The sequence below is a fragment of the Choloepus didactylus genome, chromosome 15 (genome assembly GCF_015220235.1).
Source record: "Choloepus didactylus isolate mChoDid1 chromosome 15, mChoDid1.pri, whole genome shotgun sequence".
Classification (NCBI taxonomy): Eukaryota; Metazoa; Chordata; class Mammalia; order Pilosa; family Megalonychidae; genus Choloepus; species Choloepus didactylus.
This window is the reverse complement of record NC_051321.1, coordinates 85,340,018-85,473,311: the sequence shown is the minus strand read 5'-3', so window position 1 is coordinate 85,473,311 and position 133,294 is coordinate 85,340,018. Positions and strand designations below refer to the sequence as shown.

At 46.3% G+C, this 133,294-nt stretch overlaps 3 protein-coding genes across 3 annotated transcripts; all 3 read right to left on the bottom strand.

The window, feature by feature from the left end:
* Positions 1–32,677: 32,677 nt before the first annotated feature.
* Positions 32,678–48,380, bottom strand: C15H10orf53 (chromosome 15 C10orf53 homolog). Its single transcript, XM_037805398.1, has 3 exons — positions 48,284–48,380; positions 33,274–33,393; positions 32,678–32,742 (listed from the first exon to the last, which is right to left on the bottom strand). Exons 1-3 carry the CDS (start codon positions 48,378–48,380, stop codon positions 32,678–32,680), a joined length of 282 nt encoding a protein of 93 aa, XP_037661326.1.
* Positions 48,381–57,986: 9,606 nt separating this feature from the next.
* Positions 57,987–122,562, bottom strand: CHAT (choline O-acetyltransferase). The gene is made up of 14 exons (XM_037803913.1): positions 122,497–122,562; positions 119,496–119,687; positions 118,447–118,565; positions 117,254–117,307; positions 113,238–113,418; positions 111,169–111,346; positions 76,390–76,559; positions 73,266–73,366; positions 72,380–72,508; positions 69,730–69,852; positions 66,641–66,782; positions 66,442–66,504; positions 59,871–60,008; positions 57,987–58,259 (listed from the first exon to the last, which is right to left on the bottom strand). The coding sequence occupies exons 1-14, from the start codon at positions 122,560–122,562 to the stop codon at positions 57,987–57,989; spliced, it is 1,929 nt and encodes a 642-aa protein (XP_037659841.1).
* Positions 122,563–126,264: 3,702 nt separating this feature from the next.
* SLC18A3 (solute carrier family 18 member A3) lies at positions 126,265–128,173 on the bottom strand. Its single transcript, XM_037805340.1, has one exon. It carries the CDS (start codon positions 128,171–128,173, stop codon positions 126,575–126,577), a length of 1,599 nt encoding a protein of 532 aa, XP_037661268.1. The 3' UTR covers positions 126,265–126,574.
* Between the last annotated feature and the right edge of the window lie 5,121 nt (positions 128,174–133,294).

The window sequence follows — 133,294 nt, the reverse complement described above, 5'->3', positions numbered from 1 at the left end:
TTAAAAATTTTTTATTATGGTAAAATATAAAAATTTTCATTTAACCATTTAAAGAGTATATTTCAGGAGGGGGCGTGGCAAGATGGCGGAGTGGTGAGGTGCAGAATTTCGTCTCTCCCCTAGAGCCGCTGGCAATTACCCAAGAACTATATGAAACAGTGTTTTCGGGGTCTCCAGTAACCAGTCACACATGGGATGCAAGTTTGGAATTGGAGGAAAAGCTGAGATTGGAGGAAAAGCTGAGATTGCAGCGAACATTGTAAGTTCCCTGGACCAGGGGTCTGGCGCCCCTCCCCACAGACTGTCTTGCTGCCGGCTTCCTGAAAGGGGGGGGGGGGGACCAAAAAACAGCAATATGCTGAGGGCAAGAAGGGGGGCTCAACCCAGCCTCAACTGCAGAATTAATTAACAAATTAATTAACTAATTTTGGGAGCTGGGGTGCTAAAGAAGGGCTGGGCTCCGAGAAGTGGGGGCAAGTAAAAGCGGGCACCCATTCCCAGACTCCAAAAAAGCCATTTTTTTCCCCCTACATTTTGTCCCTTCTGGCTTCTCCCTGATCCCTTATCTTTTTGCATTTCAGTAGCCCCCGGCAGGGGTGGAACTGAAGCTGTTGGAGAGTAATTATCAGACAATAGCTCAAAGCATATCTTTTAATGCTCTATTCTGACACTGACAAAACTTCCAGGCTGGGGAAAGACTCTTTTTTTTTTTTTTCCCTTTTTTCTTTTTCTTTTCTGTTTTTTTTTTTTTTTTTAATCTAAAAGTAATATATGTGGTTATTTTCTATCGGAAAGCCCAGGTTGAGAGACTAGGCTGGGCTTGGGGGGAGACAGAGTACCCACAGCGTCTTTGAATTCCGTATTCACTACTGAAGGTCTCCAACCCCATCTTTAATTGGCAACTCAGGCTGACCAAGGAATCTAGCTGGAGATGCCCCAAAGAGGAGAGGGGAGAAGGGAATAGTGCCCCTGAGAGACAACTGGAGTTCTGAGGATTGGGAGAGTGGAGGGGGGTCCAGCTCAACTGGCAGTCCTCCTTTTGGGAACTCAGACCCCAGGGGCTGGAATTCAGATTCCGGCTTCAGTCAGCCATGCCCCCGACAGGATCAGAGTCACCAGGAGAACTAAAGTCTATATACCTCCTTGCACTGGTGGGGGAGCTGCGGGCTGGCAAGTGCCACCTGCTGGACAGGAGAGGAAAAGCACCAATTCTAAAGGCCTCATAGGAGGGTCTCATTCCCAGGAAAACTCCATACCCTCCCAATGAGACCTGGGCCTCACTAGACTGGGAAAATCTGACTAGGGTCGACCATATCTGAGGAGACCCACTCACAAAAAGGTTACACAGAGGCAGAGCAAGAATCAGAAAAAACAAGAGGGGAAAAATTCTGATCAACTAATTAGAACCTAAGTTAGAGGTCTAGAATAAGTTGAACTGAATAACAGAGGCCAGAGAACAAAGCCAACCAACAAGAAAACCACTAGGTAAAAGATAGAATGCAAGCTCCAAAATAAACTAATCAAGAAAATCAGATGCCTAGACAACTTAAGATAACAAGCCATACCAGGAAACACGAAAACATGGACCAGCCAAAGGAACAAACTAATAGCTCAGCTGAGATACAGGAGTTGATCCAACTAATGCTAAATAAATTTGATGAAATGAAGGAAGATATAGCAAAAGAGCTGAAGGATATAAAGAAGACACTGGATGACCATAAAGAAGAATTCATAAACTTAAAAAAACAAATGGCAGAACGCATGGGAATGAAGGCCACAATGGAGGAGATGAAAAACACAATGGAGGGAGAGGAGGGGCAAGATGGCGGTATAGAGAAGAGTGGAAGCTAAGTAGTCCCCCTGGAACAACTACAAAAAAATGGAAACAACTAGTAAATAATCCAGAATAACTGCAGGGGGATAAACGAGACCATCCACTCATCATACACCAACCTGAATTGGGAGGAATGCCCGAGAACACAGCATAAAATCTGTAAGTAAAACCTGTGGAACCAAGTCGTGGGACCCCCTCCCCCATAGCCCGAGCTGCAAAGCCTCATGGTGCCAGAGAGAAGCTCTCTCCCAGCAAGCGAATACAGCTCAGCTGAGCTCCAACTGGGGTTTTAAGTAGCAAGTGTGAACTGCTCACTACAGGTACGCATCCCCAAAAACAGACAGAGGCTTTGGGTGATGACTGACCTGGGAGAGCCAGAGGGTCGCCTTGGACTGGGTCTGAAGGGGACTATCTGTTTCTTTTTCGGCTCAGTGGAGAAAGCCCCAGTCATTTTCAGTTTCCAGGGCTGTGAAGGGGAGAAGGGTGGAGACAGCACAAGCAGAGAGAGAGACCATTGAAATGCTAATGACCTCCACCTGGGAGCTCTGTCTTCTCTAGGAGGAAAGGGGTGGGACCCTTTCCATTCAGAACCAGACCCCAGAGCCTGGGGGAACACAGCCATACCTCCTCACACCAGTCGAGAATTATAGGCTAACAGGCATCACCTGCTGGGCAGAAAAGCACAGTGACCTGAGGCATCACAGGGTGGAGCAATTTTCTAACACACACCCGCAGGGAAACCAGATACTGAATATTTCTTCCCTCTGGGACCTGAGCCTGTTCTGGTCTGGGAAAACCTGATTTGGATAACCAAGGAAACCATGCCTAGACAACAGAAAATTACAACCTACACTAAGAAAAACAAAGTTATGGCCCAGTCAAAGGAACAAACGTACCCTTCAACTGAGATACAGGAATTTAAACAACTAATGCTAAATCAAATCAAAAAGTTTAGAGAAGATATTGCAAAAGAGGTAGAGGCTGTAAAGGAAGCACTGGGCATGTATACAGCAGAAATCAAAAGTTCAAAAAAACAACTAGTAGAATCTATGGAAATGAAAGGCACAATACAAGAGGTGAAAGACAATGGAAACATACAACAGCAGATCTCAAGAGGCAGAAGAAAACACTCAGCAACTGGAGAACAAAACACCTGAAAGCCTACACGCAAAGGAGCAGATGGAGAAAAGAATGAAAAAATATGAGCAACGTCTCCAGAAACTCAAGGATGAAACAAAGTACAATAATGTACGTATCATTGGTGTCCCAGAAGGACAAGAGAAGGGACAGGGGGCAGAAGCAATAATAGAGGAAATAATTAATGAAAATTTCCCATCTCTTATGAAAGACATAAAATTACAGATCCAAGAAGCGCAGCGTACTCCAAACAGAAGAGATATGAATAGACCTACGCCAAGACACTTAATAATCAGATTATCAAATGTCAAAGACAAAGAGAGAATCCTGAAAGCAGCAAGAGAAAAGTGATCCATTACATACAAAGGAAGCGTAATAAGACTATGTGCGGATCTCTCAGCAGAAACCATGGAGGCAAGAAGGAAGTGGTGTAATGTATTTAAGATACTGAAAGAAAAAAACCACCAACCAAGAATCCTGTATCCAGCAAAGCTGTCCTTCGAATATGAGGGAGAGCTCAAAATATTTTCTGACAAACAGACAATGAGAGACTTTGTGAACAAGACACTTGCCCTACAGGAAGTACTAAAGGGAGCACTACACGGTGATAGAAGACAGGAGTGCGTTGTTTGGAACACAATTTGGGGAGATGGTAGCACAGCAATGTAAGTACACTGAACAAAGGTAACTATGAATACGGTTGAGAGAGGAAGGTGGGGAGCATATGAGACACCACAAGAAAGGAGGAAAGATAAAGACTGGGACTGTGTAACTTGGTGAAATCTAGAGTATTCAACAATTGTGATAAAATGTACAAATATGTTCTTTTATGAGGGAGAACAAGCAAATGTCTACCTTGCGAGGCGTTAAAAATGGGGAGGCATTGGGGGAGGGATGCAATCAGCATAAACTAGAGACTGTAACTAATAGAATCATTGTATTATGCTTTCTTTAATGTAACAAAGGTGATATACCAAGGTGAATGCAGATGAGAGGGGGGGATAGGGAAGGCATGTTAGACACTTGACATTGGTGGTATTGTCTGATTCCTTATTCTACTTTGATTTAAGCTTATTTTTCCTTTTGCTGCCTCCTAGCTGTCATTTTTTTTTTCCTCTTTCTTTTGCCTCTCTACCTTCTTTGACTCTCCCTCCTGCCTTGTGGAAGAAATGTAGATGCTCTTATGTAGATAATGGTGAAGGTGGTGAACACATAAATGTATGACCATGCAGAAAACCATCGATTATTTACTTGGGATGGAATGTATGGTGAGTGAACACAACCATATTAAAAAAAAATGGGTTGATGACAAAACCTCGAGGGCAATATACTGAGTGAAATAAGCCAGACACATTAGGACAATTATTGCAGGGTCTCACTGATAGGAACTAATTATAATATGTAAACTCATAGACATGAAATATAAGGTACCAAGATATAGGACGAGGGAGTTGTTGCTTAGTATGAGCAGAATGTTCAATTAGGATGAACTTAAATGTTTGGAAATGAACAGGGGTGTTGGTAGCAAGATGTGAGAATAACTAACAGCGCCGAATGGTGTGTGAATGAGGTGGAAAGGGGAAGCTCAGAGTCATATATGTTACCAGAAGGGAAGTTGGAGGTCAAAAGATGGGAATGTATAAAACCGAATCCTATGGTGGGCAATGTCCATGATCAACTGTACAAATACTAGAAATCACTTCCATGAACCAGAACAAATGTATGACAATACAATTAGAAGTTAATAATAGAGGGGCATATAGGGAAGACCTATATACCTATTACAAACTTTATACTACAGTTAGTAGTATTTCAACATTTTTTCATAAACAGTAACAAATGTACTATATCAATACTACGAGTCAACAATTGAGGGGGGTTGGTTAGGGATAGGGGAGGATTAGAGTTTCCTTTTCTTTTCTTTTCTATTCTTTTTTTTTCATCTTTCACTTTATTTCTTGTCTGGAGTAATGAAAAGTTTCTAAAAATTGAACAAAAATTAAGTGTGATGGATGCACAGCTGTATGAGGGTACCCAGGGGCAAGGGATTGTACACTTTGGATCTTTGGATAATTGTATGGTATCTGAACAATCTCAATAAAAATGAAAAAAAAAAAAAGATTAGAAAAATTAAAAAAAAAACAACTCAAAAAAAAAACACAATGAGGGACACAACAGTAGATTTGAACAGGCAGAAGAAAGGTTCAGTGAACTGGAAGACAGGTCATTCGAATTCATACACACAAAAGAACAGATGGTGAAAAAAATGGAAAAATATGAGCAGGGTCTTAGGGGGCTGAGTGACAACATGAAACACACAAATATACGTGTTATGGGTATCCCAGAAGGAGAAGAGAGGGGAAAAGGGGCAGAAAGAGTAATAGAAGACATATTCACTGAAAGTTTCCCAACTCTTATAAAAGACAGAAAATTAGAGATTCAAGAAGTACAATGTACCCCAAATAGAATAGATCCCAATAGACCTACTCCAAGACACTTACTGGTCAGATTGGCCAATGTCAAAGACAAAGAGAGGATTCTGAAAGCAGCAAGAGAAAAGCGATCCATCACATACAAGGGAAGGTCAATAAGACTACGTACAGATTTCTCCGCAGAAACCATGGAGGCAAGAAGACAGTGGCATGATATATTTAAGATACTGAAAGAGAAAAACTGCCAACCAAGAATTCTACATCCAGCAAAACTTTCCTTCAAAAATGAGGGAGAGATTAAAACATTTTCAGACAAACAGACACTGAGAGAGTTTGTGAATAAGAGACTGGCACTACAAGAAATACTGAAGGGAGTGCTACAGGCTGATAGGAAAAGACAGGAGAGAGAGAGTTGGAGAAGAGTGCAGAAATGAAGATTATCAGGAAAGGTAAAAGGAGAGGAAAAAATAAGATATGACATATAAATTCCAAAAAACAAAATGGTAGTAGAAATTACTGCCCTTACAGTAATAACAGTAAATGTAAATGGATTAAACTCCCCAATAAAGAGTAGAGTTCAGTGGCATTAATTATATTGACAATGATGTGTAACCATCACCAGTATTTATTTCTAAAACTTCCATCATCTCAAACAGAAACAATAATTCCACATTTCTCCTTCCCTCTGGCTCTAGTAACCTCTAATCTACTCTGTCCCTATAAATTTGTTTATTTTAGTTATTTCATATAAATGAGATCATACAATATTTGTCCTTTGGTGTCTGGCTTATTTCACTCCACATAATGGTTTCAAAATTTATCCATGTAGCATGTATCAGAACTTCACTCCTTTTTATGGCTGAATAATATTCTATTATATATATATATATTTAGTTAATTTTATTTACTCATTCATCTGCTTGTGGACTCTTGGGTTATTTCCACCTTTTGGCTATTGTGAATAATGCCTCTATGAATATTGGTGTGCAAGTTTTCAATTCTTTTGACTACATACCAGGAGTAGAATTGCTGTATCGTATGATAATTCTATGCTTAACTTTTGAGGGAGCTGCAGACTTTCCACAGTGACTGCCTCATTTTTCATTCCCACCAGCAATGCACAAAGGTTCCAATTTCTCCACATCCTCACCAACACTTATTTTCTGTTTTTGTTTACTTTTTAAATAATAACCATCCTAGTGAGTGTGAAGTGGTATCTCATTGTGGTTTTGATTTGCATTTCCCTAATAACTAATGATGTTGAGCATCTTTTCACGTGCTTATTGGCCATTTATATATCTTCTTTGGAGAAATGTTTATTCAAGTCCTTTGTCCATTTTTAAATAGGGTTGTTTGTCTTTTTTGTTGTTGTATTGTTTGCCCTATCAGTTTTCAAAACATAATATAAACATTGAGTAATTGTGGGGAAAACTAGCCTCCATCTCTCTCTCCCCTTCCCCCAAGTTCCTGGCAGCCCATGAAACGTGAGCCTCTGTTTTCTAGGCAATGGTTCTCAAACTTGAGCAGGCACCAGTATCACCTGGAGGACTTGTTCACACACAGATTGCTGAGCACACCCCAGAGTTTCTGATTCAGCAGGTTTGGAGCAGGCCTGAGATTTTGCCTTTCTAACAAATTTCCAGGTGCTGATACTCCTGCTGGGGCCACTGGCTGGTCGTTTGCAACCCAAGGAGACTGTGGCTCTCCTGAAGCTGTTCATCTCCCAGAGTTGAAAGATGGAGCTCTGGTGAGAGGAGATGCAAACAGCAGTGAGGGCAGTTCTGTCTGCGGTGGCACCATCACCTCCTCCCCTTACACTCCCTAAGGCTGGCATAGCTGGCGTCTGCCTCTGGTCTTCTTCTGATGGACGTCACCAGGCACAGTAGCTGATGCCTCAGGAAACACATCCTAACTCCCAAATAACCAGCAGCCCATGGAGTACAACTGTAAGCAAAGCAAAACAGACCAAAGAGACTAAATGGCCGCTGGTTGAGAACCACTGGCACAGAGGGATCAGGGATTTAAAAGCAATGTGATAAATGCATACTTTGAGATAGGGAAGACACTAAAAAAACAATGTGGGAGTAAAATGCATTAAAAATAAACAAATAGAAAGATTAGGTTTGGGAAACATGATAGTGGGAAGGTACAACAGTAGATGGGATAAATGGCAGAATGGATGCAGGCAGAAGATAAAGGAGACGGAGATAAAGAGATGGAAAATGTAAAAGACAATGAAGAGGTATGGATGGAAATGCTGTCATAGGCATCTCAGAAGGAAGAGGAGAAAAGGAGAAAGTATTTGAGGAAATAATGAAGACACCTTTGTTCAAAATTAAAGACGGAATATACACCTTAGATTGAAAGGGCAAGCAGAAGATATAAGGGGGGAAAACACCTCTAGATATATTGTAGTGAATTTCAAGAACATCAAAGAGCAAGAGAAAATGTAAAATCTTTCAGGCACAGAGTGACATTCCTCAAAGGAAAGGAACATAGACTTCTTAATATCAACTTGGAGTGAAGGTTTCATTTTTAAAGTTTTAAAGGAAAAGAACACTAGCTTTGTGATTTCATATTCAGTCAAATACTCATCAGAATGTGAGGTTGTAATAAAACTATTTTCAGGCATCCAAGATCCCTGATGATTTTAATCACAAAACCCTGCATTGAAAACTCTCTTGGAGGATGTACTCAAGTAATAAGTGAAACAAATTAAAAAATGCTGTAAGAGATGATGGAGTAAAAGCAATCAAATACTTTGTTCACTTTCAATGCTATCTTTAAAAAAAAATAAAAAGAAAAGAATAAAAGAAAAAAGTAAATAATAATTCTAGAACCAAAGAAAAGGTAACTTATTAAATCAAACATTAAACTAAAATTCTGCTATTAATAGGATGTTGAACAATTGCATAGAAACAACAGGACCATGAAATAGTAGGAAAAGGAACATGTCCCATTTTATTTTATGAAACTACCCTTATCACTATCCTTATACCAAAATCAGCAAAGATCGTACTAAAATAGAAAACAACATACCAATATCCTTCATGAATATAGATGCAAAATTACTTAACAATATATTAGCAAATAGAATTCAGCAACATATAAAAAGAATTAAACAACATGAACAAGTGGAGCATATTTCAAGGATACAAAACTAGTTTGATATTTGAAAATTAAACTATGTAATCCACCATGTTAACAAGCTAATGGAGAAAAATCACCTGATAATATCAATTGATGTAGAAGTAGCATTGACAAAATTCAGTCACTCAAATGATTTAAAAGAATATCTAAGAAAAATAGGAATAGAGGGGAACTTCTTCAATTTGAGAATGAGCATCTGTGAAAAGCCCACAGTTAATGGTTACAGACTAAATATCTTCCCCCAAAGATCAGAAAAAAGATCAGCATTCCTGCCCTCATCCTTCTCTTTACCATTTTATTGGAAGTTCTGTCCAGTGCAATAAGCAAGGAAAGCATTGGGATGGTGACTGCTCTCTTCCTGAACATCGGGATGGAAAGCCCACCCCTTCAAAGGCAGGGGCAGAAGTCCCTTTCTCTTGGCTGAGGAGAGCTCTTGGGTTCTGACCTCTGCTTCCATGATTCTGCCTTGAAGTCATTTTTCATTCATTTTGTCCCATCTCTGTGCTTTTCAGACCAGGCTGGCTGTGCTTCTGCTCATATGGAATTCTCAAAATCCTTGTCAATTTTGCATGCAGTTTAGGGGACCCAAACTCCCAGACAAAATGATTTTTCTTGGATCCTTCCTAGACAAATGCATTTTGAATCCTGACCACCTCTGAGATGGCTGACTGGATCCATGGGTCATACACCTAATCTCCTTAACAAACAGCTCTTCAGCCAAACCCTCACATGGGTCTCACCTCCCAGAGCTCAAGGGATGGAGCTGATTCTGGCTCTAGTCTCAGAGCACACTATCGAATAGCTGAGAATTTTCCAAATAATCAGTTGCTGGTTCCTTTGTGCTTAAGAGTTCAGTCCTCAGTTTATGTCTCTCCTCTCACATTTTACTAAAAGCAGCAAGGAGAAATCAGCTCACAACTTTCACAATTAACTTGGAAATCTCCTCAGCTAAATATCCAAACTCATCACTTACAAGTTTTGCCTTCCACCTGACATTGTAATACAATTTCACCACATTCTCTGCTACTTTATAGCAAGGATTGCCTTTCCTCCAGTTTCCAATAACAAATTCATCATTTCCTTCTAAGGCCTCCCTGGAGGCACCTTTGACACCCATATTTCTTACCAACACTCTGTTCATGATGATATAGATATTCTCTAAGACAATCAAAACATTTTCTGTAGCTCCCACTTATTTCTGAGTTCTCACCAGAAATAACTTTAATATCCATATATATATTGACAATCTTTTCAAAGCAATGTAGACTTTTTCTATCAAGTGCCTCAAGATTCTTCTAGCCTCAACCCATTGCCCAATTCCAAAGCCATTTCCAAATTTTTATGTATTTTCAATAGCAGCACCCAACTCCCAGTATCAATAACTGTCTTGGTTTGCCAGTGTTGCTATGACAAAATTCTATGGTATACTAGTTGGCTTAACAACAGGAATTTACTGCCTCACAGTTTCAGAGACTAGAAGTCCAAATCGGGGTCTTGGCAGGGCTTTCTTTCTCCAAAGTCTGTAGTGTTCCAGCAATCCTCTATCACATGGCAGTTTCTCTCTTCTTGTATCAATTATTTTTACTCTTTGTTTGGGTCACCTTTTTCCTGCTTCTTCACATATGCACCATTTTTTAAATTGTATATCAGATATTAAGGATGATACATTGTAAAGACTCAGAATTTTGTTATCTTCCACTGAAGAGTGTTGAGTTTTCGTCTGGCAAGCAGTGAAGTCATTGGTAGATCAGTTTGATCTGGTGAAGACTTGGCTTTTTTCTCCTGTCTCTAGTACATATATTCTCAATAGGAGCAGTATTGCTCCCAATGGGGTGAAAATTGGTTCTTGGTGGGAGTGAAAAATCCTAGATGTCACAGTGGTTTGTGGTCCTCCAAAGCTCAACCATACCTGACAAAATCCAATTCCTTAGTATTTATTTTCTCTCATTAGGGAGGATTTAAATTAAATTAAAGTTTTCTTCTTCAGGGTAGAAGTAATGATGGGGAAAAAGTCTGAGAAACTGTCTTAGGGCACAGTCTTTAGCCCTGGTAGTTCCTTCTAAATTGTGACTTTTTTGAAGCTGTGTCAGTGGAATGTATTATGTTCCCCCAAACACCATTATTTTTGATGTAATCTTGTGTGGGCAGAACTATCAGTGTTAATTAAATTGTAATTCTTTGAGTGTTTCCATGGAGATGTGCCCCACCCAACTGTGGGTGATGACTCTGATTGGATAATTTCCATGGAGGTGTGGCCCCACCCCTTCAGGATGGGTTTGAATTAAATTACTGGAGCAGTATATAAGGTCAGACAGAAGGAGCAAGCTAGTACAGCCAAGAGGGACACTTTGAAGAAAGCACAGGAGCTGCAGATGAGAGACATTTTGAAGACAGCCATTGGAAGCAGACTCTTGCTCTGGAAAAGCTAAGAGAGGACAAATGCCCTAAGAGCAACCGAGAGTGACATTTTCAAGAGGAGCTGTGGCCTAGAGAAGAATGTCCTGGGAGAAAGCCATTTTGAAACCAGAACTTTGGAGCAGACGCCAGCCACGTGCCTTCCCAGCTAACAGAGGTTTTCTGGACGCCATTGGCCATCCTCCAGTGAAGGTACCCGATTGCTGATGTGTTACCTTGGACACTTTATGGCCTTAAGACTGTAACTGTGTAACCAAATAAACCCCCTTTTACAAAAGCCAATCCATCTCTGGTGTTTAGCATTCTGGCAGCATTAGCAAACTAGAACAGAAGCTTCAGTGGAAATTCTGAGGAGTTTGCCAAATCTCCTAAGGTGCAGAACTTGAACACCAAACTCCAGCTCACAAACACCAGGAAGTTGCTGAAATCTCTATTCAGCCATTTAGCCTTCTAGCTGTTGCTTTCTACTGGGTTTCTTGAAATTTCACCCCATGGATTCATAGCTTACAAGTCAGCCAAGGATTTAGGGGAGTTTGTATGCAGATTTTGGCCTTCTTCATCTGGGAAATCCCCTTCTTCCTGGGATTTCTTCCCTCAATTTGCAGCCACTCTTGCAGCCTTAAACTCTGAGACCTGGCTTTTCAGCTTTGTAAGACCATCATTTTCTGAGTGGACTCTGTTCTCCATTGTCATGTGGACTGGGGCACCCTCAAGGGAAAAGCTAGCTAAATTTGGATCTCACTTAGTTTGCTTCTCTTCTTACATGAGTCATATCCCATCAAATTCCTGCCCACTTTTGGTTGACCTCCAGTTCTTCAAACAATTGCTCTAACATTTTGTAAATGTTATCTGCATGAGACTTAATCTGATTCAAGCTCCTCCCACATTACTAGAAGCTGCTCCTAGAACTACTGCTTTTAAAGGGCAATTTGGCAACCATCTACTGAAAATGTAAATGCCCCCATTACTTGGTACCTATCCCAGAGATACTCTTACACATGTGCACATAGAAGTGAGTGTGAAGATTTTCATTTTAGCATTGTTCATAATAATGAAATATTAGAAATCCTATTTCAAAGGTTGGCAAATTTTTTCTGTAAACGGCAAAATAGTAAATAATTTAGGCTTTCTAGGCCATATCATGTCTGTAGCAATGACTTAACTCTTCTAAGGTAATGTGAAAGCAGCAAAAGACAATACATAACCATACTGAACATGGTTGTGTTTCAATAAAACTTTATTTTGGACTCAGAAATTTAAGTTTCACATAATTTTCATGTGCCACAAAGTTGTGTTCTTTCTTTTGATATTTTTTTCAGCCATTTAAAAGATAAAAGTTATTTCTAGCTTGTAGGTCATATAAAAATAGACAGTGGGCTGGATTTAGCCTACGGGCCATAGTTTTCTAATTTCTAGTCTATAGGTTTACCTATTCATACATAAGTAAGTTCCTTTTCTCTTAACTTTTCATTTTTGAAATAATTGTAAGTTCACAAGAAGTTGCAAAGATAGTACACCCAGTTTACCCCAGTGGTTATATCTTATAATACTGTTGTACAGTATCGAAAGCAGTAAATTGACATTGGTATAATGGTGTATATAGTTTCTATACCATTTTATCATACATGTAGATTTGTGCAGCCACTGCTGCATTCAAGATGGCAGAACTATTCATCACCCCAAAAATCTCACTTGTGCTACCAACTCATAGTTCCTCCCCCCACAGTTCATAACTGCTGGTGACCACTAATCTGTTTTCCATCTCTATAATTTTATCATATTGAGAGTGTTATGTAAATGGATCATACAATATGTGATCACTTGAGATTGACTCTGTTTCACTCAGCATAATGCCCTTAAGATCCATCCAAGAAGCTGAACACACTGATTGTCTTGACATGCTTTTTAGCTTTAAATTGGAGATGCTGGTTTATATGGGACTCTCAAGTTGTCTCTTAAGGAGCAACTTAAATAAATTTTGTCTTTGAAGCTTATATCCTCTTGAAGAGTATAGGATATGGAATCTGAAATGCCACATCAATTTTCCTACCTTCCTCCAGCCAAGTGCTAAACTGAATTTTTTTCTATTTCTTTTACTGAAGGTGAAAGGTCCTGAAACACTGGGGAGCAAGCAGTCCTGGGGAGCCAGTGGGAATGGGGTTCCAGTTGCAGAGATGACAGCACCATCCTTCCTTCTACCCACTGTGAGCCCTCTGCAGCAGCCAGGCTCCCTGTAGATAGACACCATATGGGATCTCAGCAGGAAGAGAACACTTGAAGAGGACTTAATCTCCCCAGTCGTAGCCAGCTGGAAAACACACCCACCACCCTGTGTGGAGTCTTTGGCTTCTTCTGAACAGCGGAAAGAAAGGGACTCCCTCCAGTAGGGAGGAGAGATCTCCCCTGCTTGGCAGAGCCATGTCCACAAAATTCCCTTCCTGTGCCACCCTGGGTCTGCTTAGTCCTTTTGAGACCACTTATGGGAAGTCACTGTCACATTTGCTTTACAGTGTGGTGGTGACGGTAATGACTTGGGAATCGAAAGGAAATGGATACAATCCTGCTATAACGTTTCAGGCTCTTTCTAATTCTTAACAAATTATTATGAGATATTTAAATTATACCAGCAAGTAAAGAGAATACAAGAACCAACATCAGTGTACCCATCAGCCACTTATCTTGATGAAATCATAGTATCTTGCCATCCTTGCTTTACCTATTTAAAAACAAAAGACCTAATATATACAATTTAAACTCCTTGCTATTTTTTTCATATTGAATATAAAGAGTGGTTTATAAATTCTGGAATCTAACTATTTGCAGTTATATGCATTACAAATATCTTTATACAAAACATGGCTTATCTTTTCAATTTACTCATGTTTATCTTTTGTTGGATAAAAGTTTTAGTTTTTCTTGTAACCTAACGTATATTCTGCTGATTTGAAAGCTACTGATATTTCTATTCATTTTAGTATGCGTTCTTGAGGACATGGTTTTATAAAAATTAAGTTACTTTATATTGCTAACTTCCTCTAAAAGAACTTTGCAACATTAACTGCAGATTGAATAACCCCATTTTGTTTTCCTTGTCTAAAAACAATATTGTTAAACAGATACTTTATCTTTATGTTACTATATTAATGTTTTTATTTTAATTACATTTTATTCATCCCTGTGCTCAGCACTGTATCTTGTATACCACAACTTCCGTCTCTGTTCATTTTCTTTGGGATGAAATACAATCATTAATAATTGTTTTGGGGAATCTGTAGGTGGTAAACCATCTTAGTCTTTGCATGCATTTAAAAAAAACTTTTATCATTCATAAATGGTAGTTCTGCTGGCGTAAAATTATAAATTGACAGTTACTTTCCCTCAATCCTTTTGAAGATAGTTTTTCCATTGTCTTTGGCCCTAATTGTTGCCTAAGTAAAGTCTGCCATCAGTCTAACTGTTGCTTTATTAGGGATCTGTCTTTTCTCTGTAGTAGCTTTTAACGTTTTCCTTTTACTCTTGATCCTCTACCATCTTGTTATAATTTCTCTATGTGTAGGTTAATCTTTCTTTATCCTATTCAGTACTCATAGTGCACTCTTGTTTTGAGGAAACTTTATTCAGTCCTGGAAAATTGTTGATTCAAGTATGTATTCCCTTCTTCTGGAACTCCTGTTAGATATATGTTAGGACATCTCAAAGTAGCCTTTATGTCTCATAACTGTTTTTTCAAATATATCCTTTAATTTCTTTGTCTATACTGTGTCATGGGTGAATTCCTTGGTTCTAAATTCCAATTCATTAATATTCTCCTCAATCTAACATTTATCCTGTCTATTGCTTTTTTAGAAAGAATTTCAATGACCATATTTTTCATTTCTAAGATTTCTAAATTGTTTATCATATCTACTTTATTTCATTTTAATATGCATTCCTCATTTGTGCCTATTTGAAAAGAATTTATTTTTAATGGATGTTATTCTTTAAAAAATATATTTGAGTACCTTATATTAATTTTAAAGTATTTCTCAGATTGTTTTATAGACAATTTTATTTGGAGTAAATTCATGTCCAATTGTTGAATTGTTGATTTGTTTTCTATTTTCTTTTTTTAGTATTTGCATTTTTCCTTATATTTGGGGAGTTTTGATTTGTTGGTTTGTTTTGAGTAGGATGTTTTGGAGTTCTTGATTTATTTTTGTTTTGATTGTTTCTCATCTCTCTCCTGCCTTGACCATTAATTTTTCACAAGGAATCCCACCTAGGACTAAGCATTATAATGCAGTCTTAGGGCTCCTGTTATTTGGCGATGCTAGAGATATCCTAGATCCAGACAAAAAGTCGGCAGGTGGCTTTGACTACTTCTAGGTTGTGAGGCTCATTCTTTGTCCAAAGGCAAAGGTCCAGAACCTCAAACAAAGCTGATGTTTCAGGCAGTGGATCAGCGTTTGTTTCAGCCATATTTCCTAATCATGGTCTCTATATCCTAATACCTGACTTTACACAGAGATTGGTGCCAGTTCCCCATTTCACACAGAATATTCTTAGTCCTATTACCTGGCAAAAGCCAACCTCCCAGGTACCCTGCCTGATTGTGATTGCAGCTTCTGCACCACCCACTATGTTGTATTTCTGTCCTGCTTCTGACCATGTTGGGGATTGACTTGGGTCCCCAAGTTTGACAAGTTCTTGGTCTTTGCATTCTGGTGGTTGTGGACCCACTGTAAATAGGATCTTTTTGAGATGTCACTTCATTTAAAGTTTGGTCCAACTGAATTAGGTTGGGCTTTAATCCAGATTACTGGAGTCCTTTATGAGCAGAGTGAAAGTTAGAGAGAGAAGAAATGGGTTGCAGCCAGAAGCCACACGTCAACAGCACCCAGGGGAGAAAGGAGAAGACACTGCCATGTGCATTGCAGTATGATGGAAGAGCCAAGGATCCCAAAGATTGCCAGCCAGCAGATACTGACCCCTGCAGGAAGAAATCCTTCTAGCCCCTGAAACCATGTGCCAATAAATTCCTGTTATTAAGCCAACCTATTGCTTAGTATTTGTTTTGGCAGCCAGGAAACTAAAACAGTCACAAAAATATTTATCTTCTTTTAAGCCTGACTATATCTTGGAATGCTTCTCTCTCTCTTTTTTTAAGCGGTTTGATAAAATATTTAATATTTCTAATTCTCCATTGAAATCTTCCTACCCACTATTCATCCATAGGACTCCCAAACACCATCCTAAATCTTTCCCACCCTAAAAGCCCTGTTTTTTAAAATACAGTTTAATTGAGGTATATTCATATACCCTACAATCATCCACAGTAAGAATCAATTATTCACAGTACCATCATACAGTTGTGCATTCACCATCAAAATCAATTTTTGAACATTTTCCTTATTCCAAAAGAAATAAAAATAAAAGTAAAAAAGAACACCTAAAACATTCCACCACCACCCATCCCACCCTATTTTTCATTTAGTTTTTGTCCCCATTTTTCTACCCATCTGACCATACACTGGATAAAGGGAGTGTGAGCCACAAGGTTTTTACAGTCACACAGTCACACAGTGAAAAGAATGCTTCTCTCTTTTTTTTTAAAATTCAGTTTTATTGAGATATATTCGCATACCATACAATCTTCCATGGTGTACAATCAACTGTTCACAGTACCATCATATAGTTGTGCGTTCATCACAATCTATTTTTGAACATTTTCCTTACACCAGAAAGAATCAGAATCAGAATAAAAAATAAAAATAAAAATAAAAAAAGAACACCCAAATCACTCCCCCATCCCACCCTATTTTTCATTTAGGTTTTGTCCCCATTTTTATACTCATCCATCCATACACTGAATAAAGGGAGTGCGATCCACAAGGTTTTCACAATCACACTGTCACTCCTTGTAAGTTACATTATTTTACAATCATCTTCAAGAGTCAAGGCTACTGGGTTGGAGTTTGGTAGTTTCAGGTATTTACTTCTAGCTATTCCAATATATTAAAACCTAAAAAGGGTTATCTATATTATGCATAAGAATACCCACCAGAGTGACCTCTCGACTCCATTTGAAATCTCTCAGCCACTGAAGCTTTATTTCGTTTCATTTCACATCCCCTTTTTGGTCAAGAAGATGTTCTCAATCCCACGATGCCGCGCCCAGATTCATCCCTGGGAGTGATATCCTGTGTTGCCAGGGAGATTTACACCCCTGGGAGTCAGGTCCCACGTAGGGGGAAGGGCAGCGAGATCACCTGCCAAGGTGGCTTAGTTAGAGAGAGAGAGGGCCACATCTGAGCAACAAAGAGGCACTCGGAGAGACTCTTATAGCAGGTTTAGCCTCTCCTTTGCAGTAAGGAGCTTCATAAGGGCAGGTCCAAGATAGAGGGTTCAGCACATCAAGCCATCAGTCCCCACCCCTGAACTGTATGCATTGCTTTTTGGCTCAGAAAGCAACAATCGTTTCTTTTTCCTATGCCCTCACTCTGTAAGATTATACACGTGCTTCTACTTGAGCAATCGTCAAAGCATTTTCTCAAACATGAGTATACCCATGCTCGTCTGGCTCTGTGAAGGGATATGGGGGGGGGGGTTTGTTTGTGAGAACATCAGCAACAATCCAGGTGAGGAAGTCCAACACCTCTGCATCCTCCCCCAGCTCTTCAGGGGGGCCCCGAATATATATTTTTATTCTCCACCCCAAATTACTTTAGGATGTGTTGCTATTTCAAGAATGCTTCTTTTTTAAAAATCAATCTTTGTTATGTACTTAGAACAGAAAGATATACTGAAGTTGGAAGGCTTTTTGAAGGGCATCTTAGATTTCTGTCATGGCAAGCCACAGAAGGGATCTCCAGAAAGTGGAAGACTGGAAAATAGTTCACGTTATGGAAGGAGTGACAAGAAAAGTTCTGGGGATCTGGGCCACAGAAATTAATCGATAGCCTGGTCCGTGCTCTGTTCCCAAGATGAATTCTTTGGTTTCCAATAACTTTCAATCATTTTGTCACTGTCCTAAAGGGTCAAATTCCAGGAAAGTATATCTGATTGGCATTTCTTGGGCCATCTGTATCTTTCTTGGGAAAACTTGATTGACAGTCTACACAAGACTGTGTAATGAATAGGGGAGGAGTCCCCAAATAAAATAAAGGTGTGTTTCCCAGAAGAAGGGGGCATGGATATTGGGTAGAACAAACTGTAGATGTCCACTCTACATACTCTGCTACTGACTGAGTGTAAGAACAATAGTAATAGCCAGTATTTATCAAATACTTTCAAGTGCTTACTAAGTGCCAGGCACTGTTCTTGTTCCCTTCTACCTAATAACACCTTCAATCCTCACTATGCCGCTATGAGACATGCATTGCTTTCATGCTACCAATTAAGGCATTGGGACTCAGAGAGGTTAAGTAACTTTCCTAAGATCACACAGCTGGGATTCACACCCACACCCTTATACTGAGCCCCTGACCCACATTGTCTCTGGACTTAGGTGCTTATTGATAAAGATGTTGAGATAATTAAACGGGACAGTGGTCAGACAATGGTCACTGTCCAATGCCCACTGAAGTTGGCTAATGTGGGTCAGATGGCCTCTTTAGTTTTCCTCCATACATGGGGAGTGGGAGGGGGCAATGCAGGCTTTTTTCTTTTCAGCATGACAGGAGGGAGATCTCAAGATGTGGAGGCTCTGGTGGAGACCCTGTTACAAATTATCTCCCTGCCCATGATCTGTTTGCACCTTTCTTTCCAGCTGACGCGCAAAATGAAAACACCTTGCAGCCATTTCCGTCTCAGAACTGCTGGACCAAAACAGAACAGCCAGAGAAAGCAGCTGCTGCTGCTTTATTGCGGATGAGCTTCACACCCAAACGTCATCATTTCTTTTCCTGATGAAAAAGGTCCTTTGGGTAAAAATGAGAAAGCACTGAAAAACGTAAAGAATAATAATGACTAACATGTATTGATGGCTTCCCGTGTGCCAGGATCTGGGCTCCATGCTCCATATTGTTTCCTTTTATCCTCTGATAATGGTCCCACAGGGGAGGCATTGTTATCATCACACCCTTCCCCCCTTTTATAGATGAGGAACCTGAGAACTAAGAGGTTAAGTAATTTTTTGAAGTCGTACAAGGAGTAAGCCGGGAGCTCAGATTTGCACCCTGGTGAAGAATCCCCACCCCTGAACTGTATGCATTGCTTTTTGGCTCAGAAAGCAGTGATCGTTTCTTTTTCCTATGCCCTCACTCTGTAAAATGACACACTTGAGCGATCATCAAAGCATTTTCTAGAACATGCGCATACCCATGCTTTCCGGGCTCTGTGAAGGGATTTGGAAGGGCGTTTTGCTGGGATCCCTGGGACCTGTTGAAATCTGTGCTTTGAACAAATGAGCCGTCCTCCTTGCTGGTGCTTCTCCAAGCCAGAGACGAGCTACACTCTCTCATCGTGCAAGGCTGGCTTTCTGGAAAACAGCCACCAACATGGAAAACAGCATGCCAAATGGAACAACAGGTCGGGAAATGGGGGCAATTAGCCCAGACTTATCACTGTTACCATCATTTTTCTCAGGGAAAACGTCATGTCATATATTTCTGTACCTTTGCCAAAAGCCCCGACATGTTCTAACACCTTCTGCACCGCTAATGAGGGGAATACAAGTGTTTTCAGCCCCTCCCCTGCCTCTCCTGTGTTCATCAGCGAGTCCATGCTGGGGTCTCAGCCCCGTCTGGGGCACGCAGACCTGGGCTTGAGTCCTGGTTCTGCACCAAAGCAGCCTAGTGGCCCTGGGGAGTTTCCTTCACTCTAACACCTCATTAAAAAATATCCAGGCAGCAAGGCTTGCTGGCTTTCAGGTTGTTGAGAGCTCATGAACCCCTAGAGGAGCATAGCAGAATCTCCCGGCTCCAAGCAGGTAATGCAGGCAGCGAAGGCTCCAGGCCTGTGGTCCATTTTTGCCTGGAATTGAGACAAATGGGAGGAATTTGTCTGCCTGCGGAGAAAATAGGAAAGTGTTTGTTCTGAGAAGGTGGGAAAGGCAGAGCCTCAGGGGGAGCAGCAGAAGGAGGCAAGGGCCGGGCTGGGTTGGGTGGGACAGAGACGGGGGCGAGCAGACGAATCTGGGGAGCATGTTGAAAGCACAAGCTCTGGGGTCTGTGATAGAAGCCCGCTCCTCTCCCCTGTGAAATCTGCCATGAATTCTACTTTCCACACTGCCGCCTATGGGTAAGCAGTTTATATGGAGGTGTCCCAGGAGGAAGATGAGGGGGTAACAGCAGCCAGCTCCTGCAGGGAAGCTGAGGAAAGGCGATTCAGGGTCCCAGGCTGGGGTGGGCTGTGATGTCTGATTCCAGCGGCCCAGGGCCTCCTGCGGCTCTGAGCAGCGGCCAATTTAATCTCTCTGAGCACTCACTGTGTGTTTGGTGGCTCATCTAGTGAAAGACATTTTAGATCCAAGTGATAGGGGACCTACCTCACCGTGGCCTGAGAAGAACCAGTCTGTCCCACACTGATTGGCCTGACTAGTTTCCACTGCAGCAGGGCAGGGTGGGGACTCCCAAAAGGACGATGCAGACTAAGAATGGGGGACAGGCAGGTCCCTGAAGAAACAGGGCCGCAGACGAGGCTGGCAGGGAGGCAGCAGAAGCAAACAGCTGCGGTCCACCACGTCGCCCAAGGAGGGAGCCTAGTGTTCCCTGCCACCCAGAACCCGAGGGAGACAGTTTTCTCCAGCAGGTCATCGGGTCCCCAAAGGGAGATGATGTCAGCAACAGCTATACCCAGTGCTTTTCCCCAAGGCCTTTAAATACTTTCCAACAAGCCTTAATTAAGCCAGAACTCAGCACCGCCCCTTCAAAGGTGTGGGTTGTGGAATGTTAATTGCTAGTCTTTAAGCCTTCATTTGTCAACTGACGTATTTGTTGAGGGTTCACTAGGTGACAAGGGCTGGGTTGGGCTGTGGGGTAGGAGGGACAAAGACGGAAAAGATGATGTGGCCCCTGGGAGACAGACTGACAGACGTATCCAAGGTGCCAGGTCACTTACAGAGCCCCTGGGCTGCAGGGGGTGGTGTGGGGGGGCTATAGGACCCAGAAGCCGATGTCCTGCTAGGAGAGAAGGGGTGAAGAAGATTAGGTCAAGAAGAGTTCGGGACGGTGGCTTTAGCAGGTGCAGGAAAGGATGAGGGAAATGCAACGCCTGTAAATGTGAGGGGCAAGTGGAGTGGTCAGCAAGGCCCAGGTCTAAGGGCCTCTTGTGCCCGGCTAAAGAGTTGAGACTACGCACGATGGCACGGTCGAGGTTTTCAGCCATGAGCGGCACAGGCTGACTCTGGCTGAGGAAGGCTCAGAAAGGAACTTTTAGAGAGGAAACCAGGGAGCTCAAGGAATTGCCAGGAAGGCTGGAGAAGCAGGCTGGGTAAAGGATAGGGACACAGGGAGGCCACGAAGCCAGAGGCACCACCAACAAACAAAACCAGGCGTGGGAGGATCTGTTGCCTGTGGTCGCCAAGGGCCTTGCTGCCCCACTCACCTCACTGGGGGCTGTGGCCGGCCCCCGGAGCCTGGATGTGCCCCCTCTGCCAGAGCCACAAGAAAGCATTATCCACTCGTGGAGTTAAAACCCAGAGTATAGGGCACCAGGAGATAGAATGAGGGAAGAGAATGGGGAGCTGGTACTTCATTGGTGCAGAATTTTGATAAGGTTTATTATAAATGTTTGGAAATGGATTGAGGTGATGATAGCATATTAACATGAGTGTAATTAACATTGCTGAATTATGGGAGTGATTGTGGCAGAAAAGGGAAGTTTAGGGTTGTGTAAGTCACTAGAAGGAAAGTTAGAAGATAAAGCATGGGACTGTATAACACAGTGAACCCTGTTGTGGATGACAACTGTGATTAATAGTACAAATATAAGAATGTTCTTCCATGAACTGGATCAAATGTAGATCACTATTACACAAGACATTAATAATAGAGTGGTATGTGGGAAAAATACACCTAATGCAAACTACGGACTTGGTTGACACTAATATTATTATATTCTTCCATCAATTGTAACAAAGGTGCCACACCAATGCCAAGTGTCAATTATAAGGGCGATAAGGGGCATGGGGCTTTTCTTTCTGGAGCAATGAGAATGTTCTTAAATTGATTGTGGCAATGAAAGCGCAACTCTGAGATCATACCGTGAGCCGTGGATTGTACACTTTGGATGGATTGCATGGTATGTGAATAAAATTGCTTTTTTTAAAAAAAAAGAGAAAGCATTATCTATTCTTCCATGATCCTTGTGTCACAAGCTCTAGAGCCAGGGTAGGGGCAGGTGCATCCAACTGACCAAGTTTGTGTTTTTTGCTCATGTCAAGACTCTGCTTCCACCAAGACCCATAATGTGGGAGGTCCCCAAACACTACACAATGATGGAAAGACAAAACACAAACATACAGGGAAGAAACAGGGCCAGCTTTATATTTTAGAAAGATTACTGTTCCGGTTTGCTAATGCTGCTGTTATGCAAAACACCTGAAATGGATTGACTTTTATAAAGGGGGTTTATTTGGCTACAAATCTGTAGTCCAAAGGCCATAAAAGTGTCCCAGACTAAGGCATCAACAAGAGGATAACTTCACTGAAGGAAGGTCAATGGCATCCAGAATACCTCTGTCAACTGGGAAGGCACATGGCTGGTGTATGCTGGTTCTTTGCTCCCAGGTTGCATTGCTTTCAGCTTCTGATTCCAGTGGTTTTCTCTCTAAGCATCTGGGAATTCTCTCTTAGCTTCTTCAGTTCCTGTGCATCTAAGTGTTGGGGGTCCTCTCTAAGCTTCTCTGGAGCAAACTCTGTGCTAACATCTCCAAATGTCTTCAAACATCTCAAAGCGCCAGTAAGCTTCTCTCAAAAAGTCTCTCTCAGCTGCTCTGAGCTCCTTCTGTCTGTGAGCTCTCTTATAGGACTCCAGTGATTTAATTAAGACCCACCCTGAGTGGGCAGGGTCCACATCTCCATGGAAATAATTATATCAAAGGTCTCACCCACAGTTGATTGAGTCACATTTCCATGGAAACAATCAAAAGATTAATGTCTGCCCTCACAAGATTGCATTAAAGAACATGGTTTTGGGGGGACATAATATATCCAAACTGGCACAATTATTTTAGCAGCAAGGTGGAGCATGGTTTGCAAGAGACAACTGAGAAGAGAAACAAGATGCAGTCTAGGAGAGATGCTGAAATACTAAATGAAGGCTGACGCACTGGCACTGTTTAGGAAGGGATGGATGAGGGATGCTTCAGAAGCAGAATCAAGACGAGCTGGTGAGGGAGTAATTGCAGTTATCCCCAAGTTTCCAACTTGACTGAGTAAGTTGCTGATCATAATTTAATTAGCATGAGGGATACAGTTGGAGAAATAGAGTATAGGAGAAGAAATGTTGGGTTTCACCACAGGTTGGCTGTAGGACATCAGGTTGAGATATTCAGGAGGGGTGGGGTAGCATCCGTTCAGGAGGGGTACAGAGCATCCATTCTCCCCTATTCTGGTAACAAAGCCTCTATTTTTCTTTTGGGAAATGAACCCCTTCCCCACGATCAGCCTTTTTGTTCCAATAGGATTGAGGTTCCCTCTCTCGGCTCCAGAAGTGAGCGTGCAACCCAGGCCTGGCCAACCCAGGTCACGGGGATTGGTTTGGAAAGGGACACAAGGCCAGATTAGGGCCAGCGGAAGTCGGGCCCTGGGACTTCTGCAGGAACTATTGGGAGCGTGAAGCTTTCTTCCTACCAGGGCTGCTAAGCTGCTGAAACGTCAGCCTAGCCGTCTTGTCACTACTTGGGATGAGCTTGCCTGGGAATGAAGACAACACAGAAACAAGCAGAACCAAGAGGTGAAGACAGAGCCCTGCTGCCCTTGACTGAGCTGTATGTGGACTTATCAGTTATTTGAATAGATATGTTTCCTATTTTCTTTTCCCAACAAAGACACTGGAATTTGGAATGTAGCACTTAGCAGAGGATGGAGAAGGGTGGTTGCCTTTGATGATCTCAGTGTGCAGAGGAGAAGAGGGCCACGACAGAGCCACTGGTGAGCCAGTGGATGCTTGCCAAGCAATGCATTCTATAAATAACTTCACAGTACTAATACTGGGACCCTCCATATAAAATGCTGACATTTATAGCAGATTGAGGAAAGCCTGAAGTCAGTTAAAACCACAATGGCTGTTAGCTTGGTTTCTTCCTGTTGAAGAAGAAATACTATTTTAAGAAGAGATACCACTAGATGTTTTGGCAGCATTTTCAAAACAATGGGAAGTCTATATCTCTCCATGGTCAATTTCCAGGAAGACACAATATTTAAATGCCACTGAGCTGCCTGGCTTTAGTGCCACTGCACTGCTTGCTTCAGAATGCACAGTAATCAACAAATATGTCAGATATTTGTCCATTGGGAATTGGAGTTTTTAACTCTCCTTTTCCCCAGTGATGCTGAACCCCTAATGAACACTTAAACGACTGGAACATTTTAAAGACGAGAATCAGTCAAGCCTGGGGCATGATCATCAGCTGCTTTGAGCCTCCATTGGTATTATTTAAGGCTCTTGATTAAATTTTGATGAACTTTGATGTTTGTCATACAAACCAGGTCTGTTTCACATGGGTGCTTTAGCTGGATTATCCTTGCCATCCATTGTGGAATCCCACCCAGAAGATCAATTGTGGGAAAGTTACAAAAGTAGCTTGAGCCCTATTGCAGCAATGGAAGATGGTGGAGCAGGAGAGCTCAGGCTTTGGGTCCCGTGTACCTGGGCTCTGATGCCAGGTGCAGCCACTTTTCACCTGTGCAAGTGAACGTGGTTGAAGCTCCCACCTCCACTGAGAGTCAGTCTCCCGACCTGTTAAAAAGAGGAGGCACTGACTGTACGGGGCTGTGTGAGGCCCTTTGAAGATTGGATGAGATCAGGTGCATCAGAGAGCAGAACCACATGTGGCACACTGCAAGGGCTTGCTTGCAGATAGATGTCCATAAGGTAGCTCAATTGTGCCTTTTTTTTTTTTTAATGTCTTTTATTGTATACTTGTTTCAGCCAGGGTTATTTTGGATTTTTCTTCACATGTTGGTGAACTTGATCCTAGTAAGCTAGAGAACAAAGACAAAGAGAAGAGAGTCCTTCCTTGATGAACTTTTAATTTGTGGGGGTGGGGAGCCCAGCAGACACAAACCCTTGGTATGTCATGAGACATCTGGGAACCACCCAAGAGCTTGTACCTGGTGCTATGGGGATGGGGGTGGGTGGGGGTGTGGAAGGCTTAGAGGAGGGTGAATGGGGGACCCAAGGGGTGACCAAAATGTTTTCAGACAGGGAACACAGGAGCCAGGATAAGCCAGGAGGAGGAAACAGCACGAGAAAGGCAGAGAAGTGAAAAGGCTGTGCTTTATTTTGAGAAACTGTGAGAAATTTGGGGTCACTAGATTGTACGTTCATGAGACAAGGGTTAGGTAAGTGGGAGGACTTAAATGGCATGAAAAACCATGAAGAATTTGGGGGAACAATTTGTAATACAATAATCACAGTATTCAGAAATATACCCCTAATTTTAAAAGAAAAGTTAATGAAAAAAGAAGCACTTTGTAAAAATTAATTTTAAGCTGTGGTTCTCAACCTGTTTTTCCTCATTCAGCATATGCTCGCTTAACTGCAGTTTCCCCCGACAGGGAGTCAGTCTCCTTGGGAGGTGTCTGCAGGTGACTAAGGGCCCTCAAACACAGACGTGCCCTTAGGGAGGTGTGGCTTCCTTCCCTCTGCCAACTTCCCTTGTAGCTCCTGGAAATCGTTACTCTACAATCACTCTTTGCTGGAGTATAATATCCAGGATATATAAAGAACTCCTAATACTCAACAACAAAAAGACAAATGACTCAATTAAAAAACAGGCAAAGGACTTGAATAGACAGTTCTCCAAAGAAGATATACAAATGGCACATGAAAAATGCTCAACATCATTAGCAATTAGGGAAATGCAAATCAAAATCCAGAATGGAAAATAACAAGTGTTGGTTAGGATTCAGAGAAACCGGAACCCTTGTGCCTTGTTGGTAGAAATGTAAAATGATGTATCTACTATGGAAAACAGCTTGCCACGTTCCTCAAAAATTTAAAGATAGAACTGCCATATGACCTGGCAATTCTACTCCTAAGTATTTACCCCAAAGAAATAAAAGCAGAGACTTGAACAGATATCTGCACACTGATGTCCACAGCAGCATTATTCACAATTGCCAAAAGGCAGAAGCAACCCAAGTGTCCATCAATAGATGGATGAATAAACAAAATGTGGTACAACTATACAATGGAATATTATTCAGCCTTAAAAAGGAATGAAGTTTGGATACATGTTACATCATGGATCAATCTTGAAGAACATCATGTTGAGTGAAAAAAGCCAGGCACAAAAAGGCAAATATTGCACGATCTCATTTATATGAAATAATTAGAAAATGAAAATTCATAGAGTCAGAAATTACAATTCTGGTTATCGAGGGCAACGGTGGGGAATGGGGAGTCAATGCTTAATTGATAGAGTTTCTGTTTGGAATGATGGAAAAGTCTTGGTAATGGTTGGTGTTGATGGTAGTACAACATTGTGAATGGTTTTTGAACACCGGTGAATTATATACTTGAAAGTGGTTAAAGTGGGAAATGTTATGTTGTACATGTTACCACAATTAGAAAAACTTTTTTACAACAGTTAAAAAAATAGTAGACGTAGACAGAGTAGAAGGGAAACACTTAAGACCTCACAGCGCAGAGCAGGTGGAGCTGTAACTATTAGCTCGAGCTAGCTGAAATCTGGACCTTCCCCCATGCTCTGGAGACCAGCATCTCTGCACTCCCAGGAGTATTTCCAAGCCTTCTAGACTCCCTGGAATGCAGGCCTAGGAACATGAGGCCCAGTGGGGAGAAAGGCCCCATTTCCCCTGTCCAGGAACAGCCTTCCTAGTCCCTCCCAGCCTGGCTGTCAGAGGGAAACCCCAGTCCCTACAGGGGACACCCCACCTCTACCTATAGGAGCAGGTTCTTGCCTGATGCCCCAAGGTGAGGGTGGCCTGCTTGCCGGGGAATCAGCTGAGGCACATGTTGAAAATGCAGATTTCTGGGTCCCACCCAGACCCATGAAGTCAGAACAAGGGAACAGGACCCAGAATCTGCTGATCGGGGACCACCATATCAGTGTGTTCCTTGCAGCCAGAAATTTGGGGTCCTAAATATTAAATTTTGGAGACATCGGCAACACAGGCGAGACTGAACTTCCCCCTGGCTTGGTCCAGCTGCCTTTTCTAGATGGTACTCCCAGGTGGAGCGGGGAGTGAGGCAGATCATTCTTCTTTAGTCTTCTGGATTTCACTCAGCTTTTGACTTCCTGGGAACAATCATTCAAACAGGAGCACGCACATCCACGTAACTGCGCGGCAAATGCGGCCAAACCCCACCCTTAGAATAAAAGAATTTCCAGTTAGGAAACGTAATCTGGTGAGTGGGGGGCAGCTCTGCCTACAACGGGGCTCCCCGTACCTGACCACACAGAACAGTAGGCTTTTTAGGGTCTCAATTTCTCAACTGTTTTCCTTTCAAAGATCTGCAAAGAGAGTCTTTGCCTTTTCATTTGCATAAGCAAATGGTCGGGTCAAGTGGTTTTACTGGAACAAAGAGCAGTTTACACACAGCATCAGGTGTGGACAGAGGGGCTAAGGGCCTGCTGGGAAGGAGGCTTTGTCATATACTGGATGATTACAGCAGGAGTAAAGCATGAACTGGGTGGTCCCGGACAAACAGGAGTGGAGGGGAGGGTCGTACTAACAAAAGGCCACGGACATGGGGGTTTTGATCATCATTATGGGTTTTCTTTTCTGCTCTTTTTTTTTTTTTTTTAATTATGGAACCATCTATACGACTTAAACTTTCCAGTCTCAGCCATTCCCAAGGATACCATTTGGTAGGATGAATCACATTCACCACCACCCATTCACAGAATGTTCCATCACCCCAGAGACCTTACATCCATGATGCATTAACTGCTCATTCCCCTTCCTTGGCCCCTGGTAACCTGGACTCTACTTTCTGTCTCTGTGAATTTGCATATCCTAGCTATTTCATATAACTGCTTCTGCCTTATTTTACACAATGTGATGTCTTCATTCATCACATCTATCAGAACCTTTCCTTTTCTGGAGCTGAATAATATTCCACTGTAAGGCCATACCACATTTTGTCTGTCCACTCATCTGCTGATGGGCACCTGGCTTGCATCCACCTTTTGGCTATTGCACATAATGCCTCTATGAACATCAGTGTGCATAAACTGAGTCCCTGCTTTCAGTTCTTTGGGGTATATCATTAGAAGTGGGATTGCCAGTTATAAGGTAGTTCTATGTTTAACTTTCTGAGGAATGGGTCACTGTGGTTTTTTTTTTTTTAATTGAGCCAACATTTTAGGATAAAAATTCAAATTTTAAATTTTATACATTTCAAATAAACATTCAAATTTCCAGATTTTCTGGGAAAAAACCCATAAGGTGGGTAAGGCCGGGCTTCCCTCCTACCACCCAGCAATGGTGTCGGGGGAGTGGGGTTGCAGCTGTTCCTTGAGTCTGGGCACAAGCTCTCCAAATCCACCCCACTCCTCCCCATTGCCCACGGCCTCCTCGCCACCTGTGGGCACTCATCTTGCTGCTTGCCCTGTCATCACCGGGTACCGGCTTGGTGTCACTCGGGGTGCCCCTGCCCGGACCCTGTTGGCCTTGGGGTGTGACCTCTGACATCTAGCTCACAAAGGAGGGGCATTCAGGTTCCTCTCCTAAGAGCCAGAGAATTCCCAGCTCTCCCAGACCATGATGGGAGCTCCTGATTCCACATGGATTGAAATAACCATAAACACATGCTTTTCCAAGAACTCCCTCAACGTTCAAACAAACCAGGAAGAAAACTTTTCCATGTCCTATGCCAAAGATTTGGGCTAGCATTTTCCTCTTTCACCTGCACTTGGCACCCCCGGGATGCACTCCCATTGTCCCCTGATGGTCTTCCCAGGGATGCCTGCAGCGCCCGCCAGCTGGAGAGGGCGTCTGCAGCGGGGGATCTGAGCATCAAATCCAGGTATCACTTGGTCAAGAATGTGTGCCCCAGGGGCAGCGGCTGCTACTGAGGGCACAGGGAGACCCAGGGCCCTTCCGCCATCCCCCACCACGGAGATGTCCCAGCAACTTTCCCAGGGAACTGAATTTGTACACAGTTCTCTTTCCATGGCCTTATCAGGACAGAGCATTTTCCCAGGTTTTTAAGGGTGAAACCACCACGGAAGAAGGAGCAGCCAGCAAGGGCCCAGGCACCCAGCCCCACGAAGCCCCTGAAAATCTCTAATCATTTCAAATTTTAAAACTAGCTGGAAAAAAAAAAGAAAAGCTCTGAAATTCCAAATTCCATCTAAAAATGAATAAGACAGAGCTAGGAGTCTAACTGTATTCTAAGAAGAGACTTTCTTTCTGTGTTCCCATAACACTGAAATTGATTTGGCATCTTATAAAATTTAAAACGTGATTAAATTAAATGGCATTTTAAAAGCTGTAAAAGGCACCCAAAAGTCTAGCTGGTTCAAGAGCAGAGCACTTTTGCTTTCATTGGTGAGCAAGCTGTGTTTCCCATTTCTCTGCAGGGAAGTCTATGTTCAAAAAGATAGAAGGCAAAGGGAGATGAGCGCAAAAGGGCCTATGAAAGATGACCACATGTTTCTTTTCTTCTGTTATTATAGATCAGAGTCCTGATCCCTTCGCTTGCTTTTTTATGTTACTAATTGTGGCAACTTACATACAACATGAAATTTCCCATTTTAACCTCTTTCAAGTACACAATTCAGTGGTGTTAATTACATTCACAATGCTGGGCCGCCATCACTACCATCCACTACCAAAACTTTTCCATCACCCCCAGAAAAACTCTGCATCCAGTAAGCATTGATTACCTATTCACCTCCCCCCCCTGCCCCTGGAAACCTGTAATCTACTTTCTGTCTCTATGCATTTGCTTCTTCTAGTTATCTCACATAAGTGAGATAGAACAATATTTATCCTTTGTGTCTGGCTTATTTCACGCGACGTGATGTCTTCAAGGGTTACCCATGTTGTCGTATGTCTCAGAATTCCATTCCTTTATAAGGCTGAATGATAATCCATTATCTATGGATAGGCCGCATTTAGTTTATTCATCTGCTGAGGGGCTGCTTCTACCTTGCAGCTGTTGTGAATAATGATATGAACATGATGTACAAATACTTTGCACATTTCTTTAGCACAAAAAAATAGTCATGTTTCCAAAGAGACAGTTCTCTTCACTTTCTCAATTCTAATCAACCACAGAAAGGGGCTAAAGCACAGACAGGTGACCTGTACCTCCGGTTCTTGATTTTATTTTAAACTCCTATTTGGAAAATATCCCCCCACCCTCAATTTACACACGCAGAAAGTAAAAAATCAGTCCCACTACAGAAAACATTTACAAGACGGAGGACATGATGCTCCTCCAGGCCTGCCTCCCTTCCCCAGCCCACCCACCTCTCCATCCCACCGCGCAGAGGGGAGCGCTGTGACGTTTCCAAGGCCGTGCAAGGCTGAGCCACAGCCGTTTAATTCTCGTCTACACGGAAACCCAGGCCACGAAGCCTTTGCGCGCCCCGGTTCACCGTAGAATCCGCTTGCAATCTCACCTGCCTTCGGGCTGGGGTCGCCCAGGGAAGGAGAGCGGGTCCCCAGGAGGTGGGGGGACACGTCGGGTGGGGGTGGGGTGGAGGAGGGCCAGGCGACTGCCGGGGGTCGCGCCGGGTGCCAGTTCCGCGTCGGGGCGCAGCGCCCCCGCGGAGACGCCAGTGCACGGAGCTCTGAGCTGAAGTTACCGCGCCCCACGCGGACGGACAGAAGCCCGCAACTCTGGCTCCAAGTGGAAGTTTTGGCAGTGAAAGTAGGGATCACTGTTCAGGGAGGAGGAAATTCCCTGATTCAAGACAGAACTCTTCCATAGATAGATATTAGAAAATTAAAATGTTTTCATAAAGCAGGGAGAGGCTTTAGAAGTTTAAGAGGCTTAAAATTTAAAAATCATTAAGTTTTTTAAAAAGACATCAAATTGTGTACATACAATGTGATTCCCAAATTGGTAGAATACATTTCTATGTTTATTTCACTTTATGAATATTTATGTATAAAAACATAAACAGAAGAAACCTAAATGTTTCTAAGACCAAAGTGTTAGAAATTTTAATTTTATAATTTATCCTTACCCGTGTGTTTCCATTTTTCTTTAATGAAAATATATTTCTCCTATATAAAATTTTGATATTGAAATAAAGAAAGAATGCTAAATCTATAGGTCTTTGAGAAGAAGAGCCTAAATCTAGTGTTACTGACTAAATTTAGTGTGAAACCAGCCCTGGACATGTTGAGGAAGCATTTTTTTTTTTTTTTAGCCTCAGTTTCTTAGTGAGGATGATTATTTTCAAAGATTCCTAAGTGATTCATAATCTGGTAAGTGAAGTCTGAGCTGGGTTTTTAAAATTATAGCCTCTATTTCATCACATACGAGAAAGAACTTGCACAAGTGATGGCCTTTTCATCTCTGGGGTGAAGGAGGGTGGTGTTGACTCAGCAATGGAAATGGTTTCCCACCTGGTAGGGTGAGGGGCAGGGGCCAGGGCAAGTCCTGTTCACTGAGGAAGGGGCGTCAGAGGGAGCTGGTGTGCTTCTGAAGGCTCTGAAAGCTCTTGACCTCCACCACCAGTTCTAGAACTTTCTGTGAAGGAGTCCATCTTTCTTCTAAAAGGTGTGGCTCCTTTCTTACCGTGAGTTCACATTTTACTTAGTTAGATCAGTACCTGTTTTTGCCCCTGGTCTACACCTGAGGGCACATACTACTACAGTTTGGGGCACAGGACGTGAAAGTAAAAATGACATCACTTCGACGTGGCTCATTTTTACACTGACTGTAAGTCAAATCCTTCCTTAATTCTGTTGGACTGCATTTTCCTCCGAAGGATCAGGGATGTCATTTCACACTTCTCCCCCACCCCCTACCTGTTTGGGTCTTCCTCAGCACATCTCGTGGGACAAACTAATCCCAAAGAAGACAGATAGTTCTCTTGTTTCAAATGAGGATAACTGAAGGTCTGACTTTAGGTCATTTTACATTACCAGTTTTAAATATTTATTCTTTTGAGAGCAAGGAACAAATCTGTCCGAACAGCCAGATTGCCAAATGGTGACAATGAGTGGCTCAGATGCTCCCAGGTGCACATTTCCCCCTAACCTTTAATTTTACTCATTCCTTGCTCCTTGCCTACTGTAGGAGGGGAGCTCAAATGCTTCTGGCAACTGCGCGTTATTAGTAAGGGACGCTGCTTTGTTATTTGATTGCATTTTATTATTTCCTTCAGCGCAACGTGTATCTGATATTGGAGGACTCTCCCTATGGGTCAGGGTTGAGAGATGCTGCACATGCCGTGGTTTTATTGTTTTTGTGGGGCCCCGTTCCCTGTAGCCAGGTGAGAAAGCTGATGCTGCAGGATTCTGGGGGCCAGGTGGAGGGGCCTCGTTCTGACGGGGCCACCTTTGCCCGCATCCTGGAACGGCTGGAGATAGCTGCCCTTCTGCCGCCCAAGACGATCCTGCTGGTGAGGACATTAGTAGGCTTTTAGCACCGCTAGCCTGGCCTCTTCGCACAGCGGGTCGAGCTTTCCATCGCCTCCTAGGGAAATAGAGACAATAGTCTTTGGGCCAACGTTACATGCAATTTGATGTCCTATTAAACAGGCAGCTTTCATCTGGGGTGCATTTTCAAAAGGTACAGGCACGTAAAGTGTTAATTAACCTTTTATGGAGTATTTGTAAATTGCAAAAGCTTTTACTTCTGAGCACAGTGAGGTTTGCGTGGTGCAGACTGGCCAGGCCAGGAGCTCTCCAGGGTAAAGCCAGAGCTCCCGAGAACGTTGCTATAATAACACCCACACTGCTGGCTTTTCAACTCTAATTGCTTAGTAAGCCTAGTTACAATGATCAAATGGAACAGAACAGTTTTGAAAGCAAAAAAAATGAAAATAAAAATAATAATAATAAAAAAATAAAACACACATACCACACCTACGTAATATAGGTCATATATCATCTCATTGGGAGTCCAAAGAACTTTCTTTTCTTCTGCATACAGAGTTCTGGGAGGGAGCCCCAGGACATCAAGCACCTTACCGAGGGGTACTGGGAACCTCACCCAAGGCCTTACCGAACTCTAGGTCCTTGATATTGCAGCGGAAAACCACCTCTCCATTCACCATGAGCTCCACCACATCCCAGTCGTCAATCTTCTCTAGAATGACCTCGTGTCCATCTCTCGTCAACACCACTGGAAAGGGAGGGGGGAGGGATGCAATGGAGACAGACTCCAGGCTAGCCTGGTGTGGGCCTGTCCTCCCAAGAGACAATGGCTGGTCTGCTCTCTAGTTGTTCTTAGGTTACTCAGCTACCCTAGTAGGCACCTGCCCTGGGCTGGCCCCAATGGGCCCTGACCCTGCAGGGAAGCAGAGAGCTGCAGGGCCAAGAAATTCAGGTTTCCCTTGAGATTTGCCTCGGGACCCAAACTATCAGTTAAAAGTGAGCTTTCTCCAGGAAAGAGCTTTTCTGCATTTTCCAGAAGGTTTAATATATTTTTTAAATTCATTTTATTGAGATATAGTCACATACCATGCAGTCATACAAAACAAAGCATACATTTGATTGTTCACAGTATCATTACATAGTTGTGCATTCATCACCAAAATCAATCCCTGACACCAGAAGGTTTAATATTACAGAGACAACACTTGTGTTGGACAGGAGTCAGGGGCTTGGGCCATGTGTAATGCTGTGGGTAGAAATATAAACTGGTTACCTTTCTGGAAGACCATTTGACAGTACATGCCCAAACCTCAAAAAATGAATGATGTCTCTTGCCCAGGGGCTTCCACTTTAAAGCTTCCTAAGCTAAAGAAAGCTTCCTAAGGAAAAAATCAGAAACAGTAGGATCTTCGCAACGAGATGTTCCTTTCTGTATTATTACAATTGCAAAGCACTGCAAATAATTTCCATGTTCAATAACAAGATGATGGTCAGGTAAAAGGTGGTAAGTCTGAAAGATGAGATCTCACTTGTTCATTTAAAATAAACTTCATGGACTTTGTCAGAGGTAAGAAAAATACTTCATGCTTTAAGTGAAAAATCAGGGTACAAATATATATTATATATTCAATATTAATTAAAATATGTATATGTAATGGGAAAAAGGAGGAAGAAAACACCAAGTGGTTATCTCTCTGGGTGAGATTATGGGGCACTCTTCTTTATTCTTTCAGTATTTTTCAGATTTTTTAAAAATAATAAACAGAAAAAATGCTTCTATAAAAGCGAACGGTCTTGCCTTTTATTCTCATCTTTGGAAACGGCTTGTTTGTTATTACTTGTGTTTAATACCCCCTTTCCCGGTGATCAGCCAGGGAAAAATCGCTAGCTTTAATCTCTATTGTGGAAATGACAGGTATATGGGGGTTATGAGAAATCTATTTCCCCAACTGTCTTGCTATGTTAACCTCTATCTCATCACCTACGGCAGCCTTCATATGTTGGTGAGAATTCTGGTTAGGATGGGAAGAGAGATCAGCTGGGGAGGGGGCATGTTTTTCCAAGTCTTCGCATTTCAATCAGTCTTCCTAGAGAAAAGCAGACAGTGATGCTAGTTAATTGCATTCAGTTACAGAGACAATTGCTGTTTTGAAATGTTGGCATGTCCACTTCATCGTCTTTCAATCAATTCAGGAACATCCAGCCCCAACTGTGAACATTTTAATTGCGTGATTTTCATTTCCCTTCTGGAAAGGAACTTGAGAAAGCAACTCAGCGAGGGTCTCCATTAACACAGGCGTGCTCTGTGGGCACCCAGGGATGGCCTAATTGATCCTGTATCAGCTCATGCCGCTCTCCAAAAAACGACCTCATCTCCTTCTCTGGTGTCTTTGTTACCGTATCTTGTTTACACGTCTTGTTCTTAAGCATTTTTTTTTAATCTTCATTTTATTGAGATATATTCACATCCCACGCAGTCATACAAAACAAATCGAACATTCGATTGTTCACAGTACCATTACATAGTTGTACATTCATCACCTACATCAATCCCTGACACCTTCATTAGCACACACACAAAAATAACAAGAATAATAAATAAAGTGAAAAAGAGCAATTGAAGTAAAAAAGAACACTGGGTACCTTTGTCTTTGTTTGTTTGTTTCCTTCCCCTATTTTTCTACTCATCCATCCATAAACTAGACAAAGGGGAGTGTGGTCCTTATGGCTTTCCCAATCCCATTGTCACCCCTCATAAGCTACATTTTTATACAATTGTCTTCAAGATTCATGGGTTCTGGGTTGTAGTTTGATAGTTTCAGGTATCCACTACCAGCTACCCCAATTCTTTAGAACCTAAAAAGGGTTGTCTATATTGCACGTAAGAGTGCACACCAGAGTGACCTCTCGGCTCCTTTTGGAATCTCTCTGCCACTGAAGCTTATTTCATTTCCTTTCACATCCCCCTTTTGGTCAAGAAGATGTTCTCCGTCCCACGATGCCGGGTCTACATTCCTCCCTGGGAGTCATATTCCACGTTGCCAGGGAGATTCACTCCCCTGGGTGTCTGATCCCACGTAGGGGGGAGGGCAGTGATTTCACCTTTCAAGTTGGCTTAGCCAGAGAGAGAGGGCCACATCTGAGCAACAAAGAGGCATTCGGGAGGAGGCTCTTAGGCACAACCATAGGGAGGCCTAGCCTCTCCTTTGCAGCAACCGTCTTCCCAAGGGTAAAACCTATGGTAGAGGGCTCAACCCATCAAACCACCAGTCCCCTATGACTGTGGTCATGTTAGCAACCATGGAGGTGGGGTAGGCGAATACCCCTGCATTCTCCACAGGCTCCTCAAGGGGGCACTACATATTTTTTTCCTTTTTTTTTTTTTTTTTTTTAACTTTTCTTTCTTTTTTAAATCAACTGTATGGAAAAAAAAATTTAAAAAAAATACAAATAAAAGAACATTTCAAAGAGACCATAACAAGGGAGTAAGAAAAAGACAACTAACCTAAGATAACTGCTTTACTTCCAACCTGTTCCTACTTTACCCCAAGAAAGTTACCTAATATAGCAACATTTCTGTGAACTTGTTCCTACTATACCCATTAGAAATTAACAGACCGTAGTCATTCCTGGGCATCCCCAGAATGTTAAATAGCTTATCTGTTCTTCTTGGATTATTGTTCCCCCTTCCTTAATTGCTCTCTATTGCTAGTTCTCCTACATTCTACATTATAAACCATTTGTTTTACATTTTTGAAAGTTCACATTAGTGGTAGAATATAATATTTCTCTTTTTGTGCCTGGCTTATTTCGCTCAGCATTATGTCTTCAAGGTTCATCCATGTTGTCATGTTTCACGAGATCGTTCCTTCTTACTGCCGCGTAGTATTCCATCGTGTGTATATACCACATTTTATTTATCCACTCATCTGTTGAAGGACATTTGGGTTGTTTCCACCTCTTGGCAATTGTGAATAATGCTGCTATGAACATTGGTGTGCAGATATCTGTTCGTGTCACTGCTTTCCGATCTTCCGGGTATATACTGAGAAGTGCAATCACTGGATCTAATGGTAACTCTATCTAGTTTTCTAAGGAACTGCCAGACTGACTTCCAGAGTGGCTGAACCATTATACAGTCCCACCAACAATGAATAAGAGTTCCAATTTCTCCACATCCCCCCCAGCATTTGTAGTTTCCTGTTTGTTTAATGGCAGCCACTCTAATCAGTATTAGATGGTATCTCGTTGTGGTCTTAATTTGCATTTCTCTAATAGCTAGTGAAGCTGAACATTTTTTCATGTGTTTCTTGGCCATTTGTATTTCCTCTTCAGAGAACTGTCTTTTCATATCTTTTGCCCATTTTATAATTGGGCCGTCTGTACTATTGTCATTGAGTTGTAGGATTTCTTTATATATGCAAGATATCAGTCTTTTGTCAGATACATGGTTTCCAAAAATTTTTTCCCATTGAGTTGGCTGCCTCTTTACCTTTTTGAGAAATTCCTTTGAGGTTCAGAAACTTCTAAGCTTGAGGAGTTCCCATTTATCTATTTTTTCTTTTGTTGCTTGTGCTTTGGGTGTAAAGTCTAGGAAGTGGCCGCCTAATACAAGGTCTTGAAGATGTTTTCCTACATTATCTTCTAGGAGTTTTATGGTACTTTCTTTTATATTGAGATCTTTGGTCCATTTTGAGTTAATTTTTGTTGTAAGGTGTGAGGTAGGGGTCCTCTTTCATTCTTTTGGATATGGATATCCAACTCTCCCAGCCCCATTTGTTGAAAAGACCATTATGACTCAGTTCAGTGACTTTGGGGGCCTTATCAAAGATCAGTCAGCCATAGATCTGAGGGTCTATCTCTGAATTCTCAATTCGATTCCATTGATCTATATGTCTATCTTTGTGCCAGTACCATGCTGTTTTGACAACTGTGGCTTTATAATAAGCTTCAAACTCAGGGAGTGTAAGTCCTCCCACTTTGTTTTTCTTTTTTAGAGTGTCTTTAGCAATTTGAGGCATCTTCCCTTTCCAAATAAATTTGATAACTAGCTTTTCCAAGTCTGCAAAGTAGGTTGTTGGAATTTTGATTGGGATTGCATTGAATCTGTAGATGAGTTTGGGTAGAATTGACATCTTAATGACATTTAGCCTTCCTATCCATGAACATGGAATATTTTTCCATCTTTTACGGTCCCCTTCCATTTCTTTTAGTAGAGTTATGTAGTTTTCTTTGTATAGGTCTTTTACATCTTTGGTTAAGTTTATTCCTAGGTACTTGTTTTTTTTAGTTGCTATTGGAAATGATATCTTTTTCTTGAGTGTCTCTTCAGTTTGTTCATTTCTAGCATATAGAAACATTACTGATTTATGTGCATTAATCTTGTATCCCGCTACTTTGCTAAATTTGTTTATTAGCTCTAGTAGCTGTAGCGTCGATTTCTCAGGATTTTCTAGATATGAGATCATATCATCTGCAAACAATGACAGTTTTACTTCTTCTTTTCCAATTTGGATGCCTTTTATTTCTTTGTCTTGCCAGATTGCCCTGGCTAGCACTTCCAGCACAATGTTGAATAACAGTGGTGACAGCGGGCATCCTTGTCTTGTTCCTGATCTTAGAGGGAAGGCTTTCAGTCTCTCACCATTGAGTACTATGCTGGCTGTGGGTTTTTCATATATGCTCTTTATCATATTGTGGAAGTTTCCTTCAATTCCTACCTTTTGAAGCATTTTTAACAAAAACGGATGTTGGATTTTGTCGAATACTTTTTCAGCATCTATTGAGATGATCATTTGATTTTTCCCTTTCAAATTTTTGATGTGTTGTAATACATTGATTGATTTTCTTATGTTGAACCATCCTTGCATGCCTGGAATGAACCCCACTTGGTCATGGTGTATGATTTTTTTTAATGTGACTTTGGATTCGATTTGCAAGTATTTTGTTGAGGATTTTTGCATCTATATTCATTAGGGAGATTGGCCGGTAGTTTTCCTTTTTTGTAGCATCTTTGCCTGGTTTTGGTATTAGATTGATGTTTGCTTCATAAAATGAGTTAGGTAGTGTTCCATTTTCTTCAATGTTTTGAAAGAGTTTGAGTAAGATTGGTGTCAGTTCTTTCTGGAAAGTTTGGTAGAATTCCCCTGTGAAGCCATCTGGCCCTGGGCATTTATTTGTGGGAAGATTTTTGATGACTGATTGGATCTCTTTGCTTGTGATGGGTTGATTGAGGTCTTCTATTTCTTCTCTGGTCAGTCTAGGTTGTTCATATGTTTCCAGGAAATTGTCCATTTCCTCTACATTATCCAGTTTGTTGCCATACAGTTCTTCATAGTATCCTCTTATAATTTTTTTAATTTCTTCAGGATCTGCAGTTATGTCACCTTTTTCATTCATTATTTTGTTTATATGGGTCTTCTCTCTTTTTGATTTTGTCAGTCTAGCTAGGGGCTTGTCAATCTTGTTGATCTTCTCAAAGAACCAACTTTTGGTGACATTTATCCTCTCTATTGTTTTTTTGTTCTCTGTGTCATTTATTTCTGCTTTAATCCTTGTTATTTCTTTTCTTCTACTTGGTTTAGGATTCGTTTGCTGTTCATTTTCTAGCTTCTTCAGTTGATCCATTAGTTCTTTGATTTTGGCTCTTGCTTCCTTTTTAATATATACGTTTAGTGCTATACATTTCCCCCTCAGCACTGCTTTTGCTGCATCCCATAGGTTTTGGTATGTTGTGTTCTCATTTTCATTCGTCTCTATATATTTAGGAATTTCTCTTGCTATTTCTTCTTTAACCCACTGATTGTTTAGGAGTGTGTTGTTTAACCTCCAGGTATTTGTGAATTTTCTAAGTCTCTGATGGTTATTGACTTCTAATTGTATTCCTTTGTGGTCAGAGAAAGTGCTTTGAATAATTTCAATCTTTTTAAATTTATTGAGGCTTGTTTTATGTCCCAGCATATGATCTATTCTGAAGAAAGTTCCGTGAGCACTAGAAAAGTATGTGTATCCTGGTGATTTGGGATGTAATGTCCTGTAGATGTCTGTTAAATCTAATTCATTTATCAGATTGTTTAGGTTTTCAATTTCCTTATTGGTCTTCTGTCTGGTTGATCTATCTATAGGAGAGAGTGATGTGTTGAAGTCTCCCACAATTATTGTGGAAACATCAATTGCTTCCTTTAGTTTTGCCAGTGTTTCTCTCATGTATTTTGTGGCACCTTGATTGGGTGCATAGACATTTATTATTGTTATTTCTTCTTGTTGAATTGCCCCTTTTATTAGTATGTAGTGGCTTTCTTTGTCTCTCAAAACATCCCTACATTTAAAGTCTATTTTATCTGAGATTAATATTGCTACACCTGCTGTCTTTTGGCTGTAGCTTGCATGAAATATTTTTTTCCATCCTTTCACTTTCAATTTCTTTGTGTCCCTGTGTCTAAGATGAGTCTCTTGTATGCAACATATTGATGGTTCATTTTTTTTGATCCATTCTGCGAATCTATATCTTTTAATTGGGGAGTTTAATCCATTTACATTCAACGTTATAACCGTGAAGGCATTTCTTGAATCAGCCATCTTATCCTTTGGTTTATGTTTGTCATATATATTTTTCCCCTCTCTCTATTAATATCCTTTATTGTACCCATACCGAATCTCTTTAGTACTGAACCTTTCTCCAAGTCTCTCTCTCCTTTCTTTGTTTCTCTGTCTTTAGGGCTCCCTTTAGTATCTCCAGTAGGGCAGGTCTCTTGTTAGCAAATTCTCTCAGCATTTGTTTGTCTGTGAAAAATTTAAGCTCTCCCTCAAATTTGAAGGAGAGCTTTGCTGGATAAAGTATTCTTGGTTGGAAATTTTTCTCACTCAGAATTTTAAATATGTTGTGCCACTGCCTTCTCGCCTCCATGGTGGCTGCTGAGTAGTCACTACTTAGTTGTATGCTGTTTCCTCTGTATGTGGTGAATTGCTTTTCTCTTGCTGCTTTCAGAACTTGCTCCTTCTCTTCCATGTTTGACAGTGTGATCAGAATCTGTCTCAGAGTGGGTTTATTTGGATTTATTCTGTTTGGAGTTCGCTGAGCATTTATGATTTGTGTATTTATGTTGTTTAGAAGATTTGGGAAGTTTTCCCCAACAATTTCTTTGAAAACTCTTCCTAGACCTTTACCATTTTCTTCCCCTTCTGGAACACCAATGAGTCTTATATTCAGATGTTTTATATTATCTATCATATCCCTGAGGTCCGTTTCGATTTTTTCAATTTTTTTCCCCATTCTTTCTTTTATGCTTTCATTTTCCATTCTGTCACCTTCCAGGTCACTGATTCGTTGTTCAACTTCCTCTAGTCTTGTACTATGAGTGTCCAGAATCTTTTTAATTTGGTCAATAATTTCTTTAATTTCCAGAAGATCATCTATTTTTTTATTTAGTCTTGGAATGTTGTCTTTATGCTCTTTGTATCCCGTACTACGGTCTCATTGTTCATCTTTAGTTCTTTGAGTAGCTGCTCTAGGTGCTGTGTCTCTTCCGGTCTTTTGATTTGGGTGCTTGGGCTTGGGTTATACATATCGTCTGTTTTTTTCATATGCTTTATAATTTTCTGTTTTTGGCCTCTTGGCATTTGCTTAACTTGATAGGGTTCTTTTAGGATTTGTAGACCAATTGAAGTCCTTATCTCTAATTTATCAGATCTACAGCTTTGTGGAGTACACTTTCTCTAACTAACCAGCAGATGGCGTCCACAAGCCACCTGTTCTCCACAAGCCAGTTCTCCCCTGCTTTGCCTTTGTGATGAGTGGGGGAGTGAGTCTTGTGGGGTCCAATTGGTGTACCAAGCTTGCGTGTGTAGTTGGTGTTGCCCGCCCTGTATATGGGGCATGTTTCTGGGCAGTCAGGGAGGGGGGTGGCTCTAACAATCAAATCTCCCTGGTGATCCTGGAGTTTTAAAGCTGCTGCAATAGTCTATTCCTTCACTTTAGTCCTGCCACAGTTTGTCTCTGCCACTGACCCACAAGTCCTTGGTATTGGCATATGGCTCCTGAGACTTGCAAGTGGGTCCCTCTTCCAGGCTGTGCACCCGCTGGTCCTCTGTTGAGGGGTGACTGTGCTATGTCACAGGTGAGTGCCATCCCCCCAGGGTGGTTCTGGGCTGCTGGGCTGTGTAGGGAGGCTCCCAGTCTGCTGAAATGATAGCTGAATGGGGCTTTGTTAATTCACACTGCTCCACCTTCCCAACTCTGGGACAATCAGCTGAGGTTGCAGGGAAGGCTAATGACCATGCCCAGTTTTGTGGTGTGTGCCTGTTATTTGAAGCACTTCCGTCCCACTGGGTTGTATGGGGCAGCTCTGGGCTATGGGGCTGGCAATGGGCAGGAGTGTTTCTTGTCCACCAGGATGATGGCTGTGAGCGGACACCCCCCTTTTCTTGGGAAGTTGTGGTGTTTAGTGAATTTTCTCAGCCACTGGATTATTGCCTTTTGTCTCAGAGCTCTCTTAGTTCTGCTCTTGTCTTGACCTGCCCAAATTGCAAGTCTTTGAAGCTTTCTGTATTGGGCTTCTTAGAGTAATTGTTTTAGAAAAAGAAAAAAGGATTAAAAAAACAAAAAACCAAAAAACATAAAGGGCCCTCCTCACAGATCTAATGGGTTATTGAAATGCTAAGAGACAAAGCAATTAGGGCCATTAAGGAAAGGTCCACAGGGCAGAGAGATCAGCTTTTCTTCAGGATTTCAATATGAGCCTCAGGGCCTGAGCTCTGCCCTTCCCCTTTCTATGTTCACGAGAACTCTAAAAATCCTCCGCTTTTATTTTGGAGTTTTTCTTGCTGTTTTTTTCTATGTCTGTCTCCTCTCTGCTGGACTGGCTGCTCTCAGATTCTCTGGTGTCTGGTCTCAGTCTATCTATGGTTGGAGTTTGGATCAGTAGAATGAGTTTCCGGTAAGGGCTGCCACTGCTGTTCTCCCTTCTCCTTCCTGGAGCTGACAGCCCCTCCTCCCACGGGACTGAGCCTGGCAGGGAGGGGTGCGGGTCCCCTGGCCACAAAAACTTACAGATTTCGCTGACCTCAGCAGTTTCACATTTTCATGAGTGTTGTATGAAGTATGCCGAAAGTCAGATTGCTCTGTGGTGTCCAGTCCACGCAGTTCCTGGCTTTCTACCCACTTTCCTGGAGGAGTAACTAAAACATACAGTTCACCAGTCCGCCATCTTGCCCCACCTCCCTCTTAAGCATTTTTGAAAGAAGATTCTGAGTGTTGGTCAGCGAATGGCGTGCTTAAATGAAGCAGTCCAGCAAGTTTGGAATGGCCAGCTGATCATGTAGGAAGCCAAAATGGCAGTCTGTAGGCAGAGCTTTTGGGGTGGGGGTGCGTCACAGGCTCCCCCAGCAGCAGCCCCTCCCGAAAGGGGAAGGGCAGCCAGAGAGGGGAAAGCTGCAAGTGGGCAAGCACAGTTTGGTGTCCAGGACCTTTCACTTTTCACTTTTCACCCCCTGCAGTGCCCCTCAGATGGAGTCTCCCAGAGACTGGATTTGGGGTTTGCTTCACAAGGAGGACAGCAAACCCTCAGACATGGCAGGGTATATGAGAAACAGGTATTGCTGCACCAAACAACCCATCCTATGGAGCTGGAAGGTGCCAAATAATGGGGATCTGCCTCAAACTTGAGCAAATCAACTCCAGCAGGAAGCAATTGCCTTAAGAGAGTGTAACACTCCTCCCTCAACTTTCTAGAAGATTCCAAAGCACAGGCTGTCTGGTCCTTCAAGGGTATATGTCTCCCTCATTTATTACTAATGCACCGCCCCCATCCTCCCACTGAATGACGAAGCCATCATTGCACACGACAATTCCAAAGACTTCTTTGGACCTTGAGTGACTAAGGCTGACTTTCATGAATTGAAGAGACGGGCTGAACTCCATCAGGGTCCACACCATGTTTTCATCCCCAGGACACTGTGCCCCTTCTCCTCTTGCATTGAGCCGGGCTGCGGGGAGGCATGTGCAGGCCTAAGGATCAAACACAACGAGCCCAGAATTCCCGCAGCTCAGCCAAATGCCACCTTTTTGCACAGAAGACCCATTTTGTTTTTTTCCCCTATGAGCTGCGCTGGCTCTGTCTATTCAAGAAAGGTCAGATAAATATAACCCCCTGAAACCAAGGCCTCGCAAAGGTGGTGGCTGAACTCCAGCAGAAATCCAGCAGAAGCCGTAAGGCCACCCCCAGAACACCTGCCTCTTTGAAGCGGCACCTCATCCTCCAAGGGGGGTCTGGATGAACCGAAGGGACCCAAAAAAGCCTCCCTCCTCTTCCGTGCTGGTGGAATTGGGCACCATCTGCGAATGGTTTAAATGTGCTGACTGGGAAGCCAAGGTCCCCAGAGAGAAACCACTGTCGGGTGAGGCCAACACACAGCCTGGAACGGGAGGGGGCACCAGGGGGTCTTAGCTGGATAAGGGTGCTTCTTATTTTTAAGGGTCAGTTTAAATTCCTTCTAGCTCCTTTCAATGGGGGGCGTTTGGTAGACATTAGGCAGGCAAGCAGCAACCCAGATCAGGGAAATTACTTAGAACTTTTGTTAAGTTTTAGTTCCATCAGTATGGAGGCCATTGCAGGGACATTTTTGCTGAGTATAATAATTTGTGGGTAATAAAGAAAGAACAAGAATTTTCAGATTTCTCAAGGTGATGGCACGTTCAGGAAAGATCAGGCTTATTTCTGAAGTCAGCAGGGCTTCAGGAAATGATAAAGGACTATGGGTTTTAAAGACAATACACAAAATTCAAATTTAGATTTTCCTACTCTGTGCTTGCTGTGATGTCAGTGGCTTGGGAGGAAGCAGAATCTCAGTGAATATTGGCTGCCAGTATTATATGACTCATCATTCATAGATATGCAGAGCTAACTTTAAAAATCAACCACCTGCTGATAGCTTGAACATACTCAAGTCTCCTTCAACCATAAAAATTCTCCCTTTGATCTTCTCAAAATACTCCAGTCCCTCTCCTACTGTGGAAAGTGCAGGCCTGGGCCTGCTGCCTTCTCTCCACTGACTTTCTCTCGCTCCTGCAGCTTCCAGCCCACCCTCTCCTGAGCCTGCCCTCGCTGAGGTCAAGAACCCCCACCACCTTCGATGGGGCCACCATTTCTTCCCAACCCCACCCCTTTCACAGATGGGTGTGGTTACCCATCTCCTTTATTGCTTCTTTAAAACACTTTTGCAGGCAAAAAAACAAACAAACAGTAATTTAAACTCTAAATTTTTATCAAATTATAAATGTAATGTAGACTCATGATTTGTTTTAAAAAGCTGCAAAATTACAGGAAAGTACAGAATAAAATTTTTTTAAAAATCACCTATAATTTTTCCTTTTCTCTATCTTTGTCTTTTTAAATGGAAATGGGCATGGAATTGTGCCATGTGCTCTTTTCTCATAACACTCCATCTTGGACATCTAGCCCTGCTGATGTACATAGACTTGCTGCATTATTTTTCATGGCTGTATTGTATTCCCCATGACAGAGATCTGACAGAGGATTTAGACATTTTTTTGCCGGCTGTTTCTAATTTCTCACTATCATCAAGAATGCTGTGGCAAACCTTGGGCACACCTTGTGTGCATGTGTTTTATAAGGAAGATCCTGAGAAATGGAAGAGCTAGATTCTATACTATGTGGTTAAATTTTAGTAGACATTGCTAAGCTGTTCTCCAAAGTTGCTGGGGCAATTTCCCAGCCATCCCATCACAAGTATATGAGAATACTCTTTTTCTAAGCCTCTCATCAACTATGAACTCAACCCTTTCTTGAGCTAACTCCTGCTCAATGGCCCATTAGCCATTTTCTTCTTTGAAGTCTTACTTCTTGGGTTTCCTGGGCACCTCCTGGCTCTCTCCTAACGCTGCACCCCTGTGCCCCTTCTCTGGCTACTGTTAATGCTTCCTCTCTCTCTCTCTCATCCTTCAGAGATACTACCTCCAATGTCCTGCTGTCTGTCTTATTTGTCTGTCCTCACATCCTCCCAGCCTCTTCTCCTGTGTTTCTGGCATTCTAATCTACAGAGGTTCATTTACTTAATGGCTGTGTACTGACCCTTCCCATAGGCCAGGCACTCTTCAGGGCACTGGGATACAGCAGACAAGAGTCCCAGCCCTCCTGAAGCACACACCCAATGTGGACAGAAGGATAACAAGGGGAGTAAGTAAAATATACGTTACCTCGGATACCTATGAGTACCAAGAAAAGATGAAAGGAGGGAAGGGAGAGGAGGAGGAGGAAGGCAGAGGGAAGGGTTAACATTTTAGATAGGCTTTTGAGAAAGACCCAGATGAAGGCTGAGAGAGAGCAAGAGTAGACAGCAGGCAGCTCTCCAGGACAAGAGCATTTGAGGCACAGAGACATCCAGCCTGGGTGGAGGTCAGCCAGGAGAGCTACAAGCCCACGAGGCACCCAGCTGCAGGCGCAGGAGTGAGGGGAGAGTGGGCAACTGGGCCTGGTAGATGGCAATGAGGCTGGGAGGTCTCGAGGGCTGGCATGAGTCTTGGGCTACTACTCTAAGTGAGCTGACAGCTTCTGGGCTATTTTCAGGGGGCAGAAGTCACGCTCTCTGACTTGGGTTTATTGGGGTCCCCTGGCTTCGGAGCTGAGAACAAGCTACAGGGACATGGGGCAGTGATCCAGGCAAACCCTGATGGCCAGCTTGGACCAAAGAGGTGGAAGTGGGTGGTAGGAAGGGGTTGTTGCATTCTGGACAAAGTTTGAAAGCAGGGCCAACACAATTTGCTGACAGACTAAATGGGGAAGGTGGAAGCAAGAGAAGAGTTTTTGGCCCAAGCAACTGAAGGAATGAAGCTGCTGACAATGGAGATGGGGAAAGATGCAGGAAGAGCTGGCTCCAGGCAATATCAGGATCTCTCTTTGGAAATTTTAGACTTATCAGGTCTGAGATACCTATAAACATTCCAGCAGCCAGGGGTTCTGATTGGATATCGAAATTTTGGAGTCATCACATACATAGGGCATTTGAAGCCAAATCTCCTACTTTCACTTCTCTCCTGAACTTCAGAATGTCATTTCCAACCACTGGCTTAATATTTTCCCCCAAATTCATTTTCTCCCATTTTCCCCTTTCCAGATCTCTTCCTTCAGAATTGGCCTCTTAAAGCACTTTGCTGGCCTCACTATTCTTTAGCTCAAGAACCTTTGCTGGCTCCCTGTGGCCAAGACCGATTTTTTGCACAGGACTGGCTCGTGTTGGGCACCATCCTCCAGCCAGCCCGGACTGCTCGCTGCTCCCCAAGCACGCCCCCAGCTGTCCCCTCCTCCACTCCCCGAAGATCCCCCTCCAGAATATTAGGAACTAGCTCCAGCCGAGCACTCGCGATGTGAAGGAGTGTTGTTCAGTACTTTATAGCATCTTCTCACCAGCAAAGCAGAAATTATCATTCTCACTTGATCAGGAAGTAAACCAAAGCCCAGAAAGGCAGAGCATCTTGATCTCGACTTTGGCCACACAGCTATTAAATGGGAGAGACCAGATCGGTGGACTGTAGAGGCCCTGAGCTTCACCTTTGCTCATGCCAACTCCCTGTCAAGAGTGCCTGCAGGGGAGTGGGAGATGAGTGAGGGGTTACAGGGGTGAAGGGAGGGGGGGGGGTCCAGGAAGAGGTGACAGATGGAGTCGGCAGGATGATTTTTTCATTACTTGTAAAATGTACATTATAACAATATTAACAATATTATGGCATGCTCATTTGGCATTCTGCTTTCATAGCACTCGGTATGTAAATAATCTAACCAATTTCTGTACAATCTTGGTGATTGTGGCAGCAGTAAGGAGCACAAAGAGAGCCTGCTAAGTCGAGAGGCAGGGGACAGGGAGAGAAAGTAAAAGGATCAGAGACTGCTTGAATGCAAGTTCTTTTCCAGTGGCCTAAGTTCTGCTTTGTTTATAAAGAAATGCTGTAGTTGACCAGCCTCATCATTTAATGAGAATCTACCAAAGGTGGGTTATGAGGTGGGGAAGGGTGGGGAAGTCTCATGAGAGGGGAAAGAAGAAAAAAGCCAGTGGTTTAGGCTGTGTCCTAATGCCAAAGCTCCAAAACATTTGAAGCACCACTACCTACTGAGCTATTTACAATAGAACTTTCTCAATCAGCTTTCTCTCAGAGAAAAATTAGGGAAGCCAGAGGACTATAAGTCACCTGCCAGGGTAGAACAACTTTCTCTGCTGACTAAAATCCTCTCCATCCTTCAAAACCCAACTCAATGCCACCGCCTCCAAGAGGCCCTCCTTGATTGCTGGGCCCTAACTGATGTTGCCTCCTTTGGATCCTACTACAATTTCTCTGAAAGAACCTGGGTTTGGGCATGTGCCAGGCCCAATCCTGGGCTTTCTTTTCATTCTGTATCTTTCCCACCAAGTCAGTGACTCCAACCTTTTTATCTCTAGCTCAGACTTTCCCTCTAAACTTACGGAGCATGTTGGTTTCGTTCTCACATGAAAGCAGTGGAAGCGCTGAGGAAGATGCTAAGCCAGGGAAGGCTTCCCGGAGGAGGTGGCACTTGCTCAGGGTCTGAGGGAGGACGGTGGAGGCAGCGGGCAGAGTCCGCCTGGGCGCACAGGGGCCCTCGGACACCCACCTTGCAGACCCTCCAGACGGAAGGTGCGATGTTCCACCGACAGGCCCACCGCGCTGTACGGCCCGTAGCGCAGGTAGACCACCGCGTACATGGGCATAGCCCACCCCGCAGCTCCCGCGCGCCTGTCGCAGCCTGTAGCGGCCCTTGCAGTTGCCGCGCAACACACCCTGCTAGGCAACTGCCCCCTGGCTCCGGGGTGGGCGTGGCCACGCACGAGTGGGCGGGGTCCAGGCAGGGAGGGCGGAGCTTTGGTGATCCTCCCCACCCAGAGCCCTCAGCCGAGGGGCTTGGGGGATCTCCCTTCCCGGGTGCTTGAACCAGCTACTGTGTGCAGATGGCTCACGGCGCCAAGAAGGTGCCGCCGGTTGGAGGCCAGTTGCCAGGTAAAAACATGGCACAGTAAATGTTATGGTAATAACAATAACAGACATTTGCAGACCAGTTAGCAAGTGCTAGGCATCGTGCTAAGTCCTCTATGATAAACGATCATTTCATTTAATCATCATACTGTCCCTATAAGCTGGTTGCATTATTATCCGCAGTTTACAAACCTGAACTTCAGAGGGGCCAAATAACTTTCCAAGGTGGGTGGCTTGGATTGGAAACCTTTGTGTTCTCTCTCCTTTCTTGCCTGTTTTTGGATTGGTTTGAAACTTTTTTCCCTCTTTCTTTGCCTCTGCTAGTAAGTTGTCTCTGTTCTCTTACTCTTTAAGCTCTAAGTTCACCAAGCTCCATTTCTGGGGTGCAGTTCTTTTCATAGACTGGCAACCTCGAGGACGTCCATCCATCACCTCTGGGCGTGGCTGCCCCACACCTGCTGCCTCCCTCCTGCCCTCTGCAGTCAGATGCAGGGATCTAGGGAGCCCTACTGGCCCCAGAGGATGACAACCACTTCCTGGAAGGACCCTGAGCTCCTGAAGAGCTGCGCAGAATTGAGCCTCACCAACCTGCAATAGTCTGTGACACGAGCAAGAAGGAAACATTTGCTGTGCAGCCACTGAGAATTTGGGATGGTTTATTACAGCAATTAGCCCAACCTAAGTTTGCTAAAGCTTTTGAAATGTAATATACCAGAGATGGACTGGCTTTTTCAATGGGGATTTATTAGATTGCAAATTTACAGTTCTAAGGCCATGAAGATGTCCAAATTAAGGCATCAAGAGGTAGATAACTTCTCTGAGGAAAGGCTGATGGTTTCCAGGGTTCCTCTGTCACATGGAAAGGCACATGGCTGGCTCTGCTGAACCTTCTCTCCCTGATTTAGCTTCTGGTTTCAGTGGTTTTCTCCAAAATGTCTCTGAACTTCTGTTTCAGCTCCTATGGGTTCTTGCTTGCTTCTCCTGGGGGCAAACTCTGGATTACATATTTTAGCTTCTCTCCAAATATCTCTCTGAGCTTCTCTAAGCTCTCTCTCTCCCTGATCGCGCTTAAAGGACTCCAGTAAAGTATTAAGACCCACTTTGAATGGGTGGGGTCACATCTCCATCAAAATGTCCCACCCACAAACCAGAACTTTAACCAACATTTCCTTGTGATTAAAACATCCTTGATTTCTAAAAACCGATCTTAGTAGATATTTTTAACCCTCCTTTTGAAAAGTGCAAGGATTTAAAAATACTTTTCTCTTACTCCTTCTCCCAATTCGTAGGCTATTGTTGTATATTTTAATTCTCTGTTTGTGATTTAGCCATGAATTTCTTTAAGGAGAATTAGTTCTTACTTGTTTGGTAAATAGAAGAATGATGTCAGTAGAACATTGACATTATTTTGGTCATACATAATTTTCTCCGGGTCATTAATGTTTTGTACCATCACGTAACAGCCAAGTTCAAAGTTCACCAACACGGCAGAACACAGAAGGCTTTTGGAGGAAGGCAGGATGTTTTTATTTTTCTTCTTGGCTCAACTTGGCTGCATGCCCTTTGGAAGAGCTTATTGTCTGGTTCTCTTTAATCTGTGTGCACTTTTTATAAGGCAAAAATCTCACCTTACCATAGCATTTTTATTTATTAGGAATTTAACTTTGTCACTGTATCTATGCTAATATTTTTAGAATTGTTATTGTTTTGTTATTGTTCTGTTTTCAAGGCTGCATGTGTTTCTTTATCTCTGATTTTCTGTTGTTTCACTTTGGTATATCTATGTGAAGGTTTCTTTTTATGTATCTTGCTCAGGATTTGTCACGATTCATGAAACTGTGAATTAAGGTCCTTCGTCAGTTTTGGAAAATGTTCAGCCATTATTTCTTCACATATTGCATTTGTCCCATTGTCACTCTTCTGAGATACCAGTTAAATGTATGTTAGACCTTTTTACTGTATTCTTTACATCTCTTCTCTTTCATGTTTGTCTCTTTGTCTCTTTTTTCCCCATGCTCTTTTTGGGATAGCATTCATTCATTCATTCATTCATTTTTACCTGTAATTCAGTTTACAAATTTTCTCTTCAACTGTGTCTTAACTGCTGCTAAACCCATTAATTCAAGTTGTTTACTTTGGTTATTTATTTTTCAGTTCTAGAATTCTATTTTGGTCCCTTTTCAAACCTGCTTTGCCGTCCTTTACCATTCTGTTTCTTGCCAGCTTTTTTTAGGGTTGACTTCATCTCATTGATCATAGTAAACATAGTTATTTTATAGTCTGTTCTACCCGGAGACCCTGTGGGTTTGTTTCTGTTCTGCTGGTTTCTGCTCATTTTGTCTTATCTCCTAGAGTTCCTGCTTTACTGCAATTGTGTATCGGACATTGGCTGAGAAAAACTATTTGTAGAAATAATTTGAGGTCTAAGATAAAATCTTCCTCTATAGAGGATTTTTATTTGCTTTTATTTATTGCCAGATAATACTGGCAATTCAGGGTCATCTCACTACAGTTTCAGAGCTTGACATTTTCTGAGCCAGCCAGATGACTGGGCTGCAGTCCATGTACAGGTTGGTTTATTTCATCAGTGCAGTGCAGCCTTTGGAAATCCTTTCCCAACAAGGGTGGGGGCTTACCAGCATTATCCCTTGGTGCTGCTGGACTCCAATTTTTGTACTTCTATCTCTGCAAAAACTCAGAAATTGCAGCTCATCCTTTAGGCTGCCTGTTCAAGATTACAAGATGGCCCCAGGGTTTAAGCAGCCCCAAAGCTAAGCTCACTTTTTCTTACCCTTTCCTGGATTTTGATCTGGTAATTCCCATCTTGTTAATTCTCTCATGCTTGCTAAGAAGAATTTAAAAATATATATGCCAGGTTGCTTAGCTGTCTTCAGTAAGATGCTTAGTCTGAATTAACTCATTTACCATTTTCAGAAGCAGAAATTTCTCTGTTGAGAGTTGGGCTAGAGTTTGGATTTATATCTAAAGATCAATTTGGGGAAAACTGGCATCTTTCTGAGCTCTTCCTATTCATGAGCTTGGAATATCTCTCCTTTACTTAGATCTTCTTCACAATCTTTCAGTAAAGGTTGATAGTTATCTATGTATAAGTCCTCATTTGTTTTATTAGATTTATTCCTAGGTACTATTGTAAACCCTGATTTTAAAAAATTGTTTTACTGTTTGTTGATGGTGTATAAAATGAAACTGGCTTTTATACGTTGATCGTATATAAGCTACCTTAACCTTTCTTATTATTTATACTAATTTACCTGTAGATTCTTTTGGTTTTTCTAAGTAGACAATTGCATTATCTGCGAACAATGATAAGTTTTCTTTCCTTCATTAAACCTTTTGTTTTTCTTTTTCTTATCATATTACTCTGGCTAGAATCTCCAGTGTGTTGGTAAATAGAAGTGGTAATATTGTACATTCTCTTTTTATCCCCATTTTAAAGGGAAGGGAATGTTTTCAATATTTCACTCAAGGTGATTTTACTGTGAGTTTTATATAGATCCCCTTTATCAGGCTAAGTTCTTTTCTGATTCCATTTTAATAAGAGGTATTTAAAAATTATGAATAACTTGAAATTTGTTGACTACATTTTAATGCTCTGTTAGAATGATCATGATATTTTTATCTTTAAACCATTAATGAGTAAATTATATTTAGATATTTTAAAATATTAATCTACCTGGTATTATGGGATAAACCTGACATGGTCATGATGTATTATCTTTTTTTATACACTGTTAGAATTTGTTTGATAATATTTTGTTTAGGATTTCTGCATATATATTTGCATGAGTGAAATGGGCTTATAGTTTTTCTTTCTTGTACTGTCTTTGTCTGGTTTGAGTATTAAAGTTATATTAGCCTCAAAGAATAATTAAGGGAGTATTATAAAAGAAGGACCAACACTTATTTATTCTGTATACAATTGAAATGATCACTTCTTCAAAAATTTGGTAGAACTTGTTTATGAAACTTTCTGTCCCCACTTCTCCCACCTTTAACCTTGAATGGGAAGATTTTAAACTACTGCCTCCATTTCTTTAAGATCGATAAGACCCTCCAGATATTTTATTTCTTCTTGCATCAGTTTGGGTAAATTATATTTTTCTAAAATATTTTCTATATTTACCTAAGTTTTCAAATTTATTCTCAGAAGTGACTGATATACTACCTTGTCAACTTTTTAATGTTCAGTTTCTAGTAATGTCAACTTTTTATTCATACTATTATTTATTTCTGCCTTTCTCTTTTATCCTTGATTTGTTTTGTCAGAGGTTTGTCTATTTGGTTAGTATTTTCAAAGAATGAACTTTTGCTTTGTTTAGTCTCTCTATTGCTTCTCATTTTCTCTTTCATTAATAGCTGCTTTTATCTTTATTATCTTCTACTTTCTTTGAGTTTACTGTGTAGCTCTTTTCTTACTTTTTAGTTATACTTAGCTCATCAGTTTTCACTCTTTCTTCTTTTCTGATGTAATATTTAAGGCTATATATTGCTCTGAAATCATTACTGCCTGCCTTTTTATTTCCTTAATTAATAATCATATCTATTTTATAGTTTCTCTCCATTCATCTATTATATCCAGTCTTTGTAATGTAGTAATTCTCCTTTGTGATGTTAATTTGCTTTATCTGCTGCTTTCCCTCAGTATGAGTCATTTATTCTGTGGTTTTTATTTTTTGACTGTGAACTCATCTATTTTACAGAGTGTTTTTCCCATCATGAGCATTCTTTGGTTCCAGAGTTGTAGAAAGTGGTAATGTATTTGATCCTGCTAAGGCCCTTTGGGATTTACTGGCCAACTTTTCAAAACATCATTTGACTTAGAGTTCCTGCTTTACATATGTAAGTTGTATAAACTCAGACTCTACATCCACATATGGCAAAGACTTAGATATCTAATTTCTCATGGATGTCTTTTCTCCCTCCACCTACAGCCCTGAGTGGATGGCAAGCTTCCTTGCTGCTCCCGTGGGCTGAGGGGAAGTTTTTCTAGCCCTTTTTAAGGGTTGGGAACCTCTGTGAATTTCTAGTTTTGTGCAGGAAATTTAGCTGCAGCTCCCCATCTTGCTTAGGTTGGGGTTATGTCTCTCAAGTTGCAGAGGTGGCAAACCCAGCTGTCAGCTGCTAGATCTGTGTCTTGTCTGATACATCTTTAGCTCCTGCTTACTGCTCTGTCCTGGACATTGTTCTTCTCCTCCTTAAGGATTTATTTTCTTCATTTGAACTTGACCATATATTTAAAAGAATTTTCCCTGCATGCCTATGTTTTTGCAGGTGGAGGGGCTCCTGCTGCATAACTCAGCCTCACATATTGCTGCTCCCTAATATAAGAAATAGAGACGAGACCAAGGATAGAGCCCTGCGGTCCACTGACAAATAAGGGACAGAAATTGGAAGAGAAATTCCTGAAGGAGATGCAAGGAGCACATGGCAGGAGAATGACAAGGAGAAAACTGGTCCTTATGAGCTATGGGAGAACAGTGCTTTCAGACAAGTCCTCCTAGATGATGGAAGGTTAGATTTTCCCAAGGATGGCATAGTATTCATCTTGCGGACTCAAGAGGCTTCTTTGGAAGGAAAACTCAGACACGGGAGGCAGGCTGAGTTTATAAAGGGGACCCAAGGCACTGGTTTCTGTCTTTCCAAGGAGAGCTTCTTAGGAATAATTTGGAAATTCCTGGTGCTCTTGTGAACCTAGGAGACTATTCCCTGCATTTTTACCTGAATGTACCAACATCCACACCTTGGGAACTTCAGAGACAACAAAGAGGAGGTGGCATTATTTTGCATGTTGGGGTTGGCTCGCCTTTCTGTACTCTCCTTTATTTTCTCTCTCCAGATATGGTTATTTGGGAACCAACCAAATGTAATAAACAAGAGCAAAGCCATGTTATTCCATGTTATTTTGATCCTGTTTTTCCTCCCTCCTTTCCTTCCATCCCCATCCTCCCACCCATATAATTTAAGGTTCCTTCCAGGCTCTGATTGGAGAGCACTGGGGCTTCCGTTTGGAGGAACCGCAGTTCTGGTTCTGCAGATTGCTGTGGCTGCAGCACAGGTCTTGCAACTTGGATGTATCTGTGTGCTGTGCTGGGGAAGGGGCCTTGTGTGTACAGGCCTCTGTGAGCCTGGAACAAGGATGCTAAGTTTTTACATCACTTCCTCTGTTTTCAAGCAAAGACCATCTCACATCATCTCATCACATCCCACATGCCAACATCAACACTCCCATTTTATAGATGAGGAAACCAAGGCTTAAAGAGGTGAGGTGACTTACCCAGAGGCCACAGCAAGCTAGAGGTAGAGCTAGATTTATAGGCTAGGCATCCAGCCCCTCTGCCTGGAGCTTCTCCCTTTATTCCATGCTGTTGGCATGTTTGTACAGGCTTAGGTAGAGAAACCCAGGTGGAGACTTCCAGGTGGAGACACCCGGGTGGAGAAACCCTGGTGGAGACAACCAAGTTTCCTGCAACCTGATCACTGAACACCTTGGAAGCCCCCTGCCCACCCACCCCCACCCCCTGTGGCATGCCATATGGCAGGAAACTGCTCTCTTCTCTCTCCCTGCCCCTGCATCTTTTAGACAAAGGCAAATGAATTTTTGACCCAGCCCACAGAGTCTACAACAAAATATTTTATAGCATTTCTGGGTAGAGACAATGGCCAACACCATCTTTCTCAGCATTACCTTTTATTGAATACAGGCATATAGTCTTTAAATAATTTGATATAATGCTTTCAGTATACAGTTCTTTAATCATATATATATATTTATTTCTTTAAAGCACAAAACTATAACTTAAAGTGGAAAGCCTATAAATACACATGTACGTATTGCCATAAATCTAGAACTATTTTATAAAAATAGAACAAAAATATCAACTTTATATATTTTGGCAACTTAGAAGTATTGTAAGGTGGCCATATACAATTTTATTACGTGTTGCTGTTCCAAAATGACTTTCTCTGGGCTTCATTTTCCATCTCGTTGGGGACACTTGGAGCAGCCTCTCTAACAGTGTCCCCCCAGAGCTGCCCACGGCCATGGCTCAGTGTTGCCTTTGCTTAAAGACTGAGGGCATCCACCTGTCCTCAGAGGGGGAAGACCAGCTTCCAGCCCCTTCCTTGGAGAGAGAAGCATCCCCTCCTGCCAAGCCCCTGCCAGTCACACTCCTCATAGTCCTCACAGTGCACGGTTCAATATCGGAATAGACGGTGTGAGTTACCCATCCCTGCGCTCAGAGAACAGGAGATATGAGTTGGTTTGGTCAGACGAGTGTACATAGTTTAAAAGGAAATCACCCAAGCAATGCAGGCTGGGGGAATTGTCATCTTCACACTGGGCACTCTGCCTGCTTGCAGGTGCAAGGTCCTTTACCTGCATTAGCTCCAATCCTCACCCCCTGGCAAGGTTGGGACCTTTCACAATGGAGGGCATTTAATCCACTTAGCCAAGGTCAGTTTTGCTGCCTGAGCCCAAAGCCCCAGCTCTCTGCCTGCCCAGAAGTGCAGGCAGAAAGCCCAGAAGCAAGCTCGGATCTCCGCTCTGGTCATTGGGTAAGAATGGACAGTGTCTTTGAACCAATTTACAGCAGGTGGACTGCCAGTTCCCCAGACACCCCTTGGTCCTGTGGGCATTTGGCGGCAACTTCCCAACGGCAGTGGGAAGGTGGACGTTGGTGGGAGGGAGCAGTGACTCAAGTTTGTACATTCCAAGGGCAGCCCAAACCTCCCTGATCATCCAGTGGAAATCCTATTTCCGGACTCACTTTGAACCAGAAATCTAAAACCTGGAGGAATTCACTGCTTGAAGCTGTTTGTGTTTTCAACTTGCTGAGCAAAGGTCAAAGTGCCTGCCCCCACTGCAGCAGCACCTGCTTAAATCTGGTCAAAGTGCAGGACGTTTTCACAGTGGGCACTGGATGGGACCCATGCCAGGGTTCCTGGGCCGGGGGGGGGGGGGCTTGGAATGATGGGGGTGGGGGGGCAGCAGGATGGAGGGGCTTTTCCTGGCCACACTTGCACCATAATTCAGCATCCTCTGCACAGAGGCAGGCTGCCCTCCACTTTTTGCAATTTCAATTTTCTGGTTGCTTTCCCATTTCCCTTCCTTTGCCCATAAAATAATGTCCCAGACAGAAGCTCCTGTTGCATCTCCCTGCTATCACAGCCCCTCAGCATAATCTCAACACCAACTCTCTCTGAAGTGCCCACGGGGTCCCTGGCTGGGGAAAATGCCCACTGCCCTCCACCAACGCTGGTTCCAGCCTTAGCCACTGCTGCCCCCAGCCGGCCCTCCCACGGCTGCCCCTCGGGTCCCCAGGCCAGCAGAGGGCCTTGCTCTGGCCTCCTCCACACCAGTCTTTGTCAGAACCCTGGACAGCGCCCCACCCTGCAAATAAAGGCGCCAAAGTCACTCTACCTGGGCCACTGCCATTTCCCTGAAATTAACATCATAGTGGGTTTCCAAAACACAAACAAAACAAAACAGAAAAAGCAACTCTTTCCCCTCTGCTAAAAAACCAGACCACCGATGGGGGCATGTATTGTGGGAAGGGGGGTGGGGAAGCAACCAGAAAAACCACAATGGCCAGGACTTTGGGAAGGTGGCCTGGTCCCCCCACTCCCTGACCAGCCACCTGTTTGCTCGTGGCTGTGCAGCTTGCTCATCTCTGACCCTGGGGCCACCCAGGAAGCAGAAAGTGGGCATTTTTTTTTTCTTTTCAGAATAGCTGGACCAGATTTTCAGAACCCAACTGAAGGCTGCCCTTGGAAGGGTAAAGGAGAAAGATGTTTGTGGGTCCAGGGTCACTTTACTAGGCCTTCTTTGTGTCTGTGTTGGGTTGGGTGGTGTTTACAGGACTGTACAGCTCAACAGAGGCCATCCCGAATGCCATGCTCAGACTGCTTGGAATTTGAAAACAAAGTCCCCTATTCCTCCCCAGAAGATAACAGAGTGAGCTCTTCCTTGGTGACGCATTTAGGTACACTGCACATAACCGGGTGATTCATTCTTTCCTTGTGCAAAAACATCACCTGGGCACTCTGGGTCCTGCTGGGGGCAGGACTTCCCACCTCACCCAGATGGACTCCAAGCTCAGCTGGACTTACGTCCTAGTGCACATGCCAAAGGCCTGCGAGTGATGATTCCCATACACAATGAGAGATGCATTTCTCCTAAAACTTCAGCTCTGTGTGATGCCTCCATGTAGTGGTCTGTGAATTGGGCCCTGAGGATTGGGGAGCGGCAGAAAGCTGGGGTGAGGGAAGGGAGTAGGGGTTTGCAGAAGGCTGGGCATGGGGGAGGTGGAACCTTGCAGAAGGAATCAAACTTTGTGCCCCTGGCCAGATGTGGCAGCTTTTTCCTTCGCAGTGGGTGGTGCTTTGGGCCTGGCAGGCTGTGGCAGGCTGCAGAGGTCTCGCATTTCCACGAGGCTTTCTTCCACAGCTTTTGCAAACTTGCTGGAAGAAGTATCTTGGCAGCCGTGAAAGCTGGAAATGCAGAACAGGATGCTGGCTGGCTGGGGGTTATAGCAGGCGCCGTAGCCGTTGGGAACCACAGGACCATAGCAGCAAAACATCTCCATGCTCGTGGGCACCTGGGGGAGGAGAGATGGTTGAGAAGTGGCATCTTCGGAAATGCAATCTGCCAGCCAGTTAGAACGCAGGGCACTCAGACGGCTAGGGTGCCCCAAATGGATTTTGCTGCTTCTCTGGTTGACTCTTTTCCACCAGTGTGTTTGGCTGAATTAACCAAATCAACCCACTGTTTCAGCATGAATGGACACAGCCAGCATCAGAAAAACGAACCCATCTAAATGCACAAGGGAGGGGGCAGTAAGCCTGCTCCTCGCAGTGGAATTTTTTTTGCTTGTGGAGTCGGGAACTCCCAGTGTGATCTGGTGCTGGGTCTTGGGTCGAGTCTCTCCTCATCTGGGGGCCATCTGAGGCAGCAAAGCAATCAACGTAATTTACTAAATGGCACCCTGGTGGCACCCAAAAGTGAGATGGCTTCCCAGCGGGAGTAGTTGACAAATTGGAGGAAATCAAGCTCATCTTCTCTGTCGAGCTCCCCCAGATCCTTAATTACTGCCAGTATTGCCTGGCTGGTCTGATTTTCTCCTCGCAACCTGGCCATGCACAATTACCCAGCTTTGGGAATTTCAAAGATTGACATTAACTGGCAGTTTAGTTATGCTAGTTTCAGAAGGGCTGAGATTTTTTAGTCTGGGATCACAACCCAGAAAATGTCTTTCTGAAGATGTTCAAGCTGTAAATGGTATTTTCCAGTTGGAAATACCACCACACCCCAGAATGCATTCTCGGGCAGGGGCAGGGTGCAGTTTGTTTTAAGCCCACAGATTTCTGGGCGTTGTATACTTGGGCCTTCAGAAGTGACAGTGGCCGTTTTAATGGGGCAGAACAAGCTATTAGTCTTGCTAACAGAGTCACCACATTGTCAGATAAATTTGCCGTGCAACAGCCGGAGGGCGTAAAGCTATTTCAAAGCACTTTTTGTTCATGGATGGGTTCCTGAAGAATTTACGTTGTTGCAGTCTGCCCTCTTTTATTCATGCCTGCAAGCTGACTGCCGTAATGACAAAATCAAATTACCGATGGGCTTTTATCCTCTAACCTAACTTTATCAGCCCCCTTTATTGGTCATGTCCAGGCTTTTGAGGTTGAGGTGGAGTTTTAGTATGACGACGACTGGGGTATTTTTCTGTCCTTGCCTTCTGCCTCTCTCTAACGAGAATGTTGGGCTGGATGGCTAATCTTATGCTATCGATCGTGTAGCCATTTATAATAATGTCAATGATGACTTGTTTGGAGGGCATCCTCCATGCCAGGCTTGGTTTGGGGCTTTCTACTTATGTCAGTGCAGCTGGTTGAGTGAGGACTTCACTCCTGGCCTGTCCAGCTTTGAAGCCTGTGCTCACCACGCTCTAATGATACCTTTCAGGTGGGCACAGCCTGATGGCGAAGCCATCACACTCGTGGAGTCCCATTCTGTTTCCACCTCTGCGTAAGGTAAATCCTACTTTATTCCCCCATAGAAGACGGGGAACCCAGCGCTCTGAGAGTCTAGATCATGTTGCTAAAGAAGCTGAGCCAGGAACTGCCTGATTCATCACCGAGCTCTTTAGAAAGCCAACTGGCAACACTAAGTGTGTGTGGCCTCTCAGACAATGGGCACACATGGCCCTTACCTGGCTGGTAGAAAGGATAAACCGGTTGCTTGTCAAGTACGTTTCATCCGTGAACATCTCGGGCAGCTCTTCGCACACTTCCCGGGCCACCTCCCGCAGTCCCAGCAGGTGGTTGTCAATGGCCATCCCTGTGATGGCCTGGGCAGCGTGGGACAAAGAACAGAGAACGTGACACGGGGCCCCCCTCGCCACCTCCTTGCACCGCTCACCAGTCCACCACCACGAGGGGAAGGATGGCAGTGTGTCCAGGCTTGTGGCTACCCACGGCTTGATGTCGACATTGTGTGTGGATGGCCACTCAGGACCGGCTGCTTTACACAACAGCCCCTGCTTCTTGGGCCCTTGTACATTTCAACATGCACAGAACATGTCCAGAACAACTTGGACTAAGTTTAGGTCATTCTGATCAAAATTCAGTGAGTCTGGGACACCCACCGCCCATAACACCTCCTCACCCCTGCCCTCACAGCCTCATCACTGCTGACCTGGGTGTTGTCAGCCCAGTGGTGCTGGAGGTTGAGAGAGTGTCAGCCGGCCCAGCATCCCCAGAACTAACCTGCTCAGGCACGGAGAAGTTTAGGGAGAAGGATGTGAGCTGGGTCGGGGCCTGATGTGCTTCACCCAGGCATCTTCCATCCCAGGCTGTCCATGGGCAGATTTTTCCACCCCAGTGGGAGCCCAGGGAACAAGGGATGGAAGACTTAAGCCTTCAGGTCTGTAACTGAAACTTAGCTGCTGTTTCAGGGACCCAGAATCAGTTCAACTTGAATTGGATTCATCATCTAAGAATTCATTTTGGAGCCAGAACTAGACACCTTACCAGAGGCTCACTTAATGTTATCAAGAGGAAAGCTAGTTGAATGATAGAAAACCTTGTCCTTTTTATCATAAGATATTGAAGCTCCTACAAAAGGATAGGATGACCACAGAGGTGGCTCCAGTATTGCTGTGTAGGAGGGGCTTATGGTCAGCAATACGGCCAGAAACGGGGCCATGGCAATGGGTTTCACACCTCTTCCACTTGAGGTTGCACACATAGCATGCCCACTGCTTTTGCTTGGGTTACATGTTGATTTTGGATAACCTTGGGGGTGCTGGAGATTTGAGGGCCACCCCTGGCCTAGAGCAAAAACCTTTGGGTCAATATTAGAGTAACTAAGTCTTGGGAGTATCACGCTTATGTAATGACCAGTTTGCTGGGGCAAAGGAAGAGGCCTCTGATCACAATTCCCTTTGCTTTAGTTTTACAAGGCACATTTTGGGATTTGACAGCAGCTCCCTTTCAGTGGAGAATGAATGCATAAAGATGAATCAGAGGCTCCAGTCACTCCAAACCCACCTAATTCTATGGTGAAAAAAACGTTAGATACTCTCATCTCATTTCAGACAAAGATGGAGAACTCTGAGCCAAGCCTGGAAATAGAGTTCACCTTTAATTCCTCTGGTTCTCTCTGTTGAATCCCTGATTTGTGTGGGTTTGCAGAAGCAGCTGCTCACTGAAGCAGCCAACACTCCACTGGTTTTACCATCACTGAACTAATCGTGGCCACTGGGGTTGAGTTAACAGATGGTTTGGACTGGAGCCATGAGTAGTAGTGAGTAAATGGCTCATCATTCAGGATTCCATTGACTCAGGGACTCTTCACTGAGTGCTTACTACTTCTCTGATGCTGCTGGGTTCTGGGGCTGCAGTGGAGAACAAAGTAGTCATAGGCTCAGCCCCATGGAGCTCATGGTGTCCTTGGGGCAGACATCCATCACCGTGAGAGCACACGGTAAGGACCTGGACCACACATGCTTGTCTCTTGGGATCACCTTCCTCCACCACCACCACGGAATATACTTGCCAGGTATCTGGGGGCCTCCTTGCTTCTTTCTCCTTTTCCTTAACCCCAATGGCCAGCCTGCTACCAGATCTACCCTCTATACATGTTTCTTATGTGACATCTCCATCCCCTCCTCTGCCACACTTTCAAGATTGATCTCTTTTGGTCCATTATTCTCATCAAATTAAAATAGTTAACACAACAGGACCCTATGGTGATGCTATGGAGGATATTTTTCTACCAAATTATTCATAAAATTTGTAAATGGCTATTAAGTTATATATGTATATGGTTTAAAAAGTAAAACAAAACAAAACAAAACAAAACAAAAAAACCAAAGGCTTATGTTCCTTGACATCATTGATTTCCGCTCCTCAAAAGCAACCACTTTCAACCTTTTCAGCTATTTATTTTGTTATTTACTTCCATAGTTCTAAATAATATGCTGAGACTGACAGTATTGCATTTTTTGGTTTTACATATAATATTCTTATCAGAGAAGATGAGATTTTTGCTCTTCTCTATCCCTCTCCTCAAACACACTTTCATCACCCCAGCCTCCCTATAGAATTATGTCTTAACCCTTTGTTTTATCAACACTCAGTGTTTACATGATTATAATTATGGAAATATTTGTAGCTGAGTCATGTAGTACGATATGATTAAATTTCCTTTCTTATTCAATTTTTTGTTTTCCCTAGAATTGAATGATTGATTAATTTCTTTCCCTTGCTACACCATAAGCTCCATATGGTCTGAGTCTACAACAATTTTAAACTATTTAAATTGTGGGGCTTTCACCTGCTTAGCTTTCTATGTGTCTATCACTAACCAGTTCCTAAATGCTCAGCCAGAAGGGCAAAACTTCACTCAGTGCATTGAATACTCACCAGAGAATCTGTCAATTTCATTCCTTCTCTCACTTCTGGCTCCTCTGTGGAATGATTATTCTCTATGTCTGCTGAACAGCTGTCCTAAGTGATCCACCAGTGACGCTGTTAAGAAGTCCAATTCCATTTTTATTACTGATCTTTGTGTTTGATTTCCCTTTCTCTCTGAGAGATTTTAAGATCTTATCTTTGTCTTTAGTGTTGCAAAATGTCCTTGGCATGAGCATTTTTCATCTATTATGCAAGGTATTTGGTGGACTGTCTCAACATGGATGCTCACATCCTACAGTTCTGGGAAATTTTCTTGAATTATTTGATGACGACCCCACCTCCACCCTATTCTATCATTCTGGGGAGTCTCTTTACCATTTTCTTGTGTTGAACCATCTGATTCTTGGAGCCTATGGCTTCCAACTTTATGTTTTATTCTCTCAATTTAGTAGTCTACATCCTTCTGCACTTTTATGAGAAAGAGTACTTAATAACTAAAATTTTTTGAGATGTCTGAAAATTCCACCTTCAAACTTGATAGTAGTTTAGCTGGGTATGGAACATGTGTTGAAAACGGTTTTCCCTCGGGATGTGATGGCATTGCTTCACTGTAGTCCACCCTCCAGTGATGCTGTTAAAAAGCCCAATTTCCATTTTTATTACTGATCTTTGTGTTTGATTTCCCTTTCTCTCTGAGAGATTTTAGGATTTTATCTTTGTCTTTAGTGTTGTGAAATGTCCTCAGCATGAGTATTTTTCATCTATTATGCAAGGTATTTGGTGGACTGTCTCAACATGGATGCTCACATCCTACAGTTCTGGGAAATTTTCTTGAATTATTTGATGACGACCCCACCTCCACCCTATTCTCTCTTCCTAGACACCTTTTATTTGGAATGTTGGTCCTCCCAGACCAGCCTATGTTCTCTTCTATAGTTCATCTCTGTGTTTTGTTGGTATTTTAGGGAGACTGCCTCAGCTTTATCTTTCAGTCATTCTTTCGTAGTGTCCTAGGGCTGCGGTAACAAATTACCACAAACTTGGTGGATTTAAACAATGGAAAACTTATTTTCTCACAGTTCTGGAGACAAAATCAGGGTGTCAGCAGAACTGTTCTCCCTCTGAAACCTGTAGGGGAGGATCCTTCCTTGCCTGCTCTAACTTCTGGCATTCGCTGGCCATCCTCGGCTTTCCTTGGCTTGTGGCTGCTTCACTCCAATCCCTGACTCTGTTTCCATGTGGCCTTCTTCTTTCACATCTGTCCATCTCTGTGTCCAAATTTCCCTCTTCTTATAAGGACACCAGTCAATTGGATTAGGACCCACCCTAACTCATCTTGGCCTCATATTAACTAACCACATCTTCCGAGACCCTAGTTCCAAATTAGGTCAGATTTCCAGGACTAGGGGTTAGGACTTGAACATTTGTTTTGAGGGGATACAATTTGACCCAAAACGTCTTCCATGAATTTTTTCTACTATCATGTTTTTCCTCGAGAGTTCTTTTTATTTCCTATAAAATTTTGTTAGTCTCCTATTCATATTTATGGATGCAATAACTTCCCTTATCTTTCAGAGGGTCTCAAATATAATTTTTTTTGTTTCTCCTATTTCTTGCAGTTTTCATTTCCTCTAAGATCCTTTTTAAAAATTTGTTTGTATTGCTCTTTTTCATGTAAGTAGCTTTCCTCAATGTCTCATGATATATGTTTACCTGTTTATATCTAAGAAGAAAGCCCTGAAAAGGTTAGAAGATATGTTTGTAAGAACGTGGTTGTCAACTGGTGGGCTACTCTATGGGTTGAGCTGGCTGGGCTTTTTCATTGGTGGACCCTGACTGTCAGTATCCCTTGACCTGGTAAGCTAGAGACATCCTCTAATCTCCTGCTTAGGGAATGGGTGGACACAAAGCTGGCTCCCAGTACACCTGCAGTTGGGTGGCTGTGAGGTTTACTAGTGAGTAAGTAGACATCCATGAATTCCCCTATTTTGAAGTCTAGATTCCCTCTGGTCCCTCTCTCCAGAGAATAAACTTATAGTCTACCCTTGGGGAAGGTGAAGAGTAGTAGTCCAGTTCATTGGGGTGGTGGAGTGGATCTGGAGGTCCAGCTGCTTCTCATAGCCTCCTCTTTTCAGCCCCACATGCACTGCCATGTTTGGGGGATGCTCCAATGCCTGAGCCATTCTGAGGTTCTACAGGGCAAGTCACCGGACTCCTGAGCTTTGCCCACTGTTTTCTCAGGTTTAGCTTTCCCTGGTCTAAATCTGTTACCATCTATTCTGCTTTCCTTCTCCAAAACTTTGCTATCACCTCCTTTCCCATTCTCTTTGCCTTTGTGGATTTATGGCTTTAAAAACTTCCTTTGCTTTTATTTTGAAGGGTTTCCAGGTAAAGTGACAGTAAACACTTGGCGTTCAATACACTGTATTTAATTAGAAGTTTCCCCTTTTCTTCAACCCTCACTGCTCCTGCCTAATTTCAGCCCTTATACCAGCACTCCCTAAATATTATTTGGCTCCTAATGAGTGCCTCCGCCTTTTGGCAAGCCACCCTCCATCCCAACCAATCCTTCTTCCTAGACTCCAGAATAAGCTTTGTAATGGAAATCTAAATCACAAACTCCCCTGCTCCTCTTTCCCTTGCAAATTGCACACACTTAACGACTTGCTTTTCCTGGAATGGGTCTTACTCCCTCGAGCTTCTCTGCCTTCACATATGCTAGTCCCTCCTCAGGCCATCCTTCCCTTCTGTGTCCACCTCAAACCTCTCCTCATCCTCAGGGTCATAATCAGCACCACTGGCGTTGTCAAGTCTTCCATAGCTTCCCCAGCAGGGTAAGAGGTTTGTTCCTGTAGGCACCTTATCACTTTCATGAGGGCACTTTTCACATGGGATTGTACTTACTTGTTTAAGGACCTTTCCTCTCAGCTCTAGAATAAACTCCCTAAGTATAGGGCTTATAGATTCCATCTTTGATTTCCTAGCACCCAGGAAATCAAACACTTGGCATTCAATAAACTGGCATAAAGCAGGAGAACAAAACATACTTGTTTAATACACAAGAGTGTGCTTGATTTTCAGATGAATGAGGGACCTAGCAACTGAATTTGAGAAAAGACTAAATTGGCTAGTTCTAAAAGCCAGAAATGCATTGCACTTGCATTCAAGTATAGAGAGTGAAACTTGGTGAACACCTTTCATGGACTGTGTAATCCTTCAAAGACTGTATCAGAATGAGTGGCAATTAATATATCTACCAGCAACCCACGGAGTAGTTATTTTGTATAGTTTTCATGCAAATGACAGTTTTGTGGTGTTAGAAAATAAATTATTTCCCTAAATGAAGGAAACATTTCCTTTACAATTTTGATTTCATTATTAATTTCCAGCAAAGACTTTTTTATTCGCAGGCAGAATAAATAAACACATGGAGAACAAGAAAGCAAAACCAGTCCTAAATGGAGAATAAAGTCTGCCTGGCCTGGGACCGTGCAGTCTACCCATCTCTGCCAGGCCCTAGCCCCATTCTCTTGCATTTGCTTTCTTTTACTGTATCAACTGTAAAGTGCTACACATATTAGGCTCTATTATAATCATTATCGTTGTTTCAGTAGGGTTCAAATGTCACTCATCCTATTCTGATGAAAGTCGTGAGAAAAGATTGAAAGGAAAAAAAAAACAAAGCAGAGTGGTGTTGGCACCTTGGTCACAAAAATAAGGAAAAGGAGGTTCTGAGAGGTGGGGCCTTGCCAAGTCTCCGGCGTTTGCAGGCCGAGCTCGCGCACGTGGTCCTGCGCGGGGACCCCACCCTGGAGGCGGGGGCTGGGCGCTGCTGGGACACCCGCCACCCACCGCCTCACTCACCATCACGGTGTACTCGGTCTGAGCGCGGATGGCGTCCTTCAAGAGCAGCAGCTTCTCGCAGTCCTGTGGGCAGAGCAGAGAGTGAGTGCGCTCTCAGGGAGACCCTGAGCCAAAGGAGCTGGAAGGACACACGGACGGGCGACCCTCCCAGCCGTGCGCAGGCTGCCCCTGCGACAACCCAGGACCAAGCAGGACCTACCGGCACGGCAGCCTGGTGGTCAGTCACTGCTTTCACGAAAGCCAGCGCTTCAGGGGTCGCGGACCTGATGTTGTCCACCCTTCCCTCCCGGAACCGCCGGATGGACGCGCTCTCGTAGGTGGGCACGAGCTTCCCGTGGCGCCTGTGCGAAATGAAGTATGAATGGCGAACGGTCATTTGTTTTCAGGGAATCATAAACGCCGAAAGAGAAATAGCCTCAGCAGGCTTTATTTTTACAGGGTTGACTTTATTTGGCATAGTATTTCATTTTAATGTTAATAGAGTTCTGGAGATTTTCAAGAGATGAATGTCCGGGAGTCTCTTAAGACGGAGAGCTGGGTACGCCATCCTATATCTGTGGTACTGCCCTGATTACAAAAATGTAAAAATATGACTGGTAGCTTTTAAAAAAAAATCCAGATCTAGTGCAAAACCTAGAATTTTCCGTGAAGTCTGATGAGTATTTGATTCATGGCACAGAATGGAATAATTGCGTAATTAATCACTGACACCCTTGAGGGAACCGTGTTATATTTAAAACAATTCAAGCACGGCCTTGGTTCCCGGCAGGAGGGGACTTCAGGCATGGAGTGCCAGCTGCACAGCTCTCTCCCTCCAGGGACAGCTGGGCTCCAGCAGGCCTGTGTGAGCCAGACTGCACCTCTCCTCCCGGATTTCTGGGAGCTCTGCAGTAGCCACATGGACGAGCCAGCATTTCTAGGCTTGCATGTGTGTTTCTCACCAGTTGGTAAAATCCCTGTCGTTGGTGTTGATGGAAGACAAAGAACTCAGAGGTCAGGCTGTGGTGGCCCAAAGCCACATGGCAAGCAGCAGCCTCACATCTTAGTCCTCCCAGGGCATACACACTACACACACACACACACACACACACACACACACACACACACACTCGGTGAGAGAAGATACTGTCTGATCATTTGTGAATGAGTCAATAAACTTCTTGGGCAATTAATTATGTCTCATCTCTGGAAGACTCTGGCAGGGAGCTCACTTCTTGTATCTCTATGGTCCCTGGAAGGAAACCCTATGCTGACCCCCCAAAAATAGACACCATCCCTGACTGGTCACTGACCACCCCCAATTTAGGCAGCTTCCAGGTTTCTGCTGAATCCAGGAACAGATTAAAAAATTGGGGGTGGTTGAGGGCTTAGACTCTTAGATGGGAAGCAGATCACATTTTGGCTATTCAATGGGCCCACGAGCTTCTGGCCACATCCACTCCTGGCCATGCCCAGTGCCAGCACAGACCACTCTGGGTGGAGGACGGGGTGCTCTGTGCAGAGCCCACTGACACCCGCAGTTTTGGAGATCAAGAGGGGTCCAGAGCCACTGGTCTGGGAAGCTATCAGGGCTGACCCCAACCTTGCAGACTATTTCAACCACATGCCATCCAAGTATCCACCAGGACAGCATTGCCTGCAGTTCCAAACCCTGGGCCTGTCTTGTCTCGTGTGCTGTTGAAATGTCAGTGCCCGTGGGTCTCAGTGATGAAGCCACAGCCCACCCATGGGTTTATGTCAGTCTTCCCCAAGGAGACCTGAGCCCGACCCACTGTGAGTCACGGCCCTGTGGTCACCCTGGGATGCTGCCTGCTCACTCCTGAGCTCTCCTTGCTGCGGTGGCACAGCCTGGGCACTTGACGCCCCCCATGGATGTGGCAGCCTCCTTCTCGGGCGAACTGAAAGCAGGTCCTGGTGGGGAGGGCCTTGGACTGCCCGTGCCAGGTGGCTTTTGAGCTGTTGCTCCTGGAACCACCAGGAAAATCTACTTTGCATTTGGGTTGGGGCCCCTACAAAATACCAGCCGGGTCCCCTGCCTCTGCTTTCAATCCCTCCCTCTCTCCTCCCTCCCTGCCCCACATTAAGCCACCACGATGGTGATGTTTCTAAATCACAGCCCTGTTCAGGCCACTCCTTGCTAAAATTCTTTAGTTTCTGCTCATCTCTGAGATTCCATCAGCCCCTGGATGCTCCCCTGTGCCAAGCCTGGTGCAGGCTTCGGACATACAGAGGCACCCGAGACACCCAAAGTCTAGAAAGCAGCATCTGCAGTCAGTGAGAGAGGCAGCTCTCACTCATAACTGCTACAAGAAAATACAATGTGATACAACAGATAGGGCTGGGGGGAGATGGGGAACATGGGGCTGCTATAAGTAAGGGGCAGGAAAGGCCTCTGAAGAGGGGGCATCTGAGTGGAGCCCTGAAAGCTGAGACGAGGTGACCACGTGAGGAGTGGCAGTGACTGCTGGATGGTAGGAAGGAATGGCGAGCACGAAGGTCCTGAGGCAGGAGGAAGGTTGCAGGGAGGGCCCCTGGCGAGGCCATTTCACGGGGCGGGGGCGGTTCCAAGCCTGGATATTGTTTCAGGCATGATGGGAAGCCATAAAAATGTTCTGAGGAGGTAAGTGATGGAATTTGCATAATTCAAAGTTCGCTCTTGCTGCTTCATGAAGACTGGATTACCAGGGGCGAGAGTGGAAGCCCAGAGATCCCTGGGGAATGTGCTCCAGTTGACCAAGCACACAGCTTGGAAGAGGCCAGTGGCAGCGCAGGGTGGGCAGGAGAGGGCAGATGTGAGAGGCATTTTGGAGATGCAGGGAAGGAGACAAATGGGCAAATCCAGGAGGATTCCAAAATCTTTGACTTCACCAACTGGGAGGATGCTGGTTCTGTTTAGTTAACAAGTCTGGGAAGACGGGAGGGATGCGTGACAGCTCCAGGGACTCAGATGGTGTAGGTGCTATCAAATTGAAGAGCAAAATCCTCTCCCTGCTCCCCAGGGCCCTCCTGACCTGGCCACACCCACCTTGCCTTCCTTGGCTCTACACGCCAGCAGCATTTAGCATGGGTCAGGTAGTTGCTCTTTCTAGAATGTGTTTCCTCCTTCTCTTACCTGAGGCTGGATTCACCTACCTCCTTCCATGCAGCCTTTCCTGGACCTGCTTTTCCTCCCCCAGGCCCCCAGAAGGGCACACCTCGTTCCACTCTGCTTCTAGACTCCGGTGTCTCAAGCCCCTGGGCAGGCAGCCTACCTGCACACAGGTGTACTGCCCGTAGGGCTGTGCTCACCTGTAGAAAGCCAGCTGGAGGGCCACCTGAATGAAGGCATCAGGGCTGCATTTCTGCTTCTTAATGAACTCTTTGCCGTACTTGTCAAACTTATAGACAGCGAAGTCGAGATTCTTTACTATTCTGGGGAGGAAAAAGAAAAGAAGCTTTAACGGCGTGTAAAATAGAACGCCCACAGCAGGGAGTCTAACAGAGATGAGGACACGGTCTTGGGGGTGGGGGTGAAAGGGAGCAGCCTTGCCATGTGGAAGTGGTGGGGGCACAGCGGACCACTGGCTACTCTGAGCTGAAGGTGAGGATGGGCCGGGTGGGGTGGTGGCCTGACTCGGGGGGTGGGAGAGGGGAACCCGGTTGTGGCAGTGAAGCAGGGAGGCTGCGAGACATTGATTTACATGGGCAGAGACAACGCTGCCCACAAACAAGACTCTGGAAGCCCAGTGCCCGTAGACGTTGCCTTGAGAGACACTATTCATTTGACGTGTTCCAGAAGGTATGTCCAGCATCCCTCCAAATTCTTTTGGTGTCCTGGCCATTCTGTCAGGACCTGGCAACCTCCCCCAACCCCCAACCCTTGTCCAAGGAAAATCCCATTTCTCAGATGCAAGCCAGCGTCTCCTCACCCAAGACTCGCCCCCGTCCTGCTGCAGGGGAGAAAGGCTGGGTCTGGCTGCCCGTTTCGATCATGGTCACTGCAGCAGGGGCTGCTGGCATGTGGCTTCACCAGCGACAGAAGACCCGTTTCACCCAGAAACTGCTGCTGCACCCCGGAATCTCCCACGACACACCCAGGCTTTTGCTGCCCTTGTCAGAGTGAAAGGCTAGTTCCCTGTGCCTACCTGGAGACTCTTGAGCACTGGTTCCCCCCGACCCATCTCCCACCACCTCCATATTGACCAGTCTTATTCTTCCTTATGGATTTGGGACCCGGGATGACTTCCCAGTGGAGACACGTCCAGCCAAGGTGCACCCCGTCCACCCACCACACATGGGCGCACAGCCCTGGGGGCAACCCAATCCCCCGCTCCTTCCCCAGGAGCTCGGACCCTCCCTGTCTGCCCCTCCTTGGGTGGGTTCTCCCACCCCACTGGAGCTCAGCTCAGTGGGGCCATGCCAGCTGTGGGGGACCCAGAGGGATGAGGAGAGGCCCAGTTCCCACAGCCTTTTGTCCCCGGCCCCTGAACAGACTCTCACCCCACCACAGTCCCCTGGAAACCTCGTCCCCGAGGCTCTGCCCACTCAGACCCTCCCTGCCTCCACGGCGGCTCAAGATGCCCAGTTCTCCTCTCTCCTGGTCCTCTGGGAAGAGGAGCTGAGAGTTCTGGGAGCAGGTGGGGCCTGTCCAAATCCCTAAGAGGGAGTGGACACCCTCACAGGTCCCAGACTCACCAACCCACCAATTTGCTCACCTGGCGGCCGGCTTATGTTCAGAGCAACCCTGTAGGAGTTGAGAATCAACATCCTTTGTGCAAGAATGAAAGCTGAGGTCTCCCAGTTAATCCCCCCACAGCTCCCCATGGAGTTGTCTCCCCACATCTGCAACCTCCAGGCTGACCACACTCCATCCCCACCTGTGCTATTCCCAACTTCCCCCCTCCCCCCTGAACAAACCCCTCCAGGGGCCACTCCTCTCTGCAGGGCAGCCTCTGGGCTCTGTGACGTATGGATAGTGACACTCTCCAAATTGGACCCCACTCCCCTTTTGTGCTCCAACTCTGGCCACTCTCCCATTTGCTTACCTCCACATCAGCCTGGGTCTTTTATGAATCCATATTTTGAATGACTGCTTTCTGCCCTCTTCCCCATCCACCTGTACCATGAACTCCTATACATCCTTTGAGGCCCATCTCCCTGGCCAAGCTTTCCTCACTCTCCTGGCAGAGCTCAGCTCTCAGTCTCCTTTGTGGGTACAGGTCTGTATTTCTGCTTCTGGTTTGGGCTCTGATGTTATTGTATCACACACATTTTGATCTAGGGGGCCATCTCCTCCCCCCAGAAAGCTTGTAGATCTCTGCACATGCTTGATGAATGAATGAACAAGTGAACGCATCCAGGAAGCCGCTTGCCCCCAGGCACAGGGCTCATTGACTGAATGAGGAACCGACAATCAAGAACCCAGGTCTGCTCACCAGCTGGCTCCCACCACAGCCAGGCAGCTGCAGCTAGAAGCAGGAACACAGTAACCGCCCCATGTACCCACCTCTGCCCCAGCCCCCTGTCCATCCCGTTAGGCGCTGAACTGCTCCCCCCACCTTGGGGAGAAAGGCTCCCTTGTCAAGTCGCAGTGTAAATTCAAGCAAATTGAAATAGCTTGGATTCAAATAACCTATTCAAACCAGTTGTTTATTACTCCCTGAAAGCAGGGCATGATTTCCTGGCCTTGACTCTGCTCAGTCAGGTGAAACCTGTGGAAAAAAATAGCTCCAAGTTTGCATTTTATGGAAATGATGGATACTTTGGCAAGGTTATTCCCCGGGAGTTATAACCCTTCTTTAGTTTGACTACATTTCCATGCCGGGCGAGGTGGGTGGGTGGGAGCAGGGGAGGCGGAGGGGAGCTGGGCTCTGAGGAATCTTCCGAGGTGCCCTGGCAGCTGGGAGGCTCAGGGTGACCCCGGAGGATCACCGCAAAGGGGACGTGGGCTCCCCCTTACCGTTGAAGTTTTTCTGCCGAGGATGCCAAGTGGCCCTGAATTTCGGGGGAGCATTTCCACCTCAGCCTCCTGGGGGCCGGGAGTTCGCTGACGGAGTTGGCTCGGACCAGCCTCTTGGGGCTCTTCACCCTGATTCGTAACACCGATGAAGAGACAGAGGCTCAGGCAGGCCCCCAAATGTGCAAATGGCAGAGGTAGGACCCAATCTGGTTCTGTCTGACTCCAACGCCCATTATTTCGTTTTATTTTTTCCCTGCTGGGTCATGTTAAACCACCAATGCTTATAAAACTCTTGGAGAGAGAGTGAAGAGGCAGACAGTGTAGTTCTGTCTACAAAGGTTGGTTTGGGACTCAGAGATCCTAAAGAGCAGATGAGATTTAGGACTTAGATGCAGAGAGAAAATTCCAGGAGGGGAGAGTGAGCAAATGGGGACTGCAGGAAGAAACCTGTGTGTCTAAGGGACAGAGAAACCTTCACAGTCCAGCCAGCCCTGAAGCTACAGAGGGACCCAGCCCGAGAAGGCAAACAGGGGTGCAGCTGGGAGTCCTCACTTCTGTTCTGGGTCATTGTCAGTGGGACAAGCAACTGGTATTGATCTGGGCCTTCCTGGGCCAAAGCAGACAATTCTTTGCCAAGCCTCTCCCTAACTGCCCCAAATATGTTACCCAGTTGGCCCCTTCCACCCATGGCCATAAGGCATATGGTGTCTCATTCAAGCTGGTTCTCAAATTTATCTTTTGCTAAGACACTTTCTAGATTAGCACAACCTCTGCCTCCACCCCCGGTGGCCACCTGATTTTTTTTTGGCTCAGCAAGGCATGGCTTGGCAGTCTGCTGGGGTCCCCCACGCTCTCCCTGGAAGGGCCCTACAGCCCCCGGACTCACATGTGTCTGAGCAGGTGCTCCGTGCACTGCACCAGGACGATGCCGTCGAACGGGGAGTGCTCACACACCACGCCGCAGACGCCGTCCCTGCCCACCACAAACTGCCAGGAGAAAGAGAGGTGGCAGGACACCCAGTGAAGTCCCCATGTCACACCAGCCCCTGGGTGGCAGGCCAGCCCTCCCTCCCCCTGCCTCTTAGGGGCAGTCCTCCTCCAAGGACCCCCAAGCACATTGTTCCTGAGAGGAGCTCCGTGCACATTTGCTGTGGCCTGAGAACACAGGAGTCTCAAAACTGCTCTAAGTGGTGCAACCTCCTTCCTGTAAGTGCACTGGGCAGAGGAGGGGAAGCATGAAGCCCCCAGATGGAAACAGTCTAGTGACTCCCAGTCAGCTCCTGTCGAGTCTGTCCATGCTATTCTCTGACCATGAGCGTGCTCCTTTGGCTTCTTTTGGCCTGTGTCCCCTTCCTAGTGCTCTTGGCAGCTGTCACCCTGCTTTTCTTTGTGCGATGGTTTGTTCGATGGATCCGGCTAGTTTGGGCCACCCATTGACCATATTCTCAGAATTTAGACCAGCATTTGCCACATAGTAGGTGCTCGAAAATGTTATTGAGCAAATGAATGAAAGATAACTATCCTATTTGGAGAATAGGCAGATTCCTTAGGAAAAATAAAGTACCCCTTGGTGGGAGTAAAGGGGAGGTGGGGACTGAGGCTTCTCCTTTAATTGAGCTCAGAGTCAAGGACCTGGGTTCTAGCCCTGCTAAATCAGACCAGCTGCGTGACCCTGATGAGATATTCCAACTCCCTGCGCTCCAGTTTGCTCTCATTGAAAATGGGTCTGTCTCAGTTAGCCAGGGCTGCTATGACAAATACCACAGGCTGGCTGGCTCAAGCAGAGGGAATTTGTTGGCTCATGGTTTTGGAAGCTAGAAGTCCAAAATTAAGGAATTGGCAAGAATGCTTTCTCCTGGAAGTCTGTAGGGTTCTGGTAGGGGCTTGCTGCAATCCCTGGGGTTCCTGGGCTTGCATCTCTGCTTCCACCATGTGGTGATCTGCTATATGGGGTAAGGCTCACCCTTGTTCAATTTGACCTCATCTAAATGAATCCACCCCCTGACTCACCTTCTTTGAAGATCCTGTTTACAAATGGGTTCACTCCCACAGGACCAAGGATTTGTGGGGACACAATTCCATCCCCAACAGGGTCCAATAATCCACACCTGACAGGATTGATATAAAGATAGAGAAAATGTATATGCAAGACCCCTATGCGCTGTTATAAGTAGTTAAGACTTTTTATGACTTCTCTTTTGCAAAGGCTACATCTAGCTGGATTGGAAAAGGAGCATACCCAGTGCACAAAAGCACTGGAAGAAAATAATGAGAAGGAAAAGATTTGGCTCTTTAAGTGGAACCCCAGTAAAGCTGGGCTAACTTACAGCCCATCTCAGCTGAAGAGATGCAATTGAAATCTTGGTAGAATTCTCTTCCTAGGCACCAGGGGGAGACCCCAGACACAGCCCACATCTTGAACTGCATTCTCCGTGTCTTTCCCTGAGACACCCACAGAGTGTGGCAGTTTCCCAAATCTTTAGTCCCATTCTTTAACAAACAAGCAAGTGAGCAAACAAACCTCCTGCAAAGCTACTCTCAAAACTCATTCCTTGCAAGTGTTTTTCTCTCCCTCTCCTCCAGTTTCTTCTGTCCCTCTGTGCTGAGACTGGCTCTTGAGCCTTTCTTGAAGCTCATGGAGCCTCATGGCTTCTCCAACTCACTGATTCGTCTGTGCAGCTAAGAAAAGGCCCAAGTGGTAAGCACAGATGCACCGTGTGAGCCAGGGAGGGGAGGGCTGTGCCACTCACACATCAGTGCTTCCCTGTTCCATCACTAAAAGGGAGGAAAATGGTGTATTTTAAAAACTTCTAAGGCTTCCCATGCTACGAGTCCCACACATCCATTATTTCATCTAATTCCCACAGTAGTTCCGTGAAAGATTCCAAGCCACTTCCACCCCTGGCAGAGTCTGGAAAGAGCCAGCCCGGCAGTAAGAGGACTCATTAAAAATAACAACATCAAGATGCAAATGGGTAAAGAGCATAATCTGCAGACTGGGGGAGACGGAGGAAGAGGAAAACTGAGATACTGCCTAGAAAAGCTCACAAACGTGAGCTATGTTAACCCTAAGTGTAGAGATCACTTGCCTTCTGTTTAATGTGGTCATTGTGAACGTGTGGAGGCTTTAGAACTAAACAAGAATGGGTTCAGGATTGGCGTGTTAGGGGAAAAAAGATGGAGGTGGATGGATAAATGATAGCAATAGATTAGATGGATAGATAGATAAAAAGATTAGATAAGTATATTAGATAGATAAAGATAGATAATAGATATAGCGATGGATTGATAGAGGAAGGAAGGAAGGAAGGAAGGAGGGAAGGAAGGGCGGGCAATTGTGGCAGAATGTTAAAACTGGTGGATCTGGGTATGGGGGGGTATGTTGGAGTTCTCTGTATGGGTTGTGAATTACTTTGCATCTGTGCTGTATATTTAAAATTATTTCCAAATAAAATGTTTAAAAATAAACATGGAGCAGGAATGAATGGCCTGACCTCACCTTTGTCCCTATCTGCGTGATTATTTTTCTTGTGTCCAGGCTGACGTCATGTGATTGAAATAATATGAATTATTGGATTTGATTTGATGATACATTCCATGGAGATGCCAGGCTGCCCCTGCTCCACAGGGACTGAGGTGGCCAGGCTGGGTTGGCAGGCGTTCAGAACAGCTGGCATTGCTGGGCACTGACCACGATCCCTGCTGACTGTGTCGGGGCTCTGTTGGGGAGAAGCTGCCACGCTGTCCGGACCCTGGGATGACCCCGCCTTACAGTGCATGAGCTGAGTGATGTGTGCTGAGCCCCCAGACCCAATGGTTAGGTTGTTTGAGTGGGGTTCAGCCAACTGCTCCTAACCCCAATAGGACATGTCCACCTTCGGGCTCTCCTGGTCTCACTGGGGCCTGCCAGCCGGGAGCTCAGCCTGGAGCTGGGACCCCATTGTGCCCGCGGGGGCCTGGGGCGTGGCAGGGGCCAGGGGCGTGGCGCGCGCCTGCAGGGAGGGGCTTACCTGCAGGGACTTGTCGTACCAGCGGTTGGCCCCGTTCCTGCTGCAGCCCCCGCCGTGAAGGAGCTGTAGGGCCGCGCTGGCGTCGCTGGGCCCCTCACCGCCCGGGGCGTCCAGGCACACGAGGCAGACGCAGCGCTCGATCATGTCCAGCGAGTCTCGGTTGGTGGAGTCTGCCAGGTGGGACAAGCACGGCCTTAGCGCATTTCCTGCCCTGCGGCGGGGTCCCCTCCGCAGAGCCCTTGCCAGCCCCGACTCCCTTGGGTACACACGGAGGCCCCGACTTTGAGCCTGGTGAGGGCTCATTGCTCCTGTCTGCTGGGACCCAGTGGGCTCCCGAGGAGCCTTCTCCGTGGATGCTTAGATCCCAAGGCCAGCTGCCTTTAGGGGCTGGGGCTCGATTCCCCCATCCAACACCACCCCGAAGTCTCAGCGTCTATGAACCACATATGGTGCATGGGCATTTTGTGTTTGTCCTGAACGTCAATTTCAAACATCTAAGAGTCACTGACATGTTAAAATTAGGCAAGTTCCCCCCAAAATCTGAAGTAAAGGGGTTGCCTTCCCTCCACCCCCTGATGCTGCTTTGATGGCAGAGGGCAGGGTGGGGGGGCCCATGTCACAGCCAGAAGGCAGGATCGCGGTAAGATTGTTGGGGGTAGATTTTGCATGCAGAACGCATGTGGACAAACAGACCAAAAGCTATTGGGAGTCCTGAGCCTGCCTGCAACTTGCTTCTGACATTAAACCCCTAGCGATTCCCAGGCCCCCAGGCTTCTCCCACAGGAAGAGGGCGTCCAAAGCTGTGACAGCCCCCAGAAGGCAGTACCTCCAGTGCCTTCCTCTGGGGGGCTTTGAAAGAACATGGACAAGGCCCACCCTCCCAAGGCAGAGTTGGTTGCAGGGGACATTGACCCCGCCAAGGGAGATGATGGACATGTGGGAGGGCAGAGGGGCCGCCCCAGGGACCTTTCCCCACTGAGCACAGGGAGGCTCAGGTGTCTGCCCAGCAGGGTCTGATTGGTGCCTGCTGCATATTCCTGGGCTCCCCTTCCCCCAGATTGGAGCCTCTGTGTGACCATATTCTTATTCCACCATCAGATGCCGGCGTGTGGGCAGATAATTTGTCTCTTGGTCTAAAGGTCATGAATCACAAGGGGTCACATCAGGACTTGATGGTGAGGCTGCACTTTGCCCAGAAATCCTGAACTTTGGGTTGGGTGCTGTGATGGGATAAGGCATGGGATGTCCCCGGGGGGCAGGGGTGAAAGGGTTGTGTGCAAGGAAAGATGAAATGCATGGATATTTGGAGGTGAAGACCCTTATGTGGCAGAGATTGCGGTTGCATCCCCCAATATCCATTCTCCCCTTAGTCAGAATCCCTAGTTTTCAGCTTGACACTCAGACAACCAGAACTAAAGCTACAGTTCCCAGCCCCCCTTATAGCTTAGGGTAACCATGTGTCTAATTTCTGCTAAGAAGATCTAGAAACACTGCATAACAGCTTCCAGGGAACCTCATTAAAGATAGCTAGCAGGTGCTCTTTGTCTTTCTTCCCACCTTCCTCTACCTTGCCACCTGGAATACAGAGGGTGATGGCTGGAGCTCTAGCCACCATTTTGGATCATAAGGATGAGGTCTGCACCCCGGGCAAGGCAATGCAGGGGGATGAAAGAATCCTAGATCTCTAATGACCACTTGAGCCACCATCAGCTCTAGGTGGCTCACCTCTAGTCTACATGAGAGAGCTAGAAACATCTGCTTTCTTTGGGCAACTATTCCTTTGTATTTTCTGACATGTGGCCAAGTCTAATCCTAATTTATACAATCTGGCAATGTTGGGCTCACATTCCCACACTGAGGAATTAGCTGGAGCTGAGAAACTGCACCCTTGGTTTGCCACAGCCCTCCCTCATTTATCTAATTGGCTTGTTCCCTTCAAGTATTTAAGTTTAAGGTCCCTGTTAGGAAGAGCATTGTCTTTGTCACAGAGACACATTGTGGCATCTGAGGAATCCCTCCAGGTGTCAGTTGAGTCCTTCTCTGCTTTCTCCTGACTCCAGGGCTCCGGAGCACTGGCCCTCATGTTATTTCTGGCTGTCGGCTCTGTGGCCCCTCGGATTTGGAGTTCAGGCATGCACCCTCTGCACCAGCTCCGTGCACCATCCTATGAGATAGCCACTTATGGGGTGTGTGTGTGGGGGTTTTGCCTGCCTGTGCAGCCACACACACCTCTCCCTGCTCCAGCTCCTTCCCTACCCTCTGGAAATCCTCTTTTCAGAGTGCCCAGCCCTGGAGACTTCTCTCCTCAAGCCAAGAATCCTGCCCATCTTCCCTCAGAGTCTTCTGAAATCTGCCTTCCTGAGGGCCAGGAAAGGTGTCCGAGCAAGGCTACCCTCACCCCCTCAGGCCTCAGCTTCTGTTCACCAGCCAGGTCTCTTCCTCGATCCTGAGCCAGGCACAGTGAGCTCCGCCTTCCTCAGTGGAAGGCTGAATCCACATGCTGCTGACACTGCCAGCAGGGGACCACTTCAGAAACGCCCTGCCTTTTCCTCCACCCGACTGGGGGCTGCTGTGGCCCTTGTGAGGATATGTCTGCTCCACCAGCCCCGCAGCCTCACCCCTGCTTCTCTGGGCCACTCTATCCCTTGGCCACATGAAGAATCCCTCCTCCCAGTGCAGCCTGCCTAGAGGGGCAAGGAGAGGGTCTCCCCAGTGCCTGCATGGCACACGGATGCTAAGGACTCCTGTGATGTACTCTGCTCTGTTCTGCTCAGATGATTCCTCTCGGTTCCTGCCAGGTATCCACATATGTCCACAGGCGAAAGGACTCAAAGGCTACTGCCCACCCCCCATCTTCCCAGTTCTTGCAGATCCTGAGGGAAGGAGATGTCATGATTGCCCACAGCAGGACTTCTGGACAAGAGGTCAACCAGAAAGCCAGTCCATCCTTGGGACATCTGCTTTCTCTAACTCTCTAGGATGAGGCTCTTCAGGGGGCCTCATTACCTTCTTCCTAGCCTCTTGGATGTCCCTGACTCAATCTGATGGGCGTCCATACAGTTGTGCCTGTTCAATAGTCCCAGGCCTGGTACCTGCCTTTGCCAAGGTTTCCTTAGATATGGCCCTCTGCCTAGACCAGGTGGGCATGGGTTGGAGAGGGCAGACTGAAGCCCCCCAGCAAGACTGTAAGCCTCTGGGCAGAAAAGTGGAGACTTGGCACCATTCCTTCTGGCTGGGCAATGAGAGGCTGGCAGTGAGAAAGGACAGTTCCCCTGGGCATCACTGCTCCAGCCACTCCAGACAGAAGAGAGGGATCCCTGAGGAGGGGCTGGGGGAGACATGCAGGTTCTGCAGGGCCCAGGAGCTCAGTGCCAGCCAACAGGAACCAGGTCCTGGCTCATTAGACGGAGTGAAATGAGAGCAGGACAGCATTGCTGGGAAGCCAGGTGGCCTTGCAAATGAACTCCCTGCACACACGTAACTGATCTTTCAATGCTGACAAGTTTATTGAGTAAGGCAGAAAATGAACTACACCCAAACTCATCCACCACGTTTCTGGCCCGAGTGTAATGGAAACATGGGTGGGGGGCTGGCGGCTCATAGCAGGAGCTGTTCGTCTTTTGACATTCACATGGAGAACATGGAGGCTTCTTTAATGTGGTAAATCAATCTTCCTCAAGGAGCCCTCATCTAACAGTGAGAAGTGGGAGTTGAGTGATGGGAGGCACTTGCTCTGCTACCCATGCCCACAGGAGTTGACGGCTTTGGCAATGCAGAAGTTCCAGAGGACATGGGGGCTCTCAGGGGCTTCTGTTAGAAGTTGAAAACTTACCAACTGTGACTTGGGTGAGCAATGATAAATGAACACTTAGAACTCCTGCTTTTAAAGGGGCTGTGGCCTCATGTTTCTCCTGCCCTGCCCACTGTCCCTCACATAGCCCTGGGAGATGGAGGCACTGGGATCCTTCTCAGGGATTTAGAACTTCTAAATGTTTGTCAATCCCATCTGAATATTTGCCTTCCCCAGATGATGAGATTTTATCACCTTTGGGAGGGAAACTTGCAATTACACATCCCATATTCTTCCCCTCTCTATGGGATGTGGGATAATCTTTACAGTCCCAGTCCCAAGAGGCAAAACTGAGCCATGCGAATTCCAACAAAAATATTTCTTGCTCAGCAAAACCTGGTCTTTGCAAATCAAAACTGCTTTGATTTGAATTACAGAAGCCTCCTTTAAAGAGCACAAGAGGAAGGGACTCCTGCTTCCACAGGAGTGGAAGTTGCAGTAGACTTTACCCACTGAAAATCCCAGGCATTGCATATAAAACAAACATAGGAAGACTCTGAAAGAGGAAGAGAGGAAGGAGGACTAGTCAGGGACCTCAGGAACCAAGAGTAAACATTGCAGTGAGTCCCTGCACTTCCTTTTTGCCTCCTCTCCGAGACTTGGAGCTGGAAAAGACAGCAAGCTGGAAACACAAAAGGGCACAGCCAAAAAAAAAAAAAAAGGAAAAACCCTCCAACAAAACTCTGCTCTTTCTAGGAAAAAGACCAGGGAAGGGCAGCCTAGCAAGACAGAACACTTTTAAACAATAACCATTCTACTTTAACCACATTCCACAGAGAAAACCAGAAAAACAGTGCCTCCCTCCCAAACTGGAAAAGGCTGAGTGGGGAGTCTAGATTTCTATTGCCAGACCATAGCTAAGCATCCCAATCTTTGATGGTGTCAGCTAGGACTTCCATCTACAATGGGTTTTAATCAATCCCTTCCCGTGGTGTCGGTAGAGACCACATGGGGCCCAAAGGCTCACTCCAGCCAGCAGTCAGACTTTCTTCTCAGGAATCAAGAGCCCTAAGAGAGGAGTTTGGACTTCTCTCCCCATCTGGCAGTAATAAAGGGGCACCCCCTCCCCCTGCGGAAGCAGTGTTACACAAAGCCACCTAAAACAGGTTTAAATAAGATCTAGATTCTCATATATAATACCCAAATGTTCAAATTTCAATTGGAAATCACTTTTCATACCAAGAACCAGGAAAATCTCAACTTGAATGTCTACAATAAGTAGACAACAATACTAAGATGACAAATATCTTAGAATTATCTGAATTTAAAGCAGCTATCACAAAATGTTTCAACAAACATTTACAAATATGCTTGAAATATATGAAAAAAAAAATAGATCTCCCCAAAGAAATAGAAAGTCTCAGCAAAGAAATGAAAGATATACAGTACAACAAAATAGAAATTTTGGAAATGAAAAATATGATAACTGAAATAAAAAGCTCAGTAGATGAGTTATTTTCCTCTTTGAACAATGGATAGAAAATAGACTGAAGAAATTTAAACAGAGCCTTAGGGACCTATAGGATAATAACAGAAGACCTAATATTCATGTCATCAGAATCCAAAACCCAAAGAAATTCACACCAAGTCATGTAACAGTCAAACTTCTTAAAACTAAAGCCAAAGATTAATCCATTAAGAAGGCACAATTTTAAGTTGTATGTATCATCTGGTGTGTACTGGACAACAGAGCTTCAAAGTATGTGAAACAAAAACTAAAAGAACCCAAAGGAGAAATAGACAAATCCACATTTATAGTTGGCGATTTAAATACTCATCTCAACAATCAATAGAAGAGTCAGACAGAAAATCAACATGGAAGAACTCAACACCACCATCAACTAATTGATGTAATTGACATTTATAGAACACTCCACCCAACAACAGAGAAATACAGTCTTTTCAAGGGTCAACAGAACATACACTAAGACCATATAATCTATAAAACTGTAATGGTTTGAAGCTGTATGCACCCAGAAAAACATGTTCTTTAATCTAATCCATTCTTGTGGGCATAAATCCCATTGTAAGTAGGATCTTTTGATGAGGCTACTTCAGTTAAGGTGTGACCCACCTGAATCACAATGGGTCTCAATCCTGTTACTGGAGTCCTTTATAAGAGAATAAAATTCAGACACAGAGAGAGGGAAAGCCCCAGAAGCAAGAAGCTAAAATCAATGGAATCCAGAAATATATGCTGCCATGTGTCTTGCCATGTGGCAGAGGAGCCAAGGATCACCAGCAGCCAGTCTTTGGGAAGAAAGCATTGCCGTGAAGATGCCTTGATTTGGGCATTTTCCTGGACTCGAACCATAAGCAAATAAATTCCCATTGTTTAAGCCAACCCATTTCATGGTATCTGCTTTAAGAAACCTAGGAAACTAAAACAAAAACAAACCTCAACAAATTTAAAACAATTAAAATCACACAGTGTGTTCTCTAGCCACAATGAAATCAAAGTAGAAATCAATAGCAGAAAAATAACAGGGAACTCTCCAAACACTTAGAAACTAAGCAACACACTTCTAAGTAAACCATGGGTGAAAGAAGAACCAGCTGACCTTCTAAAGGCCATAAAAAGATGAAAAAATACATTGAAATGAATGAAAATAAAATTACAACATATCTACTCTAAAGCTAATGCAGTGATGAGAGGGAGGTTTATTGTCCTATGCCTACATTAGAAAAAGAAGAAAAATCTCAAATCAATAATCCAAGCTCGCACCTTTGGAACTGAGGAAAAAAAAAGCAAAATAAACCCAAACAAGCAGAAGGAAGGAAAGAATAAAGATAAGAGCAGAAATCAATGAAAGTGAAAACAGAAAAAAAAGTCAATGGAAAAAAAAAAAAGCTGTTTCCTTGAAAAGATAAATGAAATTGCCAAACATCTATCAAATTCGACTAAGATGATCAATGAAGATGGTGGTGTAAGATGCTCCAGAGTGCCATTGCCCCACAGAATCTTCGAGCAACTAGGGAAAACTGACAGAGCCGTCTTCTTCAGAACCATGGAACTGTTGATGGGTTTCAGTAACTGTGCAAGAGCCAAATCAAGGAAAGGCAGCTTTAAAAGCCTTAGGAGAAGCCCGAGGTGCCCTTGCTGGACCCTCCCCTACCTGCACTCTGGCTTGGTGTGGAGCCAGCCTGTGCCCTCCTTGTGGGTCCCTGGTCCTGTTTCTGCAGGAGCAGAGTAACCCCTGTGCACATACTGGGGGCGCCTGTTTGTTGGTGCCAATCTTTTGGGCAGTGGTATAAAAGACTGAACCAGGAAACTCATCTCTGGCTCACCCTCCCAGAACTTGCCCTGCAGGCAGAAGCATCTTGCAGACAGCTAAAGCAGCGTAAGAAATGATTAAGTCAAAGCCACCTGGGACAAAGAATTACCCGAGACAAAGAATTACCTGCTATAACTCGTGCAATGAAGCGCACAGGAGGGGAAGAATGTCTACTTCGTAGGGTGCAGAGGGGGCATGTGAATTCCTGTAACTGGGGGAATTCCTAAGGCCGTATGCAAGCTCAAGTCCAGGGAAAGATGCAGGCTCAGAAAAGACAGAAGAGGACCCTACACTTCACATTCACCTTGTGCTGATCTTCTTGACAGGAGGGCTAAACCCTGAAGGAGAGCACCAGCCAAGATGGAGCCAATTTGCAGACTGTGAAAAGTGTTTTTTGTGTTGGCTTATTTGTTCATGGTAGCTCATGGCAGTCGAGTAAACCTGTCATATCCATAGCCAGATACAAATTTAAGGAACAGACACCTTAGGGACTAGATCCCACAGTTAACACTTTCAAATAGTAAAATGTACAGTGTGCAAAAAAAGATTACAAGAAAAAACAAAGAAACAGGAAATGATGGCACATCCAAAGGAAAAGGATAAAAATTCAGAAATCATTAATAAAGAAGACCAGACTTTGGACATATTGGACAAACTTTTAAAAAATGATCCTCAATATGCCCAATGAGATGAAGAAAAACACAGAGAAAGAACCAAAGGATATCAGGAAAACAATGAATGGAAATATCATCATCTCAAAAAGAGGCAGAAATTTGTAAAAGGAACCAAACAGAAATACTGGAGCTGAAGATCAAAATCAATGAAAATGAAAAATTCCCTAGAGGGTTTCAACAGCAGACTGAAGCCGGGAGCAGAAAGAATCAGTGAACTTCTCGACAAATAATTAAAATGATTCAGGCTGAGGAGCAGAAAGAAAACACAATTTAAAAAGCAAACAGAATAAAACTGAATTTAAAAAAAAAAAAAAAAAAAGCAAACAGAGCCTAAGAGACCCGTGGGACACTATGAAGCATACCAATATATGTATATGGGAGTCCCAGATAGAGAAGAAAGAGACAAAGGGGCAGAAAAAATTTTGAAATAAATGATGGCAGAAAACTTTCCAAATTTAACAAAAGACACAAATATGCACATTTAAGAATCCCAATGACTCCCAAAGAGGATGAACTCAAGGAGAAATATGCACAGACAAGTAGTAAACTGTCGAATGCCAAGGACGAGGAGAGAGTTCTGAAAGCTGTAAAAGAAAAGCAGCATGTTATGTACACGGGAGTCCCAATAAGATTAAGTTCCAATTTCTTGTCAGAAACTATGGAAGCAAGAAGGCAGCGGGAAGAAATATTTAAAGTGTTGAAAAAAAACAGTTGCCAACCAAGAATTTTATATCCAGTGAAACTGTCTTTCAAAAATGAGAAGGAGACTAAGACATTCCCAGATAAAGTGAAGCTAAGGGAGTTCATCACCACTAGACTGGCTCAACAAGCAATGCTAAAGAGATTTTTTTCAGACTGAAAGGTAAGGATACCAGACAGTGCATCGAAGTGGCATAAAGAAAGAAAGAACTCTGCTAAAGATAACCATATGGGGTAACCATAAATGCCAGTACTATTGTATTATGTTTTTTGGTATGTAACTTGCTTTTTACTTTTTATAGGGTCTAAAATGCAAATGCTTAAAAAGTCCTGATAAATCTATACTTTGGGACACACAATGTTTAAAGATATAACCTGTAGCAAGTTTAACAGAAAAGTTGAGAGGATGGAGAAGTATAGGAAGCAGTGAATGTGTATGCTATTGAAATTAAGTTGGTATCAAATCAAATGTGATTGCTATAGATTTAGAATGTTAAATTTTAGTCCCATGGTAACCACAAAGAAAATATATGAAAAATATATAAAGAAAGAAATGAGAATGAATTCAAAATGGTACAATACAAACAAATCAAATAAATATGAAGGCATTAAGGGAAGAATTGAGGACAAAAAAGGTATAAGTCATATAAAGAACATGTAGCTAAAAGGCAAAAGAAAATCCTGTATCATCAGTAGTTACTGTCAATATAAATGGATTAAAGTCTCCAGTCAAAAGGCAGAGATACACAGAATGGATGAAAGAGCATGACCCAAATAGGCTGTTTACAAGAGACTCTCCTTAAATTCAGATACAAGTAGCCTGCAAGTGAAAGGATGGAAAAGATACACCATGCAAATAGTAAACAAAAGGGAGCTAGGGTAGTGATACTAATATAGATAAAATAGACTTAAAGTAAAAAATTGATATGAGGGATATGAAAGTCACTAAATACTGGCGAATGGGTAATTCAATAAGAAGACATAACAATTATAAATATACATATACCTAATGGGAGAGCTCCAAAATATATGAAGCCTATATTGACAGATTATTAGGGAGAAATAGATGATTCTACATTAATAGTAAGAGACTTCAATAAACCACTTTTCAATAATGAACATCTAAACAGAGGATCAATAAGGAAATAGAAGACTTGAACTATACTATAAACAAACTAGACTTAATTGACATGCAACTTCACTCAACAGGTTGTTCTCTTGTGCACTTGGATTATTCTCTAGGATAGAACATATACTGGGTCATAGAACAAGTCTCAATAAAATAAAAAACTTTGAAATCATACAATGTATTTTCTCTGACCACAGGGAATGAAGCTAGAACTCAACAACAGAGGGAAAACTGGAAAATTCACAAATATGTGGAAATTAAACAATACATTTTTAAACAACCAGTAGGTCAAATAAGAAATCACAAGGGAAATTAGGAAATACCTTAAGACAAATGAAAATGTAAACACAACATAACAAAATGTATGGGATACTGAAAAGGCAGTGCTGAGAGGGAAATTTATAGCTCTAAATGCTCACATTAAAGATGAAGAATGATCTCAAATCAGAGACCCAAACTCAAGGCTGGAGGATCAAGAAAAAGATGAAACTAAACCCAAGGCAAGCAGAAGGAAATAAAAAACAAAGATTAGAGCAGATGTAAATGAAATAGAGAATAAAAAGCAATAGAGAGAATCAACAAAACCAAAAGTTGGTTTTTTGAAAAGGTTGATAAATTTGACAAACCTTTGGCTAGATTAAGAAAGAGAGAGAGAGGACGCAAATAATTAAAATCAGAAATGAGAAGGTGAATATTTCTACCTATTCCAAAGAAATTAAAAGGATTATAAGAGGATAAAATGAACAAATGTAAGCCAACAATTGGTTAACTCGTTTAAATAGACAAATTCCTAGAAACACACAAACTACCTTACTGAGTTCAGAAGAAACAGAAAATCTCAACAAACCATTAACAGCAAAGAGATTGAATTAGTCATCAAAAACCTCCCCCAAAAGAAAAGCCCAAGACCAGGTGTATTCACAGGTGAATTCTATGAATCATTCCAAGAAGAATTAATAACAATCCTGCTCAAACTCTTCCAAAAAACTGAAGAGGAGGGAACAATACCTAATTCATTCTATGAGGCCAACATCACCCTTATGCCAAAGCTAGATAAAGATACTATAAGAAAAGAAAATTACAGACTAATTTATCTTATGACTATAAATGCAAAAATCCTCAACAAAATACTTGCAAATTGAATCCAACAGTGCATTAAAAGAATTATACAGCATGATCAAGTGGGTTTTATCCTATGTATGCAAGGGTGGTTCAACACAAGAAAGTCAATTAATGTAATACACCACATTACCAGAAGGGAAGAAATAAACCACATGATCCTTTCAACTGATGCAGAAAAAGCATTTAACAAAATTCAGCATCCTTTCTTGATAAAAATACTTAGAAAAATAGGAATAGAAGGAAACTTACTCAACTTGATAAAGAATATATGTGAAAAGCCCACAGCTATCATTGAACTCAATGGTTAAAGACTGTATGCTTTCCCTCTAAGATGTGGAACAAGGAAAGGATGCCCACTGTCACCACTGTTATTCAATATTGTGCTGGAAGTTCTAGCCAGAGCAATTAGGCAAGAAAAATAAATAAAAGGCATCCAAATTGGAAAGGAAGAAGTAAAACTGTCACTATTTGCAGATGACATGATCCCACACATAGAAATCACCCCCAAAATCTACAACAAAGTTACTAGAGCTGTATTAGTTAGGGTTCTCCTTGGAAACAGAATCAATGAGAGATGTCTCTGATTATCAAATTGTAAAAGTGACTCACACAACTGCGGGAGTGCACGAGTCCAAATTCTGCAGAGCCGTCAACAAGCTGTCAACTCCAAGGAAGACGTCCGACGAACTCCTCGGGAAACGAACCGACAACTTTGACGAACTCCTCAGGAAACAAACCGGCAACTTCCATGAGCTCCCCAGGAAATGCTTCACTGAGCAGCCGAAGAAGAAGTGAAGGTTCTCTAACCGTCCGGCTTATAAGCCTCCAACTGATCACCCTGACCAAATCCAGGCAATTGCATTCTCTCATTGTGGAAGCACGCCCCTTGATGAGTCATCAGTCAGCTGCAGTCAATTGACTGATGATCCGACAAACCAGCCCGTTGGTTTATTAACCAGCCTCAAATATCCTCACAGCAATCGTCAGGCCAGTGCCACCTAGCCAAGTTGACACATGAACCCAACCATCACAAGAGCTAATAAAAGAATTGAGCAAAGTGGCAGGGTGCATGATCAACACGCAAAAATCAGTAGTATTTTGATACACTAGTAATGAACAGACTGAGGAGGAAATCAAGGAAACAAATCCATTTAGTATAGCAACTAAAAAAATCCAATATCTAGGAGTACATTTAACCAAAGATGTAAAGGACTTATGCATGGAAACTATAAAACAATGCTAAAAGAAATTGCAGAATACCTAAATAAATGAAAGGGCTTTCCATATTTATGGATTTGAAGATTAAATATTGTTAAGATGTTGATTTTATCAAATGCAATTTACAGATTCAAAGCAATCCCAATAAAAATGCTAACAACCTTCTTTGCAGAAATGGAAAAGCCAATCATCAAATTTACATGGAGGATTAAGGAGCCCTGAATAGCCAAAACCTTCTGGAAAATGAACAAAGTTGAAGACTCACACACCCTGATTTTAAAGCATATTATAAACCCACAGTGGTCAAAACAGTACAAGGACAGACATATAGACATGGAATTGAATTGAGAGTTCAGAAATCAACCCTCGCATCTACGCCCAATTGATTTTTGACAAGGGGGGCTGGTGCGTTTAAATGGGAAAGAATAGTCCCTTCGACAAAAAGTAGAGGAAAAACTGGATGTCCACATGCAAAAGAATGAAGAAAGGCCCCTACCACACACCATATACAAAAATTAACTCAAAATGGATCAAAGACCTAGACATAAGAACCAGGAGTATAAAACTCCTAGAAGAAAACAGGGAAGCATCTTCAGGATATTGTGTCAGGCAATGGTTTCTTAGACTTTACACCAAAAGCATGAGCAATAAAAGAAAAAATAGACAAATCGCACTTCATCAAAATTTAAAACTTTTGTATGTCAAAGGACTTCATCATGAAAGTAAAAAGAAAACCTACAGAATGGGAGAAAATATTTGGAAACCACAAATCTGAAAAGGGTTTAATATCCAGAATGTAAAAAGAAATCCTACAACCCAACAACAAATAGAAATTCCAATTTTTAAAATGGGCAAAAGACTTGAATAGACATTTCTCCAAAGAAGATATGCAAATGACCAAAAGAAAAAAAAACACACATGAAAAAATGCTCAACATCATTAGCCATTAGGGAAATACAAACCAACCCATAGTAAGCTACCATTTCACAGCCACTAGAATGGCTCCTATTGAGTAAATGAAAAATAACAAGTGTTAGTGAGGATGTAGAGAAATAGGAACCCTCCAACAATATAAAATGTTGTGGCCACTCTAGAAGACAGTTTGGTGGTTTCTCAGAAAGTTAAGTATAGAATTACCATATGACCCAGCAATCCCACTTCTAGGTCTATAACTGAAAGAATTGAAAGCAGGGACTTGAACAGATATTTATACATGTATGTTCATAGTGTCATAGTGGCATTATTCAAAATTGCCAAAATATGGAAGAAATTCAAGATTAACAGGTGAATGGATAAACAAATTGTGGTATATGCACACAATGGAATATTATTCAGCCATGAAAAAGGAATGAAGTCCTAATGCATGCAACAAAATGGATGAACCTGGAAGACATCATGTTAAGTGAAGTAAACCTGATGAAAAGGACAAATATTGTATGATCTCACTCGTATAAAATAATCAGAATAAGCAAATTCATAAAGTAAGTAACTAGAATACAGTTTACTATGGGACAGGGTAGGGGTAGAGTATAGGGAGTTAATGCTTAATTGGTACAGAATTTCTGTTTGGGGAGATGGAAAAATTTTGGTAATGGATGGTGGTGATAGTGGCACGACACTGTGAATGTAATTAACAACACTGAATTGTATATTTGAATGTGGTTAAAAAGGGAAATTTTAGGTTGTATAGCTGTTACCAGAATAAAAATTCTAAAAAACACCACCATACAACTGGACAACACAAACAGTGAACTCTAATGTAAACTATGACTAGAGTTAATAGTGTAATTATAATAATATTCCTTCATAATTGTAAAAAGGTACCACACTAATACAAAGTGCTCATAATGGGAGGAGGGGGGTTATATGGGAACTCTGTATTTTCTACATGATTTTTCTGTAAACCTACAACTTCTCTAATGAAGAGAAAACAATTGACAAATACAAAATAGGAAAAACATGGTTACCATTATCAGGAATGAAATGGGGGATATCGCTAGAGACTCTGCAGATACAAAAGGATAATAACTATGAACAACTCTATACACATAAATTTGACAAGTTAGATGAAATGGACCAAATCTTTGAAAAGTACAAACTACCACAACATACCCAATATAAAAATAGATCATTTGAATATTACTGTAACTATTAAGGAAATTGAATTTGTAAGTTTAAAACTCCTGAAATAGAAATCTCCAGGCCTAGGTGGTTTCACTGGAGCATTCTATTGAACATTTAAATAATAATTAACACCACCTCTACCCAATCTTCTAGGAAATAGAAGAGGAGGGAACACTTCTCAATTCATTTTATGAAGCTAGTATTGCCCTGATACCAAAACAAGACAAAATCAGTATAAGAAACAAGAAGCTAAAACTAAAATTCAGGATCCCTTCTGAATATAGATGTAATAAGATATAACAAAATATTAGCAGATAGAATTCAGCAATATATGAAAAGAATTGCAACCCATGACCAACTAGGGCTTATTACAGGGATGGAAGGCTGATTCAATGCTTTAAAAATCAACCAATGTAATTCACCATAATAACAGGCTAAAGAATAGAAATCACACAATCATAGCGATTTATACAGAAAAAGCATTTGACAAAATTCAACACCCATTCATGATAAAATCTCTCAGGAAACTTGGAATAGAAGGGAACTTCCTCAACCTGATAAAGAGCATCCACAAAAGACTGTACCTAACATTATACTTAATTGAATGCTTTCCCCCTAAGATCAGAAACAAAGATATCTGCTCTTATGACTCTTTTTCAATATATCACTGGAAGTTTTAGCCAGTATAATAAGACAATAAAAGGGAATAAAAGGCATACAGATTGGAAGGATATAAAACTGTCCATATTTGCAGATGACATGATTGCCCATATAGAAAATCCTAAGGAATTTCAAAAAAAAAAAAAACATCTAAAACTAATAACTAAGTCCAGAAAGGTCACAAAATAAAAGAACGACACACAAAATCAATTGTATTTCTATATACCAGCAATGAACATATGGACACCAAAATTTAAAATACAGTGTCATTTACAATCACTCAAAATAAATGAAATACCTTAGTGTAAATCTAGCTAAACATGTACAGGATTCATATGTTGAAAACTACAGAAGGCTAAGGAAAGAAATCCAAGAAAATATAAATAAATGGAGAGATATACCGTGTTCATGCATTGGAAAACTCAACAAAGTAATTATCTCAATTCTCCCCCAATTTATGTACAGGTTTAATGCATGTGCTGGTTTGAATCTGTTATATACCCCATAAAAGACTATGTTCTTTTAATCCTCTCTTGTGGGGGCAGACCTATGGTGGGTGGGACCTTTTGATTAGATTATTTCCATGGCTATGTGACTCCGCCCATTCAAAGTAAGTCTTAATTAGTTTACTGGAGTCCTTAAGAGAGCTCAGGGAGAGAAAGAGAGCTCAGAGCCAACACAGAACTGGACGCTTGGAGATGCAGACAGAAAGACATTGGGAGATGCTAAGTTAAGAGATAAAGCCAGAGCTTGCTCTGGAGAAGCTAAGTGAGAACCCACAGACACTTAAAGAGAAAGCCACTGGAATCAGAAGCTGAAAGCAATGCCACCCAAAAGGATCAGCAGACACAAGCCAAGTGCCTTCCCAGCTGTCAGAAGTGTTCCAGACACCACTGACCTTCCTTCAGTGAAGGTATCCTTGTGTTGATGCCTTAATTTGGACACTTTCATGGCCTTAGAACAGTAAATTTATAACCTAATATAAAAGCCCTTTATAAAAGTCAATCCATTTCTGGTATATTGCATTTCAGCAGCTTTAACAAACTGAAACAATGCAGTTCCCATCAAAATCCCAGCACAGTTTTTTATAGGTTTAGGTAAGATTATTCTAAAATTTATATGAAAGGCAAGTGTCTCAGTTTGCCTGAGGTGCTATCACAAATACCACACAATGGGTTGGCTTAAACAGCATGCATTTATTGGATCACGGTTTTAGAGGCCAGAAGTTCAGCAAGATATCTACAAAGCTTGCTTTCTCCCTGAAGACTGTGGCGTTTTGGTGCTGGCTGGCTGGCAATCATTGGGGATCCTTGGCTTTCCTGTCACATGCTGATGCCCTCTCCTTTCTCTTCCAGGTTCCTTCTGAATCCCTGCTTCTGGTTTTTTATAAGGCCTCCATTCATTGGGCCACACATAACTAAAAATAACATCTTACAATGGGTCCACACCCACAGGAATGCAGATTAAGATTAAGAACCTGTCTAAATTCAGATGCATAACTCAGTCAACCACAAAAAGGAGCTAGAAAGGCTACAACAATTTGGGGAAAGAAAATAGTGGTAGAAATCAGTCTACCCAATTTAAGACATTATATATATAATGTATGTGTGTGTATGTATAATACATATACTGTATATGCATGTGTATATATATATATTTACAATAATCAAGATCATATGGTGTCAGTGGAGGTCTAGACACATAGATCAGTGGTACAGAACAAAGAACCCAGAAATAGATCCACACAAATATGCCCAACTAATTTTTTTTTTTTTTTTTTTTTTTTTTTTTTTTTTTGTTATTTTGAAAATATATTTATGTCTTTTCAAAAAATAATCATTAGGACAGCATCTTATAGCAAAGCAACATTATCCAATTCCAAATTCAAAATGCCCACCAGTATTTACTCTTCTTCAGTAGTACTTTCCTTAAGGAAACACTACAACCGGGCACAGTTACAAAATGTAGGGTTGACAAAGCAATGTGAGAATACTGAATTGTTAGTGGAATATAAAAGCTAGCTCCCCTAATCACATGACCTTGAGCAACTTAATACTTCGAGGCCCAGTGTATTCCTCATTTTAAGATGAGGAGGCTGGCTCAGATCATTTTTAAGGTTTCTTAAAGGGCTCTTACAGACTTTGTGCTTACTTACTACTATTCTTTTTGAGAGCAGCCCCATGACTGCTGCTTGCCTGATAGCACCTATCTTACACTGGCTCCTCACCACTTCTTCTTGTGGTTTCAATCACAGGAAGCAGACATCACCCATGGGCCTAGAAGTAAGTAACGAACAAGCCCTGGCGGATGTAAAGAGCTGCCAACTAAAGCCAACTCCCATCTTTTAAAAATATGAGAATCAAGAAATCACAAGATCCCAAGGTAATTTGGGCAGAGAATAAAAAAGTATATGCAAAGCCCCCCTTGAGGGACTGGAGAAAAATGTTGAAATATTAAAATTCCCCAGCTGGGGAATTCCTGATATTCTCGCAAGCACTAGGGACTACCAGTTAGTAGACCAAGCCCTTGATCTTGGGCCTTGCACTTATGAAGCTTTTACTGCAAAGGAGAGGCTAAGCCTACCCATAACTGTGCCCGAGAGTCACCCCCAGAGAACCTCCCCTCTTGCTCAGATGCGGCCTGTCCCTATCCACGCCAACCAAGCAGGTAAACTCACTACCCTCCCACGCACGTGGGACATGACTTCCAGGGGTGTTAAGCTCCCTGGCAACATGGGGTGGAACCCCCAGAGATGAGCCCGGACAAGGCATCATAAGACTGAGAAATACCTCTGGACCAAAAGGGGCAAGAGAAATGAAACAAAACAAAGTCTCAGTGGCTGAGAGACCCCAAATTTGGAGTCAAGAGGTCCCTCTGGAGGTAACCCATGCATTATATAGATCCTTTTTTAGTTTTTAGTTTATTAGGATAACTAGAAGGAAATATCCGAAACCGTTGAACCGCAATCCAGTATCCCCGACTCCCGAAGACAATCATATAACTATACAGTATAGCCTATATGGTATGACCATGCGACTGCGAAAACCCCATGGCTCACACTCCCTTTAGCCAGCGTATGGACAAATGACCAGAAAAATGGGGACAAAAAGTAAATGAATAATAGGGGGGCAGGAGCGGTATGGGATGTTTTGGGTGTTGTTTTTTACTTTTATTTTTACTCTTATTTTTATTTTTTGGACTAATGAAAATGTTCAAAAATTGATTGTGGTGATGAATGTACAACTAAATGATGACACTGCGAACAACTGTTGTATACTCTGGATGAATGTATGGTATGTGAATATATCTCAACAAAACTGCATTTAAAAAAAAAGAACAAAAAGAGAGGGTTCCTATTTGGAATGATGGAAATGTTTTGGTAATGGATGGTAGTGATGGTAGCACAACATTGTAAACGTAGTTAACAACACTGAAATAGATATCTGAATGTGGTTAAAAGGGGAAATTTTAGGTTGTGTATATGGTAACAGAACAAAAATTAAAACAAAAACAAAAACAAAACAAAACCATGGAACTGCACCACAGAAATAGTGAACCCTAAGTTAAACCATGGACTATAGTTAATAGTACAATTATAAAAATGTGCTTTCATCAATTCTAACAAATGCTCCACACCAATGCAAGATGTTAATAAAAGGGTAGTATATGGGAATCCTGCATTTTATGCATGATTTTTCTGTAAACCCACAACTTCTCTAACAAAAAAAAAAAAAAAGGAAAAGAAAAGAAATCACTAGCAACCTCTATGTCTGGGAAGTCCTACAAAAACTAACAAAACTAAAAATATAACTCTGTAGGTCCCATGCAAACATGATGAAATGATTTTTAAATACTCCTCAACTATTTTGCTTCTATAATCAAATGACGGAAATGAAGGAACTCTATAGCTATGGGTGGGAGTACAGGTCTTTTTTTTTTTTTTTTTTTTTTTTTTTTTTTTTTTTTTTAAATCATCATTTTATTGAGATATATTCACACACCACGCAGTCATACAAAACAAATTGTACTTTCGATTGTTTACAGTACCATTACATAGCCGTACATTCATCACCTAAATCAATCCCTGACACCTTCATTAGCACACACACAAAAATAACAAGAATAATAATTAGAGTGAAAAAGAGCAATTGAAGTAAAAAAGAACACTGGGTACCTTTGTCTGTCTGTTTCCCTCCCCTACTTTTCTACACATCCATCCATAAACTAGACAAAGTGGTGTTTGGTCCTTATGGCTTTCCCAATCCCATTGTCACCCCCCATAAGCTACATTTTTATACAACCGTCTTCGAGACTCACGGGCCCCGGGCCGCAGTTTGACAGCCTCAGGTATCCACCACCAGCTACCCCAATTCTTTAGAACCTAAAAAGGGTTGTCTAAAGTGTGCATAAGAGTGCCCACCAGAGTGACCCCTCGGCTCCTTCTGGAATCTCTCTGCCACTGAAGCCCATTTCACCTCCCTTCACATCCCCCTCCTGGTCAAGAAGATGCCCTCCGTCCCACGGTGCCAGGTCTACATTCCTCCCCGGGAGTCATATTCCACGCTGCCAGGGAGATCCACCTCCCCGGGTGTCTGATCCCACGCTGGGGGGAGGGCAGTGATTTCACCTTTCAAGTTGGCTTAGCCAGAGAGAGAGGGCCACATCTGAGCAACAAAGAGGCACTCAGGAGGAGACTCCCAGGCACAAATACAGGGAGGCCCAGCCTCTCCCTTGCCGCAACCGTCTTCCCAAGGGTAAAACTTATGGTAGAGGGCTCAACCCATCAAACCACCAGTCCCCTATGTCTGTGGTCATGTTAGCAACCATGGAGGTGGGGTAGGCGAACACCCCTGCACTCTCCACAGGCTCCTCAAGGGGGCACTACATCTTTTTTTATTTTTTTTATTTTTTTTCCCCTTGTTTGTCTTTTTTCTTTTTTTTTTTTTTTTTTTTTTTTTTTTTTTTTTTTTAACTTTCCCTTCTTTTTTCAAATCACCTGTATGAAAAAAAAGTTAAAAAGAAAACAAACATACAATAAAAGAGCATTTCAAAGAGACCATAGCAAGGGAGTAAGAAAAAGACAACTAACCTAAGATAACTGCTTAACTTCCAACATGTTCCTACTTTACCCCAAGAAAGTTACATAATATAGCAACATTTCAGTGAACTTGTTCCTACTACAACCATCAGAAATTAACAGACCATAGTCATTTCTGGGCATCCCCAGAACGTTAAATAGCTTATCTGTTCTTCCTGGATTATTGTTCCCCCTTCCTTAATTGCTCTCTACTGCTAGTTCCCCTACATTCTACATTATAAACCATTTGTTTTACATTTTTCAAAGTTCACATTAGTGGTAGCATATAATATTTCTCTTTTTGTGCCTGGCTTATTTCGCTCAGCATTATGTCTTCAAGGTTCATCCATGTTGTCATATGTTTCACCAGATCGTTCCTTCTTACTGCCGCGTAGTATTCCATCGTGTGTATATACCACATTTTATTTATCCACTCATCTGTTGAAGGACATTTGGGTTGTTTCCATCTCTTGGCAATTGTGAATAATGCTGCTATGAACATTGGCGTGCAGATATCTGTTCGTGTCACTGCTTTCCGATCTTCCGGGTATATACCGAGGAGTGCAATCGCTGGATCGAATGGTAGCTCTATATCTAGTTTTCTAAGGAACTGCCAGACTGACTTCCAGAGTGGCTGAACCATTATACAGTCCCACCAACAATGAATAAGAGTTCCAATTTCTCCACATCCCCTCCAGCATTTGTAGTTTCCTGTTTGTTTAATGGCAGCCAATCTAACCGGTGTTAGATGGTATCTCATTGTGGTCTTAATTTGCATCTCTCTAATAGCTAGTGAAGCTGAACATTTTTTCATGTGTTTCTTGGTCATTTGTATTTCCTCTTCAGAGAACTGTCTTTTCATATCTTTTGCCCATTTTATAATTGGGCTGTCTGTACTATTGTCATTGAGTTGTAGGATTTCTTTGTATATGCAAGATATCAGTCTTTTGTCAGATACATGGTTTCCAAAAATTTTTTCCCATTGAGTTGGCTGCCTCTTTACCTTTTTGAGAAATTCCTTTGAGGTGCAGAAACTTCTAAGCTTGAGGAGTTCCCATTTATCTATTTTCTCTTTTGTTGCTTGTGCTTTGGGTGTAAAGTCTAGGAAGTGGCCTCCTAATACAAGGTCTTGAAGATGTTTTCCTACATTATCTTCTAGGAGTTTTATGGTACTTTCTTTTATATTGAGATCTTTGGTCCATTTTGAGTTAATTTTTGTGTAGGGGGTGAGGTAGGGGTCCTCCTTCATTCTTTTGGATATGGATATCCAACTCTCCCAGCCCCATTTGTTGAAAAGACCATTATGGCTCAGTTCGGTGACTTTGGGGGCCTTATCAAAGATCAGTCGGCCATAGATCTGAGGGTCTATCTCTGAATTCTCAATTCGATTCCATTGATCTATATGTCTATCTTTGTGCCAGTACCATGCTGTCTTGGCAACTGTGGCTTTATAATAAGCTTCAAAGTCAGGGAGTGTAAGTCCTCCCACTTCGTTTTTCTTTTTTAGAGTGTCTTTAGCAATTCGAGGCATCTTCCCTTTCCAAATAAATTTGATAACTAGCTTTTCCAAGTCTGCAAAGTAGGTTGTTGGAATTTTGATTGGGATTGCATTGAATCTGTAGATGAGTTTGGGTAGAATTGACATCTTAATGACATTTAGCCTTCCTATCCATGAACATGGAATATTTTTCCATCTTTTAAGGTCCCCTTCTATTTCTTTTAGTAGAGTTATGTAGTTTTCTTTGTATAGGTCTTTTACATCTTTGGTTAAGTTGATTCCTAGGTACTTGATTTTTTTAGTTGCTATTGAAAATGGTATCTTTTTCTTGAGTGTCTCTTCAGTTTGTTCATTTCTAGCATATAGAAACATTACTGACTTATGTGCATTAATCTTGTATCCCGCTACTTTGCTAAATTTGTTTATTAGCTCTAGTAGGTGTATCGTTGATTTCTCAGGGTTTTCTAGATATAAGATCATATCATCTGCAAACAATGACAGTTTTACTTCTTCTTTTCCAATTTGGATGCCTTTTATTTCTTTGTCTTGCCGGATTGCCCTGGCTAGCACTTCCAGCACAATGTTGAATAACAGTGGTGACAGCGGGCATCCTTGTCTTGTTCCTGATCTTAGAGGGAAGGCTTTCAGTCTCTCACCATTGAGTACTATGCTGGCTGTGGGTTTTTCATATATGCTCTTTATCATGTTGAGGAAGTTTCCTTCAATTCCTACCTTTTGAAGTGTTTTTATCAAAAAGGGATGTTGGATTTTGTCAAATGCTTTTTCAGCATCTATTGAGATGATCAATTGATTTTTCCCTTTCGAGTTTTTAATGTGTTGTACTACATTGATTGTTTTTCTGATGTTGAACCATCCTTGCATGCCTGGAATGAACCCCACTTGGTCATGGTGTATGATTTTTTTAATGTGTCTTTGGATTCGATTTGCAAGTATTTTGTTGAGGATTTTTGCATCTATATTCATTAGGGAGATTGGCCGGTAGTTTTCCTTTTTTGTAGCATCTTTGCCTGGTTTTGGTATTAGATTGATGTTAGCTTCATAAAATGAGTTAGGTAGTGTTCCATTTTTTTCAATGTTTTGAAAGAGTTTGAGTAAGATTGGTGTCAGTTCTTTCTGGAAAGTTTGGTAGAATTCCCCTGTGAAGCCATCTGGCCCTGGGCATTTATTTGTGGGAAGATTTTTGATGACTGATTGGATCTCTTTGCTTGTGATGGGTTGGTTGAGGTCTTCTATTTCTTCTCTGGTCAGTCTAGGTTGTTCATATTTTTCCAGGAAATTGTCCATTTCTTCTACATTATCCAGTTTGTTGCCATACAGTTGTTCATAATATCCTCTTATAATTTTTTAATTTCTTCAGGATCTGCAGTTATGTCACCTTTTTCATTCATTATTTTGTTTATATGGGTCTTCTCTCTTTTTGATTTTGTCAGTCTAGCTAGGGGCTTGTCAATCTTGTTGATCTTCTCAAAGAACCAACTTTTGGTGATATTTATCCTTTCTATTGTTTTTTTGTTCTCTATGTCATTTATTTCTGCTTTAATCCTTGTTATTTCTTTTCTTGTACTTGGTTTAGGATTGGTTTGCTGTTCATTTTCTAGCTTCTTCAGTTGATCCATTAGTTCTTTGATTTTGGCTCTTTCTTCCTTTTTAATATATGCGTTTAGTGCTATAAATTTCCCCCTTAGCACTGCTTTTGCTGCATCCCATAGGTTTTGGTATGTTGTGTTCTCATTTTCATTCGTCTCTATATATTTAGCAATTTCTCTTGCTATTTCTTCTTTAACCCACTGATTGTTTAGGAGTGTGTTGTTTAACCTCCAGGTATTTGTGAATTTTCTAAGTCTCTGATGGTTATTGACTTCTAATTGTATTCCATTGTGGTCAGAGAATGTGCTTTGAATGATTTCAATCTTTTTAAATTTATTGAGGCTTGTTTTATGTCCCAGCATATGATCTATTCTGGAGAAAGTTCCGTGAGCACTAGAAAAGTATGTGTATCCTGGTGATTTGGGATGTAATGTCCTGTAGATGTCTGTTAAATCTAATTCATTTATCAGATTGTTTAGGTTTTCAATTTCCTTATTGGTCTTCTGTCTGGTTGATCTATCTATAGGAGAGAGTGATGTGTTGAAGTCTCCCACAATTATTGTGGAAACATCAATTGCTTCCTTTAGTTTTGCCAATGTTTCTCTCATGTATTTTGTGGCACCTTGATTGGGTGCATAGACATTTACGATTGTTATTTCTTCTTGCTGAATTGCCCCTTTTATTAGTATGTAGTGGCCTTCTTTGTCTCTCAAAACATCCCTGCATTTGAAGTCTATTTTATCTGAGATTAATATTGCTACACCTGCTTTCTTTTGGCTGTAGCTTGCATGAAATATTTTTTTCCATCCTTTCACTTTCAATTTCTTTGTGTCCCTGTGTCTAAGATGAGTCTCTTGTATGCAACATATTGATGGTTCATTTTTTTTGATCCATTCTGCAAATCTATATCTTTTAATTGGGGAGTTTAATCCATTTACATTCAACGTTAAAACCGTGAAGGCATTTCTTGAATCGGCCATCTTATCCTTTGGATTATGTTTGCCATATTTTTCCCTCTCTCTATTAATATCCTTTATTGTACCCATACCGAATCTCTTTAGTACTGAACCTTTCTCCACGTCTCTCTGTCCTGTCTTTGTTTCTCTGTCTGTAGGGCTCCCTTTAGTATCTCCAGTAGGGCAGGTCTCTTGTTAGCAAATTCTCTCAGCATTTCTTTGTCTGTGAAAAATTTAAGCTCTCCCTCAAATTTGAAGGAGAGCTTTGCTGGATAAAGTATTCTTGGCTGGAAATTCCTCTCTCTCAGAATTTTAAATATATCGTGCCACTGCCTTCTCGCCTCCATGGTGGCTGCTGAGTAGTCACTACTTAGTCTTATGCTGTTTCCTTTGTATGTGGTGAATTGCTTTTCTCTTGCTGCTTTCAGAACTTGCTCCTTCTCTTCTATGTTTGACAGTGTGATCAGTATATGTCTCGGAGTGGGTTTTTTTGGATTTATTCTATTTGGAGTTCGCTGAGCATTTATGATTTGTGTATTTATGTTGTTTAGAAGATTTGGGAAGTTTTCCCCAACAATTTCTTTGAATACTCTTCCTAGACCTTTACCCTTTTCTTCCCCTTCTGGGACACCAATGAGTCTTATATTCGGACGCTTCATATTATCTATCATATCCCTGAGGTCCATTTCGAGTTTTTCAATTTTTTTCCCCATTCTTTCTTTTATGCTTTCATTTTCCATTCTGTCATCTTCCAGGTCACTGATTCGTTGTTCAACTTCCTCTAGTCTTGTACTATGAGTGTCCAGAATCTTTTTAATTTGGTCAACAGTTTCTTTAATTTCCATAAGATCATCCATTTTTTTATTTAGTCTTGCAATGTCTTCTTTATGCTCTTCTAGGGTCTTCTTGATTTCCTTCATATCCCGTACTAGGGTCTCATTGTTCATCTTTAGTTCTTTGAGTAGCTGCTCTAGGTGTGTCTCTTCTGGTCTTTTGATTTGGGTGCTTGGGCTTGGGTTATCCATATCGTCTGGTTTTTTCATATGCTTTATAATTTTCTGTTGTTTTTGGCCTCGTGGCATTTGCTGTCCTTGATAGGGTTCTTTTATGGTTTGTAGACCAGTTGAAGTCCTTATCTCTAATTTATCAGATCTACAGCTTCGTGGAGTACACTTTCTCTAACTAACCAGCAGGTGGCGTCCACGAGCCACCTGTTCTCCACAAGCCAGATCTCCCCTGCTTAGCCTTTTTGGTGAGTGGGGGAGTGAGTCTTGTGGGGCCCAATTGGTGTCCCAAGCTTGCGTGTGTAGTTGGTGTTGCCTGCCCTGTATGTGGGGCGTGTTTCTGGGCAGTCGGGGAGGGGGGGTGGCCCTAACAATCAAATCTCCCTGATGATCCTAGAGTTTTAAAGCTACTGCAATAGTCTAATCCTTCAGTTCAGTCCTGCCACAGTTTGTCTCTGCCACTGACCCACAAGTCTTTGGTATTGGCGTATGGCTCCTGAGACTTGCAAGTGGGCCCCTCTTCCAGGCTGTGCACCCCGGGTCCTCTGTTGAGGGATGACTGTGCTATGTCACAGGTGAGTGCCGTCCCCCCAGGGCAGTTCTGGGCTGCTGGGCTGTGTTGGGAGGCTCCCAGTCTGCTCAAATGATGGCTGAATGGGGCTCTGTTAATTCACACTGCTCCCCCTTCCCAGCTCTGGGACATTCAGCTGAGGTTGCAGGGAAGGCTAATGTCCACGCCCAGTTTTGTGGTGTGTGCCTGTTATTTGAAGCACTTCCGTCACACTGTGTTGTCTGGGGCAGCTCTGGGCTATGGGGCTGGCGATGGGCAGGAGTGTTTCCTGTCCACCAGGATGGTGGCTGTGAGCGGACACCCCCCTTTTCTTGGGAAGTTGTGTTGTTTAGTGAATTTTCTCAGCCACTGGATTATTGCCTTTTGTCTCAGAGCTCTCTTAGTTCTGCTCTTGACTTGACGTGCCCAAATTTCAATTCTTTGAAGCTTTCTGTATTGAGCTTCTTAGAGTAATTGTTTTAGAAAAAGCAAAAAGGATTTAAAAAAAAAAAAAAAAAAAAAAAAAAAAAAAAAAAAAAAACGGCCCTCCTCAGAGATCTAATGGGTTATTGAAATGCTAATAGACAAAGCAACCAGGGCCATTAAGGAAAGGTGCCCTGGGCAGAGAGATCAGCCTTGCTTCGGGATTTGCATATGCGCCTCAAGGCCTGATCTCCGCCCTTCCCCTTTCTGTGTTCACCAGAACTCCAAAAATCCTCTGCTTTTACTTTGGAGCTTCTCGTGTTGTTTTCCTTCTATGCCCGTCTCCTCTCTGCTGGGCTGGCTGCTCTCAGAGTCTCTGGTGTCTGGCCTCAGTCTATCTATGGTTGGAGTTTGAATCAGTAGAATGAGTTTCCGATGAGAGCAGCCACTGCAATTCTCCCTTCTCCTTCCTGGAGCTGACAGCCCCTCCTCCCCCGGGACTGAGCCTGGCAGGGAGGGGCGCGGGTCCCCTGGCCGCAAAAACTTACAGATTTCGGTGATCTCAGCAGTTCCACGTTTTCATGAGTGTTGTATGAAGTATGCTCAAAGACAGATTGCTCTGTGGTGTCCAGTCCACGCAGTTCCTGGCTTTTTACCTACTTTCCTGGAGGAGTAACTAAAACATACAGCTCACCAGTCTGCCATCTTCCCAACTAATTTTTGACAGAGGTGCAAAAGGAGTTCAATGCAGGAAGCCTAGTCTTCCAACAAATGGTCAAGCAATTGGACTCCCAAAGGCAAAAAAATAAAATAAAATAAAATACAATAAACCTCACACATTATAGAAAAATTAACTCAAAGTATTCAACGTAAAACTATAAAACATTTAGAAAATATAGGAGAAAATCTTTGGGATCTAGGGCTAGGCAAAGCATTTAGACTTGACACCAAAATCACAATCCAGAAAATGAAAAGCTGATAAATTAGACCATCAAAATTGAAAAACCTTTACTCAATGCAATATGCTGTTTTAAAAGATGAGAAAGGCAAGCTACATACTGCGAGAAAATATTTACAACTACATATCCCAAAAAGGACTAGTATCTAGAATATATAAAGAACTCTCAAAACTTCATAGAAAAAAACAAACAACCCAGTTAGAAAGTGGGCAAAATTCATGAACATACATTTCACCCAAGAAAATATGCAGATTGCAAAGAAGCAAGTGAGGAGACGATCAACATCATTAGGTATTAGGGAAATGCAAATTAAAACCACAATGAGCTATCACTACAGAACCATTAGAGTGGCTAAAATAAAAACTAAAAACACCAAATACTGTTGAGACTGTGGAGAAATTGGATCACTCACACCTTGCTGGTGAGAATATAAAATGATGCAGCCACTCTGGGAAACAGTTTAGCAGTTTCTTAAAAAAAAAAAAAGGAAAAAAAAAAAAACATGCCTGCAACAACCTTACAACGTAGCGTTCTCACTTTTCACTCCTGGCATTTTCCCACATAAATGAAAATTTATGTTCACACAGAAAACCCATCCACAATGTTCACGGCAGCTTTATTCAAAACAACCAAAGACTGGCAATGACCCAGACGTCCTTCAAGAGGCCAATGATTAAGCACACGGTGGGAAGTCTGTGCCGTGGAAACGGAAAGGGGTGAGTTACTGAGACACACGACAACTCGGACGACTCCCAAGGGAGCTGTGAAAAAAGCCAATCCCAAAAGGTCACCATCTGGAAGATTCTATTGATGAAACAGTCCTGAAATGTCAAATTTCTAGAACCGGAGAGCAGATGAGTAGTTGCAGGGGTTAAGGAGGGGGTGGGGCTGGAAGGCAGCGGGTGTGGCTATTAAAGGGCAACTTGAGGACCCCTGTGGCGGTGGAATGTTCTGGATCTCGACTGTGTCAGTGTTACCATTTGATGGGAGACTGGGTACAGGGTACAAGGAATCTCTCTGTATTACTTCTTACAACTGCAGGGGAATCTACAATGATCCCAAAATAAGTTTAACAATAAAAGCACATTAAGAATGGAGAATGGCTCATTCTCTAGGTTCTCTCCACAGAGTCAGGGACTATAAAGTGCTCTCATGCTGCCAAAATTGGAGGGAGGGGGCATGGCTAGGGTGGGGGTCAGGGGGAAGAGTAGGAGATACCAAGAAACACATCCTGCTGCCTTGTTCCAAACTTATCATGCTGCACATGAAATAGAAGTGAGGATGGCTGAGACGGCAACCGGGGGGGAACCAAACAGAGGTGTCTGTTGTGTATGCACGGGGAACACACAGCGTGAAAGCAAAACAGCACACCTGGAGTTAATCCACACTAGGGTTCTTGCAAAGAGCAGAGACCGTTCAGCCGGAGGGCTGTTGGACCCCATCACCATTTCAGCAGGTGCCCATTTTCAGTTGACCAGATTTTTCCAGAGAGATTGCAAACCTTGGGCAAAAGCCTCCCCAGAGTGTTTCCCCCAAATCTAATTAGAGCTACCATTTAGCAAACACCCCGTGTGTGCCAGGCCCCAGGCCATCTGCTGCACAGCCACCCATCATCGCTTTAGTCCTGTGCACCGGGCGGAGATGCTATGGATGAGATGTTGGAGTCTCTAGAGGACCAGTGGGAAAGGGCAAGTCAAGCTCGGGCCTCTGCCCCTGGGTCCCCTGCCCCTCCCCAAACAGATGCTGTCTTCCTGACGCATGGAAGCCCGCACTTCATGCTTCCACTGTGTGGGGTGGGGGGCCACTGGCCCTAGCCCCTCCTGAAACAAAGAGAGCAGCAGCGTTCAATGCCGAGCCCCCAGGAGGTATTTCTGGGCCAATTAAACCGGAGAGGCTGTTATTGCTAATGTGTAATTGGTTTTAAAACCCGCAGACTCACCCAGCCCTGGATGACGATATTTAATAGAAAAATGCCTCATCCCGGGTGGTTCTTGCAAACCACCGCTGAGGCCTTCTGCCGCCCCAGCCGCCTTCTGCCAGCTCCCTCCTTGAAAGCAGCGGCTCAGCCCTAATTGGCTGCTGGGTATAAATATTTACGGGACTGTGTAAATGGAGAACATCTGCCTCGAAAATCTGGTGCTCGGGATCTCCGTGCGCAGGCACCCAGGAAAGCCAGTGGCTCCGGGGGCTCCGGGCTGGCCATCCTTTTCCTACAAATTGACAAGTGCTGCAGCCTTCCAGACTCGGGGCCGACTGTCTAATTTGATTTCCAGGCCAGGATAGACAGCGTTGGCTCCTCCTGGGTCCAGGAAGGCCGCGGCCTTCACGGCTGGGTGGGGAGGGATGCCCCTACAGGGCTGGCCGGCCCCCTCTGAACCTCTGAGCTCTCCTTAAGCCCCTGCAGTTCTCAGGCTTGGGAGGCAGGTGCTGGGTGCGAATCCCTGTTCTCCAACAGCCCCTTGACCTCCATGAGATGTGGCTTCCTCCTCTGTTTGGTGGTCCTGGGTCGTGGTCTACAGGGGACAGAAAGCACCAGGGACGGGCAGAAGGTGGGATCTTGATACATGGGAGCTGCTGGGATCTGAATAAGCGGGTCCCAAACTTGGCTGCACATGAAAACACCAAGATGCTTTCAAAATACAGATTCCTGGGCCCCACTCCTGTCCCACCCGAGGAGAGTCATTGGGACCCAGCGATCTGTATTTTTAAAGAGATTCTTTAGATGATTCTGATGTAGTCAGTCAACCTCAGTCTGCAGCCAGGTAGAGACACACTGACTCAAATTCACTTGGCTTTAGCATCAAGTCCCACCTCCTATGGGAAGCCCTCCTGGGTTTCAGCAGGCAGGAGGGAACACGCCTTCAAATCTCGGACTCTTGTCTGAGACACTCCTTTGTTTTTTATCGTGAATGCTCATGTCTTAATACTTCTCTGCTCATTCCTGTCTCCCTGGGGGGCAGTGGCATTTCTTTTGGTCTTATATTCCCAGCTCCTAGCTTCTCGGCCCCGCAGGAAGGTACTTGGTGTTGACTGATGGATGCTCAGGCTGTTGACAAGGATGACACGTCACAGACTGCCTCTGCACGATGCTCTTAGTGAGTGAGGGACTGCGGAGGCTACGAGGCCCCACAAGCACAGGAGCAATGAGCAGAATCCCAGCTCCACCACCACTGGCTCCGTGAGCTCCATCTCCTCCTGGCCGAGGGTCCTCCTGGGCAGCCTGGGAGCTCACCTGGTTGGGGACTGCAGGATCAGGGACGGCCTCTTGAAATGAAACGAAGGGTCAGGTGGACAAGCCCCTGCTCCTCTGGGCCTCAGGTGACCGCGTGAGAATTCAGAGGAACTTTTTGCTTGAGCTCAGGCTCCTTGGTCCAGACCTCAGCCAGGATGAGGGGAGCTCGGCTGGGGCCAAGGCTTCCTGCTGGACAGCGCCCACCTTTGGGCTGGTGCACAGACCCACTGGTCCCTATCCCAGATTCCAGGACAGGAGGTGGGGACTTCAGAGCTTCAGCTGAGGGGTCTTGGGGTCTACGATGCCCTGAAATAGCCCAACTCTCCATTCCGCGGTGTTGATTGGGAAACTGCTGTGGGCCAGGAAATGTCCTCCTCACCCCTAACAACCACAGCCAGGCAGCGGGAGAGAGCCTCTGTCCAGAACTGAAGCATCTGGGACCACAGTTTGCAGTGCTGACCTACCATGTCCAAAGGACCATCAGGGCAACCCTCTCACATGACCCCTTCCCCCGATTACCAGCCTCCTGGGCTGCCCACTGGCACACCCACACCCCTGCCACTCCGTGTCCCCTGAATGGGCTCAGCCCCCCACCCCACCTTCTCCACAACTCCTTCCTAAAGCCTTCGTGATGGGCCAGTTCCCCTGCATCATGCTATGCATTTGGTTCACCTTCTGCCTCAACCGCAGTCCTCTCCCCCCAGGCTTGTTTCCTCCCACACCACGAACCTCGGGGCCAGAAGGACAGAAGGCTTTCCTGACGGCAATTTCCCCTTCCAATCTATATCTCCAACCCTTCAGAGATGGAGCTGCTGACTCTCACCCCCTCACTTTCACCCCTTGCTGCTGGACTCTTCCCACTTTCCTATCACTTCTCATCAGGAAGGCTTTTGGCCCCTCGTTCTCCTTCTTCCTCCTGATTGCCACTTGTATCGTCATTCTCGGTAACTTTAATTTGCACCTGGAGGACTCCCCCAAATTCTCATCTCTCAGGTCCTCGACCTCCCCACCTTTGAGAGCCTAATCCTCTTCCCCAGACACCCATGCCCACATCCCTGCTTGGACCTCATCATCACCAGGATCTGACTATCCCTGGACTCTCTGTGCCCAGCAGCCCACACCGACCACCGCACACTCTCCAGTCCGTACCCTGAGACCCTCCTGCAGCACATCCTACCCCTCACTCAGACCTCCAAGACCCATCGTCCCCACTGCTCATGTTACGATCTTCCACCTTTCACTTAGCTCCTCGCCCAGTTTGGTTGCCAACACCATAACCACACCCTTGCCACCCCTTCCTTCCCCCGCCTGCGTGGTGGTCGCCAACCCTGGCCAAACAGCAATGGGCTTTCTCTGCCTGAACCTGAGGAGCTGGTTGGGGTGGGTGGGTGGAGATATCATATAACAATGCTAATTAGTTTCTCCTAAACGTTTACTCCAAGACCTCAACTATGAATTCAACACAGTCCATCAATCTTACCAAGTTTCCTAAGTTCTCTTTCCCCCTTTCCAGGAGGCTATTTCATGCATTCTCTTTTGTTTTTAGAATACCCCTGCTCAGTTCATGGCCAGGACTCCGCTGCCCTGAGATAAGACCAGTTGGGACCTGCCTCATCTCCCTCCACCACAGCTGCAGTCCCAGGTGCTTCTGGCTCCCATGCTCAGTTTTCCCTGCACTGACCAAAGCCCTCTTATTCACTGGGGTCTGTCTCCTTCTGCCTTGACAAGAATTCCACTCTTGCATTTATCTTCACTCTCCTCGTCCACAACTTCTTTCTGTCACTAGATTCTTTCCATCAACATACAACCATGCACTTGTCTCCTATTTTTTTCAAAAACCTTTCCTTGACTCCCATCCTCTTCCAGTGACTCCTCCATTTCTCCACTCCCTTTAACACCAGAATGTCTGAAGAGTCGTCTACACTTACTGGTTCTACTCAGTGACCTCTGCATTGACAATTTCTTTGGGCGTAAGGTCATTTCCATCAGCACAGAACCATTGCTCTGCAAAACACTCCAGTCTGACTCTTGCTGAGGCGACAGTGACTTCAGGGTGGCTAAATCCAGTGTCCTGCCTATCCTTGACCTCTTGGCAATGTTCCATGTAGCTGGCCTCTCCTTCTTCCCAAAGCTGATATTTTTGTGACTCATCTCCCAGTTTTCCCTTTATTTTGCTGGCTGCTTTTTCTCAATCCTCTTTGTGTCTTTCTCTACTTGACTCACGGGCCCCCGTTCTTTTGTTTCTAGATGATCTCATCTCAGCCCATGACTTAAAATGCCATTTATGTGCTGGTGGCTCTCAAATTTATGTCTCTGTACTGACCTCTCCCTTGAGCTCCAGATACATAGATCTAACTTGACGTCCCATCTTCAATGACTCAAGGCATCTCAAACCTAATGTACCCAGAAGCCATTTCTTCATTCTGTAGCCACTCGTCAAACCTGTTTCCATCTCAGTAAATGGTACCACCATCCACTCCGTTGATCGAACTAAAAACCCAGGAACCTTTCTTGCTTCTCTTTTCCTTTCGGTTCCCTCTACTTCCAAAATAAAGCCAGAGTCCGTCCATGTCTGCCCATCTTCACTCTCAAACCTAGTCCAAGCTGCCATAATCTTTCATTTTGAAACAGAACCAATTTCCTAAATGGTCTCCTTGTCTCCCTTCTGTGGACAGGGGCACCTGCAGGGTGGAGGGCTTTGTGGAGGACTGGTTTCCTGCTGTGCAGATGACAAAGTGAGTGCTAACTGGATTAATTGGATTTCCAAAGAGAATGCCTGTGTGCTCCCTGCTTTCTGTCACTCTTCCCTCAGAAACAGCACTTCCATTCAGAAAGCAGATCAAATGCCATTAACAAATTAATTCCGATTAGCGCAGCCCAAGCTCTTAGACCTGAAGGCAGCCCCGGACAGCCCTGGGGGAAGATGTCTTGAGCCTGGCCTGCTAATAAAGTGGAAACCATACTGGACGCAGAAGCGATTATTTTGATGCCTGTCGATGTCCCTGGAGGGAAGGATAGTGGAATTTGATCGCATCGTCGTCTCCGGAGGGGAATTGACTCTCTTTCAAATTATAAATTATTAATTTCCCAACTTGGCAGTCAAGTCCATGAGAATAGGTTCGGGTCTCGCACGTCCTCATGGTTCTAGGCAGTCCCCAATTTAGGACTGAGCCTTAAGCCGTCGCCCAATAATTGAATGAAAGAGTCATTCATTGGCAAATGGGAAACAGGCCGGGAGGGCACCTAGTATCATTAGTAAAACTTAATTCTTTTATTTAACAAATAAAATTGGGCCCCTGCTGTGTGTGGCACAGCAGAATCAGAAGTTAAACCAGATGGACAAGGTCTTTGTTTTCTTGGACCTTATAGACTTGGGGAGGGAGACAGATAATAAACATTAAATCAGGTAAATGGAAGGCTGATTTCAGAGAGTGACAAATGCAGTCAAGACAAGCACGCAGCACCATGTGATGGCAGGATGGGTGAGGGGGGTTGCTCCAGCAGGGCTTAGGGTGGTGACACCTGCACTGAGACCTCAAGGAAGCAAGGAGCCCACTGGAGCTGGGGAACATTCTAGGGGGAAACACCAGAAAGTGCAAGTGCCTGTCTGTCGTCAGAGAGCCAAGTCCACCATCTTTCTCATTCTCCAAGGATGGTCAACACGGCCAGACTGCTCCCCTCATGGTGCTTGGAGACTGCCCGCTTACCTGGGTGCCCTCTCTCCCTCCAGCCCCTCTGCCCAGGGCAACTTTACTCAGGGACTGGGCTTTGCTCAACTCCCACCTCTTCCAAAGTCCTGGAGCACTAATTTAGCACTTGCTGTCTATGTTGCCTTGTTTGGGTAGACTTCGTATTACCATGTATCTGGATCTCCTCCCTCGTTCTGCCTCTTCCCCTGTTTGCAATTCATTTGGCCTCTTCATGGGCAGGAGCCTTGTCCTGTCTGCCTCTTCTATTCCCCACACCAAACCCAGGCTCCTCAGCTTGTAGACACTCTGGAAGCCTGAATGGATTGCCTGGTTGAATGAAAGTCTGGAGCACAAATGGGGAGACTCATAGACACCCCACTTATCATCCCTGAATCTCTGAGGTAGGCAAGAAAGGAAATCACGCCATCCAGTTCCTGGGACCAGGACTGGCTTTGGATTTGAAAAGTAGTTTCCAGAAGGGTGATTACAAATATTTAAGAATATTACTGGCTTTCCTGTGGGAACACCTGGAGATGTTCATAAGAGCTGCAGCCAGCCAGAAGTAGAAGACAGCTTCAAGAATCAGCTTAATGATGAAAAGTCCCAGGACCGAGAAACCACATACATGCAGGAGGTGGCTGGCTAGGCTCCCAGGTGTGGACTTCCCCCTAAACACCCCTCTGAAGGAGGTCTATGTCTCAGACCTCCAAAATCAGCACCCTCCCTTCCCACCAGCAAAACACAATGGTCTAACTGCTGCTTTTCTCCAGCCCAAGCAGCCCAAGTTCTGGGACACCTCCACCACTGTAGTGCTAATTAGTCTAATTGGAAAGCTGGAACATTGTTGGATGGAGCATGTGGGTACAAGCTGTCATGTCATCTCGGCTGATAGCAGTATCTGCTGACTGGGCCTGACTTAGAGGGCCGTGGCCAGTGGGGATGTGAGTCCACACTCCCCGGCCCCGGAAGAGGGAAAGCCAGTGAGGGTGAGGATGAGATGAGCATGGAGAAGCACTGGGTCACCCTGCTAACCTTTCAGGAGGACCGTCCTGGCCTCGGCCCACTTGCTCCTCTCGTCGGACGTCAGCAGGCCGATTGGGGGCAAGCGTTCGTCCTCGTTGGAAGCCATCCTGACTATCTTTCTCAACTGAGTGAACAGATCCCCCTCACTGAGACGGCGGAAATTAATGACAACATCCAAGACAAAGAACTGTGGGGAAGACAGGTCAAACACGTCACTCGTGGCAGCAGAGCTCAGAACAGGGCCTGACGGCCAGGTCTTTATTGCGCCTTGTCAGGCGAGCTCGGGGTGGGGATGCTGAGACCCAAGCTTCCCAAGATATTTGATGGTTCCGGAGAGTCACAGTCTGGGACCAACCCCAAACCGTTGACTGTGCTGTGCTCCCAAAGGAGGACAGATTAAATTACACTAAAAGGACACTTGTTTTGGGGGGGGTCCCAATTCACGTGAAGCCATTATGCTTGTGGGGAGTCGAGTGTCCTCATTCACTGCTGGAGGAGTTTAAATGGCTACAACCACTGTTGGGGAGCACCATCTACCAAAACTAAAAGTGACTCAGCAGTTGCTCTTATAAATGCCTAGTTCGGTCTAAGGCTTAGAGAAACAAATATTTGCAAGCACTAAAAGACATATGAAAGAACCTGTGCATTAACCTTGCTTGTAATAGCAAAGTAGCAGAAACAACCCAAACATTCTTCAGGGGGGAACGGCTAAATAAAATGCAGCGTATTTGTCCAACACATTCCAACCCAGCAATTAAAGGGAATGAACTGGCTCTAGATAGAACCACAGACTCAAACATACTGGTGAGTAGAGGTAAAAAAGCAAGTAGGGGAATAATATGCACAGGAAGATGAAAATCGGAAAATGACACGAGATGCTCTCTGCGTACCCGCGTACACACACACGTGTGCCTTCAAGTGCTTTCGTGGAAGCCCTGGGGTACTCTTGTTCTGCAGCTCTCAATAAAGGTCAAGAGCCCTTTTACATCTGAGGGACATGGGTGCCTCTGCCCCAGCCTCCAGCAGGAGCTCCGGGAGGGATGGCTGCTGACATGTGTGGGGCTGGGATGTGCTGGGTTTGATGTCTGAAGGAAGATGGAGAAAGTTTCCTGCTTTGGGGCTGCCCAGCCAGGTGTCAGGTGGGCTGGGAAGCCTCCGGGTCAGCCTCCAAACCCAGGAAGAGGGTTTGTGGCTGCCCTCAGATGACAGAATTTCCCTGAGCTCCCAATTTACTGAAAATATGAGATGAGTCCAAGAAGAAAATATTTTAGAAAAATACCAAGGGGAGTTGCTGGGGTGGTTGTCAAATGTGGTTTCTAGCCAAAAAATCAAACAAACAAAAAGAAACAAACAAAAAAACCCTCACTTTTTATGTCAGATGGAATATTTATTTGGAGGCAGTAAATAAAAGATATATTCAGACGGGCACTGGGAAGAGTCGGGAACCCTTGCATTCAGCCTGCCCCCAGGAACCCCTGGGACCCCTTTTAGCCCTGTGGAACCCAGTCTGAACACCCCAGTTGCAGGGGGCTTGGGGCTTAGCCAGACCGTGGAGTCCCTCCCCTGGAACAATCCACTGAGCTTCTTGGAGTCTCATCTCTTTGTCAAATGGAAGAGCCTAAGACCCTCTTTGCAGGAATGTGGTGAGGACTAGATGGGATGAAAGCCTATGCTTTCATCAGTTGGTCTGTCCGTAACAGTCTGTACGTCTGTGTGTGGCCTCCTGAGTGGGAATTAACAGGTCTGCAGGTGCAGAGGCTGCAGCCACGCCAGGGGCCCGTCAGTGACTCTCAGCCTGGGAGTTTCTTCATTCACCCTGAGAGCCCAGTGGCCCTTCTTACCCGGGGAGGCATTCTGTAGCAGAGGCTCCTCTTTGGTTTTAAAAGCTGGCCAGTGGAGCAAAATGGGACTTACTAGGGGGAGGAGACCCAAGCTATGGGCACTCTGTCCGTTTCCCATGTGACTCTGGGGAGTGGGAAAACACAGTCAAAAGCACAGCAAGGGTCAGCACACGTGCCCACCGCCTGCCCCATGACCCTCTCTGGGGCCTGAGGGAACGCAGGGGCAGGGGCGCTCACCTGGTTGCAGCAGGCCACGATGATGTGCTCGGGCTCCGGCATGATGCTGCTTTTCTGGGCCACCAGTGTGTCCTGGGTGTGGCCGGGGAGCCGATAGGAGGAGAAGAGCTGGTAGTATTGCTTCATGCAGAGGGGCTGCCCTGACAGCTGGCCCTTAGCAGAGTCGGTGGGGATGGAGTGACTGGAGGGAGAGTGGGAGAGAGGATGGAGGGGGAGAGTAAGAGGGAGGATGGAGGGGGAGAGCAGGAAGGAGGAGGGAGAGTGGGAGGGAAGATGGAGGGGGAGAGTAGGAGGGAGGATGGAGGGGACAGCAGGAGGGAGGATAGAAGGGTGAAAGCAGGAGAGAGGATGGAAGGGTGAGTGGGAGGGAGGATGGAGGGAGAGAATGGGAAGGAAGATGGAGGCGAGAGCAAGAGGGCATCAAAACCTGTCTATTGCAACCTTACTAGGCAGACAGGCACAAAAACCGTTACGTTCATTATGATGTCGGTTGAAGAGATCAGTTCCCCACATTTTTAAAGTAGTAGAGTGCCCCCATTTCTGAAGTCCATGGAGATCCTTGGGATTTTCTCAAACCTCCATTAGTCCACCCTAACCCTCACCCCTGCCTCATGCACTGCGTAAGAAAGTCTTGCCATTTTACCCCTCTGTACCCTCACTTATGTTGACCTTTGCTTGGCATGCCTTTGCCCCTGCTCCTGCACTCAGTTAATCTGTTTAGAAAACTCTCCTCCTTCAAGAGACTACTCTTTCATCACCTCTTCTAGAAGTCTTCTCTGAGTTCAAGGAAGAAAATTCTCATTCACTTGTGGTTTCTCATACCTTCTGTCTATCCATTCATCCACCTCCCCACCCACCCACACTACCATCCATCCATTCACTCATCCTCCATCCATCCATCCACCCACCGACCCACCCAACCATCCATCCATCCATCCACCCAACCATTCATCCATCCATCCATCCATCCACCCGCCTACCCATCCACCCATCTACTCACACTACCATCCATCCATTCACTCATTCTCCATCCACCCATCCATCCATCCACCATCCACCCTTCCTTCCTTCCTTCTTCCTTCCTTCCTTCCTTCCTTCCTTCCTTCCCTCCATCCATTCCACCTTTTCATACAACAAATATTTATTGAGCACATCCTCTGTGCCAAACTCCATTTCTAGGATCTAGGGATAAAGCAGCTGATGAAAAAGCTAAGTTTTCTGCTCTTATGGGGTACAGGCTCTGGGATGTGTAGGTAGAGGAGTAAAGAGACAACAAATTGCAAACCATTAAAAAGGAGAATTTCGGAAGGTAAAACAGAGTGATGAGAGGCTAAATGGCAGGAGCAGCAGGTAGTACCAGGGATGGTCTCCCTGAGAACTGGCCCTTTGTGCTGAACCTAAAGGGTAAAAGGCTGCCGTAAGAAGAGCTGGGGGTCAGCGAGGCTCTGAAGTGGGCAAGGGTGTCCATGGCCCTGAAGTCAGCAGGTGAGGTGCCCCCTGCGACTCAAGTGCAGACATTGGACCAAACTGTCAAGTCCCACCCACAGCAAGGGGTGTATGAGGGTTGAGATGATGCATTCATAAACTTTTGTAGCAATTTGGCAAAGGAAGTTTATGTCTGTTGAATCTAATAACAAAGCATCTGGTCTCACACTTTGTGCCTTTATTTCATTTTTCCAGTGATTCATATTTGTTGTGTTTTACAAAAAGTTTACAAAGTTAAAATGAAACCTGGTCCTTGACCACGGAGAGTTTGAGAAGGCAGGAGGGAGCCAGCGGGCCTGAAGCAGAGTGAAGACAGGCTGGACAGGTGAGCAAGGGCACCTCGTGCCCGGCCTTGTCTGCAGTGATGCGTTTTTATTTCACTCTTTGTGCAATGAAAGCTGTTGAAGGCTTTAGCACTGAGTGGCATAGTTTAAGTTTTGTTTTGCTTTTTTTGAGTGATGCTGGATGGAAAAGGGGGTCACAGGAAACAAGGCAGGAAGCCTTGGCTGAGGGAGGTGATGTGAGCCACGGGGAGCAGAGAGCGGGGCTTGGGGATGCGTTTTGGAGAGAGAGCTGACTGCACTCGAGAGTGGGTTAGCTGAGATGGGTGAGGGAGAAAAGAGGAACTGCAGGTGACTTCTAGGTGTCTGGATTCACCCACTGGATATGTGAGATGGAAAGAGGGTGAGGGGCAAGGTGGGGGTGTGTGGGTGAAGGGGACTCCAAAGATCCAATGACTGGGAGACACCCCGCAGAGAGGTGAGGGGTTGGATAATTGCATCTGCATTTTGTGCCTGATTATGTTCCTGCCTTGCCCAATAGCCTGAGAGCCTTTGGGGGCAGGAAAGGCCTTATTGCTCTTTCTCTTCACAGCATCACTGTATCACCAAAGTGAATGAATGAATGAATGAGTGAATTAAGGGGTCCAAAACAGTTACTTAGGCAAGTGTTCCAGACTAGGAAATCGACAATCATTAGATTTGGGAAACTTCATGTGAATAGGGATGGATACACGTTTTGGAAGTGAGCGTGCACAAATGCACACACATACAGACACACGTGCATCCACATATGCACACATGAGAGTCTGGAGCCTAAACTGTCAGTGACAGATGTGTACCATCCCCAGGCCCAGGGACAGAGGGCAGGACCTTCATTCCACCCCCCCCCCACCCCTCCCCAGCTGCAGCATTGTAAGGGATGAGGCTCTAAGAAATCAGGGACTGGGAAAACCACCCTCGATGAAGCGAGCTGGTGGAGTGGAAGGGAGACAGCCAAAGAATCACCATGAGGAAACAGCAGCCGAAAGTTCTGGGCACCAGTATGGGGTTGGTGCAATGACCATGGCATTTACAGAGGAGAGAGCAGAGCCAAGTTCAGGAGTGTTTGGTTCTAGAAATGCACTGGGGGGCTTGCTGTGTGCCTAGCTCCGTGCCGTGATCTTTACACGCGTTATCTCGTAGAATAATTGCAGCAGCCAGTGCAGCAGCTGCCACGCATCCCCACTGTACAGACGAGATACTTCCTGGGAGTGATCAGCCTCACCCTGTTAGCACGCCGAGTATTGTGGGTGTCTAAAGTCAAAGTCCACTCTGCTGACTCTGGGGGCCGAGCCCTGAGCCTTTCGGCCCTTTGAGTCTTGGGGCACTGCCCTCCCATCTCTGGAGGAGAACAGCCCTTTCCTGGAGGGGCTGTGAGTCTGGGCCTCTGCCCCAACACTGAAAAGATTGAGTTGGATCCAAGTTGAAAGGAGAGTAAGCTTTTACCTCTTGTGCCCACCTCACCCTGCCACTTCCTGGCTGTGTGACCACGAACAACTTGCTTAATCTCTCTGAGCTGCAGCTTCCACATCTTTGGGCCCCTCTCTCATTCCAGCATCTTATGCCCTTACAGTCTCTGCCTCTGGACACCCTGGGAAGTCAGGCCCTCTCGCTCTCTCTGCTGTTTTCAAGGCACCCTTGGGGCTTGGCCAGGAGAGGGACATTCCTCCAAAAATCCCTGGTGTGTTGCAGCTCTCTTTGTCTGTCAGAATGCCTCGTGTCCATTCCCCAGGCTTGGTGGTGTTGGGGAAACAGGCTTATAGTGTGGGGACCATCCCCCCACCAGGAAGACCATTCCCCCCACCCAGGACCAAAGCTCAGCTCACGTCTTCTCCCACCAAAGCCCGTCCTTCCCTGCCTTCTGGCGCGTTCTCTAGATTTCTGGCAATCAAATTCACACAAGGGTGAACCATGAGAGTCGGGGCAGGGAGGCATTTCAAAGGCTCAGGGAAGAATGAGCAAGGGTTAATGGTGGAGCCAGCTGGGTCCAGCTCACCACAATGCTGGGGCAGTGGGCCCCTGGGGAGGGAGCACTGCTCTGTGCCAGGGCCTGAGCCAGGAGCCAGGAGCACAGGGCTGGAAAAAGGCAAGGGCCCTGCCCCCACCTCCCTCCCCCCAGGAGCTCCCTGCCTCTTGCAGGAGGGAGACAGATGCATAACCAGACATGCCAGAGCAGGACACTAGCCCTCCCGGGCGGGGCCCAGGTCCTACCTGTCCAGCAGGGCCTTGTAGCTGAGCACGCCGGAGATGAGGCTGGCGGCAAACCTGCAGGCGGAGTGCAAGCGCTTAGCCTTTCCTTTCCGCCCCCTCTCCCTCCTTCCTCCCTCCCTCCATCCCTTATTCCTTCCTTCCTTCCTTCCTCCCTTCCTCCATCCCTTCTCTTTCCCTCCACATCCCATGTGCCCCCATCCCCACCCTCCATTAAATACTGTTAACTCTTCACAAGCCTCAGATTAAAAGCGGTCCTTTGGAGGATGGTCTGGGGCGGGGGGATGGACAGACAGTGAACCAGGAGGAGGTGAAGGAGGGAGGGGAAGCCCAGGCCACCCACAGTGCAAGCAGGAGATGGAAAAGGCCAGCCATGGAGCCGACTGGGTGGGACCCCTGGATTCTGGGAAATCCTGTCTCTGGGGAAAAATCATTAATTTGGCACTTTTATGCTAACAAAAAGGACAGCAGGTGCTGGAAATAAAAAGGCAGGGTGCTTTGGGACTGTGTCTTCTTAATCATCCAAGATGACGAGTCCTGGATTATTTGCATCGGGAGGCAAACACTCATGGAGGTGATTTTGAGAACTGTTTTCTGACGTTGCTCATCTGTCCAGACCCCTTCCCTCTGCGGCTGGCCCAGGCGGTGGGGAAGGCTGACCCCAGGCTGAGGACAGGGGTGGCCCGCCCTCCCTCTCAGCTGTCCCGGGTCTGGGTGTGGCCTGAGTGACACCTGCAGGGAGACCCTTACTCGCCCCCCCCACCAACATCAGCCGCCCAGAGGCCCTTCCAGCGGCTCAGTGAGCTCTGAAATTGCAGCAGACGGCAGAGGCTCTGGTGGCGGCTGGCGGGGAGGAGCCGTTCCCACCCTCTGGAGACTTCGTTTCGAGCAGCGGCCCTCTCCATAGACGTCTCAGTACATCCCACCATGGGCAGCGCCTCCTCTCGGGGCCTCAGCCAGGTCAAGACGGCCTGGGGACACTTGGGGTCCCACGACCTCCATAAGCACATCTCCCCCACCAAGTAAATATATTCTGAGAAGGATGAGGGGTTCCTTATCAAGCGCATCCTCACCTAACCCCCTCCCAAGCCAATGGCCGGGAGCAGCTGCTGTCTCGGCGGGGGTTTGAACCCAGACAGCCCCGCCAGTCCCCCTCCATCAGAGGGGTCCCACCCCGGGAGCCCTGCGGCCCTCACCGTAGCTGGTCGTTGGTGTCCTGGAAGCACTGCCGGGCAAAGATCACAGCTGGGCTGGAGTTGACCGGCAGGGCCAGGCGGTTGTTGAGGTACATGTCGTTCAGCCAGTACTTGGAGACCTGCCGGGGAGGGCAGGGCAGGGTGACATCACCCGCCAGGCAGGTGGCCCCGACGGCTACACTCCCCTCCCAAACACGGGCACCTGGCACGTCAGTCCCCTCCTGGAGCCCCAGGGACCATTGTCCCTTCACTCATCCCACAGGCATCTGCCGAGCCCCGATTATGTCTCAGGTGCTGCATGCACCCCAATCTGCCATCCCTGTCCTTTCAGCATTGCCCCATTCCTATTGCTTCCCTCCCATCCCGGTGCTTTGGATTTTCCTCCCTGTCCCCCTGCCAGTCCTGACATGTGTCCCTCTTGCCCTTCAACCCTGTCCACTTCCCAGACCTCATCTATTACTCTGCTAGCCATATCCCTGTCCTCCTGTCTATCCCATCTCTGCGCCTTGTCTCTTCCCATCCCCCTCCCTCTCCCCATCTGTCCCCCTCTGTCCTGTCTGTCCCCCTTCTTGTCCTCCTCTGTGGTCCCCATCTCTGTCCTCCTGTCTGTCCCTATCCCCCATCCCTATCTTCATCTCTCCCCTCTCTGTCTTCCTGTCGATCCCCTCTGTCTTCTCGTCTGTCCCATCTATGTCCCCAGTCTCTCCCCATCCCCCATCTCCATCCCCATCTGTCCCCCCTCTGTCCTCCTGTCTGTCCCCATCTCTGCCCCATCTCTCCCCATCCCCTATCCCTGTCCCCATCTGCCCCTTCTGTCCCCATCCCTGTCTCCCAACCCTCTGTCTTATCTGTCCCTCCCCCTTGTCCCTTGCAGTCCCCCAGCCCTGCTCCTGTGTCTGCCCATCCTTGTCGCTGGTCTGTCCTTCATCCAAATCCCTGTCTACCTCCCATTTCTGCCTCCTGCCCTTCCCCTGTGTGTCCCCCGTCTTCTCCCCAGTCCACCCACTCCCAGGCCACCCTGGCTGCCTCGGCATCCCACCACCTCATACCCAGTTTGCTGTCTTCTCCTGCCGCTCCAGGAGCTTCTGCTGCAGGGCCTCGCCGAGGCCACCGGGAGCCCCAAACCGCTGCACGATGGCCTGGCTCTTCTGGAACTGCTCCTCGGACACCAGGTGCCTCACGCACCGCAGGTAGGTGGCCAGGGTCTGCGGCAGCGGGGGCACTGGCAGTTTGGGCAGCTCCTGGAGGAGAGGGGCGAAGCTGGGCCTGGCAGCCCACCCGTTCCAGTCCCTGTGTCCCTGACCTTGGGCGTGGCCCATCCCTTGTCCCCAGTATCTGCCTCCATCTGCCCCATCCCGTGCCCTAGCCTGGGACCTGTCTGTTTCTGGACTCGGCTCAGCCAAATCGTGAATGTAGGAAGCTAAGGATAGCTAAGGTGCTGTCCCCCCACCCCCAGGAGGGCGCAAAGTGCAGAGAAGGCCTTGATGTTGGCACCCAGCAGGCCTGGGCGTCTGGTGCCAGCCACATGACCCTGGACAGGTCACCCTATTTCTGTGCCTCAGTTTCTTCCCCTATAAAATGGGGTTGATAACCCCTGAGTCAGGGGATCAAAGAGACAATGGATAAGAAAGCACTCATAAACCACAAGGCATAGGCATAAGAAGACGTATTCCTGTGTTGATTTTGTTGGCTGCTGACCACTCTGAATTTAGGGACTGCTCCCTAAACGGGGGCTCTGGAATCTGATTAATCTTTTGGACCCAAAGGGTGCTACTCTCCTGGGGAGATGTGGAGAAGTGTCTGACATTTGGGGATGGAGGGAATCTTCCAAAATTCCTCAGGTGGCACATTTCAGTGCTGCCCTACCAACCAGAATTCCACACGACATCTCTGGGGAAGGTGGGCCACACCTGAGCGGCTTGTGAACTGCCCCCCAGGTTCTCCAACCTGGGCAGGGGCACTTTGTTCCATGAGTATACTGGGGCTGGGCAGGGGTGGGGGGTTGGCGGGCGGTGGTTTTTCTCTCTTTGATCTCTCCAAGCTTCAACCTCCTCGTCCATAAGGCAAAAATAACAGTTCCTGCCTTATAGAGCTCCTGGGTTAATTAAATGAGATCAACACTAGCCCCAAATCAGCTTATCATTGAATGTTACAGTGTGACTATATCTCTGGAGGAATTCCTCTTTGGGGACCCCCAAAGTGAGGATAGAGTCTGGGCAGAGCTCCCCACATGGAGGGCCATTCTTCCCAGAAGGGGCGTGTGGGGGTGTCCTGTCCAGGTGGGACATGGGGGGCATCCTCCCTCGATGGACACCACACTCTCCAGCTCACCAGCTGTGCTCACACAGGGACCGTGTGTGTCTGTTCAACAATTCTGGGACTTGCCAGCACAGGGACTCTTGTCCTGTTTGTAGCTGAGGAAACTGAAGTTCAGGGAATGCAGGGACGAGTCCAAGCTCCGGGTGCAATTCGAAATCAAGTGCTATTCCAGCTTCATCTGCTTGGCTCCCTTCTTAGCCACTCGCCATGCCCCCGACCCCCTCCCGCCCTCTCCCATCCCCTGCCTCTCCCTTGTCTTCAATCATCCGGCCAGGGTAGGGGCCCAGGATGTGTAACATTACTGCAGAAGTTTTGTAAAGTCGGCCGACAGCGGCGTGCCTTCCTCCAAGGGGCTCTCCCTCTGTGAGGCAGTCACGTGTGTGTGTGTGATATTCCACATGGGAATGAGGGGCCCAGGGGAAACCTGGCACCCCCAGGAGCCCGGCCCCCCAGGCAGAGGCAGAGACGGGCTGGGTGCAGTGACGTGGGTGCTGATGGCTGCCTGGGAGGCCTCCACCTGCCTGGTCGTGCCTCTAGAGTTCACTGCCCTGGGGGGCGGGGAGGGGGTGGTGCCAACCATGGGGTGCTCCTGCCCTGGGGAAAGATGCCAGGACGGGTCTGGACAGCAGCCCCAGCTGCCAAGCCCACTCCCAGGGGTCCAGGCTCCCAGCAATGGCTCGGATCCCTCCTCCTCCTCTTGGGGCCTGGGCAGGGGTCTGTGTGGTGAGCAGCCATGCCAGCCCTTTCAGAAAGCCCAGCCCAGCTGCCAGCCTGGCCATAGACACCCCATAGACACAGGACAGCCTTCCTCAGGGCTCTGACAGGCTTTCAGAAGAGACCATTGAGCTGGGACTTGGACTGGGGTAATGGGGAGTCGGTGATGGATTAAAAAGGAAAGAGGCAGGAAATCTCAGCTTAGGGGTCTCAGCCCCAAGACTTGCACTAATGAGGGTCTTTAGACTCTGGGATCCCAAGGCTGCATACTTTTCCTGGGCCACTCATGTAAGCCAGGCCCTGGGCTGGGCACAGGGATGGTGGAGAGCTGGGTCCTGCTCTCAAGGAGGGCAGATGTACCAGAGACCAGAGGGCCACAGTGGAGCTATTCGTCACATGGGGGAACTGGAGGATTTGGTGAACAAGCATTATGGGGGAAAAACCAGAAAGTTCGGACCAGGATTTCAAATGAAAACTGGGGAGAAGTGGGAGCAGCGAGGTGTTTGTGCCAGGAGGACCAACACGTGCAGCAGCCCGAGAGAGGACACGTTGCCAGTCACTCGGAAGGGCTGGTGGGCTGGGACAGCGGGATGCCAGCTGTGGGGTGGGGGGTGTGATGTCCCCTGAAGCCAGGGGACGAGACGGCATCTCAGGCTCCAGGGATGAACCAGTGACAGCAGATGGGCCTGGGATGTGGTCAGGTTTGGGGGTAGGGCATTTGGCTGCACCTCTAGGCCACCCCACAGGGCTCAAAACCATTAGAGGTAAAGTTGGGGGTGTTTCAGGCCACCAGCCCTGGGCTCCTTGTTAGGAGTGGGCAGCCCTGGGAGTCCAGACAGGTACCTGGTGTAGACAAGGCCTCTCCCTGGCCATCCAGCTCTCCCAGGATCCTCAGCAGGCTCTGGGCAAGGCTGCGGCCTGAGCCTTGTGCCTAGGAGAAGGCAGAGCTGGGGGGGGTGGTGCAGGACATGTGAGTGGGGGTGGCAGGGATGGGAGAGGACTCCAAACGTCACTTACCGGCTCCTCTTCGCTGCTGGGAGCTTTTGCTGCCACCTTACGGGAGGCTTTTTCCAGGATGGGCATCTTGGCAACTCTTGGTCTGGGGACACAGGCACACACCTGGTGACCAGAATAGGGGTGTCAGCCAACAGCCCTCCAGGAACCCTTCACCTCCACCCCACCTTGTGACCAGTCCCAGCCCCTTGACCCCCAGACCAGCCAACCCCTGGCCACAGCATCCTCTCTGTGAACCCCTAAGTGGGAGAGGGCGAGCCTCCTGCTGGGGGGTGCTCCTTCCCAACCCGACCACCCCGGGGCAGCATTGGAGGGAGTGGGGCTGGGACCTGCCCCGTCTGGCTGCACCCCTGGCTGGCTGCACCTCCACGCAGGCTAACTGGCAGAGCACGTATGTCCTGCCCATCGGAGCCAGTAGTCTGGGCTTTGCTGATTACAGTCTCTCTTTCCCACAAGACTTTCAGCTGCTCGAGGACAAGACTACACCTGCCATGCCCACCCTCTAAGGTCCTGGGCTCCAGGAAGCTCTTGGCTGATTGGGAGCCCCGGACCAGAGCATCCTGGGGCCTGCTGTGACAGAAGCAGTCTCAGGGCTTGGAGGCCCCAGTGTGGGCGGCTGGAGGTGGGACTGCTCAAGGAGTTGGCGCAGAGAAGTCTCATCTGGGGTCCCTAGGGTCACCCAAGCCCACCTGGGAGGGCTTCCTTTTGAAGGTGCAGTAGGAGTGTGCCAGATCAAGAGGGGCAAAGGTTGGTTTTTGAGGCTGCTCTACCCTCTAGAGCCCCTAAACCTCACCCTGCAAAGGCTCACACCTCTGATTTCCACACGCCCACCTAGTTTTATCCCAAGAGCCTAAAGCTGAAGCTCGCCACAGCCTTCCATCCTCCACCCCAGTGCAGGCACAACCCAGTTCCAGGCCGACCCCAAGGCCCAGGTCGCCTGGGGACAGAGCATCCAAAAGATGAGTGAATCGGGCTGGGGCTATCTAGAGGCACTGGGCAGAGGTGCAAAACCTTCCCCAGCACCACGCAGGGAGTCTGGGAGCTGCAAGAGCATAAGGTCTGCCCCCAGAAGCACAAGGCGCCAGTGACTGCTTCCAGGTGAGCCCACTCCGGGGCTCGGCTGCTTCTTGTGGGGTCGGTGAGGGCCGGGTCAGGTTGGAAGAGACCCTAGAGCCTCATATCACCGATGCCTCCCCTTACTCTGGCCCCGGGGCCGAGCCGCAGCCCGAAGGCACCAGCCAGGCCTCAGCGACTGGCGCCGGCGACTGGAGAGGCAGATCCCCGTCCCAGTCGCCGCCTGCCCTTCCTCCTCGCATCCTTGGGCGGACGCGCCCAGGGGATGTATGTGTGGATGTAGCTGTCTGTTTGGTGCCCTCGCGTCCAGGCTCCTGCCGCCTTGGCTTCGGAAAGCTCCCGAGGGGTCTCCACTCTGCGCTGAAAGCCCAGCCCTCCCTAGCGTCTCAGGCTGTCCGTGCGTTCCAGGGACTCACTGTGGCCCAGCTTCCCTCTCCACTCTCCGCCCCCGTAGGGAGAAGTGCCCCGTGGGCACTTTTGGAGGGTCGGGATGAGACCCGCGGACCCTCCGACTGGGCACAGAAAGCACTCAGCAGATGGGGGCAGGCGAAGTGACAACGCGCGCGTGGAATCCCGGGATCCCGGCTGGCCAAGCCTCTCCGTGCCTTGTCCTCCTAATTTCTCATGTTCCAGCCCCTTTTCCGACCCCGACCTAGGCCAAGCGGGCGCCCCGGGAGTGGGAACCCGGAGGGCTGGGGCCCGAAGCCCCGGAGTACGGAACTTCCCGCCGCGACCTCCTGGCTGCCCCCCGACGGCCGCTGCCGCCCGAGATTCCGAGGGCTCCGCGGGGCCTGGGTCTTCTCAGTCCCAGAGGCCCTTAGACAAGCCTCCGCCGCCGCCCTCTCCTCCCCGCGCTCCGGCGGCTCCCCGCGCCGCGCGCCGCCAGCCCAGCCCCGCTCACCTGCTCGCCTCGGCTCTGCCGCCTGGGCTGCGGCTACACTGCAAGAAGCAAGACTGGGGGCGGGAGTGGGGGCGGGGGGTGTGAGCCGGAAGGCATGGAGGGGGCGCGTCAGCAGCGCGGGGGTGGGGGCCGCAGCCTCTGTCCTTGGTCGCGCCTCCGACGTCGCCGGGTCCCCGCCGCCGCCCCACTGGCTGCAAGCAAGCCGGCCGCGCCTCTCCTCTCCTCTTCGTTTTTCTTCCCTCCCCCTTTTCTCTTCCCGTTTGTTCTCTGTCCCCCTGTCGCCCTGCCCCCCGCCCAGTAGGATCCAGCCGCGGGTCGCTTCCGACTCAACCCGGACGGCTTCTCGGAGGAGCCGGTGAGCTGGGCGGAGGAACGCCGGCGGGAGACCCGGGCGCTGACCATCGCTCCGCCCATGCTCGTTGCCCCCAGACCAGCCTCCCCTAGTCCCCGCGCCCCCGCCCATCATTTCCCTGCGGCTGCGTCCCAGGGAACCTGTGCCGTCCCCATCGTCCAGACACAACCCAAACTGGACTATATCCCCGCCCCCTTTTTTTTAATAAAAATCTGTTTGTTGATGACTACAGGACCTCCCTCCTTGTCTATTCCCATCCCATCCCTGCTGGCAGGCTCGGGCCGATCAGGACGCACAGGCCTGGCGATGCTTAGGGACAGCGCGCAGAGGCAGACACTCCCCCCAGACAGAAGCGTCCCTCGCTGTCCGGAGACGTAGATCCCGACAGGAATACTCGTAGTCTCACCCACAAAGACCGACCCTGCCCAGATGCACATACACACAGACAGGCACGCACAGACAGGCACGGTCTGACACACAGGCGGACCCGAAGCCGGCTGCCTTCCCACCTCGGGATCCGAGCACTCTTGGCCTCTGCCAGGTCGCGGGCACTGGGAGGGGCGCGCAAACGCGGGCCGGGGGTTCCCGGGACCGGGACTCACCGGCGGGGCTGAGTGCTACTCTAGAGACTTCTCCGACAGCCTCGGGCAGGGCTTCCGCGCGGGAAGGAGGAGGTGGCACCCACACTCCCACCCTCTTGGGTTCCCACTCACACGGCTTTCCCCGGACGCAGCATTGTCTCCCGTGGAGACCCCACACACTAACTGTTCCCCCACGCCTCCTCTCTAGAACTTAGCACTCGAACATCGCACACATCACCCACGCCTGCACCCAGAGGTCGGGCCCTGGAAGATGGGGCCCGCTTTTCTCCCTCTTCCTGAAACAGCTCGGGCCGACTCCTTTCTCCGAGCCTGGACGGGCAGGCGCATCTCCCCAGGCTAAGCCCAGTCCGGTGTCTCAGTCCTGCAGGGCGCGTCCTTGAGGGGCGGGGCATGGTACACCCGACAGGAACGCGTCCTCAGGCTCCCCCGGGTGGCGCCCTGGAGTGCTGCGCTGGGCCTGGGAGCGCCGGGCTGCATGGGGAGCCGCGGGCTGAGGTATGGGGTGAGATTGCGGTTATGTGCGTGATTTTTGTATGTGGTGAATTGCTTTTTGTATGTGGGTGTCCGTGAGTGAGTGTCTCTGTTGGGTTTGCTTCCATCGTAGTCCTTTTTTCAGGTAGCAAAAGAACTATAGCCACCGCCACCCCCTCCACCCCACCCCACGCCCACCAGGCTTGGGCCTGGATTGGAGCTCACAGACCCCATTCATCCTGCCTTCTACCGGGGCCCTGGGCCAGCCCCCCCATCCCACCAAGAAAGAGACTGGACCTCCAATACACACGGTTTATTGATTCGGGCCGTAGACACCGCGGTGCAGCACGGGCCACGCTTTGGCACTGGGAGAAACGGAAGGAAGGACAGATGAACGCATGGCTCTACACAGAGGAGGCCTGAGGTGGCGACCGACGTGCCTCTTCACCTCCACAGGGAGCTCATTCCCGTCGCATATCTCAGTGCTCTATGCCCCTTTGGACCAAAGGGAGAGGGGGCACACAAAGGCACACGGAAGGGAATGGGACAGGGAAGCCAAGTCGGGGGAGGGGCTGGGGTACTGGCTGGAGGGGGCGGGCTCTGAGTCTGAGTCGGCCAGTGCGCTTGCAGGGCCGCCACTTCGATTCAGGGAGTGGGTGGCCGAGAGGAGGAAGGGGGCTGCTAGCTGCGGCTATAGTAGTCGTTGGAGTCGCCCTCGCCGTCGCCAAAGGGACCAGGCGGGCTGCGGAGCTCGTCGTCGGAGCCCAGCGCTGGGCGCTCACGCAGGCGCATGGCATCGTACAAACCCTGGGGCGGCTCGTCTAGCAGCACGTCGCGTTCGGAGCGCGAGCGGGTGAGGAGGCTCACTTTGCGCAGCAGCAGCAGGACCGGCGCGTAGAGCAGGTTGGCCAGGCCCATGCCGAGGCTGAGCGGCAGGAAGCCGAGAGAGTGCACTATGTGGCCCGCCACGATGGGCCCGAGCGCATAGGCCACTGAATAGGAGATGTCGGCGATGGCGTAGACGCTGCCATAGACTGAGACGTGGCGCAGGTCCACCAGGAAGGCGAGCGTGGGCAGCAGCGCCGTGTCGACCAGCGCGATGCCGAAGCAGAGGACGCAGAGCGAGGCCACCAGCGGCCAGAAAGAGCGGCAGGCGGGCACGACGCACGAGCTGACGCCGATCAGGGCCAGCCCGAGCGCGCCGTACAGCCACTGCAGGTGCGGGTAGCGCGCTGCCAGGCGCACGGTGAGGTAGACGCCCAGCACGTGCGGTACGAAGGCGGGCAGCCAGGCCATGCCCATCTCCCACTCGGACGCCGCCATCGTGTGCTCCATCCACGTGGCGATGGTGGGCTCGAGGAAGGCCAGCGGGATGTTGCAGGTGGTGAGCGCGCCGGCCACCACCGCGATGTAGGGGTCCAGCATGAGGCGGTGGATGGGCGTGCCCACTGGCATGTTCGCCCGCGCCCGCGCGGCGGCCGAGAAGGGCTTGGTCACCGCCAGCAGCAGCAGCCCGTCGAGCAGCGACACGGCAGCTAGCACCAGGAAGGGCATGCACTTGCCCGCAAACTCGTAGAGGCTGCCCCCAAAGGGCGGCGCAACCAGGCTGCCCAAGCTGATGAAGGCCAGCGCCACGCCCAGCGCGCGGCTGCGCTCGGGCTCCTCGGGGTACTTGTCCGCGATCATGGCGATGCCCGACGTGTCCGCGAAGGCCGAGCCCAGGCCCTGCAGGCTGCGCGCGGCGAACAGCGTGGCGTAGTTCTCGGCGAAGGCGAATAGCACTGTGGAAGCGAACAAGACGCCCAGGCCAATGAGCAGCGGCACGTCGTAGCTCATGCGGTCGATGAAAGTCCCGCTCAGGGGGTTCACCAGCAGCTGCAAGATAGCTTTGGAGGCAAAGAGCACCCCGATCTTCACGTCCTCGCTATCCCTGGGATAGCGGTGCCATAGAGTCGACCCCGCGGGCCACGCGCCGGTCGGTGGCTCTGAGGTGTTGGCCGTGGTGGAGCTGGCATTGGCCGGAGTGGGAGGCGGCGGGGTGGGCGCCCTCACCTCGGGGATCTGGTCGGAGCTCTTGTTGCCCTGGTGCATGTGGGCGATGTAGTACGGCACGATGGGCACGATAACCATGTACAGCATGTTGTCCAGGAAGAGCACAACGCACACGATGACCAGCACCAGGCGCCGCTGCCGCCGGGGCTCCTGCAGCGCCGCGCCCACCTTCTCCGACAGCTTGGTAGCCGCCGCCTGCGCCAGGCCCGTCGGCGCCTCGGACTCCATGGCCCCAAACTCTGCGACTCTTCCGAGGACGACTCCGCCAGGGCCCGGCGCCGGCGCCCCGCAGTGCGGCGACTCGGGCGTGGGCTTCGGGGGCGCGGTCCCTGCCGCGCGGAAACCCCTGGGCCTCAGGTAGCTGCGGGGCTCATGGCCCCAGGCTCCAGGAAAGGCAAGGACCCCGTCCGGCGAGGCGGCGGCGCAGCTGCTGCGAGCGGAGTCCGGACCTGCCGCTGCTGGGCTCAGAGACCGCGGGGGAGGCGCGCGCGCGGAGAAGCCCGGGTTCGGGCCAGAGACAGAGAGCGCTGCGCCCAGGGCGCGCCCGGAGCCGCCCCCACCGCGCTTAGAGGCCGCCCGTTCGGGCCTAAGGGCATGCTGCTGCCTCCCGCCGGCTCGCCCACTCGCCCCACCGCGGCGCTCCCCTCCCCTCGCATTGGCTCTTGCCTCCTCCGCCACCGCCTCCTTTTTTTTTCCCTTCCACTCGGGGCTGTGACGCGGCGAGTCCCGGCCCCCGAGTGGAGCCCGGGCCGTTTGCGTCGCTCATGCTAATACGACGTCTGCGGGGCGGGGGCCGGGGGCGGGGCGCGGCCGGTTGGGGGTCCCCTCCCCATCTGCGCGGGGGCTGGAAGTCCCAGGAAGGGGTCTTGGTATGGAGTCCTGGCCAAGCCCCCCGAGATGGGCGCAGCGCGCGAGCAGCTGGTTCTATGCCCCAAGTTCTAGGACCCGCGGGGTCGCTGCTCTATCTCCTTGGGGAAGGGGGCGCGGCTGCCGATGCCCCGTGGTGGGGCAGGAGAGGGGGGCGCCGGTGCTCGAGATCTTCACCCCAGCCATCTCTGCGCACAGCGAGCCGGGAGCCCCCGAGGTGAGCCGCGGCTTCTTCCATCTGTTCTCGCAGCTCGAACATGGGGCCGCGACTGGAGGGGCGTCGGGCACGGAACCCCCTAACCTTTTCCCTGGCCCCGCCCACTGTCCTCTTCCATCCCCGGGAAGGGAGGGGGAGGCATAGAAACTGCTGGATAGGGTTCCTCCCCACCCGCTCTCCGGGAGAATATCGCAGCAGCGAATTTCGCGACTGTGATTATTTGGGCATCGGGGTGGGTGGGGGTGGAGAAAGCGCCTCACCCTCACCCAAGGTTCCGAATGTCGGCAGGGTTGCTCTTACCCTCTCTCACTACCCACTTCTCTTCTCCCAGCCTGTGTACCCCTCTCGATTTTAACTGTCTAGTCTCTTCCCATTCCCTGACCCCGTTCCCACTCCTCCTAGGCCTTCATCCGCTCCTGCGAGGCCCCGCCCCTTCTCTACCTTACCCCCGACCCCACCCTCAGCCGCCACACCAGGTCTGGGCGGGGCAGCCTCCCAGCCCCGAGTGGACTTAGGGAATGACGTGGCCCGGGTCTTCTCTTATTGCTATAGGAAACCGCGCACGGGCGCCGCGCCCACTCCCCTGGCAGCGCCCAGCAGCTTTGCTTTCTTCAGAGGCTCAGCAAGGCTCACCTTCCACAAGGGCCCTACCCGCGGAGGCGCCGGGTTTCCAGCAGATAGACGGCAGCCGGCCAGGCTGTGCACTGCGCCTGATGCGTCCCCAGTAGATCTTGACCCTGGATGGCCCATCCGAGCCCGTGGCAGGCAGAGGCTCTGAGGCAGCCGAATGGGTTGGGGGGCTGGGGCTTGTGTTCTTGAGATGACAGTTTGTTTCTCTTCCAGAGCCAGAGAGGAGCCTTCCCATCCTTCTGGCCTCAAAAGCAAACTACCTTTTTCCCCCACCGCGCTCTCCATCTCCCAGGAGCCATTGTGGTGCAGTGCACGAAAGGAGGCTTTAGGGGCAGACAACTGGGGTGACTCCCAGCCCTGCCACTCATTGGTCAGGATGCCTGAGGGGATTACTTGGCCTTTCTGTCCTCAGTTTCCTTATCTGTAAAATGGGGATAATTGTTGTACCTACTTCTTGGGGTCCCTGGCACATAGAAAGAGCAGTGTAAGATGCTTGCTAGCTGGTCCTTCTGGGCAGGGTAGGCATGGCGATCCCTGGCTCTGTTCTGGCTGGTAGGGGCCCCAGAGGGCACTGGAAAGCTGGCTTCCATCCTGAGCTATGGGGTGAAGTGGTGGAGACCAGTGCATAGGGGTGAGAAGCAGCAGTCTTGCTCCTGACTGACAAATCTTTCTACCTCCTCAGGGACCCCAGGGAAGGAAAAGAAACTCATCCACTCAAGGAGCTGGCAGCTCTCCAGGGCCACGCTGCCCTCTGTCTGCAGTGTCCCCTTCGGAGGAAGGAAGGAACATGGAGTGTGGGCGGGCAAGTCACATCTGCTCTCTCGGCCTCAGCCTTAGTCTCAGTCAAGTAAGAGGCCAGATAACAGGTTGCTCCCGAGGGTCCTCTGGCCAAAGTGGGTGATGCAGAGTGCTGTGTTAGGGTGGAGAATTATATTCAATTTTATTTGAAGGCTGGTAGTCAGTCCGTGGGAGTCAACTGCCGCTGGCTTCTCACATTTGTATCAGTTCTCTGCCCCCCCCCCCATTTAAAGGGGTAGTCTTCCAGCCCACGGGGTGATGATTAATTATGCACCTATTGTTTGGCTTGTCTGGTTAAAAAAGAGTGGGGAGGATTTGAGGCAGGAGTTTTCTGCCTGATGGCTGGAGAACAGTGGACTCTTCGTGAAGAGAAACTTTCCCCAGGGCTGTCAAGGTGGCAGAGCTCATCTCCCAGCCGTCTGGCCCACACAGCTCGTGGATGTTCCTAAGAGTCAAGCCAAGTCATCTCCGGACTCAGACCTAACTCTGCCGTCCTCAATTCCCCTCTGGCAGGAAGCAGACTCATTCGTTAAGCACTTGCTCTTTGCCAGGAGCATTGTGCGTGCTGTTTAATTCCATCCCCACTCTATTCTGGTACAGGGGATGCTACCTCCCACCCACCCCGTCTTTCAGGTCTTTCAGATGAGGAGCCTGGGGCACGGAGAAGTTGGATCACTTGCTGGAGATCCCAACAGCAGAGCCTCGATTGAAAACCAAGCTTTCGGGCCTGTCTCGTGGTCCTCTCGCTGCCTCCCTATGGCCTGTGCCTGATTGATCTGCCGCTGCTGCATCTCCAAGGCGGCTGGACCCTGGCAGTGTAGGGGCAAAGGAGATAGAGACACAAGGTGGGAGGAAAGTCCTGGGCTCATTCCTTGAAGAGGTCTCAGGGACACTACACTCCTTCCCCTGGAAGCCAAACCCCATCCATCAGCAGCCTCAGGGTCTAAGGTGCCGGGGTGGAGTGGTGGAGAGGCGAGAGCGTGAGCGGGGGCAGGGACCCTACCGATGAGAACCACCGCCAACCCTGCGCGGCCGCGGGGAGCTGTCCAGGGTGCTGACCAAGGGCCCTTGCCCCTGCCAAGCAGCTTCCCTCAAGGGCACCTGTGGCTTCTTAACCTGATCTCCGGGTAAAGTCCTTTCCCGAGACTCCTCTTTCTGGGCATAACTTACAGGAAAAGTGAACTTCCCATCCAATCCTATAGGAGAAAACGAACGCAATGTTTTTCTGTCCTCAATCAGATAGAGAAACTATTACTAAAGGGTACAGTTGGAACTCAATGTAAGGCCAAAAGAATAAACAGGGAATTTATTAGATGCATAGACTTGCTTATAATGTGCCAGTCACTGTTCTAAGCATTTTACAAATATTAACTCATTTAATCCTCTCCCCAGATGGCCCTTGGCCAGCTCTAACCACATGAGTCCCAGACCTGCCTTGTGCATGACATAGCTTGCTCAGATGGGGAAAAGAGATTATTCATATTACCCTTTTCCAGGTAGGAGAACTGGGGTATTGTAATTTATCCCAGGTTACAGAGCTCACAAGTGGTGGGGCCAAGTTTAGATGCAGGCTATCTGGCTCCAGATCCAGCTCTCAACCACTAGGCATCCTGCTCTAGAACAGCTGAAGATTACATGAGACAACATATTTGAAAGTATTTAGGTCAAAGCCTGAGACTTCACGGGAGCTTATGATCATTATTTTGCATGGCGAGAGACAGCTTGGTGATTTCAGGTTGACCACTTTTCTTCTCACTGCTTCTGCCAGATACAGCTGTGACCTCAGCTGGAGAGAGCAAAATTGGTTCCACCCTGGGCCAGTGCTGTAGAAGGAGCTTGTCTGAGACCCAGAGAAGTTCTTGTACCTGGGAGCTTGGGTAGGAGTGGAGGCATAGTCAGCTAGCACATGCTTGGGCGGGATCTGATGTGAAGGGAGTTCTGGGATAGTAAAGGGGACTTTGCTGTAGAGGGAGGCAGTGGCTCAGCCTGGCCTCCTTTCTGAGAAGATCTTGGAACACAGTCAATTCCAGGGTCTTGCCATTTGTTGCTTCCCTGAGACAGCTGGCCCCAGAGATGCAAAACGACCATGTTTCTTTAGAGAAACAGGTTGGCGTTGGTCGCAGCAATGCGTGGGTGGGGTGCCTGCTCTTGATTTATGATTTCTTTGTCTCCCTGGCAGCACTTAAATACAGGCTTCATTCCAGTGAAGCATATAAGCCTCTCTGGATTCCAGCACTGGGAGGTGGGGTGCGGTGTTCCCAGCCCCACCCCCATGTGCTGTCTCAGGAGGACCGCAGGGCTTCAGCATCACTTAATTAATTAAGGCTTCCCCAGCCACATAGTCTCAGATTCAAAGGAACAGAGTGGCCCTGTGTCAGCCTTTCCCGGAAGGCTGTGAGTCTGGTGGCTGGAAGCCAGGACAACTACGTGCCTGCCTGTCCTTGGCCAGCTCCATCCACACAGGCCCCAGACCTGCCTTGTGCAGGACATAGATTGCTCAGATGGGGAAAAGAAGGGGCCTGCAGCTCCTCTCCTCAGCTCCTAGGGAAGGGAGCCTGGTTCACCTGCCTCCCTTCTCTTCCAGGCACTTCACATGAATCAGTGGGGCATTCACATGGCCGTCAGATCCCCTTTGCCTTCTGCTCCCTCCATCCACATCCCATCCCAACCCAACCCAACCCAGCCAGTCTCTCAAGTACGTCTTCCTCCTCCACTGAGGCCACCCATACCCCCTACCTCCTGCTCAGACTCTATATTTTTGGCAGTCAATCACCTCCCAAGTTGTTCCCTGCCTTCTGTCCTGACCAAGCCACCCCTGCAGGGATGCCAAACTGCTA

Bases quoted from the DNA above. Each gene is read 5' to 3' on its own strand.
- C15H10orf53 (XM_037805398.1), bottom strand. From the start codon at position 48,380: ATGCCCATGTACGCGGTGGTCTACCTGCGCTACGGGCCGTACAGCGCG. The intron at 33,394-48,283 runs GTGGGTGTCCGA...CTCCCTTTCCAG, and splicing joins CCGTCTGGAGGGTCTGCAAG to TGGTGTTGACGAGAGATGGA. The intron at 32,743-33,273 runs GTAAGGCCTTGG...CTATTTCCCTAG, and splicing joins TATCAAGGACCTAGAGTTCG to GAGGCGATGGAAAGCTCGAC.
- CHAT (XM_037803913.1), bottom strand. From the start codon at position 122,562: ATGCCCATCCTGGAAAAAGCCTCCCGTAAGGTGGCAGCAAAAGCTCCC. The intron at 119,688-122,496 runs GTAAGTGACGTT...CCTCTCCTCCAG, and splicing joins CCAGCAGCGAAGAGGAGCCG to GAGCTGCCCAAACTGCCAGT. The intron at 113,419-117,253 runs GTAGGACCTGGG...CTCTCCCTCCAG, and splicing joins TACAAGGCCCTGCTGGACAG to TCACTCCATCCCCACCGACT.
- SLC18A3 (XM_037805340.1), bottom strand. From the start codon at position 128,173: ATGGAGTCCGAGGCGCCGACGGGCCTGGCGCAGGCGGCGGCTACCAAG.